The 144,016-nt window shown below is 38.5% G+C and overlaps 6 protein-coding genes across 7 annotated transcripts in view; 1 reads left to right on the top strand and 5 right to left on the bottom strand.

Annotated features, from left to right (window-relative positions):
- Nucleotides 1–39,782: 39,782 nt before the first annotated feature.
- On the top strand, nucleotides 39,783–51,432 carry oxtra (oxytocin receptor a). The gene is made up of 2 exons (XM_053636634.1): nucleotides 39,783–43,244; nucleotides 51,089–51,432. Exons 1-2 carry the CDS (start codon nucleotides 42,311–42,313, stop codon nucleotides 51,340–51,342), a joined length of 1,188 nt encoding a protein of 395 aa, XP_053492609.1. The 5' UTR covers nucleotides 39,783–42,310; the 3' UTR covers nucleotides 51,343–51,432.
- A 719-nt stretch (nucleotides 51,433–52,151) lies between these two features.
- On the bottom strand, nucleotides 52,152–60,068 carry cav3 (caveolin 3). Its single transcript, XM_053636635.1, has 2 exons — nucleotides 56,816–60,068; nucleotides 52,152–53,959 (listed from the first exon to the last, which is right to left on the bottom strand). Exons 1-2 carry the CDS (start codon nucleotides 56,924–56,926, stop codon nucleotides 53,618–53,620), a joined length of 453 nt encoding a protein of 150 aa, XP_053492610.1. The 5' UTR covers nucleotides 56,927–60,068; the 3' UTR covers nucleotides 52,152–53,617.
- Nucleotides 60,069–69,519: 9,451 nt separating this feature from the next.
- gpr61l (G protein-coupled receptor 61-like) lies at nucleotides 69,520–71,967 on the bottom strand. The gene has a single exon (XM_053636725.1). It carries the CDS (start codon nucleotides 71,470–71,472, stop codon nucleotides 70,204–70,206), a length of 1,269 nt encoding a protein of 422 aa, XP_053492700.1. The 5' UTR covers nucleotides 71,473–71,967; the 3' UTR covers nucleotides 69,520–70,203.
- A 3,613-nt stretch (nucleotides 71,968–75,580) lies between these two features.
- Nucleotides 75,581–83,262, bottom strand: parp3 (poly (ADP-ribose) polymerase family, member 3). Of its 2 annotated transcripts, XM_053636723.1 has the most exons (11): nucleotides 83,157–83,254; nucleotides 81,147–81,340; nucleotides 80,624–80,749; nucleotides 79,926–80,105; nucleotides 79,499–79,637; nucleotides 78,909–79,132; nucleotides 78,615–78,770; nucleotides 78,320–78,397; nucleotides 77,972–78,149; nucleotides 77,634–77,777; nucleotides 75,581–76,790 (listed from the first exon to the last, which is right to left on the bottom strand). In XM_053636723.1, the coding sequence occupies exons 2-11, from the start codon at nucleotides 81,324–81,326 to the stop codon at nucleotides 76,621–76,623; spliced, it is 1,575 nt and encodes a 524-aa protein (XP_053492698.1). In that variant the 5' UTR covers nucleotides 81,327–81,340; nucleotides 83,157–83,254; the 3' UTR covers nucleotides 75,581–76,620. The 2 variants fall into 2 exon arrangements, with proteins under 2 accessions (XP_053492698.1, XP_053492699.1); XM_053636724.1 differs by lacking the exon at nucleotides 77,634–77,777 and having other exon boundaries at nucleotides 83,157–83,262.
- A 9,980-nt stretch (nucleotides 83,263–93,242) lies between these two features.
- grm2a (glutamate receptor, metabotropic 2a) lies at nucleotides 93,243–123,639 on the bottom strand. Its single transcript, XM_053636698.1, has 5 exons — nucleotides 123,116–123,639; nucleotides 107,632–108,469; nucleotides 103,879–104,942; nucleotides 95,212–95,392; nucleotides 93,243–94,159 (listed from the first exon to the last, which is right to left on the bottom strand). The coding sequence occupies exons 1-5, from the start codon at nucleotides 123,623–123,625 to the stop codon at nucleotides 94,092–94,094; spliced, it is 2,661 nt and encodes an 886-aa protein (XP_053492673.1). The 5' UTR covers nucleotides 123,626–123,639; the 3' UTR covers nucleotides 93,243–94,091.
- An 18,162-nt stretch (nucleotides 123,640–141,801) lies between these two features.
- tex264a (testis expressed 264, ER-phagy receptor a) overlaps nucleotides 141,802–144,016 on the bottom strand; it is an 81,805-nt gene continuing 79,590 nt past the window's right edge. Inside the window, exon 4 of the mRNA XM_053635721.1 lies at nucleotides 141,802–143,015. Within this exon, the coding sequence (XP_053491696.1) occupies nucleotides 142,711–143,015 (305 nt within the window). The 3' untranslated portion in view covers nucleotides 141,802–142,710. The remainder of the gene's footprint in view (nucleotides 143,016–144,016) is intronic.

Raw genomic sequence — 144,016 nt, 5'->3', positions numbered from 1 at the left:
TTAATGATTATCATGATTTTAACTTTGCATACAAGAAGACTATACGTAAATTTCCCGGTTTCTAGCTTTTCCCCAAACATTTCACTACAGCTTTCTTCCAGTGGCACGGGAGGTCTCAGGAGTGCATTTGTTTAATTGTTGCTACTTTTCTGACCAATTATTTGTTGTTAAAATCATCAAAGGCTTAATACTTTGCCATTTGGGGCTTGACCCATTTATTTATTTTTTTATTTATTTTTTTATTTTTAAAGCCCAGAAGTGTATGTGGAATGTAAGATATATGATAGCTATAGTGCAGGTTTAATGAATTATGTTTGGGATTATAAATGTAATAATTCTTAGATAGACCTGACACATGAGTATTCAGCCATGCAACCATATGCTTTATATCTGTAGCCACCTGGCAAAAACAAGAGACTCTTTCAAATGAACACAGGAAAGCTATATTCCTGCTGTTGTCAGTTACCTTTCTGTAAACCAGTGGTGTCATCAACTGATGGACCCAGAAAAGTCAGCGGACGGAACTGAGCACTTGAAAAACACTGTAGCAGAATCAAGCTATGAAAAATGTCTATATTTCCTTTGCGTCTGTGTTCTGCTTAGTGAAGATACAATGTGGTCTGTTCAAAAATTCAACTACAAAAGCTGAATGTTTAAATATGATTGGACAGAAGTATGCGTTTATTCTCTGCTTGAAAACGGATTTCTCGTTTGAGTCTGTGGCGCTAATTCAAAATGGTAAAGTGAAGCAAAACACTAATTCAAAATGCCTTATATTACTCATATGCACGAGTTAATCTTTAGTCATTAAGCATCAAAAGTTATCCTTTCACTAGTCAGTCATGTTAGCTGCTTATTTTCAGATCTTTTCATTCAGCATTTTACGGAGCTGATCTGTCATCATTTTTAGTTCACGATCCCTGATCTAAACTATGACTCTGGGTAATGTCAGTTGATCTCAACATATAAACAGCAGTCAGATTGATTCTGTGTTTGTTTGGAAGTATGTGCTGTGTGGGATATATATATATATATATATATATATATATATATATATATATATATAAAGAAATTTTCCAATGTCTAAGAAAGACGAGATGAAACGAGAAGAAACGCAAGAGTTGAGATTTAAACTAGTAATTGAAAACAGCTGAGCTAGAGTTTAGAAAGAGAAATCGGCTCGGATGCTTTCTCAGTTTGGGAATGTTAGTGTGTCAGTTGCCAAAAGCAAATTTTGTTTTATCACTTTACCATACTCTCCATCTCCCTTCTCCTTTTTATCCTTTAACCTGTCTTAGTTTTTTTTTTTTCCATCTCAGACACGTTTTCTGCTTCTCCTTTGGATGTACATCACTCTGACTACTGCCTGCCTTTCACCCTTTTGATTCCTTACCTAATGTTTTTCTCGGTTTCTATCTGTCTCTCTCACCCTTTTTTTTTTTAAACTGAATATATTCGGTGATCTCCACAGCAGGTACGCACATGACAGAGCTGAGCTCAGGGTTTGGCAGCTACTTAGACAGACAGGAGATTAGACTAGAAATACAAATCATGTGAGTGCATGCATACAAGTAAACAGTGACAACACACACCTTTGGCTTGTCATGGCAACACAACACACCTCAGTCTCATCCTTTATTTGCACAGTATGTTTGTCTTTATCTCTTTTGCACAGCAAGAGCAGGGCTGTCGCTCAGCATTGAGACACAGACACAAAATTCACCGTATAGTGTCACAGGTTGGATTATGGATATGTATTTGAATTTCTGAAAGTCAAATATGCATTTTAAGTTGGCAGGTATTTAACCATAATCCAGTTACTGTTTATTTGGATTAATCACACATTACTTGATAAAATGCTAGACAACAATTACAAATATAATACATCCCAGACCCCTGCTGCTTTCAATTTGCATGGTTATATTATTTGAGTTCTACGTTTCCTACACTACCAATTACTTGTTAAATATATTATCACCTCATTCTCAAGCAACATATTCAAATATTTCAATGCAACCATTCACACACGCATTCATACACAGCTAGGGGCCGTTTAGCATAGCCAATCCACTTATTATATGTTTGTTGGATGTGGGAGGAAACACACATAGACAGTAACCCGAGCTCACGATGAAACCAGAGACCCCGGAGCCGTGAGGCGGCAATCCTGCCCACTGTGTCATCCACTGTGATTGTTAATGCTTTTTATTTTTTTATTGCATTTTATTTATCCTATAGTGTGGGGATATAACCAAATATGAATAAATTATTTGGATTGTATATGTTCTAAAATATATAGAGAGGTGCTTGAAAGTTTGGGAATTTTCTATATATCGTGCATAAATATGACCTATAACATCATCAGATTTTCACACAAGTCTTAAAAGTAGACCCCAATTAAATAAATGAGGCACAAATGTGATACTGGGTCATTTATTTATTGAGGAAAACAAGACGGATTGCACACAGTCTGTCTGACTGTGGATTGGTGGAGTCCAATCTCTTGAACGAAGGTTTTGTAACCTTTACCAGCCTGATGAGCGTCAACAACTCTTTTTCTGAGGTCCTCAGAAATCTCCATTGTTCGTGCCATGATACACTTCCACAGACGTGTTGTGAAGATACAGTACTAAACAGATACAGATAGTGGCACTTAGTTATATTGCTATATTATATGGTAGAAGGCTTTGGGATACATAAAAAGTAAACACTGTGTACACATTTAGTACTCAGTGGTCCTGGCGTGTCTCTTGTATTCATTAAATGGAGCATCTCTTGTCACTATCCACTAATAGTCTGCAAGCATTGATGGGCTCCATTTGCTCTGATAGCTTTTCTCCATTGTTGCAATGTCCTGGTGAAATCGCTCACCGTGCTCGTCGATCACTTCTCCACAGTTCGGTGGAAAAATATCTATATTAGAGTGCAAAAAAATGTATCTTTAGTGACATGTTGCAACCAAGGCTTTTGTATGCCTTGAGGAGGTTTTCCACCAACAACCTCAAACTGTCTGCCTTGTTGTTTCCGAGAAAATTTATCGCCGCTAACTGGAAGGCTTTCCATGCCGTCTTTTTCTTGCCACGCAGTGCATGGGCAAATGCATCATCTTGAAGAAGTTCACAAATCTGAGGACCAACAAAAACACCATCCTTTATCTTAGCTTCACTTAACCTTGGAAATTTTCCACGGAGCAAGTACATGTTTTTCAGCAGAGTGATGTAAGCGTCGTTATGGTTGCATCATCCATGACTTTTAGGAATAAACTGATGCAATTCATAGCATGTATGATGCAATACCAGCTTCAGATTGCATCATTCATTGTTTTGCCTAAAAAGCAATTACTGTCCAAATCCACTCATAGATTTATTCATAGATCCAATCAAAGATGTATTTTAGTCATTTCTGGTTTAAATTGAGATCCCTTCCCTTTATAACTTACTTATCCTCTGCCATTCCCAAGTCAAGGTTCGTATATACTGTCCCAATAGCATATCTTGAAAACTAGAGCCAATTAACAATTTTAAGCATCATTTTCATTCTTAGTGGCCCAGAATTCGTCAAGTTTGACTACATTTATTTCAGAAGCATTTTGCCTGTAGTGTAATTATTTGAAATGAACGTATGTTTAATCATCATGTTTAAGTTATGGGATTAATTCTACATACAGTAAGTTCTACTTTTATTCGAACCTGTTCGTGTGTGTTGCTTTTATTTGACTTGAATTTGTTCTCTTATCGATGGCTTCTTATGGACACTGCAACAACGTGTGCAGCTATTAAAGGTGAGACATTTTTATTAGAATCTGTTTGTTTAGTAGTTCACCTGAAAATCTACAGGGCTAATTGTAAAAAATATTTTACTTTTATTTGAAGAACAATAAAATGTATATTAAAAAAAAGAATACAGTTGTACAACATAAGTATGCATTATGATCAGTGTTTCTTTTATTTTTTATTCTCTGCATGAGTACTGTTGCTATAGTTTCTCTATGCTCATATGACCATATATATATAAAGAAACGTTCTCTCACATTCAACTGCTTTCATTTGCAGCAAATTTCTTCACGTATAAATATTTGTATCCACATAAAAACATTCAACAACTGAGACATAAACTGAACAAGTTTCACAGACATTTGACAAACAGAAATTTGACAAATGGAGGGGTGTCAATATCACATCTGGAGGGACACATGGTTACATGTAATTTTCCACTGCAAGGACGATCTGCTGTCCTTCCTGTCTCTCTGTAGCACTGTCTTAGGCGTCTTACGTTACAGACATTGCAGTTTATTGCTCTGGCCACATCTACAGTCCTCATGCCTCCCTGCAGCAGGCCTATGGCATGTTCATGCAAGTGAGCAGGCACCCTAGGCATCTTTCTTCTGGTGTTTTTAATTGCCTACCGCCTGTAAACTGTTAGTGTCTCAAGAACTTTTCTACAGGTGCATTTCCAAGAATTGTTTATGGTTGAAAAAAGTTGTTTAAAAGCGTTCCAATAAAGATCTGTAAGGCTCATTTGGATTTTACAAAATTATCTTTAAAATACAGTCTCTGAAAGGGGGGCATTTTTTTTTTTTTTTTTTTTTTTTTTTTTTTGCTGATAGTTGCAATTAGAATTATTCAACCCCGATTGCAAATCAGGTTTATTGTCAAAGTTTACAGACTTTCAGCTGTTTGCAACGAACGAATCAAGCAAAAGCAATTGAAATAGACACAAAGAATGATTCAAGGGGTTTCCCCAAATTCTAATTCCCCAAATTCAATTGACCCCAGAGAACACCGCATAACAACATTATGCTACATAATGTGTACAGGACATTGAGAAAATATCATCATGCTAATTTGATGTTTACCGAGTTGTCCCCATTAAATCTGAAACAAAAAAAATTGTCAATCATGTATTTACAGACGTTAAACATTGAGTGGGGTTAAATTGACCCCAAAGATAATTGGAGGGTTAAAAACATGGTAGATGTTTGTATTTGTTTTAATTAAAGATATAAATGTGTTGCTCATTTGAGTCATAACTGGCAAGAGAGAACCAGGACTATAATCATGCAGCTGTGTCTATATTGTGTTTTGTCAAAAGCAGGGCTCCAGACAAAGAAATCTATTTAGGAGCCATTGGCTCCTATAAGATAAGAATGAACTTACATTTAAAAATTTTAAAACGCCTACTTTCAGTCATTCTGTCATGTGTATACGTCTGGCCTCCTTTTACAGCATCAGCATTTTCATCCAAGTTCACTTAAAGTGGGAACTGAACGTCTTTTCCAACTTGAGAACTATACACAGTCACAAAGAATTGTTCGTTACACAGAATTCGAGCCAGTGTCACTGACCAGAATTATGTCAGCATCAATTGGCCACTGAGTGTAGTTTGGCCTCTTCCTCTGTTTTTCAGAAAGCCAGCATTTGACAAATGGTCCAGGATCAAACTGTTCAAATGATGGGCCCTTTGTGCTGAACCTGATCAAGTCTTCCAAGGTTGAATTGTGTACTTTTGATTCACGTTCACACTGAGTAGCCAATAGGACAAGCAATATCTCAACTACATGCATTCTGCTCAAAGCACATGCTGTGTCATACGTCTTGCACACATCCAGTCAATTTTTCTTCATTAGTAATATCTGAGAGGTAAATTTGGTGAAAGGCAGCACTTCAAATGCAATCATATAGATGGTGTTGAATTTTATTTTTAGCTCTGGTCATGTAGTTCACATGCACGAGACACTGCTTGCACGAGCTTTTTTATGCTTTTGACCATCACCCTGTTTTCTCACAGTCTCTTTCTTGAAATGGGTCATGTACAAGGTCTTGTACATGAGCATCAAGGCCTTGAATTTGATGTGGGCAGCTACAGGAAGCCAGTGGAGGGAGATGAAGAGGGGCATGATGTGGGTTCTCTTGGGCTGGTTGAAGACGAAGCATGCTGCTGCATTCTGAATCATTTGAAGGATTTTGATGGAGCTGGCTGGGAGGCCCGAGAGTAGTGCATTGCAGTAGTCCAGTTCTGAGAATACGAGAGCCTGGACTAGTATCTGTGTGGCCTGTTCAGTGAGGTAGGGTCTGATTTTCTTGATGTTATACAGAATGAACCTACAGGGCCGTGCAGTTGTTGAAATGTGGTCTGTGAAGGTCAAGTTGTCATCAAAAGTCACCCCAAGGTCTCCGGCTGTCCTGGTTGGCTTGGGTGTGGTTGAGCCGAGCTATACAGTGAGGTTGTGGTTGATTGAGGGGCAGGCTGGGATGACGAGAAGCTCAGTTTTTGCTTAAGTTTTTGAGCTTAAGGTGGTGTTCCCTCATCCAGTTTGAGATGTCAGACAAGCAAGCAGAGATTCATGCAGAGACCGATGGATCTTCAGGCTGGAAGGACATTTTGTGTGCGCGATGAGCCATGCAAACTCTTGAATCCATGAAGTCTTAAAATGCCTTTCTGCACTTTTACTTGGGAATTCATTGATCGACATGGAAAGATGATCCTCTGTGTCTCTGTCGTTTTCACTCTGTCTCATGCTGGCACAACTGGAGCCTGCTTTTATTATTAGCAGGTGTGACTTCAGCATTGGTGCTCGACAGAGATGAGGATTGTTTAGAAAAGGCTGATATTTTTCGTTTTGACATCTCTTTCTGATGTGGAAACTGATCCTTGTGTACCCCGTGCAGATTCTGGATGAATTTGAACTCTTTTTTTTTTTTTCCCCCTCTGAAACTTTCATGCGCAGCGTCTCATTTCATTACGTCAAGACGACAAATTAACTGACAGGCTACTCCTCACAGAACACGCAATTAAAAAGACATTACATGCCAATTTTTAAATCATAACATGTAAATTTATATTGTCACCAGTGGCGATCTCAGCAAAAATATCATTTGCAAATGAATGTTTTTGGTCGCAAATGTGACCGTTTTAGGCGCAGTCTGGAGCCCTGCAAAAGTTTCATTTCTTTGGTTTTAAATGAAAAAAAAAAATTGTAATCCTGATATTATTCCCATTTTTTTTTTTTTTTTTACAAAATGTACCTGTAGTCTGATTACTTTTTTTTTTTTTTTTTTGACATAACTATAACGGATTACAGTTACCAGTTTTTTGTATCCTGATTACGTAACATCGGTACATGTATTCCGTTACTCCCCAAGCCTACTCCCAGCTCATAGAGTCTGCTTTCTCACATGCACTCTTACTTTCCTCTTACCTCAGTTTAAGTAAAATTCACAAACAGCCACTAGGAAAATGGATCAGCACGTTATGCCACAACGGAGGTGGCTGCCTGTAGGCAATTTTCCATTTGTCTTACAAGCACAAGAATAAAAAAGATGTGATGGAAACTATCACAGGGTTTGACAAATAATAAATTCATTAGCTAGGCCTTTGGGCAAATAAAAGCTCCAGTGTTTGCCACAGTTTCATGTTTTGGTTCCCCTGAAATCTACTTTACTGGGATTAAAAGCTAGTGGTTGCTAATGTAATGTAGCTAAAATAATGCATGGAGCGCTAGTTTGCTAGTTAAGTGCATTAATACAGACTGAAGGAAATGAATGAGTCCTCTTCCAGTCTCGAATGTAGTATGTTGTGTTTGCCAACATTGGCCAACATTTTGGCTATGATATGTGGTGTTATGTCCTCACACATGTAGGAAAATATATTATTTAAGTCTAGCTAGTGTCTTCATTTTCAGTTGTATAACAGTTTATTTTCCTCTGTTTTGTAAATATTTTTACCTGAATGTATCCTGATTTGGGAACGTTTCTTTGTCAGGCATACATTCTAATTAATCAGCCCATACAGGATTTCATGCAGTTTATTTGTGATTGTTGCAGCCAAAAATGTGTGATTTTACTGCAGCTTTTTTCAAAATTTGTGAGTTTTTTGTGCTTTTTTTTTTTTTTTGGTTGCAGAAAACCACTTGAATTGGCAAAATTGCAATTGCACAAAGATGTTTCGTCTTACACAGTGATGGTTGTTGGTAAATGAGACCTTTAGCTGTGGCTGGGTGTGTGGGTGACAGTATGGAAAATGCAAAAAAACAAACAAACAAGTCGTCATTTGAAAAATCAGTTCACCCTGTACTATATTGAAAACACACAATAACACATTATTTGATGTTTTACTTTCTAAATTTGATTTATTTTTGAAAATATACACTCATTTCAAATCTGATGACTGCAACACACTCCAAAAAAGCTGGGACAGTTGACTGTTTACCACTGGGTAACACCACCTTGTGTTTTGGGCAAGTGTTTGGGCGCTGAAGACGCCAGCTGGTTAAGTTTAGCAAGCGGAATTTTCTCCCATTGCTCCATTTTGCATTTCTTCATCTGTGCAACTGTATGAGACCTTCGTTGCCTTATTTTGTGCTTCATGATGCACCGCACATTCTCAATCAGAGACAGGTGAGGACTGCAGGGAGGCCATGCTAGCACTCACACTCTCTGTTTACGCAACCATGCGCTTGTAATCCGGGCAGAATGTGGTTTGGCGTCGTCCTGCTCTGAATGGCAGCATATGTTGTGTACATATATTTCTGCATTAATGGCGCCCTCACAGATGTGCAAGTTACCCATGCCATGGTCACTGACACACAGTGATAACGGCTTGAATGGATGGTCATTTTCCTCTTTGGCCTGGAGAACACAACAGCTGTTTTGTCCAAAAACTATTTGAAATGTTGACTCATTGGACCACAAGACATGATTCCACTGTGCTACTGTCCATCTCAGATGAGACCGAGCCCAGAAAACTTGGCGGCTTCTGGATAGTGTTGATGTATGCCCTTGCATCTGTGGATACAGTGGCGAATGGTGTTGACTTACAAAGGTTTATCAAAGTATTCCCAAGCCCATGTCAGGATATCCATTACAGACTCATAACGGTTTTGAAGACAGTGACGTCTGAAGGATCGGAGATCACACGCATTCAGTAGTGGTTTTGGGCCTTGCCCTTTACGCACTGAGATTTGATCGGATTCCTTGAATCTTTTCATTATATTGTGCACTGTAGAAGGTGAAATGCCCGAAATCCTACCGATTTGTCTTTGGGGAATGTTGTTCTCAAAGCCTCGACCCATCCTTGCTCTTGAAGTACTAGGTCTTTTTTGGAGGCTCCTTATATACTCTGATTAGACGATTGCCTCACGTGTTTCATATTACCTTCTTATTTCGCATCGCTATTAGTCCTAAATCGCCCTGTCCCAACTTTTTTGGAACGTGTCGCGTGCATCAATTTCAAAATAAACATTTGCCTTCAAAAAACTATGCAGTTGATTAGATAAAGCATCAAATACATTGTCTTTATATGCTCTTACTTGTTTAAATACAAGTCAGAGTACATTTACAAATCACTCCTCTTTGTTTTTATTAGCATTTCCCAGCCTGTCCCAACTTTTTCGGAATTGAGGTTGTAGCTTTAAAGCACACAACAGTCTCTCAGTTGGATACTGCACAAGCCCCATGGCATTACAGGTCAGAGTGTTGGATTTATGTTGAAATTACTCCCACTAAAATTGCTGGATTATATGCCTCCTGTAGCCTAGCTACAATTCACCAGTGCTGAAACTGAGACCTCTTTCTTTCAACATAACACCTTTCCCCTGCTGCTTTGATCAGGATCCTGAAGGTCAGTCATTAGAGACAGATGCCACTGACGATGTCTGCTTGGAAAATGCTAAATATGCTGGAGATGATGATGATAATTATAGAGGATGCCCTGTTGCTAAAAGTAACCTGTATGCTCAGTGTTTGCTAATTCGGCTGTATTGGTTCTTATGTCTGCTCTGGAAAAGGTCAGCAATTAGAGGAGGCTGACTCCTCTGTGTCTTTGTGTCACAGAGTTTGTAGGTTGGGTTGGGCACGCAGCAGGAAAACACCCTACCAGTCCATCACAGGGCACCATAGACACAGACATTCTGACACACACAATTACAAACACTTTGCAGCATATTTGCAGAGCTGGGAAGAAACCGGCACAAGGTACACATGCACAACTGTTCCAGCATTATTAGGGGCCAAGCACCGAAGCTGCGTAGGCACCTATTGTATCTGTTAGTCTTCTTCTTATTATAATGCTGCTTCTTCTTTTTCCGCTCTTTAGTCTATGGCAGCCCATAGAACTGCTTGCAGAAAAGATAGAGGACACTCTAAACTGTTACTACAGCAAATTTGGAGTCTCTGACTCAAACCCTCTAGTGCCACCAACTGTCCAAATTTGTCCTCATGATTTTGCTAATAACTTTTGACCCGTAAGGGCTAGAAACAAAATCTTTTCCTCTAATTCCTTGACTCAAGACGATTCGATTACATACCATTGTTTTAATTTTCGCTTTAATCCCATTTTGAATTTTCTGAAAAACCTTCCTTTTCAAACTCCTCCTAGGCCGTTGCTCTGACTGTCACGAAAATCGAATCAGATCATCTTCAGACCATGGCAACAGAAATGTATGGAATTCAAGTTGATTAGTCAACCCATTCTCGATTAACGAACAAACAAATTCGATAAAGAGCACACCAAAGTGGATGTGAGGCTATATTTCCAAAACGCTTTAGCATATTGAGACAAAACTTGGTACCTGTCATCACAAGTATAGCCTGAGGGTACCTGCACCGTTTCGGCACAGTGCCACCTAGTGGTCTTGAAATATGCAAACTGGTTTATTTTGCTTATAACTTCTGAACAGTTTGAATAAAAATCACAAGTTTTAGCTGCTGTATTGCTTGGCCCCTTAATTGCTGCTTGCAGCTATATTTATTGTTGTTGTTGTTCTTGTTGTTGTTGTTGTTGTTATACTGTGTCAGCTCTGTTTCTTCCTGTACAGCCTTATTTTAAGGAGAGTGAGTGTGTGTGTGTGGTCTTTGTTTGTTTGAAAAATAATTGCATTACATAAGGACATTCCTTCTCAGGACACCATGTCCATTTAAAGTTTCTGCTCTAGTGTGCAAATGACAGATAGGCTGCTACCTATGATGCTGTATTGATCTTCCATGTGCACTCAATAAAGGGCACCCAATGATTCAGGATCTCAGGATCCAGTCATGTTTCTAAGCTCATCTATTTCCAAAATTTCTCAATAACACCTTCTGGAGGGTTACTCAATTTTACCATGAACCGCTAAGAAGTCTGGGTCTGTAATCCCTTGCCTATGTCTACCGTATCTCTTAACTCCCTGTGAGTAAGCCAAGGATGACAGCAGCAAGGAAAAAGCTCCCTGTGATGGAAGTGAAAAAGAAGAAACCTTGTCAGAAGCCAGTTCACTGCAGGAGAAGCCTATTCTCTGTTTACTGGCACTGGATTGTAGATTTTTTTATTTTTATTTTTTATCTCTGTGTATTTGGAATATACATTAACAAAACATAATAAATATACAGTGGTGCTTGTAGAATTTTCTATATATCTGCATAAATATGACCTAAAGCATCATCAGATTTTCACACTAGTCCTGAAAGTAGACCATGAGATTAAACAAATGAAACAAAATATTATACTTGGTCAATTATTTATTGAGGAAAACGATCCAATATTATATATCTGTGAGTGGCAAAAGTATGTGAACCTCTAGGATTTGATTTGAGGATTTGAAATTTGATTCAGGTGTTTACAATCAATGGGGTGACATTCAGGTGTGAGTGAGCACCCTGTTTTACGAAAAGAACAGGGCTCTATCAGAGTCTGATCTTCACAACACATGATTGTGGAAGTGTATCATGGTATGAACAAAGGAGATTTCTGAGGACCCCAGTGAGAGAGTTGTTGATGCTCATTAGGCTGGAAAAGGTTATAAAAACATCTCTAAAGAGTTTTAAAAGTATATTTTCTCATTTTTTAAATCGGGTTCTCATTGTCTACTTTTAGGACTTTTAGGATATTTTAGGTCATATTTATGCAGTAATATAAAAAGAATTCTCACAAACACCTCTCTTCAAGCACTATTGTATTAATCAGTAATGGCTAGTTGTGATCTTGAATGGAAGTGCTAAAATATTCTACTCCTTATGAGTAACATGCTATGCTGTTATTAAAAAAAATATAGATTGTTGAGCATTATAGCTAATCATAGACACACCCACATTGAAAGACAGATATGCAGCAGCATATCTGTTTTGATTCTGCAATCATGTCTCTTCTGAATAGTATGCTAATAGTATGGAGTGATTTGTTTTGTTATTGATTAGTCTATTTGCCTCCAAAGGCACTTTGAAAACTCTGACTTAGAAAGCAATACACCTCGTTCATGTTTATAACCCCAATCACTGCTGGTGACGTGGTATGGGCGTGTCAGTGATGCAGGCTTAAATGATTTAATGCGCTCAGAATGTATAGCCTCAATAGTCTTCTTTACATGAATCATTTTACATGACTAGAAAGAAATTAGCTCTGCTTCTTCATAACATTCTGTTTGATTTTACTTATAATCATCGATGGTTCTGTTGTTCTTGGTTCATCAAATGTAAAAAAAAAAAAAAAAGTACATATATATAAATATATATATATATATATATATATATATATATATATATATATATATATATATATATTCACTTTGTTAGACATTTATTAGCAGTAATTTTTTTTTCTTTAAAAGAGATGGAGAGTTTAGCCCTACTAGCCCATTTATAAAAGCCAGTGCTGATACTGATATACTAGTTTGCCTCACAGTAGACAGAGGAGACGTGTTTGACATAAGTCACATTCAATCAATAAAGAAGGAGCAGTGTGTTTTAGTCACCAGGCTGGGAACAGGAGCTTATATGCCTCAGCTTGGCAGGAGTAAAACCTGGATGGGGCAGGTGCTTGCAGGCTTCAGGGTGGTAGAAACAGGATCTGTATAGAAACAAAAGCTTTTTGGATGGCAGAAATAGGATCTGGGTGGGAGAAGAGGTTTGTAGACTTCATCCATAGAGTTACAGTAATTAACTGTGAACCACAGATGGATAGAGTGGAACATCAATTATCTGATAAATGATGAAGCTCACTAATGGCTGTCTATTTGCTGTTCAAAAATGTTCTCAACCTTTTTAATGGACTTTATCTACAATCCCAATTCCAAAAAATTTGGGACGTTGTGTAAAATGTAAATAAATGTAAATGAACACAACATGCAATGATTTGCAAATCTCATAAATGATGAGATATTCATAGTCTTCGCAATTTTATGTTGAGGAACATTATTCTGAAATTGTTACACAAATTGTAGAGGCAGTTTTTCACAGATTGGTGAACCTCTGCCCATCTTTACTTCTGAGAGACTCTGCCTCTCTAAGATACTCTTTTTATACCGAATCATGTTACTGACCTGTCGCCTAGTAACCTCCAGCTGTTACTTTTTAGTAACACTTATTTTTCCAGCCTTTTGTTGCCCCTGTCCCAACTTTTTTGAGACGTGTTGCGGCCATCAAATTCAAAATTACCTTCTTTTTTTTTTTTAATAAAAATGGTACATTTCCTCAGTTTAAACATTTGATATGTTTTCTATGTTCTATTGGGAATAACATATGGGTTTGTGAGGTTTGCAAATCATTGCATTCTGTTAATATTTTACACAGCATCCCAACTTTTTTGGAATTGGGGTTGTAAATGAACTGGAATCAGTGTACAGATGCCAGGAGAATGTCTTTGCTGGCATGTTCACATATTTTATGTATTGAATGGAGATAAATTAGTTGGCTTGTCAGAGTGTTTTCCATGATTGAAGACAGATAATGCAAAATTGCTCTCATTCTTCTAGATTTGATTGCTCAGAATGTACTTTTAATGCAATTTCTTCCAGGTGTCCTGGGACAAAACAAAAAGAAAAAAAAAGGAAAAAAAAATACATCATATTTACATAATATTTCTGCTTTCTCGTTTATAAACTGCATTCAGCATATCTGTAACTTGTTTGTTTTTAGAGTTTTAGCTTAACTGTAGCTTAATTGGTTTCATACTGCATTCTATTGTTGTCAACAACCGTTTTTCTGTAAAATGCAAACAATGATTTATATTGCATGTACTGAGGAGAATTATGTTCAAGACAGCGAACACAGCAATAATAACACTGACTTTCTTTTATTTATTTACTTTAATGTCTATTGGTGAGAGCCTGCTTTGTGCTAACAAAAAGGCTCAGCAGCTGGTAATAAAAACAGGGGGAAATTTGCTTAGCTAGTACATTCATAAAAGCATAAATCATAATAAAAGACTGTGATGCATACGGTCCCCTTCAAAAGTATTGGAACAGCAAGGCCAATTCTATTGTTTTTGCTATACATTGAAGAATTTGGGTTTGAGAACAAAAGATGAATATGAGACGATAGATCAGAATTTCAACTTTCATTTTCTCATGTTTACATATATACTAGGATTTGATTGCATATCCTTTGCTTATAATAACTTCATCAAGACTGTTACCCACTGACATCACCAAACCGTTGCATTTTTCTTTTGTGTTGCTTTTCCAGGCTTATACTGCAGCTTCTTTCAGTTTGTTTTGGGGGGTTTCTCTCTTCCGTCTCCTCTTCAGGAAGTGAAATGCATGCTCAAATAGGTCTGGTGATTGACTTGGCCAGTCTGAAACCTTCCACTATTTCCCCTGAAGAAGTACTTTGTTGTGTTCACAGTGCTTTTGGGGTCATTGTCTTTCTGCATGATGAAGTTCCTCCCAATTAGATTGGATGCATTTCTCTGTAAATTGGAAGACAGATACCACCACCGTGCTTGATTGATGAGCTCATATGTTTTGGTTCATGGACAGATCCTTTCTTTCTCCACACTTTGGCCTTTCTATCACTTTGGTAGAGGTTAATCTTGGTTACAGAACTTTTATCACTCATCTCTGTATTTCTTTTCAAATTCCAATCTGTGGGGCTTGCATGTTCTCCCCATGATTCAGGGGCTTCCTCTGGGTATTCCTGTTTCCTCCTCAGTCCAAAGGCATGTGCTGTAGGCTGATTGGCATTTACAAATTGTCCGTAGTGTGTGAACTGGTGTGTTAGTGTGTATCCCCTGCCTTGTTCCGTGATTTCCCTGGGATAGGCTCCAGGCTCCCCCGTGACCCTGTGTAGGGTAAATGGTATGGAAAATGGATTGATGGAAGGATGGATGGTAGAAGAAACATTAGTGCACAAAGTGAAATCAGGACTGCAGTAAAGTCTTATTGTTGGCTTGTCCTGGTTGTTAGATCTCTTTGTCTCATCACTGTGGGGAGTGAAAACGATAAATATCAAATATCAAAACCATAAATAGATCAGGGTGTAAGACTACTAATCCATGTTAGAGGAAATTTAGTACAAGTCAGGGGATTTCCATCCATCCATCCATTTTCTGTACTGCTTATCATACACAGCGCGGGGGATACCCTGGACAGGAGGCCAGCCTATTGCAGGGCACAATTGCACACACATTCACACACCCGTTCACACATTACGGGCAATTTGGAAATGCCAGTCAGCATACAGCGCATGTCTTTGGACCAGGGGAGGCAATCCCAGAAGCACAGAGAGAACTTGCAAACTCTGCGCACACAGGGCAGAGGCGGGAAACGAGCCCCCAACTCTGGATGTGCGAGGCAAATATGCTAACTACTAAGCCACCATGCCCAGTCAGGGGATTTATTTTAATTAAATTGTGCTAATTTAAGTGCTTGTTGAAGAGGAAGATCTTTAATCTTCATTTCAAGACAGTCAATGACTCAGATGTTTGGACAGCCAGGGAAAGTTTATTCCACCACCTGAGTGCTGGGACAGAGAAGAGTCTTGATGCTTCCTTGTATCTTGAGGGATGGTGGGTGAAGTCAAGCCATGCTAGAGATTTGAAGGGAATATGGTACTGATGCATAATTTCTGAGTCACTGACAGTCACTTTCCCCATCTGCTTTTAACTGCTTGTAGAGCTCCATTCTACTGCTGAAGTGGTTCAGGTGCTTTTGTCTCAACAGTCATAACACCTGGGGTTAAATGTATCACTCTTCATTAGAATCAGCATCATTGTAAGTTATCTTTCACATTAGATTGAATTTTTAAATTAAAACACAGAATTAAGATTTGCAGCTTGGAATCAAAGCTAAAATTCAGGAAATGTTAGGGCCTGTGTGTGGGTGGGAGATGTTTTTCAATCTTGGTGGTGAGGAATGTCCTCATTAAGCATAGGAATATCTGTCAGTTTTGTCCTTGTGGGGACATTTATTGGTCCCACATGTTGTTGATCACCATGAAGAACACTGTTTTTACAAAAACTGTAGTTTTTATTTAAAAGAAAAAGAGCCAAAATATCCCTTTGGTTCCTGATGTTAAGGTTAGGGTTAGGGTTAGGTGTAGGCATTAATAGCATTAATTAGCTACATTAATAATTCAATAATCAATAGAAGGTCCTCACAAGCATAGTATAACAAACATGTATGTATATGTGCATGTACCCATGCAAGAATATATTCAAAATATAACTGCACCACAAATATGTATTAATATATTTTTTTTTATTAGGGCTAGATACTTAATCTTGGTGATCCTACACACATTTTATATAACCTACCTATTGTCATATATTTCAGGATATAAATTGTATAAAATGTTGTACATGGCATTATTTGCTTCTGACTAATGATGTTGGTAAGGACTGGCAATTTATTCAGAATGTAAAGTTCAGCTTAAATTGTGTCAATTGGGCCATCTTCCTCGATGATAACTTATTCGAAATTTCTTGCTGTAGATAAAATGATAGCTAAATTTAAAATCACTTTATTTCTTCTTTTTTTTTTTTTTTTTTGTCTGTCAATTTAGAGTCAGATTCCTTGTGCTGAACAGAGTGGGTGGTAATCATCCAGGATTGCTGAATAATTCAGGAAGATGCTTAGGGTTTTTAAGGCACTTTTTTCCAGACTGAGACACATATAGTAATATATAGACTAGTGCAAAGAGCTGTACACATTTGAAAACCATCAAAGACAATATTGAAACCATAAAACCTTTCTCCTTCACTCATTCTGTCTGAACACAGTGCACTGATCAAGTCACTTGCTTGGTTTCCCAATCCTAGAAGGTTACATCTGCAGTTTTCCATCATGAAACTGTTACTGTTCTTTTGTTGCCCTTGGATCATATCTTTGGGTCTTTCATATTTGATCCTTCTCTTAGGTTTTTATAAGAAATTTAGGTTAGAGTACTCCTACTGTTGCAGATATATTTTGTATATTCTCTTGATGAGCGGTAGGGCAGACGTAATGGGGATATTTGTATGAAGCCCATCAGTGAATTTGTCTGTTTTGACCTTCATGATTTCACAATCCTATGACTGGGTCGTGACACCACAAGTAAAGAGATGTGATCATTTCCTAATCGACTTTCAGGCTTTGGATTTTTTTTTTTTTTTTTTTGATCAAAATACCTAATACAGAAGACAGGATATGTGTCTGTCTAGTGTTTTCTACATACCTTCAATTGCAGTTTAGACATTTGACGAATGGGGGTCATTCTGGGTTTGTGTTCAGGATCAGTAATGCAACAATTTATTCTATTTTAAAATATGTTATCTTAAAACTACATGTAGAATAACTGCAATTTGGTTACATCACATTTCTAAAATTGGTTCCATGTTATCTATGGTGGAACTTTTTTTTAACCATTTAAATACAGAAAATTGATCTTGTTAATCAGTCCACATGAAAGATTGTTAAGTAGAATCTGAAAGAATATATTATTCTATATCTCAGTTCACGCCATGGCTTAGTGTGGATATATAAGCTTATATAAAATTATATATAAAGTACCTAAAGTGTACTTATGTCATTGTATTACACTTTCTCCACTTTGTAGATTCATCAGCTATGGATTGTGATCAGTTGTTGTTTATTTATTTATTTATTTATTTATTTATTTTTTAAACTGCCTCATGTAGTGTGCCCTATTGACTGCTTAATACACCAGCAGTCAAAATGGATTTGCTCAGGTGCATATACTGTATGTAATGCTCTGACATTGACCAACTGTTTTTAATGTGTTTGAAGGGATCCATCCCATCTGTTCACTTAAAGGATGAAAACAATGACAGTGAAAACACTTCATGTATTTGTTTGAGGAGCGTTGCGTGGTTGTCAGGTAGTTATCGGTGTTGTTGCCAGCGTCTTTGTATTGGTTGCATAGAAATGATACAATCTATGTTCAATAGCCAGAAAACGATTAAGTCATGATCACTGAACACAGGTGTGCTCCATATAAAGTCCAAAAATAGGTCCTACAAGTCCAACAATGATACATTCAGAGATGGCCGGAATGCAAAATATTGCTAAATGTAAAAACAACCAAACAGGTGTTGTGCTCTACCATGTAACAAAGGACCAGTGTCCAGGTGTTTATAGTGAAATCTCTATTAATGCCCATGCCTATTTCTTAAACTGCTCATTTATTTATTTATTTATTTATTTATTTATTTGCAAATAGACTGCACTGTAAAGATTTCAAAAGCCAACACTCAGTATTTTCAGTTGGTTCAACTATAGTGTCAATGTTAAAAGACGTTCAGTGGACATAATTTCAGTGCAACAATCAACATAAAACTTTAAGTTGTAACCTCTATAATCTTTCACAGTGTGTTTTTGATTACAAGAAATGTAAAAACAGCCAAGTGTCGCACTCTACCATATAACAGGGGACCAAAGTCATTTTGTTTTGTCCACACAAGGTAAACTTAGACTGTACATGCTAAATGAGCAGTTTAAGCAGCAATAGGCATGGGTATTAATAGAGATTTCACTATAAACACCTGGACACTGGTCCCCTGTTATATGGTAGAGTGTGACACCTGTTTGGTTGATTTGACATTTAACAGTATTTCACATTGTGACTATCTCTGAATGTATTGATATTAAAACACCACTTCTTGCCATCAAAATAAAATAGTGAAAAATGCATAACTACAGCATGTTGAATGAAATCAAGTAAAATGTATTTAAAGTCCACACATGCTCCTAAACTGAAGGTTTATCACTTGCTCTTGCTGCACTCCTGACAACAGAAATGGTTTTCCAGATGATAAACCATCAAATTTATCACAAAAAAAAAAAAAAATCTCATAAGCTCACTAAAAGAGCCCCCCCCCACGCCCCCCCTCGCGGTAGTGCAGACTTTCCACCCTCAGTGATGAATGCCTAAATGTAAACAACAACAATTACAATAATACTATTATAAAAGAAGACGATGTGTTTGCTTCCTTGATCTCCTCTGGCAGGTCATTGAGACATGAGAGGCCCAGACAGAAAATGCTCTGTCACCTAAATAGTTTGGACATATGTTTGTAACAACAGCTGTAGACAATAATTTCAATGTGATGGCACACTGAGCCTCCATTTATATAGACTACCAAAGTCATGGCACTGTTATGACTCAACATTGGTACTCCAAAACGCAAACTCCCGGTATTGTGACATTCAACACTGATACTACAAAATGTAAACTCCCAGTATTTCTAGGCTTAATACTGTTGACACAAATTTCTCTTGATTAGAAATTATTTTGTTGTGCACAAAGTATTTTACTGCTTTCCAGTCTCTTTCATTATCTTTTAGAATCTTGTTTTCATTCAAGAATCTTTCACAGTCCACTCTTCCAGCGATTTTCATTTCCTTTAGGAAGTTCTTGAAATAGTGTTTGATGATTTTCCTCTCTGTCTCTGACCAGGGATTTGTGGCTTTTCCTATTAGAATTAATTAAGAAATTAAACAAGAAAATAAAATTAAGTGAGTAAATGAATGAATGAACAAAATGTCATTTCGATAATGGAGATTTTACAAAGCTGAAGAGCACAGTCAATTCTTAAAATCAATGTAGATGTTCCATGTAGATAATATTCTTTATGTTTAATGGAATAACACACCATTTTGATTTAACGACAGTGGTGATTTACTGAAGTATCCAATTGCTTCTCTTGAGGCTACAGTCTATCTTGAGGTGGCAGCCCTTTTTTCAGAATGATCATCCTCTGTCATCCTCTTTTTAGATTGAACATCCTCTGCTTCTGAGTTGCTGAAGCCCCCTTCAACTGAAACAAAATGATCAGACACATTCTTTAAAACTAAAAGTAGATTTTTACAAAGCGTGGACACTTTGAATTGTTTAAAAAAAGACATATACACAGAAATAATTTACTTACAGTTGATGTTTGGTGTTATGTCCTCAGGGATTTTCCTTTAAATTTGCTTATTCCACTTTGCAGGGCTAAAAGAATTCGGCTCACTTTTGCCATTTGCAGGGTTTCTCCAGGGAGACTGTAAAACTCCCTATGGACTTCAATGTTGTGTCCCATGAAAGTTGCTAGCTGGTCTAGTTCATGAGTTTGTAAGTTAAGTAGGTGAGAAACTGTGGCTACATGTTTTCTTAACTTAGTAGATGTGAGATTTTCTGGATGTTTAGCCCCACAGCTTTCTGCATATCGCTTTAAGCTGTTACATCCGCGGATGCTCTCCTGTGATCCATAAAAAGGACGAGCAAACGTGTAGGGATTGCTAGGGGAAATCCCAACGTCTTCTCTAGTTTTACTCAGAGGTTCTACAGATTCCTTGACATTTGCTGGTAATAGTACTGGTACTTTGTGACCTCTTTTCCCCCGTAGCTCTACTCTAGTGAGATTCTCAAAAGGTGATAGGCTCTCCAGAATTTCATCCTGCATCATGTGTTTGTTTCTCTGCAGGTATGTTTTGACTTCCATCCTAGAAACTTCAGCTTCACGATGCCGATTGAATAAGATCGGCTGTGCCAGAGTCTCCTGAGAGAGATCACTCCATGACCTTTGTGATGGATGGTCAATGAGTGCTTTTTTGTTGGCCTCCTCAAGGTACTTTAAGTGATCCTGGAGCTTCTTGATGTATTCCGCCAGAGGCAGCATTTGTGGGCTGTTCCATTTTTCCTGTTACAAGGTTTTCAGTGCATTGGATGAAACCTGGATATTCCATTCTTGTTCAATTAATTTACTGAACTGCTCTGCTCTTCACTTTAAGGCATCATCCTCTTGACCTAAAGCCTCGCCCTGCACAATATATGACAATTTCACAAGGGAATAGCGCAGACTTGCTACAGGTAGAAGAAACAATTATGACTGAGTGCTCTTCTCCAAATTGCAGTCGGAATACAAAATCTTCATGGACCGTCTCTCTCCAACCAGTCAGCGTTGATATTCTACAGACTAGTGGACTGAAAAGCCTCCAAGCAGCACTGGAAGATGGATTACACCTCAACCGGCCTAAGTGTCTGAAGCCACTGAAATCACCCCAAGAGTGCGCAGATAGCTGGAAAATAAAGGATGTTTCATCAATGAAATTCCTCTGCAATGGCTCTGTCACACACAGCTACTGTGTACTGAAGCAAGCGTAGACACTAATCATCCACTGTCTGAAATCCCTCTGATCATGCAGCTGGACAATCATTTGTTCACTTTGCGAGGGGTCGTCGTATTCATTCCAGGACCTACAAGGGCATCTCTTGGACATTATGTGGCTTACTGCAGAAGAACTTCTCTTGGCTGGGAGAAATATGATGACCTGTGTGACCGTGTCACAGCAGTCTCAGCAAAAACCCAATTGGGTTTTTATAACCCCATGTCATACTGTTCACAAAGGAAGACTAAAATTCTTGGTTAATGAACTTCTTGGACTGGTTTCTGCAGAAATTAGTTAAACATCATAATCCATAAAAATGTTTCATTTCTACTGACATTATGCCATTTAAAGAGTTCCTTGATATTTTTTTTTAACAGCAGTTCTTTTTTCTTTAGTAATTGTTGTTATTTATACATAGCTCTTTAATTTTACTTTTTTTTTTTTTTACATTTCTCTAACATGAATAGTCAATAGAATTTTTTTCTAGTTAATTTGTACTTTTATTAACATTATACCTGTTTAAACACTTCCATGGTTCTTTCATTAATTTGTACATTCTCCACAGTAATTGTTCTGCTATTTGTACATTTGTCATCTTTGCATTTGAAAGGCTACACAGGCTGTGAGAGATGTTGTCTGTTCTTTGTTCTATGTTTAAAAGATTATGCTGTGTGCTGTATTCTGCTTGATACCTTCAATATTGTCAATATGGTTAATGTGTTGGAATTTACAGATACATAACTAATCAACATTATTTGACATTAACAGTATTTAAGATGGTCACCCTGCTCTGTCATCACATACTCGCCCTCGTGTCATCCTAAAATCTCTATAACTTTCTTTGAACACAAAAGAAGATATTTTGAAGAATGTTTTTGTCCATATAATGAAAGTCAATGGTGACCAAAACAGAGCTCAATTTTGGACCCCTTTAACTTCAATTGTATGGACAAACATTCTTCAAAATATCTTCTTTTGTGTTTCTGGGAACAAAGAAAGTCATAGGAGATTTAAGGACGACATGAGGGTGAGTAAATGATGACAGAATTTCCAGTGTTGGGTGAACTATTCCTTTAACTGGTCTGCCAGTATGACCTATCGCTGGCTTTAGAAGGGTTTTGTGCGCTTTTCAAATGGCCAGACTGGGGAGACCAGGTTAAACAGCTTACGAACAGCAAACTAGCACACTAATCAGTGAAGTCGCACGTAACTAAAGCAAGTTCTTGACTTATTGCTTTAAAAGTATTTTAAACAAAATGAAACACACCTCACCCGTCCTTGCTTCAATGGTTATGCAGCTTCCCCAGAGAATGATAATTTAACTGCAATTTAAATCAAACTACACTTTAATCATTTTCATACTATTACTTGAGCAAAAGGTTTTTATAACACAGTAACCTAAACTATTCCCTGTGGTAAAGTTAGGCTACTACTTGCTTTGAATAAAATCTAATATATATATATATATATATATATATATATATCAGCGACAAACAAGAACACAAACAAACAAACAAAGGGGGTAACCTTAAGTTGCAATAGGCAATGTTCTGACATGCTAACAAAGTTTTCAAACACTGTGATACAGCAATGTGAATTTACAAAGAAATGATTCACGTCGCAAATACAGACCGTGTATGGGATTTCTAGCTTGATGAAGTCACTGGCAATACAAACATTTCCATATCTAAAAATTACAGCGCCGGTAACAAACCAGCACCGTGCGAGCACAATAGAACGAGACAGGTATTTGGACGAGATGGATGGAGAACGGATTGCGTAAATTCACTGCTCCGCCAGAGATTTTGTAATGTCTAAGGATGGGAATAAGTTATGATGTTTCGTTCTACGGCACAAAACAGGACAAATTGAGCACAAACAAACGACGCCGGTTTGGAGCAATTTGGACGGCATGGGGTGGAGAGTGACATCACCACTCCAGAAAACATTCTTGTTATATCTAACGACGGGAAATAGTTACAGTGCTTGTTTTAATGGCACAAACCAAGCACAAATGAAATGTGCCGATTGGAGCGATTTGAGCAACATGAGGTGAGTGATGTCGAACAGGCAATAAGATATTATCTTACAAAATATTTATAAAAATTATAAAACAATGTTTATTATCTCAAACAACAGACTAGCACAAACGTTTGTTTTTGCGGCACAAATCAGCACAAACGTAACACAAACGAATGGCAGAATTTTGGTTATTGTTTAATTTCATAGGGTGCCAACTTCACACTGGCAATTCAGTGTACTGTCCAGGCAGTAAAATGCATTTTTCCCCTCTTTATTGCCATCTTGTTACCCAGATACCTTTATAAAGAATCGATTTGATGACCCAGCTATAGGATAACTTTCTGAAAGTGTTACATCACTACATCTACCATTATATTCTACATGCTAGATGTAGTGATAGACCAATTTACACCCACAAGTGGCTCATAAGTTTTTATTGGCAGAAGAACAGAAAGGTTGGCATGATTAATTAACCAGTAATTGTCATTGCTTCCTTTGCTTTTAACTTTGGGAGGACACACAGCACTCTTATCTTCGGAATATTATTTTAAGTAAATAGCCTTTACCTGTGCAGAGGATTAAGGTTTTTGCAGTATGCCTGTGCCAGTAAAGAAGTCATTTAAAATGTAGACATACTTTCATTTAAAAATACTGTATCTACCAGATTCCGTGGTCCACTATAGCAGTGGTTCTCAAACCTTTTCAGCGTGAGGCCCCCCTTGTGTAGGGTGCATCCCTTTGTGGCCTCCTAGAGTCATCAAATTTTCACAATTTTGTTTTTTTTTGACACTAGGCTCTTCTGTTTTAACTTTATCAGCTAAGAGACTATGTCCTCTATCTAAAATTTCTTTTCTTGGGTTTTTATCAGCGTGTGGCTAACAGTACACTAGTATATCAACGGATGTCTATGTTTGGTGTGGGTCTTAGTGTGCTGTGTTTTTTAAATTAATTTAATTTATTCATATATTTCTCATTTTTATGTACATCAGCATTAAAAGGTTGACATACAGGTAAAATGAATTTTTACAAAATTATGTTCTAGAATTTCTATGTGGGCCCCCGGTACCATCTGGCAGCCGCCCCAGGGTGCCACGCCCCCCAGTTTGAGAACCACTACACTACAGTAATTAAATCAATATACATATTGTTCTGTTCTAAGGTTGAGGATGTTTTCTTAAGGTACCCCATCAACACTCTCAATCAACCAAACAGAACAATCACCTACCCTGGAGCCTGGAGTTCAAAAGTTATTAAATGCTGATCATCCCACGATGATAAAAAAAAAAATGACAGGAGCTTGATGGCATTTCATGTGGTATGAAAAAGGTATTATTTGAAAGGGACTTAAAAATTTGCGACAAAATATACACTATATGGCCAAAATTTTGTGGACACCTGACCATCACACCTATATGTGAGCCTTCACCAAACTTTTGCCACAAAAGCAGAGGGCACTCAATTGTCTAGAATGTTGTTGTATGCTATGGATTTAAGATTTCCCTTCACTGGAACTAAGAGGCCCAATTCTATTCCAGCATGGCAATGCCCCTGTGCGAGGACAAAGCGAGGTCCATGAAGACATGGTTTGCCAAGGTTGGTGTGGAAGAACTCGATCACAGATCTCTGACCTCAACCCCACTGAACACCTTTGGGATAAATTTTAATGCAGATATGCCTCAGTCCTGACATCAGTGCCTGATCTCACTAATGTTCTTGTGGCTGAATGGACAGAAATTCTCACAGCCACGTTCAAGAATGTAGTGGAAAGCCTACCTTGAAGAGTTGAGCCTATTGTAGCAGTAAAGGGGGTAGCAATTTTGCAATGGGATGTCCAACAAGCAAATTAGGTCTGATAGTCTGATGTTCACAAACCTCTGGTTATATAGTGTATGTTATAGAAACACTTATTACAGGTTTTGCATAGACAGCCAGGCCAGCTATCCTGGATGTAACAGAGTTGCAGATCATTGGTAACAATATGGATTTTATAATGTCAAAAGGCTAGTTAGAGTCTCAAATGAGCATGTGTCAACGAGTTACTTTTCAGCTAATTAATCATTGCTGGGACGTCTGATGTTTACTCAGACCAGGGGAAAAGCGGGGGTGGTATGCACTAAAATGCTCATTCATTTGTAGTCCTTCAGCACTAAAAAGGAGTCAGTAAAGTTATCAAATTCACTTTTCTGCAACCTGTAAAAAAAAAAAAAAAGAGTTAATCAAAGTAATATAATCTAAGTAAGATAATCTAGTAGCTACTATAATACCATGCACGTTTGATGTGGTCTTTGAGGATTTAGAAATCAGAGTATTATTAACAATGTCTATGTACGTTTATTAACATGTCCCTTTCCATAAAGGGGTGGTGTTAACAAGCCCATAAGGGCACAGCTATCATAATCTTGACAGCTACAGTCTTATTGGATATCCATAAGCACTCCTCCTTGATCTATCCTAGGTGATTCTTCTCGCCACTGTTGCCATCGGGTTGTTGACTAGGTGTTGTGAGGCAATGATTTCTGTAAATCTGTGATAAGATAGTCTGCACTGTAAAATCACTATTTGGAATAAATGCTACCCAAACAACCCCCTCAGTCTGGCACCAGTTTACTTCTCATTTCCTGTCAGCCAGTCAATATTCCCACCCTAGCTGCTCACTCCCCTTTTCCGTTCATCTTTCCTCTACACCCACACTCCTTTTCTCATCCTATTTTATTCATCTGGAATTTCTTGGCATTCTTCTGTGTATGGCCTCCCATGGCTGACCACATTATTCTTGCTTTTCTATTCATCGTTATCATCAGTGCTGATTTACTAAATTCTGAATTCTTTCCCCTCCTTTGGCACCTCAACTATCAACAATCTGTGTTATTGGATACCCGCACCTCCATGTGACTCGTGCACTCACTATTCTCAGTGCTGTGCAGATGAGGAGGTTCTCTGGTTTTTGCTTCTCCTCCTTCAGCACTGGAGCAGCATCTTCAACTTCTAACAGCATGTGGTGTTCTTGCTGGATAATCTGCAGCCCTTTTCTTGCTCTGTTTCCATTTTTGGAGGTTTTTACTGTGATTTTTCTTTCCTTTTTTCCAGTTGGCTGAACTAACTTTCATAACTATTGAGTCTGGCAACTGTTCATGCCTCTAGGTCATGCCATCCAACTTCTCAGACACTGGTCTCTTAAGCATAGATCCAGATACATATTCAAGACCTTAGAAAGCCCGATGAACAGCTTGCATCAGTATACCTGCGTTTTATGCTCTAAACTCATAAACTTTTCTATCTTTCTATTTCTATAAACTTCTATTCCTTTCTTTTACCTGACAAATGTTTCATACCCCCCGGCTCCCCAGCTTGTCTTTACTTTTCAATAAAGACCAAGCATGTAGAGGAGATATAGTGGTGCTTGAACTTTTGTGAATACTTTATAATGTTCTATATACAGTGCCCTCTATTAATATTGGCACCCTTGGTAAATATCAGCAAAGAAGGCTGTAAAAAATTGTCTTTTTTGTTGAAACTTTTGATCATTTGTTATAAAAATGCACAAAAATAATCTGCTGTCATGGATATCAAACAATTGCAAACACAACGCAAGGTTATCCAAAAAATTATATATATATATATATATATATATATATATATATATATATATATATATATATATATATACATACACACATACATACATATCTTTGTTAAATATAGGTGTGCAACAATTATTGGCACCCCTATGAATTCCTTTGAGAAAAATATATCTGAAGTATATTCCCATTGGTATTTACATTTTTTTTAGTACACCTGGGTGACTAGGAACATGAAGTTGTTCAACCCTGACTTCCTGTTTCACAGGGGTATAAATATGAGGTAACACATAGGTCAAATTCCCTTAGTCATTTATAACAATGGGTAAGACCAAGGAATATACACGGTACAATCATTCTGCCCCAGAAAAAGAACAGTTCAAATAAATTATTGAAAGCCCAATATTGCCATGGCATTCAGGTTCATTATGAGTGTCTCATGTTTTATTAATTACAACAGTACTCTGTTAGCTTGAGCGCTATTAAACTAATAGCTGAAATGATAGCTATAAGAGTGCAATAATTATTATTTATGTGATTAGGTAAAGTGAATGTGGTCAGATAACAGAAACATTACCATTTACTTAGTTAGGCTTATTGTTAAACAGTCTATTTTAAGGACACTTCTGACATACAAATTATTAACAAGAAGGACTAGACTTGAGGTTGTGGAGGCATCTCCATCGACACTACTGGCATGGAGTTCTACTTGTTTTATTTGTATTTCATATTCTTATATAGGACAAGAGCGAGTCACTCAGACATTTGTATACCACTATTCAACTGCTGCCTAATGTTTTTGACAGGTGGGAGAACAAATTTAGATTAGATTAGAGTCAATTAGATTAGATTCAAGTTTATTGTCATTGCACAGAGCACAAATACTAACACAAGGCAATGTAGTTTAGTATCTAACCAGGTAGAGCAATAGTAGTAAAGTGCAGAGTAAGCAGAGAAATAGAATGACAAGGTGTATATGCACAGTGAAATGGATATATACAGATATAATGATGACTAAATATAGTGTAAATATGGACAGTGCAATAGGAGATGGCAAGATATATATATATATGTACAGTGAGATAGATGGGTAAATACAGATCAGGAATCTTAACAGTTATATAAAAGGTATGAACGATATTTATTTAAAAGTGCAAGAGAATATGTGTAAAACGATCATGCGCAGAAAAATGGATATATGCAAAGATGTGCAATGTAAGTAATGCACACAAATGACTATGCAAAAATATTTACAATATTATTATTAAATATGTCCTGTATGAAAAAGTATGTCTACTAATATATGTTGCATGTACAATATGAACATGTAACAGTGTAGCGTAGTAAGGTTTCAGTAAATAATGTAGACAACAGGTCTTGTCACAGGTTAACAAATGTATGTAAAGTACGGTCTTGTGAAATCTGTGCACAGATTATTTTTCAGTTCAGCAGGGTTATAGCTGTAGGCAGAAACACTCTCTGTGCCTGCTGGTGTTAGCACAGAGGCTTCAGTATCTCCTCCCAGATGATAATGTCACGGCGAACAATCTTTCCAGCCTCTGTTATAATAGAATGAAGAGTATGTGGGAGGGGAGAGAGGTGTTGTTGCTGATATTGTGTGCCATCCTCACTGGCAGGGAGCTGGATACCAGTGATGTGCTGGTTTTCACCACCTACTGGCTATGGAGCAGCTACCATATTACACTATGAAGCAAGTGAAGAAAATGCTCCCACTCATGCAGCCATAGAAGTTTACCAGTATCTACAGGTGCATCTAAAAAAAATTTGAATATCGTGGAAAGTTTGTTTTTATCTGTAATTTAATTCAAAAAGTGGAACTTTCATATATTCTTTATTCATTAAACATAAAGTGAAATATTTCAAGCCTTATTTTGTTTTAATCTTGATGATTACAGCTTACAGCTCATGGAAATAAAAAATCCAGTATCTCAAAATATTAGAGTAGATTCTCTATGGATGCCAAGTTGTTTTCAGCACACCACACTGCCAGGAGCTGGACTTCCTCAATATAGATTTTTGATGAGGAGGCTAACACCCTGTGAACTTGATTATGATGTTGGTGCTATGCGTTGACAAGCATTCATGCATAAAACGAGAGTAGGATAAAGGGCTCAGCACACTGCCCTGTGAAACACCAGCATTCAGGGTCAAGTTAGAAGACTTGCCCAGCAGACTGTGGTGTGTTGGTCAGGAAGTCCTCTTAATCTGTTCAAATAGATGGCTTTGAGATGACACAGGACAAGTTCCTTAAAACACTTCAATGTGATTGTGGTAAATGTAAATCATTCAGGTCCACAGGAGCTGATATCCTCAGCACTGGTATATTGGTATATTGGAAGTGGTGGCTCAGAGTTGTTTGAGCCATTGATTTGAGCTATTGATTGAAAGCTTGTGAGTTTAAATACTGACACCACCAAGCTGCCACTTTTGGGTCTTTGAACAAGAACCTTACCCGCAACTGCTCATCTGTGTCCTGTCAAAATTGGTAAATGCAAATGTACAGTGCTGTGAAACAATGTTTCCCCATCCTGATTTCTTCTGTTTTAAAACAAAATATAAGACAAAACAAAGGCAACCTGAGTAAACACAAAATACAGTTTTTAAATGATAGTTATTTATTGAAGCAAATAAGCTATTCAGTTGTGCCCTGCGATGGACTGGCGCCCTGTCCAGGGTGTACCCCACCTTGTGCCCGATGCTCCCTGGGATAGGCTCCAGGTTCCCCGTGACCCTGAAAAGGATTAAGCGGTAGAAGATGGATGGATGGATGGATAAGCTATCCAGTACCATCTGGGCCTGTGTGAAAATATATTTGCCCCATAATTACTAATTCCTCAACTATATGAAACTGCATTCATAATGGGGTTCAGCTGGACTACACGTTGGCCTGATTACTGCCAGCCCTGTTCAATCAAATCAACACTTAAATAGAACTTTTTCAACAGCATGAAGTTGGTTAAAAGGTCATACCCTGTAACACACTATGCCAAAATTGAAAGAAATTCCAGAAATGATGCGAATGAAGGTGAAATACACCAGTCTGGGAAGGGTTACAAAACTGTTTCAAAGGCTCTGGGACTCCAGAGAACCACAGTGAGAGCCATTGTAAACTTGGCACAGTAGTGAACCTTCCCAGAAATGGCCGACCTTCCAAAATTCCCCCAAAAGCACAGCAACGGCTCATCCAGCAAGGCACAAAAGAGCCAAGGACCTACATCAAAGGACCTACAGGCCTTTCTTGCATCAATAAAGATCACTATTCATGACTCCACTATCAGAAAGACACTGGGCAAAAATGGTATCCATGATGTCGTGAGTGCTGAGGTGAAAACCACTGCTAACCCAGAAGAACATTAAGGCTCATCTGAATTTTGCCAAAACACACCTTGATGATCCTCAAACCTTTTGGGAGAATGTTCTGTGGACTGATGAGTCGAAAGTGGAACTGTTTGGAAGACAGCGATCCCATTACATTTGGTGTAAACCAAACACAGAATGCCACAAAAAGAACATCATTCCTCCAGTCAAGCATGGTGGTGGAAGTGTGATGGTGTGGGGATGCTTTGCTGCTTCAGGGACTGGGCAACTTGCAATGATTGAGGGAAACATTAATTCTGCTCTCTACCAGAAAATCCTAAAGGAGAATGTCCGGTCTTCAGTCCATAAATTGAAACTCAAGTGCAACTGGATTATGCAGCAAGACAATGATCCAAGCATAGGAGTAAATACGAGTCCTAGTTATCAGAAGCGTTATACTTATCAGAAGATTTCTGTGGCATTTTAAATGCTGATTTTTTAACCACCAATTACATGTGCATACTCAATTACATATTGTATTTTAGCTTTCTCTGTCTATTGGAAATATTTAACTGGTTAAAATGTTACTACTTTTTAATATGGTATTGTACTATTATAAAATTACCTGGTTGCTATAAAGTTTCTGTAATTGTGAGCTACTTAATGTTATCCTGGACATACAAAACCAAACTTCTTTAACATGCTCGAATCCAAGATTGAATTTATTCTTCTTTATAAATGAATAAATTTTGTTACATAGCTGTTCAGTCGGTCTTTTCTGAGATATCATTACTACATAATATGAGAATAACAAAATATTTTCTTTTCTAGTGAACTGTTACATATTGTTTTGCCTTGTACTGTACTGCCATGATTAAGACACTTCCTATCCTTCTCCATTCATCACCTTTAAAAGGTTTAAGGACAGACCAACATTGATTTAAAGGTGATGGCTATGATCTCAGACACATGATGCTTGTATAAGATGCAATTTTCCACTTTTCAAATGATTTCCATTTTTCGCCTGTCATGTAACGTACTGGAACATAAATCTGAAATGTCCCAAGGCTGATCAGGTAAATAACTGGGAGTGAGGAGGGATTTTATTCTCTTCACAATCTAGTCACTTCAGTTCTCTCCGAACAGCTCTTTTTTTTTAAGCTAAAGCTATTATCATGTGTTTCATGGACACTGTGACCAAAAGGCATCTCACAACACATCTCAGAATGTGACTTTAATTATTGCATTTCAATTACAATGTACTGAAATACCAAGAAAACAAGAACTATTGCGTTACTGTCCAAATATGTACTGACAAAACTGTGCTTACCAGCCGTACTTAACCATTCCCATGAGATTGTTGCTGTGTATTCTCTCGATACATACTATATATATAGTATAGAACGCACAGATTGTTTCTGCATTTTGTCTCACATTCTGTAGAGATATATTGTCCTCTGTTTTTGTGCCTCACTATGACAAACATAAGCATGGAAAGCATGAAATGAACACATGGTCTTTGCTGATTTTTTTTTTTTTTTAGATATGCAGGAGCATGCGCCTAATGTGAAGACAAGTAAGTCTCCTGTCTCCTAGTCAATATGCCACAAACATATTACACAGAGCTCGGCCTAAATATGGTTCCAGTCAGCCATCTCACTCACTCACACACACACACACACACACACACAAACAGAGCCTAGCCTCCAACTCCTTACTGACCACCTACAAAATGTGGCTCCTCACGCAACCAGAGAATGTCTGCAAGAGATGATAGCATCAAGCATTCCCAACGCATTTTAAAGAATGCAGTTTTTTTTCTAAATCAGAAACAGAGAAATGCTTCTTCTCTCCAATGCCCCTAAGATACTAAATATCACTTTAGATTAGTTTACAAATAAACACCTCTTATTTGGAACAGATTTCATTTTTAGGAAATCTATTCATATCTGATGCCTGGACACTATCAGCCATATAGGATTCCATTTAAAGAGTATTAAAAACTTTCTTGACTAGTTTACTGTAACAATGGCTCTATATGGTACACATAACCATATAACTGGTTTTGTAATATTATATACAATGACAATGAATACATGGGGAGGTGATTAAATAGTACTCAGAAGAAATTCCTTATTTGGTTGGGAACATTTCACATGCAATATTTATCTTCTTTAAACAGCCTTTCTTCTCTTCATTTTGCCTTTCTTGTGAAAGCAAATGAGTTCTCCCTTTTACATGCATTACTTCATGACTGGCAGCTAAAAACAGTTCCATTTCATTTGCTGGATGGTGGGGAAATGTTTTGCTCTTTAGTGGCTGAAAGATCTTTGGAGGCGACTCTGCTGGGCTGAATCTATTGTTCAGTTCAATCCATGACTTAGTGTGGATATATAAGCTTATATAAAATTATATATAAAGTACCTAAAGTGTTTTTATGTCACTTGAATGCATTGTATTACAGTTTCTCCACTCTATAGATTCATCAGCTATGGATTGTGATTATTATTATTATTATTATTATTTTTTAAACTGCCTCATGTAGTGTGCCATCTCTTTATACACCAGCAGTCAAAATGGATTTGCTCAGGTGCATATACTGTATGTAATGCTCTGACATTTACCAACTGTTTTTAATGTGTTTGAAGGGTTCCATCCCATCTGTTCACTTAAAGGATGAAAACAACGAAAATGAAACCACTTCATGTATTTGTTTGAGGAGCGTCGCGTGGTTGTCAGGTAGTTATCGGCGTTGTTGCCAGCGTCTTTGTATTGGTTGCACAGAAATGATACAATCTATGTTCAATAGACAGAAAAAGATTATGTCATGATCACTGAATGCAGGTGTGCTCCATATAAAGTCCAAAAATAGGTCAGAAATTACAGCTCTTGTTCTTTTAATAAACAAGCGGTATTAGCATTGATTTGTGAAGAAGTGATCAAATGAGTCAAAAGCCAAGAATAAGCCTAAATTGTAGGCATATTGCTGTTTTGGCAGAGATAGGATATTCATACTGAAAAGCTGAGTTGAATTGGTTGCACTCAGAGGAAGGTGAGTGGAATCCTGAACAAACAAAGACGTAGTGGGACAAAAAGATTGATGGGAGAAAGAAAAAAAACACTATAAGAGTGGGCAGCATTAGATTTAAAGCTGTTCTGCAGATTAAAGCAGACATGAGTATGGTGTGTAGATCTCAACGTCTCCCACCCAAAGAAGATTGACAGAGGCAGGGATGTTCGGTCCCAGCTCAAGAAGGAAAGCAAATCTTATTTTAAACTAAGACTGGTCACTGGCTGAATGGGAAAATTATCTTTAGTCATGAATCCAGGTTTCTTTTCCATAGATGTGATGGATGAGGCTGTGAGGATGCTGGGAGAAGAGATTAAGGAGACATGCACTCAGGCAACTGTAACACAGAGTGAGGGTGGGATTAAGGTCTGTGAATGTATCACAGCCAAAGATGTTGGATTTATTTACTTAATTATTTATTTATCTGGATGGTAGGCTGAATGGTGGTGCCGATATTGACCGGCAGTCTCCAACTATCCACTTTTATTCATTGCCTAGGGACTGGAGATCCTATTGAGAACTTATGGAAGTCCATGGGAAGCAGTTACTGTATATCATTAAAAATACATTAAAAAATACCTCTGAGACGGTCAGACCTGCCAGCACGTGCCAACTCAACACCAAATGCACAACTCTAACCAGATAAGACACACAAGATAAGACCTTAATTAAAGTATCACACAAAGCAGATAGTTTACTTGTTCACACAACACAACGAAGGCCATTCAGTGTAGTTGCAACAGGAACAGGACAAAAGGAGTGCAATCGAGTGAATGCAGATCCAGCTTTGTACAAAACTGTTCAACAAACTTCAGCACGTAAAAGCATTAATTATCTAAAACCATTACTTGGGGAAAAAAGAGTTGAGAACCACAGTGTATTAAACATGAATACAATCATCACAAACAGTGCACAAGGACTGCGAAACAGCTTCCAGACAATACTTCTAGTGGCCAACGGCAACATATATTACTAACTGCAGAAACTGAGCACAAGCTTCAATCCAACTCACTTTCTCTCCTTTATGGGTGGGAAAACAACATCCAGAGCTTATTCTGTCAATTATGTGCAACAAGCAATTTTCCATCCAGCATCTGTTTACATACAGTAAGTGACCTGCTTCCATATGCACTAGTCATAGCACATAGCTGAATCGTCTACACCTGGCACTTGTAATTAGTTAGCTCACTACAGTCCAATATCACAAACCCAACTACCCACAAAAGTATGTCAACAGTGTGAATAGGTCATCAAGGCTCGAGGAGGACCCACAAAATACTGCAAAGACACTAATAACCAATACAGTTCAGTCCTTTTTATATTTGCATACATTTTTTGTTAGGTACAATTCACTGACAAACTAGGTGTTTGAGAAAGTGTTTTGGACTGCCAGTGTAGCAACAAATGTTCTGCTTACATTTTAATCTGTAGGTGGGAGAAAAGATTCTGTAGAGCAATGCGATAGAAAAAAAACCCCATCTCTTTCACTGTTCATGTATCTGCGTGTGTGTGTGTGTGTGTGTGTGTGTGTGTGTGACAGAATGTCTATCCAGATGTTTTTTGGATAGCTTTTTTGTAATTCATCCATTTATCTACACTTCTACAGTAGTTCAGACTTTGCAGCTGCCTCAAAATTGAGAGAATCTAACGAGAATCTGATGAGTGAGGCTGTAGCATTACATCTAGCCAGCCAGGCAGCATTTTTAATTTGCCATAGCCAAACCCATGGTAACTTCATAGACACATCCCCCAGCAGTAAGCAGAGAGAGATCATGTGGCAGCATGCAAGGATTTACAGTGTGGGCAAAGATCTGGAAAGATGCTTTGGTTCGGTTCAAACGAATTAACTGCAAAATTATGAGGATAAATCTTGGGACAGTTTGAGGATTGTTTACTGCATCGCTGCTGCATTTGTTAGCTTTCACAGTTCTTTTCACAGAAAGAGAGGCTGCAAAATGAAAGGAATTTATTTGAATTAGAGGAAGATTGAGCAACTTGTTGCCTTATATCCTTTTCTGTTTGAAGAAGAGCAATATGAGCTGTTTATAAAAATAATTTTTAAAAAAAGAATCCCCTCAGGTTATGAGTAATAAGAAGGAATAAATCAATATTTCATCAGATTAGGGGATTATATTTGTTTCAAGCAAATGAGACCATGTAGACTGGAATTTGCTGTTCTGGCTTACAGGGATGAGGCAAAAGGTCACACACACTCCTGTAATACCTGCACACCATCCATTAAATACTATATAATGAATCACTCTGCAATTTCTGACCATTTTAAATCAAATTATATGTATATATTTGTGTGAAAATAACAAAGGTTTTGCCTCCGGTGATGCCTTAAGTGCCATTGCGACAATGATGTAAGCACACCTGCAAATGACGGGAGATGATGCAGCAGGACCCCGGAATTGAATACGGCAGGGCACCTGGACACACATACACACTTAAAAAGGGTGGCACATAACATCTTTTCTAAGATCTTGGAGATAAAGAGGAGCTTTGATATTGGCCAAGAGTTTGACAGCTGATTGGGGTCAGGGTCAGGTTTGATTATCTCATTACAATGGCACCTGTCAAGGGGTGGAATATATTAGGCAGCAAGTGAACAGTCAGTTTTCAAATGTGTTAGAAGCAGGAAAAATGGGCAAGCGTACGGATCTGGGTGACTTTGACAAGGGCCAAATTGTGATGGTTAGATGACTGGCATCTCCAAAATGGCAGGTCTTGTGGGTTGTTCTCTATATGCAGTGGTTAGTATCTACCAAAAGTGGTCCAAGGAAGGACAACTGGTGGACCGGCGACAAGGTCATGAGCACCCAAGGTTCATTGATACACGTGGAGAGTTAAGGCTAGCCCATCTGGACTAATCCCTCAGAGCTACTATAGCACCAGTTGCTGAAAAGTTAATGCTGGCTATGATGCAGTGCATCGCAGCGTGCTGCATATGGGGCTGCGTAGCTGCAGACTGGTCAGAGTACCCATGTTGACCTCTGTCCACCACCAAAAGTGCCTAAAATGGAACATGGAGCAATGGAAGAAGGTGACCTGGTCTTATGAATCACGTTTTCTATTACTTCATGTGGATAGTTGGGTGCTTGTGCGTCACTTACATGGGGAAGAGATGGCACTAGGATGCACTATGGGAAGAAGACAAGCATACCACCTGCCTAAACATTGTTGTAGACCAAGTACACCCCTTCATGGCAACAGTATTCCCTAATGGCAGTGGCCTCTTTCAGCAGGATAATGCACCCTGCCACACTGCATAAACTGTTCAGGAATGGTTTGAGGAACATGACAAAGAGTTTAAGGTGTTGACTCGGCCTCCAAATTCCCCAGATCTCAATCCGATTGCGCATCTGTGGGATGTGTTGGACAAACAAGTCTGATCCATGGAGGCCCCACCTCGCAATGTACAGGAGTTAAAGGATCTGCTGCTAACGTCTTGGCGCCAGATACCACAGCACACCTTCAGAGGTCTTGTGGAGTCCATATGCCTCAATGGGTCAGAGCTGTTTTGGGGGCACAAGGGAGACCTACACAATATTAGGCAGGTGGTTTTAATGTTATGGCTCATCAGTGTATATACCATCATACTTTTTGCACTAATATAACATGTGCATAGTTCCATTACACGTTTTTTAAAGGATATTTCAAAAGACAGCTAGCATGTCACTATTACTTAGCAGTAATAGTCACTACAGCATATTTTGGAGTGAGTTATGAAGGCACATATGCCTACGTTGCCACAAATAGAAGGCTATCTGAGATATGGGCCCATGGTACTGCATTTAAGGTTTGTTTCTTGTCCAGAATTGTTTTAGATCACATTAGGTAGAGGGATAAAAATGCAGTGTAGGTTTTTCTAACAAATACAGTACATGATATTCACATCATAATTCATGATACAAATATAATAAACACACAACATTTAATAATATACACACAACATTTATTTAGAAACCAGGGATGCTGGAGCTGGGAAACTTACATTGACATGAGGAGAACATACAAAACTCCACGCAGACAGTAATCCAAGCTTAGAATCGAACCCAGGACCCTTGAGCTGTCAGTTCACATACATGTATCATCTATTGATTATTGTTGATGCTACATAATTACATGTATAATCTCACAAATGGCTGGTGCATACGCAACTAGAAACAGAACATCAATAGACTATGAAAGGACACTCTCTCTTAATCAACATTCTGGTTGCTAGGGATTAGTGGGTTGACTTTGAACCCAGCTGTTATAGAACAGTGGCATCTCCCTCAGCTTGGTGTCTGATTATGATTTAAGGGATGGCCTAAACTGTTTGAACAAGCTCCAAAAACACCATGTGAACCTGAGTTCTTTTTTATGTTTTCACTATCCCAAGGCTTATCTACAGTTTAAATGCAGTCAGGTTCACAACAGTCTTTATAGTGTTCTGAAGTATTTTGATGGGCATTTAGTTCAACTTTGCTCTATGATAATGTTTTTTGTAGTTTGATGAATGCAGAAATTTCAGTTACTGACTTCCAGAAAACACTTGTTTTGTGCAATTTACTAAGAACCTTGCTTCAGTGAATCTTGCTTTTAAGAACTACTGAAGATGAACAAGTTGATAAACTACACGTGGTCTTTGTTAAGGTGTTACATTGAGGTGTAGTGCAATTTCAAATAAAAAATTGGATTGTTAGATTGGTTTGATCCGTTATTGATGCCAGAACAATAACTACCACACACTCTCAATGTCTTTCTGCCAATTTAAAATCAGGACTTCAAGTGCTGCTTTCATTGAAAGTTATAGGTTATGTTGACATAGACTCTTATTATTAAATTATTATTATTATTATTATTATTATTATTTGTTTGTTTGTTTGTTTGTTTGTTTGTTTAATTTAAAATCACTTATTTAGTATGACTCAGTGGCATGGAGTGACCTATTATCCAGACTGGGTGCAATTCATACTGGCCTTGCACTCTTCTCTGATGAAGTGAGGATTTTTCAGTCAGATAATATGGACTTACAACCAACATTAGTATCAATCACACTTGCATGTTTGTTGCAAAGTTTCAAAGACTAGGGATATGGGGCACGGCAAACAGTTGCAATTTTTACTGACTTTATTTGCAAGAAAGAACACTGGGTAGTTTTTTTATGAGACTTTTGCTTTGCACAGAAACAAATGACACTGCAGTTAATATTTTTTTGCAGTCATGTAAGTCCATTTGGTCATCAACTTAAAAGTTGTGTATATTTCTTAGGTCGGTATTTCTTCCTCTGAGTATAGTGAGTATATGATAGTTTAAAACCTCAACTCAATCCACATTTTAATTTGTTTTTGTTAACACACACCCATAAGTTAACCCATGCTAATAACATTGTGAATTTCTGTCCAATCATGTGCATTGGGGATTTTTGCTAAGTGCTACTGACTCTTTACTGAGTCAATGAATGCAGAAATATAGGCTATGGTGCAGATGCGTCCAGACAGATGTACTGCATGATACTATTAAACAGTTAACATTATACTATCCTGTATGGCATGTACAAAAATGTAAAACAGGCCCAACTGGAACTACATTTTGGAAAAGAAAAAGTGACTTTGAGGGTTTATTGTTGAAGCATGTACAGTATTCAGGACCTTCAGTCAAATAGACTACGCTTCTGACTGTGTTTCAACAGGAACAATGACAAAAGCAACATCTGTATTTACATCTATGGGAAGAACATCAGAAAAACGAAAGTACTTCTAACATTAATCCACACTCACATGGCAGTTTACATTTCTATTTAATAACACAGCATAATCAAAATCTATGATCAATTGTAAATCAATAAAAAAAATACAGAAAAGAAAAACAGTCTATAACTCTGCATATAATTTTTTTTTATTAGGGATGTGATACAGTAAGTGATGTTCTGTGTATCTCAGTCTTCATTTTGGGGATCTGTAACTGAGCACACTTGCTGCCTAGCCAGAATGATGTCTGGGGCTTAAATTGAGGCATCCAGTCTCTGAAAGGGAAATTGAGAGGGCTGAGAGCAAAGTCCCTGTACAATCAGTAAATATTATTGGAAATTGTGGTCACAATTGGTACAGTAGTGATATATGTAAGGAAAAACAGAAGAGCAACTGTTCTTGACTAAGAATGTCAAAGCAGGATGTGATCAGACTGTCAGCAAGAACATTCTGATGTGAACTATGTAGACAATTAATCATTACAAAGATGAATGCACATTTCAGACTTCACTTGTGCAAAAATCTCTGTATTCTTGTCACGTGTATGAGTCCATGTGAGGCATGCACCAAGAGAATGGCACCCGAGTGCTAGACTCCTACAGTGACGGGGTCTGGTGGTTCTGTTATCCTGGCATTTTGCTGACATGATTTGGGTCCAAGAAAGAGTTAGAAGAAAGAGCACTGCAAATCAATACAAAGTTATTCCGACCGATCACCTTTATCCTACGATAAACATTTCTATATTGTTGGGAGTAGTCTCTTCCAGAAGGAAAATGTTACTATCGACAAGGTGCAAAGGCTTACTGAATGGTTTTTGGAGTATATAACATTTGAAATGTTACGGCCTTTGTAGTCACTGTTTCACAAAACAGTTGAGCGACTTTGGACTTACAGCATGCTCTTTATGACCATCATCAAAACACATCTGGAGGGACTGTGCATATTGACGTACATCACTCCATGAACTTTTCAGACCTCTGCTGTTTTGTAGTGTGCTGGACAGGATTGGTGAATGATTTTCTGATTTCTGAACATTCCTTTGAGCTCCTGTGACACGTCTCAGGCACAAGACCAGCACTCAGTGGCTACAATTGAATATGCTAAATTTTATTTACAAAAGCGTGTAAGCCTATTTCACCCTGGAAAATAGCCTGCAGTTGGCATTTAGGCAGGGCTGCAGTTAGGAATTCTGGGCCCCCTGAATGAATAGTGGCGCATGCTCACAACTCTGAAAGGGCTGATTTATCCTGAGTATTTCCTTTATATTATGTAAAAAAAATGAAGCAGCTGCAACAAACACACAAGCTCAAAATGGTCCATAAAGTGGATCTATTATTAGCGCTTAAGACAGCTGTCCAACCACTGTTAGAAAGTCTTAAAACTTCATGAAGCTGGTTAAGCCATAAGCACCAGAAGCCTGTAGAATGAATGTACTACTAGCTATTTAATTTAAAACATTAACCTTTCTTCAAAAAGAAAGGGGTTATCCACTGGGCTCCTTCACTACTCATTGCGTCTCTCCTTTTTTCTGCCGTTTTTGAAATCCTGATTTATATTGTTGTAGTTGTTGTTGTTTTTGTTGTTTTGCCAGACAAAAATTGGCATGTCATCTAGGCCACTAATCACACTCAATCTCGTGAACCATGAACAGTGTACTAAACAATTTTTTAACCTTTTTCATCATTATTGCATGATTTTGTAGTTTTGCTTAAATTCTGTTTCAATTAGTATATGTTACCTTATTATCCATATAACAGTTCAGTCATAGCAAGGAGCCTATGGACTGCTGGAATTTTGTGGAGCCCCTGCATGGGACTATAATTGTCACCGGCTTTCACCCCGCTATTGACAGTCCCGGATTCAGGGTTATGTCTGTGCAGTAACATACACTTGTATATAGTCTAATGGTAATAGGGTTGGGGGTTCAAATCCTGCCTCCACCCTGTGTGCGTGGAGTCTGCATGTTCTCCTCATGCTTCAGGGGTTTCCACCAGGCACTCCGGTTTCCTCCCCCAGTCCAAAGCGATGCATTGTAAGCTGATTGGCATTTCCAAATCGCCCATAGTGTGTGAATGGGTGTGTGAGTGTCTGTGTGCGATTGTGCCCTGTGTTGGCACACCATCCAGGGTGTCCCCTACCTTGTTCCCCAAGTCCCCTGGAATAGACTCCAAGCTCCCCATAGGATAAACAATACAGAAAACAGATGGATGGATAACAGTGCATTTTGTTACTCTGACTTGTGATTAACGTAACATTAACATACCCATCTATTGACAGACAAAATGTGAATTTTGAACGTTATACACATTAGACAATGATCATCTGAAGTGTAATATTTTACAGATTTCTGAGTGGAAACTGATATCACCCAAGTGAACCAACAACATGCACCCACACATGCATGTGAATATTATTATTTTTATTATTGTTATTATTGTTATTATTATTTTAGCAGATGGAATGGTGAATCTTTTGTTTTGTTTTGTTTTCTTTTCTTTTGGGTTGTTTTTTTTTAATTAAATTTTTTTTTTTTTTTTACCTTTTTCCCCGAAATGCGTGTTAGAATAACATTTGCATAAAACGTGTCATTATTATGTTGCGAGGGCAAAGACATTTTAACCTATGCGAGTTAAGCTGCTTGTTCTACAATTCCTCTGACAGAGTATGTGAATTAGCCCGTTATCAATTGCAATTAAGCATGCGGACATCTACTGGAAGTCATGGGTAAGTCTTTATACTGATCCAACGGGTATAAATATCATGATGAGTTTTTGCTTCTAGTGGGCGCGCTCAGAGAGAGTGTGTGTGTGTGTGTGTGTGTGTGTGAGAGAGAGAGAGAGAGAGAGATGGGGTGTTTGGGAGGGATCGGGGCTTCTTCAAGGACTTTCCTCTCATTCTCACGTCAGTTAGTAGGACCGGCTGCAAAATGCACAACCGCTGTAAGTAATCAGATTTGATGCTGCTACCTTTTAGACGTGAAATTGAAAACTTTCCATATTTTCAATATTGTGACTTTAAATATTCTACTATACACGTATATGTTCTTGTCTAAAGTGAGGGATAACTAGCCTAGAAATATCATACACGACACTGTTTAATTAATATTTTTGGTTTGTTTATGTTTTATAGTTTCCCTCTCTGCCTGCGACATTTCGTATACTCAGCATGCCTGAAGAAATCGTGTGCTCCACCTAGGATAAAGCGGCGCGCGCTGTGGAGAAGTTCTCGTGCATACAAGACGTAGAGTACCATGGAGGAAACACTTAAAGAGCAGGACATTTTCAACGAGACTCTTAACGAGTCATGGAGAAATTACAGCGTCGGCAACGACACGAATGGTGCCAATCAAACGGTGAATCCACTAAAGCGCAATGAAGAGGTGGCCAAAGTGGAGGTCACGGTGCTGGCCCTGGTCTTGTTCTTCGCCCTCGCTGGGAACCTGTGCGTGCTGCTCGCTATCCACACGGCCAAGCACGGCCAGTCGCGCATGTACTACTTCATGAAGCACCTGAGCATCGCCGACCTGGTGGTGGCAATCTTCCAGGTGCTGCCCCAGCTCATCTGGGACATCACCTTCCGCTTTTATGGTCCCGATTTGCTGTGCAGGCTTGTGAAGTATCTCCAAATAGTCGGCATGTTCGCCTCCACCTACATGCTCGTGCTGATGTCCATCGATAGGTGCCTGGCCATCTGCCAGCCTCTGCGCTCCTTGCACAAACGGAAAGACCGCTGGTACGTGGTGTTGTCCTGGGTGCTCAGCTTGGTCTTCAGCATCCCGCAGGTGTGCATCTTCTCTCTGCGGGAGGTCGGATCTGGAGTTTACGACTGCTGGGGAGATTTTGTGCAGCCTTGGGGCGCCAAAGCCTACATCACTTGGATCAGCCTCACAGTCTACATCATTCCTGTGGCTATCTTGAGCATTTGCTACGGTCTCATAAGCTTTAAGATCTGGCAGAACTTTAAGCTGAAGACCAGGCGCGAGCAGCAGGTCGTCACTCTGAGTCCCACGGCCGCGCGAAACGGTGCGCTTTTGGCGCGTGTCAGCAGCGTCAGGCTCATCTCCAAGGCCAAGATCACCACAGTCAAAATGACATTCGTCATCGTGCTGGCTTACATCGTGTGCTGGACTCCGTTTTTCTTCGTGCAGATGTGGTCGGCGTGGGATCCAGCTGCGCCCCGGGAGGGTGAGTGAGTTACTTCTCGTCTCCGTGAGTGAATCGCGTAGCGCGCGGCGGCGCATCTTATTTTCGCTCAGCGCGTACACTGAATATGTCTGTGTTCTTACTAGAAAAAAAGAGAGAAAGGGGGAGAAGAGGTTACCTCGAATAAACAGCTTCTCTCTTGTCTTAAAAATGTGTGAGATTACTGTACATGGAAAGAATTCTGTTTCCCGTGTTTCATTTGCGCAAACTGCAAGTGTCTCACTGCAATAGTATTATGTCTTTAGGTCAATAGTATGATTATGTCTTTTGGTGACATTTGAGCGGTGTTATTCATATAATGACGTCATTGATCTAATACTGCATAGACCTACTTATTTTAACAAATTTGATTGATAAAGAATATAACTTATACAACCGTCTCTGCAGAGCAAAATCCCGCTTTGTAATTCATACCTCTACATATTCATTCAGCATTGGGCTTGTTCAGGGCTAAACGTCATACAATCATATCTCATCTGAAAGCAATGATAAAAGTGCAAAGTGAAAAAAAAAAAAAAAACCCAAGGTGTGCGTGTGTGTATGCATTCTTCGAAATAAAGAAATTTATATTGCAAGCACACTACAAATATGTAGCCATTTTTCATACTTTAATCTACCTCTGAAACTTTTTTTTTTGTCAAATAAACAAATATATGCACTTAAAGAAAACCATACTATTATTATAGAGAATTATCAGAAGTCTTTTTAATGGCTACATTTTTATTTAGACTGAATTTTTTAGAGTTAATCTGCTACAGCTGTGAGGTCCATCACTACTGTGACGACTGTTCTATGGTTCCAGATCATACACCTACCCGAGGACCTATAAAGGGTCAGAACGTCCTTGGGCTAATGCAGTGTATTACAGGTTTTTTTTGTTTGTTTGTTCGTTTGTTTTTTTGATTGCTTAAACACATTTCAATCCATAACTTCTCACCCAATTCCCCAACCTTCCTATTTTCAGGTCAAAATGAAGCTCTCCACTCAAAACCATTCAATCTTGCTGAAAATCCAGACTTTTGCTCTCAGACATGGCACACAAGCCCTCAGAACACACGCACACACTAGAACATAGTCTTACACACTGTTGAGATAAATTCAAAACAATACTACAAAAACTGGTAATAAGTTATGTTGCTTGTCGTTCTCCCCCTCAAAAACAAACAATACAACAAATGTATACATTTGCACATTTTGTTTTCCTTAATGTACTGTACAGTACAATATACCAAACAACTACAAAAAAATTATTCTGCCCCAGCATCCCGTCTTTGGTCTGGGACAGGCCAGAGAATCTCGTCAACATCACAGGCTATATTGGCCCTAGGCACGGCAACGCGGGTAAAATCCTCTTGCATGTCTGATCCACCCCTGCCATGCATCAACTGAAATCTCCAGGCAGGCTTCTTCTATGGCCTGGAGGAGGTGAACACGGATGTGAGGCTGTCGGTCATACACTTTCCACCGCTATGCCGAAAAAAACTCTATCGGGTTTAGAAAGGGAGCGTATGCAGACAGAAAGATGTTGGAAAACGTTGGGTTATTGTTAAACCAGTCACGAACCAGAGCAGTGCAATGGAAGCTGATGTTATCCCAAACAACAGCGTAACAGGGCTGCTCTGGTTGTGCTGGCTCCCTCTGGCCAAGCTGGAACACACATACTCTTTTAGAGCATTAAGGAAATCAAGGATGAGCATAGTGTTATAGGGTCCAAGAATGGCCTGGCGATGGAGCATAGCTCGTTGGCTGATGGCCATGCACATATTGATGTTCCCTCCTCGCTGGCCAGGGACATTCACAATAGCCTGATGACCAATCATATTCCTCCCCCTTCTCCTTCTTTTGGTCAAGGTAAATCCTGCCTCATCAACAATGATAATCTCATGGGGATCAGGCTGGCCTTCAATCTCAAAGATTCTCTGCAAAACACATGAAACACAGTAGAGTAAATGACTACCCTGAAACACAGTTCAAGAGGGCACGAATAGCAGACCACCATTTGTACTTTGTGCTACAGTATAAACTGCTGTACTGCTATACTGTGAGGGTACACAATAAATCATACAATATAAAAACTCATACTTGAACATATTCCAAACGTTGGTCTTTCACTCTGTCAGAGTTTCGTTTGAAAGGGACGCGGTAGGCTTGTTTCATCCGGAACCTGTGCTTTCGGAGGATGCAGTCAATTGTGGAGAGGGTGCTGGCATTTATCACTCGAAATTGGTGATTGTCTTCAATCACTCTCCTTTGAGTATCTCGCAGGCAATGACCATACATTGTTGGCAATGACCATAATTACCAGCTCCCTCTCTTGCTCCTCCGACAAAAGTCTTAGCCTGTCTCCATCAGGTGGTCGTCTCTGTGTCCTACAAAAAAAGAAGTACTGATTACTGTAACTGTAACGCATCCATTTTATAAAATGGAAGCATACAGATACAGTCTATCTGTATGTAGGCAATTTGATGGATTTCTTTTTATTACAGTAGTATAGTGCAACAACTACAGTACATGTATGTGTTGTAACAGCACAGAGTACAGCACTCAGAAGTTACAGTAGAGAGCAGTTTTCCTCCCTGATGTTTCTTATGATCGAGGTGACGGTGAAGCGACTCATGTTTGGCTGTACTCGTTGCCCAGCCTCCCTCATAGTCATACCATGGACAAGGACATGGTCAACTAGAGTGGCACGAATTTGATCCGAGACTTCTTGTCTCCTTGCCCTTCCCCGTCCTTTTCCTTGTCGTCATCCTCCTCCTCGTCTCCCCACTCCTCCATCTCGTCCTTCTCTTCCTCCTCTCCCTACTCCTCCACCTCCTCCTTCTCTTCCTCTTACTTCACCTGTTCCTCCACTCCCTACTGCTCTTCGTCCTCCTCCTCTTCGTCCTCCTGTCCTTGACCTCTTCCTTCACGTCTCTCTGGATGCATTGTTCCAAAACTGAACGAACTGACTCTGGCCCTTTTATCTATCGAAGGTTCTGCTTGGTGTGTGATCAGTTTTGACTCTTAGTCATTTCCACCTGGGTAACTGTATGCTAATTGAGCTGAAGCTGTACTGACTTGAGTGAACAATATTGAATGCTACTGCTTTCTAAATGACCACATGGTGTAGGCAATGAGAAACGAAGGGGATTTGTGTGCAGAGTTTTGCCGTGACAGTTCAATAAATCTGACTCGTGTCAAAACAGGGGAATAGTGTTTATAGTTTAGGGAAATGGGTCTGCTTTTGGATAAACGGCATTATTATTTTGAAATTTTAGTTCAAAAGCCTGGTTATAGTGATTAAGCAACCGAGGAAAACTAATATTTATCAGGAGTGCAGCCCTTTAAATCATGAGCAGCATGAGAGATTATTTATGTTCCACAATATCTCACCAAGCCAAGGATGAAACCCATGATGCTGCTGATAAGGACTATATTTCTCAAATGATATCGAGCAACGGACAGTGTTTCTAACATCTCAGCATGGTGCTGTGATAAATATTGCCAATGATTCTTCTAAAGCGATTCTTAGAAAGCTTTGGTGAGCAGACAACAAACAAGTTGCGTTCTGTGTTTGGATTTTAGTTTTAATAATTCAAAGTACTACTGAGTTGCAAAGATACTGTCAATTATTCATATTAGGTTTATGATTTAATTGTATTTTTAAATGTACTTTTAAAATGTTAGTGAGCCTTTAAAATTTCTCCTTACCTCACCTTGTTGCAGGCTGCAGAAAAACAACTCAAATATTCCTTTAGAAAGTGTGCTCAGAAAACACAACCAAAACACATTTCCAAGAAACACACTCCTCAGTGTTGTACTATATACACCTCTAACAGAAGTATATTTGAATCAATACATACTATGATTTTATTTCACTGTTAATGCATAAGTCATTTGTATTTCAGTGGCTTTGCTGCATATTCCTTGCAATCTCGCAATAATAGAGAAAGTTCCGTAATTATAGATCCGCATATCGTGTTCCATGCGTGCATTACGGTGTTCTTTGATGCTGAAGAAGAAGAGACCTGTGCTGCAGGGTGGAGAGAAAGCTGCAGACAGTCATTATTAAAAAGGAAGATGGACTGAGAGTATAGCCATTAATCATGTGCAGCTGTAGTTTTTAACAAGAGGCTGGTGTTAGCAAGACTATGGAGCTGCTTGCCATACCTCACGCCCAGCAGGATTTTCAGATATATGTCACATTCACTTGTTATCAAGATCAGACATTAAATGTGGGTGAAATAACAGCCACGGTCTCAGAGGGTCGCGGTGCTCTGACTCAGATGTAAATAATACACGAGTGTGTTACGAAATAGATATGAATAAAAATGAGAAACCTTTATATGTACAAAAATTCCAGCATTTAAAATTGAATATGGTTCTTTTTGTACCAGTAAGTGGTCAGAAAATTTCTTACAGGAAACAGGCCTCTAAACCGGTCTTAATTTTTCCTCTTAAGAAAACCTGAGGTACAGAGTGTACCTTAATGTGTTACCCAGTGTATTTTTAAGCACACTACACATCATCAGCCCTAAAAGAAAACATGTCTGTGTTCTTGTTTTTAGGTCTGTGTGCAATATAATAGAAAGTCTCAATCAACTTGATTGATATTAAGGAATAATACATGTGGTGTCATGATCTCCTCAGACGATTCCCTATGCTATGCTTTTGGACAAAGTGATTGATTAACTAAAATGTGTGATGATGGCTGAATGTGAGAAGTTTGAGGATTTGGATGAAAGAGCTTTGATATGAAATAAAAAGAGAGAGCGTTATCTCCCCCTGTGAAGTCAAAGGCATGCATCGGATACATCAGAAAAACAGAATTATGGACAGGTGATGGAGAGAAATCACATCTCCTTTGTTTTCATCTGTATTGTGATCTATAACGTATAGAATTGTAATTTACAGAAGGTTTGTGCTGACATTTAATTTTGTATAAACTTACCAAGTGAATTATATTCCTGCACTCACGTTGTCAGATATGAATGAAGTGTTATGAGCTGCTTCTTCAGGATAAGCCCATAATGCGGCTTAAACCTTGACTGATTTTCAGTCAGAGTGGATTGATATGATCACAACACACTGTGTGCCAGTTGAATTCCTCTGACTGAAATAAAGTGTTTACTGGATCTAGCTTGCAGATGAAAAACTGCATGAAATTGGGATTGTCATGGCATGTTGGGCCTCCAGTTTAATCACTAGAGAAATTGCCATGTGTTGAATGTCCATTCAATTAAAAAGAAATATGTTGATATAAGAAAACTGACTGACAAAGTCCACAAATTACACGCATTCAACTGCAATGTGTGCAAGAGGCTGTTTGATAGAGGGCATGATGTAAAAGAATATTGTAGTTGAATGAAAGTGGTTTAAAAAATGTGCTTCTTTATAGCTCAAGAGAAAGAACAAAATTTGTGAAACCACACTCATTCAGCTACAATATTCTTTTATAGTGTGTCCTCTTTTTTATATTTTGCTATGCTGTGTAGTATCCAACAGCCCCTTGTATACAGTACTGTGCAAAATTCTTAGGCACCCTTTTTTTTTTTGTGCAAACTTTGTTATAGATTTTTATTTTACGACGATTCAGATATTGATTCACTGAATGAAGTGAGTGAGTGATTCAGTGATTCAGATATTGATTCACTGAGTGAAGTGAGTGAATGAGTGAATGATTCAGTGTTTGATTCACTGAGTGAAGTGAGTGAGTGAGTGATTCAGTGATTCAAATATTGATTTAGTGAGTGAAGTGAGTGAGTGAGTGATTCAGTGATTCAGATATTGATTCACTGAGTGAAGTTGTGAATGAGTGAATGATTCAGTGTTTGATTCACTGAGTGAAGTGAGTGAGTGAGTGATTCAGTTATTTACTGAGTGAGTGAGTGAGTAATTGAGTGAGTGGTTCAGTTAGTTAGTTAGTTAGTTAGTTAGTTACTCCCATGGCAGGTCTGTGAGGTATGATATAAAAGCAGATATGTTTATATCTCTCTAACACCATTAGTCAAACTGCAGACAAAAGAGAAGTTACTCATCCTGCTGTCCAAGCTCTCTGTTATCACAGCCAAAACAGGATGCTCCACAGTAGTCCAGTTTATTGAAGCTTCACATGGCTTTGTAGCTGCTGTTCTCTGATGCTGAACTCTATTCCATAGCCCCGAGAGACTTACAGTCCTAAGACATTTGGGCTGGTGACAAAAGAAAATTCACATCAGTCACACAGGACAGCTATTCTGCTGTGATGACCCTTTGATTCTCTTTGCCAAAATATTTAGACTCATGGCTCTACTAAGTCCTTTACCATGTGTTTACCATGAACGATCATCTCTTGTGCTCTACCCTTCATGCTGCAAAAGGTTATTGTTTCACTTTCATCCAAGCACATAATGAAAACATTCAATCTTTGCCAAAGCACAGAGAACACTGTGGTGAGTATTTCACTTTTTATACAACAGTCATATTCAGTTAAGGACTGTAAGTTGTAAGATGGTCATGGCTAAATACAGAATATATGAAGAGGGCTAAATGTATAATATAATGTAAACTAAATGGGTTTAGAGAAGGGACCCATTACAGTGTGTATACAGTGTGTATAAATCATCTATTATGAGAAGGTGTGAGTTCATTAAAGAAAATACACATGCTTTCCAACACATTTAAGCTTGCTTCTATATTACATAAATGTTCAATTTACCATGAAATGAATAATTTTCCAGCACAACCTGTTCCAAGACTAGACCTAATCTGTGAACAATTCATTAATTGACCATGTATTATGGATATCCTAGCTGCAGTGGTGTGAGCTAAAAATGTTCAGATTTCACATGGTCTGCAGGGCCATATCATCTTTTCTTCACTAGTTCTTTTGATATAATAAAATATTTTTAGACGGCCCAATATCTTTCCAAAGCAATAACATTGTAATTATTTTGTGTAAATTTAGACCTTATGTTTGTATTTGCCCTTTGATCCTCAAAATTTACTAAAATTCCTTTAAATAGATTTTTTTTTTTAAATTTCGGCCTAAAACAGCACCAGACCAGAAAACCGAATGGCAGAAAAGAGAACTATATTTTCCTGATGGGACTGCCTCGATGTTAATAAACTTGTTGCTGGTGGTGACAACATGGTGGCACAATGACTAGTAATGCAACCTCACTGCTCGAGGGTTCCCAGTTTGATCCTGTGCTCGAATTATTGTCTGTGTGGAGTTTTGCATGTCCATATGGCCTCCTGGTTTTCCTGTTTCCTTGTACCACCCAGAAACACATTAGTAAGTAGATTAGCTAGGCTAAATTGGCCGTAGATTGATATGTGATGAGAATGAAAACCACAATGGCATTTCGAATTATACAAATCTTTTATCGAGGTATGTCTTGACTTTTATCCAGACTTTCTGGGTAACGTAACAAATTTGTTTGACTCTAACCGTTTACAACCACAAGGCATATTTTATTAATTTTAAAAAAAGAAGTTGAAAGCTAACTAACAAAAAAAAGGAAATGCCAAAGGAAAGGAAACTACATAGTAGAAGTGTATACATACTTTAGATTCTTCAGATGAGTTCTTGATTTTAGCATGGATATCCAATACCATGTATGGAAGCATCTGCTCAAGGTATGGATATCTTCAGCCCAGACACAGAGCAAAAAAGGAACACATTGTTGATTTAAATGAATTTTTTCTGCTTGTTGCTTCATAGACCAACAGCATGAGGTCCACGGCTCTGTGGAACTTGCTGGCTGATGATTGTTAAATAAAGAATCCCTCTCATGGCCGCTGATTGTTTGCTGAGTTCAGTAATTCAGAGAAATGAACTGTGTTTATCTCTCCTCTCACAGCGATGCCTTTCATCATCTCCATGCTGTTGGCCAGTTTGAACAGCTGTTGTAACCCCTGGATCTACATGTGCTTTGCTGGACACCTGTTCCATGACCTGAAGCAGAACTTTCTGTGCTGTCCGGCACGCTACCTGAAGTCGTCTCAGTGCCGCTGTGATCTGGAGCACAACTCGAGCCGCAAGAGCAACTCCTCCACTTACGTCATGAAGAGCACCAGCAGCCAGAGAAGCATTACCCAGACATCGTCCACATAAACACTGATGCATTGCACATGAGGACTGGGCATAGACCCACACAGAATGGAACAGTGATGAGCACAGATGGTTGTAAACACATGGAGACAAGCCTAATGAAACTCACTATCAGGACACTGTTGGAGCTTTGGCTCTATCGTTGTGATTATTTCCTGGACTGCAAAAAAAAGACCACCATCAGAATGAGGAGAGGGTGACTGTAATGTCATAGCAGATGGCATGCTACCATAAATGTGGACAAAAAAATGTCTGGCTCTAGATTAAAATCTATTTGCATTTTGGCCTTTTTGAAAACCCTTGGCTTGGTTTTTTTTTTTCTTTCTGATTCTCACCTACATATGCTATTCAATCTATATTGTCATTCATCAAAATTCCATTCGAGAAAAGAAAGAAAATATTTCATAGCTTCCTTTTCTTGTTACTTAAAGTCATATCTTGTGAAAACTGCATGTATTTTGTGGATTTACTAACATAGTCAATAAAGTCAATAATGTTTCAGTATCAACTTGACAACAGTAACGCCTGCAGCAATTCATGTTTTGGGGGTTTTTTTCTGTATTTTTCCAGATGTAGTTCTGTTTTGTTTGATTTATTTTATTACTTATTAAGAGCTCAGAATTGCTTTCCCTTTCTTGCTCATGACTTTTTACTCACCCAACAGGATCTTCTTGATCCGTCTCATTGCTATTTTGTTGTTGTTGTTGTTGTTTATTGTTTGTTTGTTTTTTACAGCTGCATACAACTGCATATTCAGTTGCAGAGAACATTTAATCATACACTTTTGTGATGTTAAGATGTTATCAGAAAGAATGACCCCAGTGAGATAACTGAAGTAAAATTCTTAATGTTTCCCTAAAAAAAAAAAGATATTTGAAGGGAGAACATCTAGTGTGTTTATCCAACAACAAAGGAGTGTCATAATGTCTCTTTTTTTAATACAGCAGTAAGATTGTTCAATGATTATACTTATGTCTCAGTGTTGAATTCTATGCTTTACAGACCCTTTTTTTTCTCAGTCAAAAGGCTACTGAATTTTACTTCTGAAAAAAGCAGTCATATTTACTATTAATATAAGTCAGAACATGGAGTAATTTATTGAAAATAAAGTGTATGTCATAACAAATGTGACTGTGACTGACTGTTTTAACATAAATCTATTTACATCCCCAATTCCAAAAAGGTTGGGATGCACTGTAAAATGTAAATAAAAAACAGAATGCAATGATTTGCAAATCTCATAAACCCATATGTTATTCACAATATAACAGAGATCAACCTTTTGTAAACTAAAGCAAATGTTTAAACTGAGGAAATGTACCATTTTAAGAAAAAGGAAAAAAAAAAAAAGGTAATTTTGAATTTGATGGCTGCAACACGTATCTAAAACATTGGTACGGGGGCAACAAAAGGCTGTGTTACTAATAAAGAAACAGCTGGAGGAACATTTTGCAACATTTCAGGGCACAAACGCACACACTACGTACAATTTAGAAATTCCAATCAGCATACAAGGCATGTCTGGGACTGGGGAGGAAACCGGAGTACCCAAAGCACACACTCCACACACACAGGGCAGAGGCAGAATTTGAAACCCCTACCCCAGAGGTGCGAGGCAAAGTGTTCCATTATTAGCCACCGTGCTTCCATTATTACTCTATTATATGAATTAAAGTTGATATCAAGATAATCAGGATAATTTAGATTCAGAAACAAAAATATTAATTGAAGAAGAGTAGGACAGTTTGACTTTCTTAGATATATTTATTTGGTGTACGGTCCAAATCACACATACTGTATGTGATAAATCAATACATCTCTAGTTATCTAATTTATAAAGGCAAGAACATAAGGATTGTATCATTCCACAAGCAATTTTATCTTCTTTCATTCTTTTTTAACATTACAGGAATACAGTAAAGAAATAAACTTGTACCCAATAATAATCTTTAATTAGTACACAGAGAGAAGGCCTTATCACATAAACGCATAAGACTTGTCATCCGCTGTCAACTCTCAAATACTCTTCAACATAAATATTTCTCTGAACACGTGAGTAACTCAAGGTGAACTGCCTGAATACCTCTGACCACACCTTAAAAAAAATGTCTAAGCAGCAGCATTCAGTCACCATTATGTACATCTACCTAGTTTTTATTCATATAAAGGCAATGGGGATGAGGCCTAAGCCCATCTGGCCTCTTTTAAAAAAATAAAACGAAACCAAAAGAACACCCAATTTCCCTGGCAGCCATTGTGAACATTGTTTTTGTGACCCCTACACTTCCTTGCGAAGTGCCACTCGTATGCTGCTGAATACTTTGCCGAGTGCCTCGAAGAAGGGGTCGCAGAATGTGTGGATGCAGAGCGAGTAGATTCGACTCAGGCACTGGGTTTCAATCAGGTAGCTCTTGATGCAGGGCATGACGGCCCAGATGTGGCAAAAAGAGATGCAGGCGAAGCAGAATCCCCACAGAAGCGCAACTGGGATACCAAAGACAGCAGACAATATGCGGTAGCACCAGTACTTGGAGATGGTGAAGGTGGTGTAGCTGGCTTTCCACACTCCGTCCATACTGTGTGTGCCATCAGGCTCGGCAATCACGTCTTCAAAATCTACCTACACAGGGAGATTAACACCTGTTAAACCACATGTGTTTACTTCTTAATAATAACTGTCCTATTGACTCAGGACTTGTTTTTACTCTATTGGCTGCTAAATGTATTAATTTCCAATATACACTAACCAGCTACTTTAATAGGAACGCCTGTATCCCTACACATTCATGCAATTATCTAATCACATGGCAGGAGCACAATGCATAACATCATTAAGATACAGGTCATGAGTTTCTCCATTAGAATGGGGAAAAGACTTTTGACAGGTAAAGATCGTAAAATGACCAGGTGACTTTTTTTCCGTTTTTAACTATGTAGTTAATGTCAGTCTATGCCCAGTGTAGATTCAGATACATGATCTTTCTTGAAAGGAGTTGAACCCAATGTGGTCTTCAGATCTTGTAACCCATCCACCTCAAGGTACTGTACATGCTGAGATGCTTTTCTGCTCCACACAGTTGTAAAGAGTTACCGGTTACCGTAGCCTTCCTGTCAGCTCAAACCAGTCTGACCATTCTCCACTGATCAATAAAGAGTTTCCGCCCTCAAAACTGCCTCTCAGTGGATGATTATGGCTTTTCGCACAATTTATTCTCAACACTAGACTGTTGTGGATCATAATCCCAGGAGATCAGGAGTTTCTGAGATATTCAAACCTGTCCATCTGGCACCAACAACCATGTCACAGTCAAAGTCACAGAGATCACATTTTTCTCCCATTCTGATGTTTGTTGTGAGCATTAATTGAAGCTCTTGATCTGTACCTGTGTGGTTTTATGAATTGTGCTACTGCCATATGATTGCATTTACATTTACATTTACTGCATTTGGCAGACGCCCTCATCCAGAGCCACTTACATTTATCTCATTTATACAACTGAGCAATTGAGGGTTAAGGGCCCAACAGTGGTAGCTTGGCAGTGAGGGGGTACTTCTGATCAGTACCCCAGAGCCTTTAACCGCTGAGACACCACTGCCCCTGTTAGATAACTGCATTAATGAGTAGGTATACAGGTGTCCCTATTAAAGTGACAAGTAAATTTATCTTCATACCATGTTGTTGAGTAACTTAAATGTGCAAACAGGAGATAAATGTCATGTGAATTAAATAAGAATTTTGCATCATATTTACAAAGAACAGTTTTTCCGCTGTTGTTGTTGTCGTTATTATTATTATTATTATTATTATTATTATTATTACTCTCAGATAAAATGTCCTGACATAAAATCAGTATAATCATAATACAAACAGAATTTAACACCACAAGTCTTCATGTTTTCAGACAAATACAGAAAGTTTCATTATTGCAATATAATTTAGTAAATTTAGACCCAAACAGAACAGGAGAGTTAACATTATTAGATGAGCTCAGGTCAGAAGCAACCTTTCAGTACAAAAGGTCAGACTGTAATTGTCAAGTAATTCGTTCAGAGCCTCCCTTGCTAACACTGTGACGCTTAGACCATATTTAATTTGTCGTATCTTATTGTGCATTAACTTGACAGCATCGGCTGAAGCAGGCATTTGTTAAAACAGAGCATCTCTGAGGAAAGGGACATGGCACTGATTGAATTATTGGTGGCGGCGGTATTTTTCAGCTATATGGTCAAATAACACAGTTCATTTGTCTAAGAAAGAACTGCAGCATATTTGCTATTTTTACTCCCTTAACTGGTGATTTGTCTTAAAGACATGAGCTTCTGATAAATTCCACTAAGCATTAAGCTAGACTATCTCAGTCTGTTAAACTCTGTCTGTGAAAAGCAGCTATATTTATAGGCTTCTACATATCCACTACAATATAAGGAACCGTTTACATGTCTGGCTTGATCTAACTTGTGAGAGAGCCTGTCACCAGTGTAATTCCAATCAAATGATATTGATTTTATAATGTTACCGCACTATACTTATACACAGTCTGCAGCTACACTCTTCAGACCACACCTGCATATGTTCATTAGTGTAAGCAGGTTTAATATAATCAGATACAATCTCGCTGTTTTTGACGTGTTGCACTGTCTAACGCTAAAACATGACGATTGCATCCTTGTCTAATACAAGTAGAAACAGGAGATACTTCTACTATAATTCTTCAAAATGGAATAAATCTATAATTCCATAAATAACTACGGAAACGATCCAAGTGCTGTATACTGTCGCTTCATTCTAATGCAACACATGGAGGTTGCTATCAACATGAGTACACAGCATGCATAAAGCTTGAGTCATTCAACCCCACCAATCGTAATGTAGCTGCCCAGCAAATACAGTCATTATTTTTTATCAATGTAAACACTGCCTTAAATGGATTCTTTATGAATTATGACATATATATATATATATATATTGTATAATATATTATATATTATATATTATATAATATATTATGATATATATTGAGATATGAGCGGAAAGGGCAATCATGATCTAGCTGTCCCACCCTTATATGCCTTCCATAAATAAAAGCAGCATAGTCTGGCCTGGCAGAAGTATGTCTAAGGGCTATTTTTGGGTCATGGCCGGCAGCTACAGTGCTTAGAGCTGTGCACGCAACCAGATCTGTCTCCACGGACCAACTTAAATCAACTTATTCGTCAGTTGAACTGTCATTACTCTTGAAAACTTTTGTTTGCATTATTAATCAGAACTGATCTGTAGAAAACAGAGTTAAATGACCTGGGAATACTAACACTGTGTGCATTTGAGATGTTATGCTTTTAACATGCTAATTTTGATCTTTTCAGCTTGAACCTCCGACAACCAGAAATCCTCATTACTGAACCAGGCCACTAATCCATATTCATCTCATTGAAGTACACTGGAATAAAGAGACACGTGAACAAAGCTTCCACGTACCTTCACGACATCCTCATTAATTTGCTTGGGGTCCCTGTTGATCAAGTCAATCTCTTTGGTATGAATGTCTTTCAGGATCTTCTCCTCATTGATGTTGTACTGGTTTGCCATGGTGGTAGCTTCGGGCCCTGAACTGGCCGGAATGGGAGCAGAGGTGAGCCAAGGAAGGGTCCGAATAAAGAGGATTTGATGCCCTAGTGAGCGGATAAACAGAAAGAGTGTGTGAACAGTTGCCTCTGAACCTCACGCCGCTGATCTGAGGACACGCCTGGAATGTTAGAGGACAGCTGCACTAGACTAGACTCTACTCTATAATGGGTCCCTGTCTTTCACTTCCTCCCTCATTCGCTTTCTCGCTCAACCCCCTTACTTTACCTTGTGCCTCACATCATTTACACACTATATCATGTGCACCCTTTGTAAAGGCAGTGCTTAAAGAGAAATCAAGTGGCCATGTCAGATTTAACACCTAGCTGTGAGGTGAACCAGGCAGGAGTTGCACAGTGGCATAAATTTCCACTAAGGGGTGATAGTTTATGAGTACACTGGTGGTACTTAACTGAGTTAATTGCAAGCTAATTTAAGTTAACTACTGTTAATTAACTCTTCTTATCTGTATCGTCAAAGAGAAGATTGGTGTCACCTAATGAGCACAGCTATTTAAACTACAGGAGGTTTCATCCAAGGTTTAATTGTGACAAATGCACCTTATACCATATCTGATTCCAATATGAAAGGTGGCTCTCTTTCAAGTGTGATAGTGGAAGTACATAGAGTGAAGTATCCATTGTAGATGAAGTACTGTATAAGAGAGAATAATTTACATACATTAGTGTTGCTATACAGCATGTGACAAAATGTGTTGCATTAGATGTTGCTTACATAAAAAAAAAAAAATTGTGAAGAAAAGAAATTATTGTATGTACTGTAAACCATTTCATTGATTCATCTTCAGTAACCACTTTATTCTGGTCATGATCATGGTGGATCCTGGCCAATTCCGTTATCACAGGACGCAGTTTGTCACGATTAACACACAGAGTCACACCAAGGGGTAATTTAGTATAGCCAATCAACATACCTCAATATTTTTGGACAGTGGAAGGAAACCAGACAACCCAGAGAAAATCTACACAACCACAGGGAGGACATGTGAAACCCCACACAGTCAGTAAACCAAGCTCAGGATCAAACCCAAGACTAGGGAGCTGTGCGGCAGCAATGCTACTCACTGTACCACCTATACCCATTCCCCCACTTAATTGTTTTAGGTAAATGATTATGACAGGCATAATGTGACAGATTTTATGAGCCTATTTCTGCGTATGATGTCAGTCAGAAAGTGTAAGTCAGAAATTATAGATCTTTTTGTGGTCTCATGGAGAGGAATATCTCAAGGCTAGATTAATTTTCACCAGCACCTAGGGTCAGTTTCGATTTGGCTTTCATATGCTTTATTTCAATGAATGCTGAGGATTTATAGGAGAGCTTTCTCATTGACATCATATGCAGAAAAAAAATTTCCGCATTATCCCTGTCATAATCATGCATCTACAGTAAATCAATTAAATTGGGCAATGGGTTTCAGTGTGCTTCTTTTACAAACAAGAATTTATTTTATTTACAAAAAAAAAACAAAAAACCCCAAAGATGTTTTAACCACTTTTACTGCAATGCATTTTGTCATGCACACATGCGTTCTACTCTACACTACTCTGCGTAAACCATTCTCTCTTATACTCATTCATCTACACTAGATACTAAACTCTATGTATTTCCACTAGCACACTCGAAGTGTTAAAGTATTGCAAGGTGCTAGCACTCTCTCTCATCACTGAAAGTGTTCTTCAGAGATACAACACACCACGCTCACTGAACTTGCCATGATTATGTGATTGCACATGATATATTGTATAATACAGCACATTGCCATCTCAAGGATGTAAGACAATTGCTGTAAACAAGTCCAGCTGATATTTAAGATTTTTTTTAAATATATGCCCAAGCCCAGTTATCACTGACCATTTTCCTTGAGGTGTACCTTCCTGCAGGTTTCATCTCCAAGCAAAATATAACACATCTGTCTTAGTTGATCAAGAACCTCTTGAAGCAATGATTAGATGGTCAGGAGGGCACGATTATGGTTGGAACTAAAGTCTTCAGGAAGGTAGATCTCCAGGAACAGGGTTGGTGACCACTGCTTTAGCCCATGTACAGTATATTAGGAGTTGTAAAAGATGGACATTAGCTTGCCGTAAGTGTTTGCATAAGTGTCAGTTCTTGAAATTTATACCTTATTAAAGATCAGGATGTATTTCGAATTTCAATGTAAATTCTCAGAACTGATGAGCTCTGATATAGAGTCTGTCCTGGCACGCGTTATTAAATAAAAAATACTGTGGCTAATTTCATTTAATAAATTATTATTTTATGAGACAGCTTTTTAACAGATACCATCTGCAGAAATAAATATATTATGCAGAAATAAAGCTAACAATGCAGCCAACAATAAAAGGCAATAAAACCATCAAAAAAGTCACTTTTGACACCTAACACCTTTAGAACATGATCATTATTTGGCCTTTGTGCATTCTAAAAATGATTGTGGCTCTACTACACCTACTTGAGAAATTGTGTCTTCATGTTTATTTTTGCCCTATCAATTAAATTGAGTTTCAAATAAGCACACAATAAGAACAGCAATGAAAATGTGTCTTTTTTTCTAAAACATTTTTAAAAAAAATAAAATTTCATTTGATAAAAAAAAAGAAAAAAAAAAAGCTAAATAAATGTTCACACAGTGTGATACTATGTACTTTAAATCTGTGTCCTTTGAGGGCCTATGTCTGTGTGCAGTGCAGGTAGACACACAGAATAGGATCATGTGAAGAAATAATACTGCAACAAGAGATATGAGAGCAAAACCAGCTCCTTGTTAAACAAATGGGAACATCCACTTAACAAAAGCTACAGCACAGACAGGCAACAGAACTCCCACCCACCTTACACAAACCTCAAACCACTATTTAGGCTCATTAAGCCAGTGAGCATAAGTGCAACTGTTATCTCACAATCACATTAGAATTTCAACGTAAATGTTTAGCAGTATGTTAAAACACACAAACTTCTCCTCAGCACCATATAACTATTACATTATTTATGAACTGCTGTCAATCCAGCAGGACACAATGGGAATTTCGTTATTGTTATGGGATAAATTTGGCTACTACATCACAGATATCAGGGCCCAACTACAAATATGACACAAATGGGCTCTTTGCTTTTAGGTAAGAGTTTGATTTGCTTTACTAATGACAGAAATTACTTGCAGCACTATATTCGTTACACAAAATGTTTATCTATTTGTGGGAAATATAATAGCAATATTCCACACCAGACATGGTTTCTGTTGATAAGCCAGCCCTAGAAACCTCATGGCAGATAGCAGAATGCTTTCTGAATCTTAAAAGGCTCCATGTGAATGCACAGTGATTTATGACACAACACTTTCCAAAGACCTAAATGAGCCTTGTAAAATTCAATACCCTGTCCAAAAATAAAATCTATAAATCCTCTTCAAAAAAAAATTATCATAAAGTCATTGATGATACATGTTTGTAAAAATGCTTAGGAGTTCAAATCAGAAGTTGGTTCATCATAAATATGATATATGAAATATGCATGCATTTGCCCTCCTCATTATTCTGTTGCACCAAAAGTGAAAAGTAGAGAGAAGCAATATTGCTGCTGGTCTACTAATGAGAGAAATATTTGCAGTGTTCTGTGAGCTTGGGTGGGTTTCGAGTCTCAGTGGAGAGAGGTACAAAAATACCCTACACAGATGATGGCTAGACATGCCAGAGTCAAATGTTTATAACAACAGGGAAGTGGCTTCATGGCTTCACCCAGCAAAAGCTGCTTAATTTAATAAGGCTTCAGAGGAAACTGTCACTTCTATAAGGTTTACATTTTTTAATAATTGATTTAAAAAAAGGTAAAATGACATGAATATGTATAAATACATGTTATATCTAGGAATCATTTTTGAAAAAGGATCTCTATGCATATGCACGTAACTGAATCTTTACCCCATACAGTAGTTTAGTATGGAAATGCAGAAGAGATGAAAAGTTGGATTTAGTAACTGGGTGAATTGGGACTATAGACTCAAAGCATCTTTCCAGACTGAAGAAGAAGGGAGAGATGGTAAGATCCAGCACACTGGCCCACACCACGTTTACCCGGTGCATGTTCATCAGCAGAAGTTGCACAGTGGGGATTATGAGCCTAGGAGGAGAGACAGAGATCACACCTCTCATTACTGACCAATCATATTCAAATATCAATACTGACTGATATTGGTGCAACAGATAAAGCTCACATACATGCCTGCATTTTCTCTTTGTACCTAATGTATGAAAATAGCTTATCTGTTTATAGGAATAGCTTATCTTCCTTTAACAGGAAGTTTTCCTCACTTCCTGTGCAGCCTCACTTACCAGATGTGCAGGAAACTGAGGATGAAGAAGAGCAGGCCAGGCAATAGTGCTACAGGCCCAGCCTGGACATATCGAACAGAGCATGACATTTACATTACATTTATATTTATTCATTTAGTAGAGGCTTTTATCCAAAGCGACTTACAAATGAGGAAATACAAGCAAAGCGACGTATCAAGCGGAGAACAATACAAGTAGTGCTACCATATAAGATATATAATTCAGTTCCAGAGAAGCAAAGTGTGCAGAGTAGAGGTGTAAGAGCCAGAGTAAGGTTTTGGTTTTTTTTCGAAGCTGTGCACTGTTGCAGGCTCTGCAATCACATCCTCGAAGGTCACCTGACTGGATACATAATGCACTTATAGTGACCTTTAGTTTCTTGCTATCACATAAAAACTGTCCAAGTCAGTTGCAAGCTGTAAAAAAAATAACAAGCGGCACTAGACATTGTTAAAATGTTTTGTTTTGTTTTTTACCTGGCAATTGGGCCACTATTTGACCCTGTTCATACCCCTCGATATAGAGAAGTATCTTATTAATATGGCGTTCATTTCATTTCATTAATCTTAATATTTAAGGCATGCCACTCATTATTATAAGGTAATTGTCTTTAGTTTGTAAGTGTGGTTTGTAATAGGTGCTGCACTATGACATGCTGATTTTGTATTCTTGGCAGTGACACAAGTTGGAGTCAAATTCCCTTCCTAATGAATTGACATTAACCATTAATGAAAGTGCTTTTGATGTATAATGAAAACTGAACACCTGGGTACCTTTGAGACTCATTGTAAAAGACTGAATTTGTTCTTTGTTACATTAATACCTGATGTGCATCAGATACAGACATTTGGTTCAAATTAAAACATTGTCTGCTATTTAACAGAGGTTAAGTAAGATCAGCAGCACAATTTGACTAGGAGGTAATAGGTTCAAACTCTCGGCAGTCATGTGAAACCTCTATATAACTGAAGATGGCAGTATAGCGCCATAGGTTTAGACCACTTATATGTTTAGAAACATGTTTCGATGCCTTGTTATAGATCACTGTTGCATTGTTTGTTTTCAAACGCTAAAACAATATGGTTTATCTGAATGTGATGTGATGTGATCCCATCATCCAGATAACTCACGGCCAAGATAATGACATTTACATAAATGGACAAGCTCATACAAGAACAATCAGGATATCTTGTTCTGTCTGTTCTGGTAGGTTAAAAGTGGAGGAGCAATGACAACTGGATATATTACCTTAAGGAAGCAATTAATTGCTTTGGGATCCCTATCCTTTATGAGTACATTCCTGCCTTTGTGAGTAGAATCCTTTTCATCTTGGTTATCTTTGGAATAATCCACATATTGTTCCAGGAGATAAATTCTCACATTTTCTATGTCTTCCATGTCAATCCTTGTGTCTTTTAAAGTACAGTCCCTAATATGTTCCAGCTGTGGTTTGTCTTTTTTTCCACATTCTCTCTCTGGTAGTGTGGTTGATAGATGAAGGAAGCTGGAACCCTGAGGAAGAGGTTAAACCATTAGCACCAAAGTGAGAGTATAACTGCACTTTATGTCCACTGAAGAGTGGAATCCACATGCAGATTCTTCTGGCGCCTTGGCCTCTAGATGAAATGCCAACGGCACCTCGATGAGATGTTCACTAAAAGTGAGCAGATGGAATTCAATAACACTGACTGAATTGTAGAAACAGAGACTCTTGTACCTTTTTTAAACAAGTACGCCTTCTCTCTCTCTCTCTCTCTCTCTCTCTCTCTCTCTCTCTCTCTCTCACTGTGTGTGTGTATATCACTATAATTCAAGTAGTACTTTTTTAATGTATGACACACTTGCCTGAAGACCTTTACTGACCCATGTATTGTGTGTTTTGTGCTTCTAGGACTGATCAGGATAGAGATTTTTGTGCTATAATATTGCTGCAAAACAACTTATACCCCCCACTTTCCTTTACTTTCCAATAAAAGTGTTCTTTGGCTTATCAGGTCATGTTTGTGTTTGTGACCCTATAGCACTCCCTAATGGTCAGACACAGATCTAACTGGAATATGAACTTTAAAATACCAACAGTCTGGTACAAAAATAATAATAATAAAAAATCGAAAGGTTTATATGGGGGGTGGGGGATAATAATGAATTTCAGAATTACTAAAACTAATCTCTTGGTAGATGAGACATTCTCATTCTAACATAAATAATGAGCTGTTCAAAGAAAGCTTTTCCATGTGGGACCTTTTTGGTAATGATTCAAAAATATCAAATGTTTCATGTATGCTAGCTTAATAAAAGTTTATTTCCCTAAGATTCCCAAAAGTCAGATATATCTAAATGTACTTACTCCTTTGAGACTCTTAAATGTTGTATGAGGTTTGGGAGGAATACTTGCTATTACTTATATAAAAAAAATATAAAACTACCCAGTGGCTCACTGCCACACATTTGACCTGTTAAATTCTCATGGACATTTTTTAAAACTATTTTTATTCTAGTCATTCCTCTTCAGTAACTGCTTTATCCTAGTCAGGGTCAATGTGGATCTGGAGAATATCCTGGGAACACTGGCCACAAGGCAGGGACTACTCACCGGATGGGAAGCTCTATTTGTGGTAATATATTATCTTGGTGTCTAGCTAACCTTTTTATGTGGCTCTATTGTTGGCTATTGATTCTGTTTTGATTCTTTAATTTGTTTTAGTTGTTTCTGACTTTCTGTCAGATTTACAGTAATTTTTTTTTTAGCAAATCTTTTCCACCACATGCATTCTATCAAAAAGCGAAAGGCAAAAGCGTTGTTGTTTTCCTAAATAGATCCAAATGGCTTTTCTCTTTCAGATACTTTATGCGGAATAATTCATTTAATTTTCACCATCTTCTTGCCTAGATTTAATCATAAAATACTGCTATCAAAAATTATACATGCCTGCATTTGTATGGGGCTGGAACAGGGAGTCATTGTTGGTCGGTTGTTGATAGCATGCAGTTTGGTGAGTTTATCCTTGTTCCTTGTTTCCCCCTAGATCATCATCAACAAAAAGAACAACTTTAATAATAATAATAATATTTTCTCAACAGTAATATGTTGACTATAAACAAAAACATTCATGTAACTAATTGCCTTCAATTTCTAAAGTACAGTAGTTGTTAAAACAATTCATGTAACAGCATGATTAATTGTGCTTAACTCAAAATCATTATTAAGATTACTTAAGTATAATTTCAGACTACGTACATAAGTTACGGTACATATATAGCCATAGTTCTAGAACTAAGCCGACCACCTAGAGCAATTTCCTTCCCAAACTAATCCTCAAAATGTCGATATTGCTCACTCTTGAGGACAATGTCATACTGAGTCTTGTTGAGGATGATATTCGCACAAAGTCCCTGTTACTCTACCTGTACTGTACCTGTACCCTGTCAGTCAGATCCAAATATACTAATCTTATTCGAGGAGTGCTGATGCTTTTTTAATTTAAGAAGAGTCACTGATATACCAATATTTCTTTCGAGTAAAGAATCACACCATCTATTAGTACTGTACTCCATTGAGAATGAGAATCTATTGACACTGCACCCTATTGAATGTGTGAATTACTCAAACACAAATACTAAACATAATTGAGTATACCCTGTTACAGTACTCTACTGAGAAAGAGGATCAGGAAAAAATTATAAATGCTGTTTTCTATTGAGGATGTGAATTACTCAGGGTCAGGTACGGATCTTGATTGAGGGTGAAAGTCACTCAAGCTCACCACAGAACACCTGGGTGTGATGATATTTTGTCTATAGGATTTGGTGAAGATAGAAGGTCTGGAAGATGTTTCCAATTCACAGGCAATCTCCAGTGACACTCCTCTTAGTGCAACCCAGGTGCTGGCCATAGTGCAAGTCATGCATTCAAGAATAACTAGCAGTCACTTCCTTTACCCAGTGGGCTTTGGCTTTCACCTTTTTTTAATCAGTAAATATCGGTAAGAATCGAAACAAATCTGCCAAGGCTCTCTGAGTCATGTACAATCTCTACTGAGTGTTTCTCTAGCAGTGACTAGACTTCAGCAGTCAATATAGCCTATTGACTGAGGTCTTGCACCTCTGTGTGGTGGATGCTTGTGTGTGGCGGTTGTCGATGGTGAAGCTGTAAACAATACTATGTGTGGACAATGTGCTCAGTAGTCACTGATCTGATGTTATTGATTTCCAGTGCTTTAACTGCAGAAGGTTATACCGGTCCACTGTCAGCTGTGTATTTTTAAACTTGGTGATGAAATTCTCAAGCATTTCTGTTGAATCGAAACAAGACCAATAAATAATGTAACATTACTAATATCAGTGTAAGTAATTTTCTGCCAATATAAGTACAACCAGAATTCCAAAAAAGTTGGGGCACTGTGTAAAACATAAATAAAAAGAGAATGCGATGATTTGCAAATCTCATAAACCAATATGCTATTCATAATAGAACACAGAAAACATATCAAATGAGTAAATCAAAACTGAGTAAATGTACAATTTTAAGGAAAAAATTAGGTAATTTTGAATTTGATAGTTGCAACACGTCTCAAAAAAGTTGGGACGGGGGGGGGGGCATAAAAGGCAGGAAATGTAAGTGTTACTAAAAAGAAACAGCTGGAGGAACATTTTACAACTTAATTAGGTTAATTGGCAACAGGTCAGTAACATGATTGGGTATAAAAAGAATATCTTAGAGAGGCAGAGTCTCACAGAAATAATCACTTGTCACAACCTGACTGCCTCTGCCAGAAAGCTTACAATGGGCTGTGGTTGGATCGTCCAAAAAAAACACACAAAAATGGTTTACTATCCACAAAATCAAGGTCCTGCCATGGCCATCCCAGTCCCCTGACTTGAACCCCATAGAAAACCTGTGGGGTGATCTGAAGAGGAGAGTCCACCAGCATGGACCTCGAAATTTGAAGGCTCTGGAGAGATTCTGTATGGAGGAACGGTCTCAGATCCCTTGCCTCATATTCTCCAACCTCATCAGGCATTATAGGAGAAGTCTCTCAGAACTGTTATCTTGGCAAAGGGAGGTAGCACAAAGTATTGACTAAAAGGGTGCCAATAATTCTTGTACACCTATATTTAACAAAGATTCTTTTATAAACCTGTTGTGTTTTTTTTTGTTTTTTTTGTTTGTTTTTTTTTTTTGCAGTTGTTTGATATTGTTTGAGTATGTTTGTGATTTTTTTTTTTTTTAACAAAAGATCAAAAGGTTAAACAATAAAGACAATTTTTCATAGCCTTCTATGCTCATATTTACCAAGGGTGCCAGTGCAAGTGCAAGTGCATGTCTTAAGTGCCAAGGCAATCAAAGTAGGCATATATTATCAGGGAGATAAGCATTAAGAGGCATACTAAACCAAATTTTATCAAGCAGCTCAAAATTTTGTTTCTGTAAAAATGTGGTCAGAGGTATATTCAGGCCATGTGATGATATGAGTTCACATGAATAATTATTATAATACAAAAAGTGACACAAATAATCACTTTGATTCATTTTGTATAATTATCTTACAATCTACTTTGTCTGTTGTTTAAAGAAATGATTGTTCACCAACACTAATTCTGTCTAACCAGAAAGAAAATGACTGATAAGTCTGGTAGACAATAGCATTACTAACAAATGGCCAATTTTCTTTTCCAGCATTACAAAGCCCTAGGCTGTATTTATCAATTCATTATCATTTCAGAGGATAAATTAAGTTAATCAATTGCATTAAATAATTTGTAAAAACAAAAAACTTTTGTGAGTAATTAAGTGAAGTAATTAAGATATCTTAAACAAAAGTAACAAGTGTTTGCATACAGTAAGTGTCTTTGTTGTCTTTTTCTCATAACTGACATAGAGCAAACGCAGACCACGTGTAAGGTACAGGCTTCAGAGAAGTGTTTGGTTCAACATTTGTTTACTGCAAACTTGTGGAAAATCCACATAATTTCTGTGATGCTAGCAGTCCCTTTCATACGCACTAGCTCACAGAATTTCCCCTTATTCTCCAACCTTTGGACCCATTAAATTGTCTTCCATAGCCTGCTATTACAAACCAGTGCCAGCCTTGGATGTCAGTACAGCAGAGTTTTTTTTTGTTTTTTTTTACCAGACTTCAAGAGTGCAGGTAGTATAGACCAGGATAGATCTGTCGCAGGTAGGACTAACCAGGATAGATCTGTTGCAGGTAGGACTAACCAGGGTAGATCTGTTGCAGGTAGGACGGACCAGGATAGATCTGCTGTAGGTTGGATTGACCAGGATAGATCTGTTGCAGGTAGGATTAACCAGGATAGATCTGTTGCAGGTAGGACGGACCAGGATAGATCTGTTGTAGGTTGGATTGACCAGGATAGATCTGTTGCAGGTAGGATTGACCAGGCTAGATCTGTTGCGGGTAGACAGCATGGGATGAAGCAGGGACTGCTACATTAATGAAAATCTATACACTCTTCACCTGTTTAAAAAAAAAATGACCAATCAATTTCCATCTACATGTAAAAACATAAAGGGGAACTGTTGATGAACCTGCAAAGAAATGTATTCTTGAAAATACTTTATTCCTGGTAGCATAAAAACACTGGAATTGGAGTATCTGTCACAACCTACTGTAGGTGGTACTTTTGTACAGTTAAAGATGGGAAGAGAAGTGAACATATCTTTACAACAGAGTACTTATTTCCCTTATATAATTCATATTAGTGAGGTAATTTGTATAAATTAGTACAGTAGTTTGTGTCTTTTTTATCTTCTCTCTGTGTCTCAGTGTCTTAATGTGTCTTTTTTATCTTCTCTCTGAAGCAAAGGTTTCTTATTGTGGATCACTTTCATGTTTTACATTTACAGTTTAACAATGTTAATAATGTTAAACATTTAGTAACATTCGAAACTGTCTAATGCCTCAATAGAACAATTGCACACACCGTTCTTGCATATGACTCAGGCCTGGCTTATACTCTCCTTATTGCATGGAGTACGTGAACCAGATATAATGCAATGCTTCCTCCTGCCCTCAACACTCCTCCACCATTCTTTCATCCACCATCTTCCTACACTGTCTCCCTGCTTTTGTGCACCACTTTGAACAGGCACTGATTTGAGTCTTTACCCCATCTCTCAACTTGTTCTGCTAATTGTCCTAAATATTATGTAACTGAACTACAATTTTTACTATTTAATCCTAATTTGGTGCATGAATTTACTGCTAAAATCTAAAACAGGCCGTACTGCAAGTAATAAAAACATCTGTGTATTCAAGCACATTTTCTGTGTTGTCAATGTCAGGTCCATTGTGTGGTACTATAGTCACTTACAGGCCACCGTAGAATTTCCCTGACCTCACTTAATGCAATGTTATTTAGTTTATATTCAAGTACGATTATTAAAGCTTCCAGTGTGCAATTTCTGGTCACTATATACATAGGTACTAGATGCATGACTAAGGTCTGTAACACAGGTTAACGCAACTCATTCTCACTGCGTCCACCATTCAGATAGACACAAAGGGCTGTCGGGTGCCGTCCCCTCCCTACCTTCCCCTCTTTAATCATTTTCCTTTAATCTTTACCTCAGCATTTCTAAATCCTTTCAGATTTCGATTTGTTCTGGTCTTGTTTTGATCGTGACAGGGACACTCAAGTTTATGAATCCCTAATCATCTCACATGTGCATCTGTCTCTTGTTCACTTGCTCTCTCGTCCTATCTCTTTCTCTTGGTCAGCCTGGATAGTTGGCTCATTGTTTGAAGTCGCAGGCAAGGTCACTACCTATTGAATCTTTAATGAAGGTTTCGAAAGAGCAATTTCTAATACAATGATCATAAATTAAAAATGGTGCCCCAATTGAATGATGTACCAGCTTCTTAAGCTGTGTAATATACATTGTTTTTATATTTTGAATGAAAAGGTGATGATAAATGTCTTGAGTGTGTGAGTGTGCATCTACATGGTTACATGCATCATAACCCCTCTCTTGCATAGAGACCACTCATACAGTATAGACCTTCATTACACAGCCTTAGCTACACAATGAAAACAAAGGTATTATTGCTGGTTGCTGTGGACAAACCAGCCTGCTCCTGATTTTTCACTCTCTGTTTGTAATGGTCCTCCACAAACAGCAAAAAGCCCATAAAACTCACAGTGTTATCTCAGCCTGAGCACTTTTGTTGCATGGTAATGATTTTCAGTGCTTCAGACCAGCATGGTTCTGTGTCTTGGTGTAATAAATGCTATTAGATATAGCAGCAAAAGCAGTTTTCCATGTCCAGGTACACTAATGTGAATGTGTAGTTAGTGGTGAGCTGCAGGTAATGTATTACGGCCGCCTGGCTTGGGTGAAAAGCTAACACAGGACACTGTATTTTTATACAATTTGCAAGCAGACCTGAGCTCAAAAGAACCCTGTTGCTATGCAAGACTCAGTCTCACCACATTTCCATGGTGACAGGCAGATGGAATTAGCAAGCTATACAGGAGCCTCCTCAGCTTTACTGGAAGACTAATGTCTGTTCTGTCAATGTCTCACAATTATGAAAATAAAACGAAAACACATCTCCTTCATTTATAGTTATATTGTTCATTTCTTTTGGAAAAGTTTCTTTTTAGCCATGTTATTACCTTAAAAAGTTATTGTTATTGCCTTTAGTTTTCAAAGTAAGGGTGATCATCATAATGTACTTTAGACATCCCTATTATCACATCCATTGCACAACAAAAATTGTACCTTTTGATGGGCTCATATTTACATCCATCAGTATTAGTATGGCTTAGATTAAATCTAGTACAACACAATCATACCAGAAGTTCCACTTTTCATCCAAATCCATACAATAATTGATGACAGAAAGCACATGTTTAGAGTTTAAGTCACTCCTCAGGGATCTGTCCAGGTATCCTGATACCAGGGTCCAGGGTGTTTCTGGGGCTGGAGTTGGACCTGGTGGTCTCAGTCTTGCTGCTGGTCCTCTGCAGGAACTGCAGGAAGTTCTCCTGGATGGATCCTTCATGACTAGAGCCACCAAATTCCACAGGCCTGTTGGAAGCACAGCACTTCCTCAGCTTTATGAGTTCCTCTCGAATCTGCCTGTTGAGTAGTCCATAAAAAAATGGGTTCACTGCAAATGAGGAGTATGCCAACCAGGTGACAATCTCTTCAATGTCTCCTGGACTCTGGAGTGGTGCTGTGATGGACATGTGAAGGTGGAAGCTGAAGTATGGAAGCCAGCATAGCAGGAACTGTCCCACAATGACCACGAGTGTGAGGGCAGCCTTCCCACCTCCAAATACCCTCTCAGGGGACAGTCTCTGAGGCAGACTCTGCGTAGTAGTGATGATGGTAGTCTGACTGTTAATGGAATCCGAGCGACACTTAACTGGTTTAGGGGGCCAGGGGGGCATGGGAACATGTTGTCTTGCAGCTGACCGTGCCACCTTGTAGACATTACAGTACACAGCAAAAATCACAACTGCAGGAAGCAGAAAGCAAATCACACTGAAAAGAATGGCAAACACTTTCCTGAGACGACTATGACTCCAGTGCAGAGAGCAATGGGTAGCTGCAATGGAGCTTTGATTCCCATATGCTGGCCAACCAAATAAGGTAACAAGTGCTAAAAGCAAAGATTTCACCCAAATGAATACCATGACACCAACAGCCAGGTGTATAGTCATCTTTACCTCATAGCGCATGGGATGAACAATGTAATAGTAGCGTTCCACACTAATGGCGGTTACAGTAAGAATGGAGGCACAGACCAGAAACACGTTGAGAAAGATGTAGACTTGGCACTCCAGAACCGTAAATGTCACGGTACTGAAGAATGGAGAACTCGATACTATTCCAAGAGGCATCAGTAATATGGCACAAAGCAAATCCACTGCACAAAGATGGCACACAAATGCATATTTCTTTGTGTGTGGAGCTCGGGCAATGGCCAAAATAACTCCAGTGTTGCCAAGCAGGGCTGCAAGGTTAAGGGTCACCATGCCGAATAACCCCACTAGATATTTAATTTGGGATTCGGAATGGATGACTTCCTCCATGCTTGGTGGGGTAGGCTTTGTGGGTCTCCATTGGCTAGATGTATCATTTGGAGTTGTGTGATTGCTCAGGAAACCTGGCCCAATTTTCTCCATAGTTCACTGCTTGTATGCCACCGTTTGTAAGTCAAGATCCACCATCACCAAGTATTGCATTTCCTCTGATTTTCCACTGTATTTCTAAAAAAAAAAAAAAGAACACAACAAAACAAAAAGGATAACTGTTGCATAATGTCTTGTGGCTGTTTTTACATTATATATACTTCATACGTCTAAAAGTTACTTTTTGTCAAGCAGTGCCCTGGATTCACACTTTTCCTTGAATTGTAAAATGGTTAAAAAATGTTTTTTCATTACATAATGTAGTATTAAGTAGCTATTAAAATTAGGTAGTGTTATTTCTATGGTATAGCTAAGCAAAATCCCATATTAAAGTGTCTTAGATACAACTAAAGAGCTTAGCAACTGATTGATATCTGTGAAAACGTGTATTATTTGTTCACTCTAGATAACCTGCTAGCTACCTCTTTGAGAAACAAGTGATTCAACAGAATATATATAACTGATATAACTTCATTTCACCTGACTATTACAAAAACTGGGCATCTTTATCAGTGCATTAATGATGACAAAATTCTCTAGATGTATTGCCATTTTTTTTTTTCATCTCAGCCTGAATTTAGGGTTTATTCATTGTTCGAGATCAATGCAGTTGTATTGTTTTCCTATTTAAATGACAAGTGTCCATTTCCTTCAAAGGTGCACTGACTACATTTAACCTAAACGATACTAATTAATTAAAACTAAATCTAAACTAAGATGCAGTGGCAGCATGCCACTGTTTTATCAAGCTGATGTAAATTAAGACTTGATTAAAACATATTTTCAGTTTCATTTTGTATACCTCATGGCTCAGCCATAACAAGCTCCAGGTAATCAATCACTTTTTAAAATTGAAGTGTCTTTCTTAATTAAAGAACAAAGAACGGGAAAGCATACCTGCAGGAACCATTGTTGTTTTTGTTCACCCAGAGAGCACAGCAGAATCCACTTCTTTTCTAAGGTGTTCAATATCACTGCTGCGTGAGACAAGTCAACATTATTCACAACATACGACTCTCTCACCTCTCTCATTCCAGATGTATTATCCAGCTTGTGTCTTAAGAGTAGAATTCGTATCATCAGATCCAAGAACTGAGATGTGAAACAGTTGAACTCTGGTCTTTCTTGGGGCCCAAGTGAGAGTAGAGAATGCCGCCTTCTTTTCTGTCTGCCTCTACAGTTGTTCATCAATATATGCACCTCTTAAGTTGGTATCTTAATAGGATGCTCTCTCTCTCCCTCTGTGTGTGTGTGTGTGTGTGTGTGTGTGTGTGCGTGTGTAGGGCTGTGACTGTCACACATTGTATTCCATGGGTTTTTTCCCCCACTCTCTTCCTCTTTGAAACAGACACATGCTCCTCTGTCCTCAGGAGTGTCAGTAATCCCCTGGGTCCTACTATACACCCGTTGGCAAGGATCAATATTGAGGTTTAAAAAAATAATAATAATAATAAATAATAAACCATTTAAACGCACTTTTAAAAAAAAAGTACTGATTATTCACTTAAAGTCAACCATATTTGCTCTGTGACTAAAAATTCTATCAAAATTAATATTCAACCAGACCCTACTATCACATGCCAGGGTTTTCAATGCTACACAGCCTTACTACAATTCCTTGCAAAAATCTAGTGCAATATAACATCAACATCTGAAAACCAAGACAATCTGCTAATAAAGCTCAGGTTACAATACAGAGGACTACTAAGCAAGCAAGTAGTCTAGATGGTTAAAGGAGCTTGACTAGGGACTAGGACTAGGAAGATTATAGGTGGTCTTATTCTTTTTCCAGATATCTAGGATTTCATAGTGCATCTTTTGGGCGCTCATTTTTAGTCTAGTCAAGATTGTAAGGCACCAAGTACAAATATTTCAATGAATAAATTTAAATGTTTGGAGTGCATTTACATTAACTTATCCAGAGAGACATTTGAAGTGCTTTGTAGACTTGACTTGCCCTTCTTCCTTGCAAAAGCATTCTAACTGTCATTTCGGCTGGGCATCTCCTGTGCACAGCCCTCTTCAGGCCACCCCACAGATTTTTGATTGGATTTAGGTCTGGACTCTGGCTGGGCCATTCCAAAACCTTGAATTTGTTTTGGTGAAGCTATTCTTTTGTTGGGTCACTGTCATGCTGAAAGGTGAAAGTGTTTCAGCAGAAGCCTTAAGGTTTTGCACCAAAATCAGGGTTGGGTGGGTTACTCTAAAAATGAATTCCATCACACTTACAAATTACTTCATGAAAAATTTAATCAGTAGTGTAATCCAAGTATCACAATATGAAAGCAATGCAATCTGATTATTTTGGGATTACTTCAAAGTCACCAAAACAAAGTTTCAAATAAAGTCAAGAGAAAAGCAATATGATCTAAAATACTTTTATTTAGAGCTTATTTTCATGCGAGTCACAACTGGCAAGAGAGAATCAGAACCACAACCAAGCAGCTGTCTATATTGTGTTATGTCCAAAGTTTAATGTCTTTGGTTTTGAATGAAAATTGTAATCCTGATAGTATTCCCATTTGTTTACAAAATATACCTGTAATTTGATTATTTTGTTGATGTAACCAAAAAATGTACCAGTTTTATTGTATCCTGATTACATAACGCCATTACATGTATTCCGTTACTCCCCAAGCGTGGCCAAAATTGACTGGTATTTGGAGGTATTAATTATTCCCCCCACCTTGATCAGACCATAACACATTATTCCACATGGTTTTGGGAGATTGGATGCATTTTTATTTATTTTTTTTGGTTAAAAAAGGCTGCAGTCTTGCCACGAATTCTTGCCAAGAATTCGGGAGATTGTTATTACACGTAGGGAGCTGCAATTGTTTTAATGTTGCTGTAGGCCTCTTGGCAGCCTCCCTGACCTGTTTTCTCCTGATCTTCTCATCAATTTTAGAGGGACGTCCTGTTCTTAGTAGTGTCACTGTCAGGGCATATTTTCTCCACTTGTTGATTATTGTCTTTACGGTGTTCCATGATATTTATCCAGTGGCTTGGGAAAAAAATTGTAACCCTCTTCTGATTGATATTTTTCAACAGTGATATGATAACAGTGATAGAGAGCTTTGTAAGCTCTTTGTGGCCCATGGCTTTCCAAGTTGGATGTTACCAGGAAAATCCTATAGGGACAGCTGTACTTTATTTGGGGGTAATGATGACCGGTGTATACTAATAAGTATTTAACGTGAGTTCGGATGTGATTGGTTGATTCTGAACACTGCCACATTCCCAATTATAAAAGGGTGTGCACACTTATGCAAGCTGGGTATTGGAAGTTTTTTGTTTGTTTTTTCCCCCCCTAAAATGATTCTTTATTGCTTTTCACTTTAATTAATAGGTTAACATTTCACAATAAAGGTAGGACATGATTTACCTTGGTTTAATTTTACATCACAAAAACCTGCCATTTTAACAGGGGTGTGTAGACTTTTTATATCCACATACAGGCGGGAGGTAAAGAATCATAGATATTGGATATCTGAAAGAAACTTCTACAGCCCCTGTAATAGTATATGATTACTAAACACTAGAGGCTTCAAGAGCTACTAAAGAGGTTAGAAGTTTATTTAAAAAAGACAATTTTTTTTTCAATAAGCCTTTCAAACTTCGGAACTGGCTAAGCAAGCGAACACAGTCTCAGGGTTGGACGAAGCATATGGGCCAACATGTAATCAATTCTAGGCTACATTCAACAGTGACACCTACTGGATACTGTCTAGCAATAAAGTCACAAGTCTAGATTTAAGCACAATTATTTATTTTCTACCTGTTGAGTTACCACAGCAAGAAATTTACCCAAGGCATTCTTAAGAGCTTAACATTCTTTCAAAATCTATTATTTTTTTAAAAAAAAAGTACAATTGGACTAAGCAAAATATATTGGACTTGGAGACAAACAAGCATTAGAGATAACATTAACCATGTTATGTTCATAGTGCAATCTGCAGGGATGCATAATAAATTTCAACTTGGAGTAACTACAAAAACATTGTAGTTACCGATCTCTACACAAAAAGAATAATGGCCAAATACAACCTCATAACATTTTAAAGAAGCCATATGAAAAAAGAAATTGGAATCCTGGGTGCTGTTTTTGATTTTTTTTTTTTTATTTGGGGGGGTTGTCTGGTATGTTTTGAAGGATTCTGAATGAGACCCAGGCAGCTCACCACTTTGAAAATTCAACTTAAGACAATTTGATAATTTGCTATGTTGTTTTTCTTAGAATTAAGCCAATCTTAGTCATCAATTTATAAAGATTTGATAAATAACACTAATGTAAATTAATAAACAATTGTGTAGCTCTTTTAATGATGATACAAATAAATGCTTTAAATGTATTTTTTTTTTTTTTGCTTTTCATACAGCAATATAACAGTCCAAATTCCCCCCCAGATGAATAAAGGCCCTTTCTTACTGCACATGACTTCGTTGGCATGGATGGATACAGCGGTACCATGAAATCTTACCAAAGATTTTGCCAAATCTTGACAAAAACACATGAAAATCACCAAAAAAAAACAAAAAACAAAAAAAAAAACACAGGAACACAAGCATGAATATAACTTTAAACTTCAAAAAAGTTAGAATGAAGGTTAGGATAGAAAGCCAATACAGAACAGTCTAACAGAATAAATGGAAATTCCAGCGCAATTTAACTAAACTTCTTTATATATTGCTAACTATATTATATATATTATATATCACTTCCACATGGGATATTTTAGAGGTACTGTAATGGCTTCACAGACAACCATTCAAACAGATTCTTTAATAAAAGGAAGGCACTCCAAATTTGCATTGAACAAAGGCAGAAAAACAACCAGACTTAGCAGAATGTCTGCCAAATGTCCACAAGAATGTGTTTATAATTTGAAAATGCGTCAGCAAATAAAAAAAACTACCAGTACCTCCACACATGAATTTCAGGTAAACCTCATTAACAAATATTTCATTTATTGAGGGCATTACTAAGTCAAATGAAGTTATGTTGAACATCAAATCAGACTCTTGATAAACTTTGGTTAACTAGGAATATAACACACAAAAGCAACTTTGTGCAGTTTAAACCCTTGTGTTTTTAGCGGAGCAGTTTTCTATACGTTTTTGCCAGTCCCCTTGCAGCAGAAGTTAGAAGCGGAGCTCCAGCAGGTACCGGATGCGACACTGACTCTCCTTGTAAATGAGATACTCACTGTTGTAGAAGCTGCTGTCTTCGTACTGATCTTGTTTTATGGCTTTCCCTTGTGGCACAGCCACTTTCTTCCCATCCAGCTGAATGAAGACGTCTTTTGAGGGATCTGAGAAGTACAAATAAAAATATAAAAAATAATGCCAATAAAGGTTAATAAAGTTTGTGTTTTCGTTGATAAAATGATCATGCTTAGTCATGTACACACAAGTTTATAATGATTATGAATGTGTCGAGGGAAAAAAAACAGCAAAATACTTTCCCAATTGAGTTTTATACCAAAAGGTGTTTTATTTATATTTAAAAAGTGATCGTGTTGGTGTAACAAGTTCTTAAGTTGTGTGATGTAACTGATGTTATACTTTGCATTTATTAATAAATTATTAAAATGTTCGGACAGTCTTCACAGCTGGTGATGTTGAATGGTCTCATATCAAGGTGGCATATTAGGGGCAGCCCGAATATAAATAATACACCACTCCAACAAAATAATAATAATAATACTCCAACAAAAATACATAACGAAGACTGCATGCATTTTTGCATGCAAAAAAGAAGCAACGTGACAGGCAAAGAACTGCAGCAGCTTCTCCAAGATACTTCAATAAAACCTACCAGCTGCATTCCTTATAAATTTGCATAAACTGTACCTGAGACTACTATTTTTTTAAAAAGCAAAGGGTTGTCACACTAAATGTGGACTTTGTTAATTTATTACTGTATTACTGCTCTTTATAGTATTTTTTAATGTATAAATGTAAAAAATAAATAGATTAAAAAATGCATCTTTGCTTTACAGCATTTCTTTGCTTGTGCCTAAGACTTTTGCACAGTACTGTACACACAGCTTCAATCTCCTCACTAGTGACAACAAAAGATTTTATAATGATTATTTTATTTTTATTTATTTTATAAATCGTATTTGGAACTTCTACAGGGAAGGGACAACAACCTGGTTCTTGTCTCCCACGTGCTACTACACTGTCATGGCCGTTAGGAGCTTTCCTTAAGCTTGGGTCATCTCTTGTGATGGTGTATTCCTTGCCCAGAGCAACTTCATTCAGAAACATAATGCCGATATTCTTTGATGTCCGGACTGTGAAAATGGAGATATATAATATATAAATATATTACAGACATTCATGACACCATAAAGTTCATGCATCAAATTGAAAAAAATTTTAAACTTTAAACTGGATGACCAGTATGAAAAAACTGTCACACACTCATTTTTTTCTCTTTGATGATATTTCTATGATGTTATTACAGAAGGAATGCATGGATCCTCACCATAGCCAGCAGATTTAGCATTTTCTGATGCAAAGTAAATCCCCCTTCCCACCCGACCACCAGAGTGTGGCATGATGCGTAGACCACTTTTCAAAATGGCTGCCACCACGGCCACGTTAGTACCATGCCACAGCAGCTTCCTGTTCTCCAAAGCATCACTGTCTGTGAAGCGCTCTGCCTACACAGACAAAAACACACACATAAGCACAGGTAAGTACATACACACATGCAAACACAGGGAGCGCTTCACCACAGTTTGATTGAGTATCATGTGTGTCAAGAGATTATTACACACACATAATATAAAAATAAAGGTAGAGCATGCACATGCAATGTAATTTAGCTTACCTCTTTATCTCTGTCCACTTCCCATACATCCACTATGGAGAGTCTTTCACCAGTGGCATTTAAATACTTCTCAATAATCTTAAAATCAACAAATATAAAAAGGCACACAGCAATCATATATATGGAATATACAGCGAGGTTCAACAAAGCCAAATCAGTGTATTAAAACATATAAACTGAAATTTACTTTAAAACCTTCAAATGAACTGGAAATATTAAAATAAAAATGTTCTGCAAATATTATGTTTCTGCCTAAAGCATTTACTGTATTAACTTTAAACATAAACATGTATACCTTAAACTCTTTCGATTTTTTATCCATGAGAGTGAGGTTGCATTTTAGAGATTGGTAGTCCTGGTCTATTGGATGAGGAACTGTCTCCATCATCTCCTCCTTCGCTTTTTCCGACTCAGCTTTAAGACTTTGGGCTATCTCTATATCTGCCAATACCTACCACAAGTAGCAGCATGGGGGAAATATTAAGTTTTCAAAATTGTTGACACAATAAGGAAAAATATTCCAGACAGTTTGCTAATGTATGCTAGTGCAACTAAATGGCACTGAATGTATATACATGGGACAGCTTACCAGAAGCATCTCCTTCTTGTTCTGAAGGATGTCATCATCTTTGATGACAGGGGGTCTATTGCGGCCAAAGTTATGTGGAATAATGGTGAAGAACTTAGAAGTAAGCTCTGCTAACGTGCCTTCATTACTTTTCTTCTTTATTGCCTCCGCAATCTCGTCTAATGCGTCAAAGCCTTTAGCAATCTGATGCTTACTCAGCTTCCCCAGCGGCATCTTCTTAATGTCTGCGCAAATGGACATTTTAGACAGTGCAATACAAAAGTTTAAAACATCTTCCTTTGGGTAAAGTGCAATGCTTAGACGGAAAACCGGTTGCTTGGGGGCAACTTGCCTCATTCGAGACAGGACTAAAGACGTCAACTCTCCTGTCCCACTGAAGGATTAATCATTACGCAACACATCTAACCACTAGATCAGCACTGGCTTTCCCCAACACATCCCACAAACTGATAAACTACCACATCCATGATGAAATGATCAAGCGCTGCTGGTAGGGTGCCAACTAGACTAAAATCTAAATCTTAGTGTACAATATACAATCTAGCTTTTTAAGCCCTAAACCAGACAAACAGGCTGAGCTGAAATCACACCTAGGTTCATGCTCTCCATGGCCTCCTTGAACATGTCATTGTTGAAGATTAACTTGATGAGTCTTTGAGTCGCATCGCCCAGTGTGCAAGGCAGAATGTTCTTTTTTACGGTCACTGGTCCGCTACCTACCGCATCCACCTGAAACATCGACAAAACAATAAATGATTCTGCATTTGGGAAACTGCTCGCAGGTATTAAGGCAATTTGTTATGTACAGTACTAGTACTTTTTCTGGATAATCAAACAAAGTGAAACTGGGCTAAACATTCAGATGAAACCTTGGACATCATGTTTTAATAAAGGTTGTGGTCACTAGCATAGTGCAATGTGTCTATTACTTTTAGTTTTAACATCTGAAAATATGTACAATTTTGGAATTGTGGGAGCAGCAGTATCTTTGTAACTGGGTGAAATTCTTTGACTTGCCATCACTTCAGCATCCTGGTCTCCTTCCACCTCAATCAGAGTGTATTTTCCCGCATGAGAGACAAAGTTATCCCGATCGCTCCAGTTGTTCTTTGTTTTGTCTTTAAATTTTTTTTCAAAGTTCTTAATGGCAGCATCAACATTTGAAGGTCCAGCTAAATTGTTCTGTCCTGTTTCTCCCTGGACATGAAAAAATGGGGGTGAAAAGGCAAGCATGAAAGTGACGATGAGCTGAGAATCTCAGGTGTGGAAAAAATACTCTGATATGGTGTTTTGAGCTGTTGAGAAATTCAATAGTGTCTCAGGGGTGATGGGTCAGAATTGACCTCGTAGCTTTAAACTGCAAGGTTTGGAGATTTTTGAGTTAGTGTTAGTGCAAACATTTTAATCCAAGTCAATAGACAGTCAAGAACTATTCAAGACCACATCTCAAACCACATATTTCGCAATAATGTACATGCGGTGATATAGTATGGAGATGGCATATGACACGTGTCCAAAGATTCCGACAATACGTACATACTAAACATATATATTGGGAATTACTATTAAAGGCTTTGAACCGTAACTCACAAAATCTAAAAAAAAAAAACACCATAATTTTAAGTCATTTTTCCTTTTCTGTTTTTTGTTGTTGTTGCTTTTTTTCACTACATGCAGCAGATTTAACCTAACAGAATTGTAATAAGCCAACTTACTACTCTGCCCCATCTTGTCCAGCAATAATATTGCCCGCCAGACAATAAGACTTGGATTAGATAAAATTTGTTGTTGTTATTTCCAATGTTGGTCTGGTTCAGCATACAATCATAATCTTCATGAACCTGTACAAACAAAAAATTTAAAGTTTAATAGAGAAATAATTTAAGTATTATGTTATTAGACTTTTATTATTAATACTACTATTATACTATCAGTTAGGTAGGTCTATATTCTCATTCTGCTTTAAAAAAAAATTATATATATATATATATATAAAGATAAGTAGTCATGTGGCTGATAAACAGGTCTCATATACAACGCCCTCCGCTAAAAAAGTCTGTTTCACAAGGGTATAATTATGAGGTAACAATTCACTTAGTCATTCATAACCATGGGTTATTTTTTTTTTACAGCCTTCTTTGCACATATTTACCAAGGGTGCCAATATTACTGGAGGACACTGTAGAACTCATCTATAAACTGAAGTTCACCCCATAACATGAAATGATTTGTTCTAACCTCAGCATTTGATAGGTGACATAAGCAGTCTGGTTTCCGGGTGACTTTAACCTGTGGTCCTGTGGCCTTCAGAGCTTCTTTAGCGGAGGTGAACTTGTCTTTTACTGGAGCTTCAGGCTCCTCTTTTATCTTCTTTCCACCTGCTTTGGTGGACGATGCTGCCCTTCTCTTTGGCGCCATGTTTTGTTCTTGTCCTAGAACAACCATAACAGTGATAAATTCATTTCCATAGCTGGATGGCAAGCTTACCCAGAAGGCTCAGGATTAACAAATTTAAAGTGAGAACCTGAGAGACTCCCCACCAGATTTAATTTCACCTCATTTAGACTGTAAACTATATAGTGGGGATGCCATTTATTTAAAATGAGCAATATAAAATGTGCTTCATGCCTACTCAACAGTTATTGTGGATTATATGCTAGCATCCTGCACAGTTTATAGGTTGTGTGTAAGCCGGGGGTTCTCAAAAGTTTTAGTCAGAGAGTCCAAGTTTATTTTATAAATTATTTTTTTTTTAAAAAGCAATGGGCAAGAATCCCATCCAGGGTGTATTCCCACCACATGCCTAATGTAACCAGGATAGGCCCCGGATTAACTGCAACCCTGACCTGAAGGAAAAGTGGTTACTGATTATGAATGAATAAATGATGAATGTACATATGGTCCCAAAACAAAATGGTGTGTAATAATCATGTCACTAAACTTCAGATCTGAAATAGCTGATCTGTAAAGAGTGGCTGTGATCTGGCTTCCATATTTACATTCAGTTCATCATCTGCCTCTGCAGAACAAAGTGATAAGTGTGAGCAGCTATATGGCAATATTATACTGAGTTCACGTGACTTTTTAGATAGAGCTAAACTGTAAAAGTTGGGCAAAGTGAAACTATAGTGGTTCTCCGTGGTCGTAAGATGAGCCAGTACTGAGGGCCTGTCCGGACTTGCCTTGCTGCCTCGTGGTCAGAGAGGTACCAGTGTAAAAGGATACTGCTGTAAGCATCAAGTGCTGTTTCATCAACCCCTGAGGTAAAGAGTCAACTGTTCTTAGACCATGCAGAACTTCACAAAACATTTGACAGACATTACTATTAAAGACGGTTCAGACACTTAAAAAGTAGTAATGGTAACACGTGTTTCGGACTCTTAAAAGTTTTCATATACAAGACTCAAAATGCTAGTCAGCCAGAGCCGGGGCTACCTATAGGCAGAGTGGTCAATTACCCAGGGCCTCCAAAACCATCACATCCTTATACTCTTGTCCACCAATCAAGACAGACAGCCAGTGTCCATAGATGAATTGTCACTCACCTGTAGTGACACCATTTAATGTCACCGTTTCAAAGTGGCTCCCACCCTCTGAATGTATGAAGAGATAAGATACGATGAACAAAATGCAACTTTTCTGCAGATGACTGACTTTAAGTCACTGACTTTAAGTCAGTGATGGAACAAAAACGATCACATCCTTCAGGGGCTGCTGAACGAAAGGCTAAATATTTATGAGTAATGTCCAAATAAATTATAAGAAACTGACTTATAAAGTTTAATTAGGTTAAGTAATGGGGGAAAAAACCGTTTTCATAGGAGGGGTGCAGGGGGGGGTCTCTAAATGTCTAGAACCGGCCTTTTAGTCAGCCCATATTTCTTCTTAAACCGAAAGTGCAAAATCTAAGAAACTGAACGGATTTCGCTACCTAGGTAACTAGTAGGTCTATCAGCAAGTAGTTTGCTAGATTATAGCTGAACGGAGAGTTCAAAACAATAACAACAACAACAACAACAACAACAACAACAACAACAACAACAAATGACTTCAACTTCAACTGCCTGGCTAACCAATAAATCCAAACACGAAAAGAAGTCCAGCTAAGATGCGTTGCATTGTTATTAGTAACAACATGCAAACACAGTACAGGCTAATCATCCAATAATTCCACGTTCGTGCAATGAAAGACGCAATGTGTAATGCAAAGCTTATGAATGTAGTAAAATATTTTAACACCCAACTCACCCGAGGGAACTAATATCAAAGTCGCTGTTTATGTCTTGTCTGGCACAAGCTACTTCCGCATCCCGGAAAGCCACGCCCCAATGAGGCATTCCCATTTTACCGCTGGGTAAACCCGTTCATATCGAAACTCCGTGTGGGAAATACAAGCCGTAATTCTGGGAGATTGACCGCCCCAATGTCTCCAACCAAACCCGGAAGTGGGGGCAACTCACTCCAGAAATATTCGTTAACAAAATGACAAGACCTTTAAAACCTGTGTCATATTTTCTCTACGTATAATTTACTGGAAGAGATGCAAACGAATACGAAATTAAACTTGTGTGTGTAAACTTTTGAACAGGATGATCGGTGTAAATTGTTAGTATTTTGTCTTCTGGGAGACATGTAACTATTTTATTTAGCATCTGAAGGGCAGTACTAAATGAAAAAAAAAAAAAGACAAAAATGAACAATTTACACCGATCATCCTGTTCAAAAGTTTACATCCCCCTGGCTCTTAATGTATCGTGTTGCCTTCTGGAGCATCAGTGAATGTTTGCACCTTTTGTAATAGTTGAGTACGAGTCCCTCAGTTGTCCCCAGTGTGAAAACATGGATCTGAACATTATATAGCCATTGATATTTAGCATGACAGGTTGCATTGGCATGTGAGTTGCAGTCAGATTTGAGCATCGGTAAGGGCTAGGATGGTATTTGTAGTCCCATGTCTATCTATAGTGTCAGGATTTTTGGTTGGGTCTTACATTTTTCTGTAGTCTGTGGTGAGCCTGTACTTTAGCTATAAATTCATGTAAATCTATGGTCTTTATAGCCATAGTAAATTTCCCTTTTTTTAACGTGTAAAGTGGGAGGGATGGGGGGCATTTCAAGTGTGCTTATATGTAACTTCGAAATTTAAACTTAAAGTAACATTTTATATGTATAAACAAATGAAAACCAAAACAACTAGGTTGCTCACTTGCATTAGTGAGGTTTCTGTCCACATGTTTTAAGGAAAAAATAGCCCACATGGAAACAACAACAACAACAGTAATCCATCCATCCATCTTCTATACCGCTTATCCTTCCTTCAGGGTCACGGGGAACCTGGAGCCTATCCCAGGAAGCATTGGGCACAAGGCGGGGTACACCCTGGACAGGGTGCCAATACAACAACAACAACAACAACAACAACAATAATAATAATAATAATAATAATAATAATAATAATAATAATAATCCTAAATATAGCAAACTGCTTCTATGCTTGGTCAAAACGTTGGCATATCACTAAAATAATGTACTGTAGCAAGTAGGTGCTCCAGTCTCTCTGTCTCTCAATAACTGTGTACATTTGATTGGAACTTTTTAGATTATTTTATCTTGATAATACAAAGTATTGTTTTCTCCTGTGACTCAATCATCATTTTTAACAAAAGAGAAAAAAAAAACTTATGCACTGTAGCTATTTCTGTGACTGTTTTGATTCATGAGACAGCAAAAAAAATATATAAATAAAAGGTTTTATGCACATTTTGCTATTCTGCACAACAAGAAGGCCATACAGGACCTGCAGAAAGTTATCAGAATAGTTAAAAGTGATTACAGGGACAAGGTTGACTCCAGCTACCACGGATTTGATTTCAAGTGTATGAGGAACGGCCTGATCTCAAAAACACTGCAAAGGGAGAAAAACAGTGACATAGACATGCTGACCTCACTAGCAGATGAGCTCAACACGTACTGTGCTCACTTTGAGTTGAATAATACCTACCTAGCTGTCTTCCTGTGGCCCAGAACAGCTGCACACTAGTCCTGTCTGTGTCTGACGTGCCCAAAGCTTTCAAGGCGGTAAATCTACGAAAGGCAGCATGACTTGACTGTATGCATGGCTGGCTCCTTAGAGTATGCGCAACTAAGTTAGCAAAAGTCTTCAAAAGCATCTTTAATCTGTCTTTAAGCCTGTCAGCTATGATTAGGTTTCAAGAAAACACAATTGTTTCTGTTCCCAAGACTCCTGACATCTCCTGCCTGAATGACTACTTCCCTGTTGCACTGACCTCCACTATCATGCTTTGAGCGGCTAGTTAAAACACAAATTTGCTCATCCCTATCTACAACCATGGACTCTCTCCAGTGTGCATACTGCTCCAACAGACCTACTAACGATGCCATTGCTGCTCTCACACACCTAGAGAAAAAGAACGCCTATGTGAGAATGTTGTTCACTGATTACAGCTCAACATTTAAGACCATTGTTCCCACCAAGCTCATCATGAAGCTCAAAAATCTGGGTCTTAACCACACCATGTGCAACTGGATAATGGACTTCCCCAGCGGGCAGACCCCAAGTGGTGAGAATTAGCAACTGGTCCTCCTTCAAACTGACTCTGAACACAGGTGCCTTACAGGGATTTGTACTAAGCCCCCTCCTGTACTCCCTGTTCATGCATAATTGTGTTGCCTAACACAGCTCCAAAATCATTTTCAGGTTTGCTGATGGCACAACCATCCTGGGCCTCAGGATGAGACAGCCTACAGAGAGGAGATCAGAGGTGTGTTGCAATGGTGCCATGACAATGACCTCTCTCTTAACATCAGCAAAATGAGGGAAATTATACTGGATTACAGGATGTCCTAGAGCAGAATACACCCTCCCTTACACATCAATGAAGCTGCTATGGAAAGAGTCAAGAACTTCAAGTTTCTTGGTGTCCACATCACTGATCAATTCAATTTTTTTTTCAATTTTATTTTATTTGTATAGCGCTTTTTACAATAGACATTGTCTCAAAGCAGCTTTACAGAAATATCAACATGGTATACAGATATTAAAGGTGCAAATTTATCCCAACTGAGCAAGCCACTGAGTGGCGACGGTGGCAAGGAAAAACTCCCTAAGATGTTTTAAGAGGAAGAAACCTTGAGAGGAACCCGACTCAGAAGGGAACCCATCCTCATCTGGGTAACAACAGATAGTGTGAAAAAGTTCATTATGGATTTATATGAAGTCTGTATGGCCTTAGGAGCAGCCGTAGTCCCAGCAGTCTGGAATTAGAGAAGATTTGAGCTCCATCCAGAGGCAGAAAGGATCTGGATCTCTAGTATCTCCATAAATTCATGTGGGGCTCGGCGAAAGGAGAGAGGGAGAAAAAAGATTATTATGACTGCGAAGTAGTAGAACAGAATCTAGTCAGGGTAGGCTTGAGTAAACAAATACGTTTTAAGCCTAGACTTAAACACTGAGACTGTGTCTGAGTCCCGAACACTAATAGGAAGACTGTTCCATAACTGTGGGGCTCTATAAGAGAAAGCTCTTCCCCCTGCTGTAGCCTTCACTATTCGAGGTACCGTCAAATAGCCTGCATCTTTTGATCTAAGTAGGCGTGGCGGATTATATAAAACCAAAAGGTCGCTTAGATATTGTGGCGCGAGACCATTTAGTGCTTTATAGGTTAATAAAAGTATTTTATAGTTAATGCGAGATTTTACTGGGAGCCAATGCAGTATTGATAATATCGGTGTGATATGGTCGTACCTTCTAGTTCTAGTTAGGACTCTAGCAGCTGCATTCTGGACTAACTGGAGCTTATTTATATTCCTACTGGAACATCCAGACAGTAAGGCATTACAGTAATCTAATCTAGAGGTGACGAATGCATGAACTAGTATTTCTGCATCATGTAGTGACAATATGTTTCTTATTTTAGAAATATTTCTGAGATGAAAGACGGCTATCCTAGTAATATTATCTACATGAGCATCAAATGATAGGCTGGAGTCAATAATCACTCCAAGGTCTTTAACTGCTGCACATGATGAAACAGAAAGACCATCCAGAGTAACCATGTGATCAGAAAGATTACTTCTAGCTACACGTGGGCCTAATAAAAGTATTTCTGTTTTATCAGAATTAAGTAGAAGGAAGTTAGTTAACATCCAATGTCTAATGTCCTTTACACAATCCTCAGCTTTACTAAGCTTCTGTCTGTCCTCTGGCTTCGCTGAAACATACGACTGTGTATCATCAGCATAACAGTGGAAGCTAATTCCATGTTTACGAATAATTTGACCTAGGGGTAGCATATATAAAGTAAAGAGCAGTGGGCCTAAAACAGAACCCTGTGGAACTCCAAAAGTAACCTCAGTACGCATGGAGAATTCACCATTTACATCTACGAACTGATAACGATCGGTCAGATAAGACCTGAGCCAGGAGAGGACTGTTCCCTTAATACCAACAACATTTTCTAATCTATCAAGGAGAATAGTGTGATCTATAGTATCAAAAGCTGCACTAAGGTCGAGTAACACAAGCAGAGAGACACAACCCTGATCGTAGGTCAGTAGAAGGTCATTTACTACTTTAACTAATGCTGTCTCTGTGCTATGATGAGGTCTAAACCCTGACTGATACATTTCATGAATGTTATTCCTATCTAAGTACGAGCATAACTGCTTTGTTACAACCTTTTCTAAAATCTTAGAGATGAAGGGGAGATTTGATATTGGTCTATAGCTGGACAATTGAGACGGGTCAAGATCAGGTTTTTTAATCAAGGGTTTAATAACTGCTAATTTAAGTGATTTAGGTACATAGCCAGTGCTTAGGGAAGAATTGATTATATTTAGAAGTGGTTCAATTACTCCTGGACAAATCTGTTTAAACAAACATGTAGGTACGGGATCTAGTATGCAAGTTGATGAATTGGCTGAAGAGATTAATGTAGCTAGTTCGGTCTCTCTAAGTGAAGCAAAATACTCTAAACATTGATCTGATATTGCTACATTGTCATGTAATGGGTTTGTTACAGTACTGTCCGGTTTTAATTTAATGGCCTGTATTTCACGTCTAATATTTTCAACCTTATCGATGAAAAATTTCATGAAATCTTCACTGCTATGTAATGATTGAGTGTTTCTCTCTGTAGTGGTTTTATTCCTAGTTAATTTTGCTACTGTGTTGAAAAGGAATCTAGAATTGTTTTTGTTGTCTCCTATTAAGGCGGAGAAATAGATTTTTCTAGCATCGCCAAGAGATTTCCTATATTTCAGTAGGCTCTCCTTCCATGCTGTTTGAAATACCACCAGTTTGGTTTGATGCCATTTACGTTCTAATTGTCGAGTTGTCTGTTTTAAGGTTCGCGTTTGATCGTTATACCAGGGTGCTAATTTTTTTTCTCTAATTATTTTCCTTTTGAGTGGAGCCACTCTATCTAGCGTGTAGCGGAGTGTTGACTCCAAGCTTTCAGTCGCCTGATCGAGTTCTATGTGATCTGACGGTGATCCAAATCTAATTGATGTTTCTGCGAGGTTATTTATGAAGCTCGGTGCAGTAGCTGATGTGTAGGTACATTTTACGCGGTAGCGAGGCGAGGTGGAAATATTATGATCAATTCGTATTATGAACGAGATAAGATAATGGTCTGAGACAACTTCAGACTGCGGAAGAATGATAATATTTTCTATACTTAGTCCGTATGTTAGTATGAGGTCAAGAGTGTGACCACCATTATGAGTAGGCCCGATTACGTTCTGATTAATCCCTACTGAATCTAAGATGGACACAACCGCTAATCTTAGAGGGTCTTCCAGGTTATCAAAATGAATATTAAAGTCTCCGACGATTAATGCTTTATCTACAGACACAACCAGGTTTGAGACAAAGTCTGCAAATTCACTAAGAAATTCAGTATATGGCCCTGGGGGTCTGTAAATAATAATTAGAGGAATTGACTTATTTTTTGTGGCTACATAACTTATACTGGTATAAAGAATTTCAAAAGAATTAAATTTATGCTTAGGTTTTTGTGTGACGACTAGATTTTTACTATGGATGTGACCAACACCTCCTCCTCTACCAGTTGAACGAGGCTGATGTACATAACTGTATCCAGGAGGACTGGCTTCATTTAATGCTATGTACTCGTTTGGTTTAATCCAAGTTTCTGTTAAACACATTAAATTACATTCCTGATCAGTAATGATGTCGTTAACAATAAGAGCCATAGACGCAAGAGACCTAATGTTTAATAGTCCTAGCTTCAGATCAAAAGTGCTGGCTGTGCATTCAATATGATTTAATTTTATGTTAATTAGGTTACGAAGATAGACTTTCCGAGATTTTCTATATATTTGTATAGCTCGGGGAACAGACACAGTCTCTATAGTATGTACTACCGGTGCCGGATTTTTAATTGAACATTGATTATACTGAATGTTGTTATTATTGGAAGATGTACTTACGCTAGGCAGTCACTTGGAGTGTAGCGCCTTGGAAATGTTGTCTGATAGCAGTTCCGCTCCAAGGCTGCTGGGGTGCAGGCCATCAGGACGAAACAACCTAGGACGCTCCCAGAACAGATTCCAGTTATTGACAAACACCAGATTCTGCTCATTACACCAAGAGACTAACCAATCATTTAGTGCTAGAAGTCTACTGAACTTTTCTGCTCCACGTCTGTATGTGACGTGATACCACTGATGACCTCTCCTGGTCCCTCCACACCAGCACAATCATACGGTCTGCCTACCAGAGGCTCTACTTTTGCGGAAGCTGAAGAAGTTTAGACCGAACTCAAAAACTGTACCATAGAGAGCATCCTGACTGGGTGTATTACTGTATAGTATGGTAGTTGCTCTGCACACAACCGCAAGGTTCTCCAGAGAGTAGTCAGAATAGGAGAACTCATCACACGCAACAAACTCCGAGTCATAGAGGACATCCACTGGTCACAGTGTCTGAGGCAAGCACAACAAATCGCCTCAGACCTGAATCACCCAGCACACAGTTTATTCTTTGGATTGCCATCCAGCAAATGTTTTCGAAGCATCTTGTCACTGACAAGCCGACTAAAGGACTAAAATTTTTATCTGCAGAGTTTTTATCACGCCCCTAAACAGCCTGTAGACAGGTCATCTGCACCCCAAATATCACCAAGTCACTTGACACACTTTTCAATCATTTTCCCCCTGCTCCCGTTTGCAACTTGGACACTTTACACGTGGACACTTTACACTTTACACAACTTTAGTGCAATAATCTGTGTTGTATTTTCCTCTCTTTCTTACTATGTTGTAACATATATTGTAAATTTTTATTGTACGTTGGACTCTTCTGAGAAATGACCGGCATCGAGGCATAACCTGGATGACCGAGTATGATGATGGCAAGAAGCAGCTTTTTGTCACGTCATTAGCCACAAATCTTAAGCCACAGAGTCTCAAGGAACCAAGATAAGGTGTCGGTCTAAGATCCCTCCATGGCAGAGAAGATTAGCAGCTCCTGAGATCAGTCAGCAACGTCATGAATGAGTGACAAGTTACACTTATTTAATCGGATGTATCATGTTCTGTTACATGAACAGCTTACTCTACCCTCACCGCAATAATAAGAAGATAATGAACACAATTTTGGGCTCTGTCAAGCTAACATAATTATTGTGTGTCTCTCTCAGGTACTGTTATGTAAATATTCTGAAGAGGGTGTTCCATAGTATTATGATGTTGCTGAGCTGCTGTGAGTCACCTTGAGAGATGTGTAATAGTAATTCACAGTGCGTACTGTCAGGGGTGTCGGGTCAATATTGTGCAGGAGCCACAGCACTCAGGAGAAAGAGAGAGAGAGAGAGAGAGAGAGAGAGAGAGAGAGAGTAAACAAAGTAAAGAAGACTGAGAGAATGAAAGGACTTGATATTACACTAACAGGAAAAATAATTCAGGACTGATGAAGTTATAGGTTTTAAGAAAAAATCTTCGGGGCAAAACGTGATTTATTTTATAAATGCATTTTACTTAATATTGTTTTCTTAACAATACATTTGTAACACAAATGACATAATGTTATTGACATCAGTAGGCCTCACTGTAATCAGATTACATAAATTTAAAATGTAATGCGTTAGATGACTGCGTTATCAGAAAAAGGCATTAGAATTAAGATAAGATAAGATAATAAGATAAGACTTTATTAATCCCCAGATGGAGAATGTAGGGTGTCACAGCAGCAGCCAAAAAAAAAAGACAAAAAGAAAAGAAAGAAGAGTTAAAAGAGATAGTAAGGATTAAACAATACAGGGATATATAAAGAGTATATACAGGATGTATAAATATGTATAGACATAAGCGCAAATTCTATATATTCTATATATTCTCATTCATAATTCATTAGAATTACTCAGTTTTGACATTTGATATGTCTTCTATGTTCTATTGTGAATAACATATGGGTTTAAGAGATTTGCAAATCGTTGCATTTTATTTTTATTTACATTTTACGCAGCGTCCAAACTTTTTTGGAATTGGGGTTGTACACTTTCTGAGGAGAATGAGAATTTCAATAAGGCGTCAGTGCACAACTTAGCTGTACGACTACTTCACTTTTCCCTGAAACTGAATATAATGTCTCAGATAATACAGGATGAGTGATCAGAACAAGTGAAAAGAATTTGTCATTTTTATGTTATTGTTATTTTGCTATTAGATAATAATTGTGCTTAATGACATTTTTGAGTACCTTTTAACGACCGGGGTTCCCCGTTACTCGGAAACAGTACTGACTCAGCAAGAATATTGTTGGGAAGGTTCCAAGGGCTGCGTCATTCAGTGGCATTATTAAAAGGTCTTGGCATGGATGCACACAATAAAAGAAGGTGTCCAGGTGATTCTCACCACCCCTGCTGGTTCAGGGCTCATAGAACATTTTCATACATAAGTATCATTTTGGGTGTAAATGTTCATGAATATTGTTTATGCTGTTAAAAGGTTGAAAACCAATAGGACATTCTTTACCAGGTAGTGTACAGGTTAATTACTGTTGAGCTGCTGTTAGAATGTCTGTGTTCAGCATTCTGTGTTTAATTAAAAATTATAATATTTGTTAACACTGAAAACATTTCACATGCCAGTACTTCACTCAGTTATTAACACTACAGTGAAAGGATCCCCTAATGGCTCATCTATTTCCAGTGATATGCTGCGGCCACTAGATGGCAGTGTGTGTCTCTCTCTCTCTCTCTCTCTCTCTGTGTGTGTGTGTGTGTGTGTGTGTGTGTGTGTGTGTGTTACTTATACATATTTATGCTATATATACACTTACATATAGTATATATGCTTATATATGCTTATTCAAGTTTCCCCAAGTTCAACTGAAAATGCAGCTTATAATGACTTCTCCAGTTTCAAAATTATTCAACCCCTGCTGCAAACAAGATGCATAGTCAGACACTGAAAAGTTCCAGTTTTGTTTCATCATGCCACAGAACAGAATCCCTAAATTTCTGTGGCTTATTTATATGATTTTGAGCTGACTTTTCTTGTGCTGTTGGGTCAGTAGTGGTGTACATCTTGGAGTTCTGGCATGGAAACCTTATGAGTTTAGTACTGTGTACCTTACTGTGCTCACTGAAACCTCAGCGCCTGTTGCCACCAAGTCTTGCTATTGGTCTTTGGCAGTCACTCGAGGGTTTTCCACAACCTGCCTTGTCAGAAATCTGGTTGCAGCCATCGACAGCTTCCTTTTTCTGCCCCATCCAGGTTATTTAATATATTTTCTACCCCTAGCCAGTTCAGGTATCTCATGTGTTCCAGCTCAAGCACAAATGGTGCAACTAATGAAGCCCTTGATTAGTTGCATCAGGTGTGCTTGAGACAACACCTGTTTTTGCATATTAGTGTTGTTGTGAAAGAGTCTATTCAGGGGCTTGAATAATTTTGAAACTGGAGAAATCATTATAAGTTGCATTTTCAATTGAATTTGTGGAAGTCACTCATTCAAAGCATTCATTGTGTTGAACTCTTTCAATTGCTTTTGTTTTGTTTGTTCATTGCAAACAGCTGAAAGTCTGTAAATTTTGACAATAAACCTGATTTGCAATGGGGGTTGAATCATTTTGATTGCAACTGTGTGTATAGTACTATTTCCTATTAGCATAGAATTGACAAAATTATCACATTTTGAGTGATTTCTAAAGACTAAAGTTTATTAATTAATGACTTCTTGCTACTGTGGCTGTTCTTGAAAAGCTTTGCACAAATAATTCATATTATATACCTTAAGTAATTTATGATTAATCTAACCATTGATGGCAAGCGACACAATAGCAAAATTTAATAAGGTCCAATATCATTTCCTTGATTATCTTAAGGTATGGGATCAATTCAGACCTCAGATCTCAAGTAGCATTCTCCAAAAAGATATCCCTCCAAAATATGCTCCAGAGCTGAAGCTTTCTGAGTCTGGCAGTGTAAGGCAGATTGACTGACAGGCAAACAGAGAGACTTGTTCTGATTATTTAGATGTTTGTGGTCCACATAGCTTGTTTTTCCTTTCCCATTTACACAGCTTGGCATACCACAGAAACCTGAGGGACCAGATATTTTTTGATGGCTGACGAAATGCGACAGCTTAAGCAAACATTTAAAACGACAGAAATCATTGACCTCACCTTATGTACAAAGAAATCAACCTTGAATTTCAATATTCATAAAAAACACATTTTATTTACATTACTTACAAGGAACAACGAACCTGAATCACCAAAAATCTACAATTAAAAACATCCTGTATATGATACATTGAACAACAGATTCACTATCATTTTACTGTCTCAAATAATACTTTATCATATGTTCTATAAAAAAATAGTGGTATACAAGCTTCCGCTGGAATCCCATTATTATTTTCTAACTAGTCTCAAAGAGAAAGAGAGGAGAGAGCAAGAGAGAGAGGGAGAGAGATGAAGCAGAAGAAGAAGCCGTAGAGAGAGAAAGAGAGTGAGAATATGAGCAAGAGAACAAGAGAAAATGAAAAAGAGGGATTTTTTTCCACAGCACGTCGAAAATGAAAGCGCCACTCCTTACTGTGTGGGGCCTCCTTAATATCAGCAAACACGTTTTACTGACTAGTGATGAAGTTAATCTGTATACCACATTTTGCAGATGGATAGAGCTCATCTTTTAGAGAGATGATGTTGTCGAGTCCAGGACTTCTCTTCCGTTACATACTGTTGACACAGTGTTGGATGCTAAAGCGGTTAAAAAGAAAAAAAAAAACTTCAGTTACTTAAATAGTGGCCTGTCATGTACTATTTTTTTTTTTTTTAGCTCTATGACATCACACAATGATTGATCAACATATGATATCTATCAAAGTTCTTTATTTGTTTTTAGAAGATCACTGGGTTCTGTCTACAAAAGTGCTCAGTCTAATATCATGACATCACTGGGTTTTGTCTGATAAACATTTATCTGATATTATGTGTCCCTGGGTTCTATATGATACAAGTGTTCAGTCTTATATACTGTATTATGACATCACATGGTTGTGCCTGAAAGTAGCGTTGATTTGAATATCACTGGATTCTGACTGATCAAAAATTCATTTCAATAGTATTGCATCACTGGGTTCTCGCTGGTAAAGTTGCCTTTTTGGATATTATCAAATCTCTGGATTCTGACTGATAAAACATTTATTCTGCTATGACCTCACCAGTTTCTGTCTGATAAAGCTGCTCACGCTAATATTATGGCATTAGAGTCTGACAAAAAAAAAATTTCATTCTGATATTATGACATCACAGGTTTTTGTCAGAAAGAATAGTTTATTGGATATTGTGACAGCACTGGATTCTGACTGATACATTTATACGTTCTGGTATCACCGGGTTCTGTTGGATGAAATTGTTTAATCTGATGTTATGACATAACAGGGTTGTGCCTAATAGAAGTGTTTGTTTGGATATTTTGACATCACTAGATTCTGACTGATAAATGTTCATTCTGTTTACTACTTAATTGTGATCTGTCTGATTCTTAAAATATGACATCACTGGGTTGTGTCTGAGAGAAGTGTTCATTTCTTTATTATTTCATCATTGGATTCTGCCTAATAAAAATATTCAATCTGATATGATTACATCACTGGGTTGTGTCTGAGAGAAGTGTAAAAATTCCTTTCTGATTAAATGGTCAGTTACACTAGGATCCCATGATTTTAAAATGTCATAATTTGATATTAATTGTATTGAGGTGATCTGTATTTAAGTTGCACAACTGGGCCCCTGTGCTGGTGGTGTACCTTGAGAGAGGCTGGAGCCGGGGCCCGTGGTCACGCTGAAGCGAGTGGTGGCCACCCTGATACTGGTGGTGACATTCTTCTGTGGTTGGAACAGGATGATGTGGATCTTAGGAGCAAAAAGGCAACCCAGCACAACTGAGCCACTTAGACTCACTGAGATGCACATTGTGGTGGTCTGAACCTGGAGGACACAAAGAAATTCAAAGCAAACATTACATTACAGCAGCAGCTGAAGGTGATTGGGAGAACTGTTACCTACCCATTCAAATCTGAGTAGAGTAGTAACTTTAATTGTGTTATGTTGCATATCTCCAAAAGCAGCACATGTGTATGTGTATAGTCAGTGTGTGTGAAGTAACAATGTTTAGGAGGTAATACATCTGGATTCTTCCTATTTATAGTCAATATGTAATCTCTGAGGTTGTCAGATTTTTCTTGAGTAGAGGTTTTTCAATACCATTTAGATCACCGCCTTTAAACACAAGCACTTGCCTTTAAGTCTGAAGTAAAAAAAAAAAATCGAGGGATAGAAAATGCAGACTAAAGAAGCAGATTGCATGTTTTTTTTTTTTTCTTTGCTGTCAACAGTGTCAACACTTTTGAAAATTGCAAGCATTCAAATAAACATCTAATAGGAGTCTTACAATAGTAATAGCTATAATAACCACTTTATTCTGTCTGAAATTTAAAAAATCTGTTTCAGTGGGTTCAAGCTTACAAATAAACATCTAGTATATTGCTAGTCGAGTACACTGCTAATAGATGGATAAATGTATAACATACATAGTTTAATGTGGTCAAGAGACTTATTTCTGACACTGTAATGTGTACACAGGACGTAAGCGATTCAATCATGATTTTAATGTAAGATTTTGAGTGCATAAATGATTAATTATTATTACTATTATGGCTCACTTTAAGTAAGTGTAGCATATAATTTTATCCATAACAAATTGTGTGTGATAAACAGTGTCTTTGATTAACATGTCCGCATGAAGAACCCTTGCATTTCAATGTGATGTACAGTACTGTGGTTACAACAAACATTGGACTTAACACTGCTCTTCGATCAGGATAGCACACAACAAAACTGATTCAATTCAAGGTCAAATTTGCACATAAGTCAGATTTGCACCTTCAGTGCTGCGAAAACGTATTCGCCACCATGCTGATTTCTTCTGATGTTGTGTATATCTCATACTAAATAGTTTTAGATCTTCAAACGAAATACAACATAAAACAAAGGCAGCCTGAGTAAACACACGATACAGTTTTTATTTATTGAAGCAAAAAAAGTTATCCAAAATCTATCACCCATGTGGAAAAACTAGTTGCCCATATAAATTTAAAATCTGGTTGTGCCACCTTTAGCAGCAATAACTGCAACCAAACGCTTCTGATAACTGGAGATCAGTCTTTCACAGCGCTGTGGTGGAATTTTGGCCCACTCTTCTTTGCAGAACTGCTTCAGTTCAGCCACATTGGAGGGTTTTCGAGCATGAACTGCCCGTTAAAGGTCCTGCCACAGCATCTTGATTATTTTAACTCAAGACTTTGTCTAGGCAACTCCAACATTTTGATTTTTTTGAGCCATTCAGAGGTGGACTTTGGATCCTATGCTTTGGATCATTGTCTTGCTGTATAATCCAGTTGCGCTTGAGTTTCAACTTACGGACTGAAGACCGGACATTCTCCTTTGGGACTTTCTGGTAGAATTCATGTTTCCATCAATTATTACAAGTTGCCCAGGCCCTGAAGCAGCAAAGCATCCCCACACCATCACACTTCCACCACCATGCTTGACCAAAGGTATTATTCTGTGTCTGGTTTACGCCAGATGTAATGGGACACCTGTCTTCCAGACAGTTTTACTTTTGACTCATCGATCCACAGAACATTCTCCCAAGGTGTGTTTTGGCAAAATTCAGACGAGCCTTAATGTTCTTCTGGGTTAGCAGTGGTTTTCACCTCACCACTCTTCCATGGATGCCATTTTTGCCCAGTGTCTTTCTGATAGTGGAGTCAAGAACAGTGACCTTTATTGATGCACGAGAGGCCTGTAGGTCCTTTGATGTTGTCCTTGGCTCTTTTGAGACTTGCTGGATGAGTCGTTGCTTTGCTCTTGGAGGAATTTTGGAAGGTCGGCCACATCTAGGAAGGTTGACTACTGTGCCAAGTTGTTCCATTTGTAGATAATGGCTCTCAGTGTTGTCCTTTGGAGTCCCAGAGCCTTTGAAATATCTTTGTAACCCTTCACAGACTGATGTATTTCAATCACCTTCTTACTCATTATTTCTGGAATTTCTTTCATTTTTGCCATAGTGTGTTACTGGGTAAGACCTTTTGACCAACTTCATGCTGTTGAAAAAGTTCTATTTAAGTGCTGATTTGATTGAACAGGGTTTGCAGTAATCAGGCCTGGTTGCATCTAGTCCAGCTGAACCCCATTATGAATGAAGTTTCATAGATTTGTGTAATTAGTAATGATGGGGCAAATACATTTTCACACAGGCCCAGTTGGTATTGGATAACTTTTTTGTTTCAATGAATAACAATATCATTTAAAAACTGTATTTTGTGTTTACTCAGGTTGCCTTTGTTTTATCTTAGATTATTTTTAATTTCTGAAACAATTTAGTATGATACATACACAAAAACAGAAGAAATCAGAGCAAATACCTTTTTACAGCACTGAATTTCTGCCACACGCTTGCAACTTCCATGCAACTCTCAAAGTAACATAATAACAACAGTTATGTCTAAGATCTGAATAATGATGCGTTCAATTTCACATTATTAACTCCTTACTAATGCACATACCTCAAGTCTCAATCAATCTTATCAGACCTTTTTTAATATATTTACACTATAAATGTATATTATGATGATGATTATTATTATTACAACCTTAAAGGGGTCATATGATGCTTTTTAATGTTTTCCTTTTCCTTTAGTGTGTAATGTATCTGTTTGTGCATGCATAAGATCTGCAAAGTTACAAAGCTCATAGTCTCCCCCAAAGGGATTTATTCCTTTATTTATCTAACAGAGAACACTGCTCCAGACCTGCCAAAAACGCCTCAATTGAAGTCCAGACGTTACTTCCGCAAACGTCTACATCACTATTTGAAATATTTGCATAATCCCACCCAAAGACAGGTGCGAAGAAAGAAGTGTGTAGGTGCCATGTCGTGGAGAAGGTGTGTTTTTTGATGCAAAAGCAAAACCCCTTTGTTTAGCCTTCCGATGGACGAAATTAGGAATCAGTGTGCACAGTACATTTTATGGAGGACTGCTTTCTGAACCTGGGCTATACACGATGGCTACTCCTGAAAAATGGGGCGATTCCCACTTTGCTCAGACAATCTTGCACTTCTGAATCAGCACCTGTAAGCATGTTTGGTTATGTTATGAAGTATCTGCTATTGTCTGTTCAAATGTGGAGTTTTGTGTTATGGCCCAGGGCTCAGTTGTAGACCTCTGCTAACGTGCTAGCTAAAGAGAGAGTTACAAAATAGAAACTTTCCACTGTGAAATGTTCTGCTCAAGCTGGGCTTGCAAAGTTTTTCCCGATTGATCTGCTTGATCATCCTCATTTTCTGAATCTGACTCGGGCTCGAACTGATATGGTAAAAGTGACTACGTTGTTAACTGTGTTGCTTAGAAGCTTAGAATTGCTTCAGAAGCTTTGGAAGCTGAAGCTTGCCATTATGGGACGGGGCGTTACATTTCGGACACATGCGTGAGGTTTTTGGCCAATCACAAGGCAGTGGGTCAGCTGGCCAATCAGAGCACTCTGGGCTTTTCGGAATCAGTGGCTTTGGAGAAACCGAAACTCAATTGGAGCATTTCGGACAGCCTGTGAATAGAGGTACGTATGTGAAAAATAATGTGTTTTTTGAACATCATCTATTACACCCAATTAACCTTTTAAAAACTTTTAAAAAGCACCATATGACACCTTTAATAAAGTACTACAGAATCAGCCTTTTACAGATTTTGTCTTACCTGCACACTATATTCACACAGAGCATGCCTTTCTTTGCTTTTTATTTGTTAATTAGGTTCAAGAGAGTTTCAGCAAGACAAGCATTGCATAACAATAAATCAGTAGGCTTTAAAATAATGCAACCCAAATAACTGCACAAGGAAAAAGCCTTGTTCCTCTTTCTGCAAATATCTGACTGCTTTGCAATTTAGAAATACATTTATGGGGGAAATAACAGATTGCTTCTCACATCTGGCCATACCTATTACACCTTTATGAGAAGCTTCAATTCAGTTCAATTCACTTTACTGGCTCACTGAAAAGCCCATCTATTTTTATACAATATACAAAAATTCCTTATAATGATAGGTTAGCTTGAAAGGTACTCAAATCACCCATTCCTCACCAAAAATCTCTCTTCGCACATGTAGATTCCTAAGCATGGGCCTCACCATATTTTAACAATCCATCACACAACTGTATGCACCAAATACACACAAGCACACATTCATTGTTTTGAAAAGACATACTCAGGGACATCTTGTTTTTTTTTTTTTTGTCTCTCCCTAATCATGCTCATGGCTGCATAAGTTACCCTTAGAGGGCAGGAGGCCATATCTTTCTCTTTTTTTGTTTTAATCTACCTGGCTGTGTGGAAAGGGAAAGCCCATTAGAGCCATAATACACCTACAGATCAAAGAGAATCTGACCTCACAGAATAAATGCACTGTGTGGTGTGTGTGTGTGTGAGACCAGCCATGCAGTGTTTCCTTACAGCTTTTTTCTGTCTGAATTTCTATCCTTCTTATTAGGCAAAAAAAGTAGGAATTGCAGACTCCATGATAGACTACTGTACTGTTCCAGGAATTTTTCATTCACATAGAACCTCATGAGGCCGATGTATACCCCAGAAATCATGCCCCCTTCCCTTTCAGTCTCAACACACAAAAGTATACAGTGCGCTCCACTAATACTGGCACCCTTGGTAAATATGAGCAAAGAAGGCTGTGAAAAATTATCTTTATTGTTTAAACTTTGATCTTTTGTTTACAAAAAATTCACAAAAATACTCTGCTCTCATGGATATCAAACAATTACAAACACAACACAGGTTTATCCAAAAAAAAATATGTCTTTGTTAAATATATGTGTGCAACAATTATTGGCACCCTTTTAGTCAATACTTTGTGCTAGCTCCCTTTGCCAAGATAACAGCTCTGAGTCTTCTCCTATAATGTCTGATGAGGTTGGAGAATACATGGCAAGGGTTCTGAGACCATTCCTCCATACAGAATCGCTCAAGATCCTTCAGATTTCGAGGTCCACGCTGGTGGACTCTCCTCTTCAGTTCACCCCACAGGTTTTCTATGGGGTTCAAGTCAGGGGACTGGGATGGTCATGGCAGGACCTTGATTTTGTGGTCAGTAAACCATTTTTGTGTTGATTTTGATGTATTTTGGATCATTGTCTTGCTGGAAGATGCCCATTTTAAGCTTTCTGGCAGAGGAAGTCAGGTTTTCATTTAATATCTGTTGACATTTGATAGAGTCCATGATGCCATGTATCCTAACAAAATGTCCAGGTCCTCTGGCAGAAAAATAGCCCCAAAACAATAAAGAGCCACCACCATATTTAACCGTGGGCATGAGGTACTTTTCCATATGGCTACCTCTTTGTGTGCGCCAAAACCACCTCTGTTGTTTATTGCAAAAAAGCTCTGTTTTGGTTTCATCTGACAATAGAACCTAATCCTATTTGAAGTTCCAGTAGTGTCTGGCAAACTGAAGACGCTCGAGTTTGTTTTTGGATGAGAGTAGAGGCTTTTTTCTTGAAACCCTTCCAAAACAACTTGTGGTGATGTAGGTGACTTCAGATTTAGTAGTTTTGGAGACTTTCTGACCCCAAGATACTAACTAACTTCTGTAATTCTCCAGCTGTGATCCTTGGATATTTTTTGGATATTTTTCAGACAATATAGATACACGTCCAATTCCAGGTTGATTCATAACATTTCCAGTTGACTGGAACTTCTTAATTATTGCCCTAATGGTTTAAATGGGAATTTTCAATGCTTGTGCTATTTTCTTGTAGCCACTTCCCACTTTGTGATGCTCAACACCCTTTTAAGGTTGATTTTAAGATTCTGTATGGAGGAATGGTCTCAGATCCCTTGCCATGTGTTCTCCAACCTCATCAGGCATTATAGGAGAAGACTCATAGCTGTGCAATCTTGGCAAAGGGTGCCAATAATTGCTGCACACCAATATTTAACACAGATATATATATATATTTTTTGATAAACCTGTGTTTTGTTTGCAATTGTTTGATATCCATGAGAGCAGAGTGTTTTTGTGAAATCTTTGAACAAAAGGTTAAACAATAAAGACAATTTTTCACAGCCTTCTTTGCTCATATTTACCAAGGGTGCCAATATTAGTGGAGGGTACTGTGTAATCTTGGGTCAAAAAGCCCTATAACATTTTTTGCCTCCTGCTGAAAGGAGGGTCAGAAAGGTTTGTCATTTGTCTCAATATAGACAGCTTCTCAAAGAATTGGTAGCAAGGCACTACCATGGAATCACACTAATATTAATAAAAAAAAGTTTTTTAATGAATATTTTGCAAAAGGTTACTGTAATATTTCAATTGGAAATGAGATGTGCCATTCTGTCTCTGTATGCCGTGTGCTTTGAGTCACTGTGAAAGCAATTCTTTAAGCACAGCTGCTATAATTGAATGGAAAAAAATGTTTAATGTCATGCCAGAGAATTTAACAAAAGGGTTTATTAAAAATACTTCAAGAGATTAACAGTGCTATTTTGGCTGCAGTGGGATGAGCTTTAATGCAATGTAAAAAAAATATTTCACTGAACCACATACGTAGTAACTGTTTCAGTACAGCTACCTTAAAGCCAACCTCAAAGATTAAAAAAACAACAACAACAAATAAAACAAACAAAAAAAAAACAGTTTAACCTGTCTGAACTGCAGATGTGGGGAACAGAATAACAATAAATAGACATGTTTGTGTTAAAAGATATGCTTTCTGCTTGCAAATTCGATTAAAAATGTGCGATTTTGTAAATCCAGGCCATACTAAGCACATAAGCTCTTCTGGGTCTTAATTAGTAGGCTTCAGAAAGATACCGGCAACAAGTACATAGTAGCACGTCTTAGGACATTAATAAATCATAAATCTAAAGGTAATATAAATTATGCCATGCAAGTAGCATATCAGTAGTGTCATTTAATAACTCACGAGTAAGCACTACTGCCAGAGCCATGGAGTTACAGAAAATTAATCAACACATTCTGACCAGTCAGCTGCTGACTGAGAAGTGCACTTTTGATAAACTTCTGCAGTAAGATAAATAAATAAATTGTGTCATTTTAACACATGTATTAACTGAAGTTTGTTTAAATGTTAAAGGAATCACCTGCACTGATTAATATTTAATCAAACCATGACTAAAAATAACATCCACATACATTAAGTAAAAATATTATTATATGAATATTTCAATATTAAAACTTGCTCTTCAGCCTTAGTTCTTTTGGTGATTTACAACTGGAAAAATGTACATTAAGCTAGAACTAGACAAGGCTAATGGGATAATGCTATAATAAAGCAAATTTCAAAACAAAGAGCCAAACAGGCTAAGAACACGGACTCAACATCATCACAGGTGCAAGGCCAGTATTAAACTTCTGTTTGTCTCTCCAGGTTATTTATGGGAGTGTGAGAGGTTGTGAACAGGTGAGAGTGAGAACAGGGGACTTCTCCTGTTGAAAGACTGCAGACTGAAGATCATGGGAATTGTAGTTACGGACACGGGTGTGACTCCCTGGTTAACGCAGGTGTTCATCACTTTGCCTTTTTAGTTTATTATTTAAAAGCATCAATCAATATAAGTGTTAGTTGCTTTATTAAGGAACCTTAATTTAAGTTACCTTCAATTGAGTTACCTATATTATTTTTTTCGTTAAAGATATTTTGAGAAAGGCTTATGACTGAATTTTGTTTCTAAGACAAATGTAAATAGTGATGTTATTGGCCAAAATAAAAATAAATAAATAACTAATTTGTCATTTAATCAAATTGTATATTTAATGAGTATTTTTACTTAAAACAAGTACTTTAAAAAACATGCTAGTAGGTGAACTGGCTACTCTAAATTAATGTAAATGTGTGTGTGTGTGTGTGTGTGTGTGTGTTTGTGTGTGTCCTTGTTCCCAGTAGATTCATTACAATCATGACCAGAATAAAGTAGTTACTGGAGAGGAATAAATGAACTTCTGAGAATCAGACAACAAGTGCTCGACCTATTTGAGAACTTTAAGAAAAGCCTCCTGGCTGAAGCTCCTTCATGAAGCTGATTGAGAAGATGCCAAGGGTGTGCAAAGCTTTGTTAAGTATCCAAACATTTGACTGGTAGTGTATATGTACATTATTCAAATGTAAACTACAAAAGCAACTATTTCTGTGTGACTGCTGGTTGTATGTAAACAATTGGAAATGTAGAAAAATATGACAATTCTCATTACAATCTTGACTTTAAGAAAGCTTTTGTTTGCCTTAAGATTAGTTTAAAGATCAGGATTATAGTTCCATTAATTTCTTTTTGCTGTAACTCCGAAACACAAAAGGTGAAAAAAAAAAGCTGTGTTAAATGTGCTTACCCTGTAGTCACTGGCTGTGACATAGAAGATTGGCTGGAAAGCCAGCCAGATGATGCAGGTGGTGTACATAGTGAAACCAATAAACTTTGCCTCATTGAAGTTCTCTGGGCACTTTCTGGTCTTGAAGGCGTAGAAGGTGCAGAGGATAATGAGGACACAGTTATAGGTCAGTGAAATTAGCATGCTGGAGTCCTTGCTGTTGCATTTCAACCTGACTATGTCTCTTCTCTCAGGACTGACCTCTTTCCTTACACCTGGTGTCTCTACCAAGAGCCAAACCATCACCACTAACAGCTGACAGGAAATGAGAGCAGCACAAATAGCTACCTGTGAAGCTGGACTAATAAACCTTGGCCTTTGTGCACCATCTTTGACACCATTGAAGATACGGGCAATGCGGTTGGTCTTGGTCAGAAGTGCTGAGTAGCAAACTGCAAAGGAGGTACCGAGCCCAAGACGACGTAATGTACACACTACTACTGAAGGTTTGGCAATGTAGATGAAAGTTATGCCGTAACAGAGGAGCACTCCCAGGAGTAAAATATAGGAAAGTTCTCGTCCACTAGCTTTAACTACAGGAGTCTCATTGTTCTTTAAGAAGAGACCAATCACAAAGAGTGTGCACAGGATCCCTAAACAGGCAATGGTGACCGGTCCAATGGCCCAGGCATCCTCCCAGTTGATGTACTCCTCAGGCAAGTCATAGCAGCCAGTCAGGTTGGCCAGTGGCCATTGACCAAAACTGCATTCTGCACAAGTGAATTCATCCAGGAGATACTGGTAGGGCTGGCAGGGGATGCAGATCCAACAGCAGACATCACCGGGCTGCATGCTCTTAATTTCATTCATCCTGCAGGGGTCACTACACTGAGAGGTAGGTATCACCTGGTTATCCCAAGGGATCAGATTTGTATCTAGGTTCAAACTCTGGGCCCAAAAGCCCACTTTACGGTAAACATATGTGCCGTTCTCTATGTGGTAGTGGAAGATGTTGTACCGACCCAGACCATCTCCATAAGCATCAAAGAGAACCATGGTTTCTGTGTCAGCTGGACGGAATGGAGCTGTAGATGCAAAAGACAAAAGGTAAGCCAATGTGGCGAATGTCAAAGCAACATAGAAAGGCTTAAGAGAGAGCTTCAAATCTATTATATCAAAGCCTTTGGAATCCTTATATAATATCCACTCACTGCACTTAGAGTACAATCGCAAAAGCCTCGTTTTGGGGGGTTGTAGATGCACTGGACACAGGTGCAAACTGTCCATTTACATAATTGAGGCCATGAGTGGATTCACAAGACTGTCATATTTTTTTGTAGGTAATTTTCTAGTTCTTAAAAGAACACCAAAAACGTTTCACTTTAGGTGGGAAGGAATAAACGGTTTATGACGGTAACAGGTTTTTCCTCAGCATCCCCAAACATCTTTATACAAATATTGATTTCACATTTGTTTAAGTATGATAGCTTTTGGCTAATAAGACGCACAAATCAAAATGATTGCCCTAGTAAAACAGTGAACCTGATTCATGCCTCCAATTCATTTCAGTACAGTGGTTTTCCTCAAAAGAGATGGCTTTACAAATCCACTGATCTTTCAGATTAAGCTGCTTTAAAAGAGCAACCAGCAGGATAGAACCACTCTGTTTTATAGATAGAGGCTCTTACTGTGTCAGTACAATAAGGTAAAAACATGTTCACTGCACAGCAACGTATAACTCAAGCTCTTGTTGCAAAATCTGCATCAAGCATGACATTTTACTGTATATCAAATAATAAGCACTAAGCTAGTTTTTTTTTTTATCACAAAGCATAATAGCATGTATATTTATACATGCATATTCAAGAACACATTTGTTTACCTAATTTGACCCATTTTCTCCCAATTTTGTTACTGACAATTCCCAAGACATGTATCACAAGCTATTGCATCATATTTATCTGCTGCTGATGCAACATCATAGGCAAGGCAACATCACTGGCTTTAAAATGAAATAATAACAATGTGAAGGTAAAGTATAGAATGTCATCTTTAATTTGAAGGTATTTAAATCAGGGTTGGTGAATCAAAAAGGGCAGCATGGTAGTGCCGTAGGTAGTGCTGCCACCTTAAAGCTAGACTCCATGGTGTGTGGGTGGGTGTCCTCCCACTTCCCAAAAACATGCGGGTAGGTGAACTGGCTACTATAAATTGCCTTGTGAATGAGTGTGTGAATGTGTGTGTACATGGTGCCCTGTGATGAATTGGGTTCCCTTTCAGAGTGCATTCCATCCTCATGCCCAGGGTTCTGTGCAGTCCACTTGGGTTCTTCCACTCCAATCTTGGACCATTTTATTTTAGACAGGGGAATTATCTTGCTGGAACACATGTGAGTTGGGCTCCTTAATTCCAGTGAAGGGAAATTGTAATGCTACATTATACAAATACATCCTACACAACTGTGTGCTTCCAACTTTGTGGTAACAGTTTGGGGAAGAACCACATATGGGTGTGATGGTCAGATGTCTACAAACATTTGGCCAAATAGTGTATATAGTAGGACAAATCCGTATACTTTTACATCAAAATATTCTTCATATAACTTGCAATCAGTGACTAGCTAAAGTATGCAGCCTGTAGACATCGTCAGACCATTTTTATTTGCTGCTTTTTTAGGAGCCTTTTGCATCCTCAAAGGGATTTCGAGCAGTTGACTAGCTCGAATAATCAAGAACATTCTGCTTTTTGTTTCTGACAAAAGAAATAATTGCTTTAATAATTTGTCTTGGGTCCTTATCCTGAATTTTGAGCTGGATGGATCTGAGCTAAGATTGTCTGCATATTTTCTGCACACTTCAAACAGCCTGCTGCTGTTATTAGCAGCCACATCTTTCACAGGTAAGGTGGTTTAGCATCATGAAGAGATATTTTTTTTCTTCACACTTTTTTTTGTCTTTAGTACAGGCTTTCTCATCTGCCCACAGTGCTATAACCTGTTTTTTTTCTGTCAATTGATGTGTACCAGTGGTTCAAGTGCATTTTTAAAACATCTCTGACTGTTGTATCATGTGTTTATGCCAAGCTCATCAGTGCAACCTCCTTTTTACAATGTACCCAATCATTGACTTGATTTTGGCTGCCCTGGTGTTTCCGTGTCATGGCTTGCTTTACAATCTGTGAGTACCCAAATTACATTTAAATATCCTCAAACTGAAGCTGCCTGTGGCAGTGCAGGAATGGTTGAGAACTGGCTACAGAGGAGGCGGGTTGAACCGGCAGGTAATGTATGATGGTTCTCATCTGTGTCTTATCTGTGTATCTTATTCTCATCTGTGTCTTATAATTTGTGTGCTTTCAGGAACCTGCCGTAAGCGAGAGACTGAGTGACAGAGCTGTCAGAGCTTCAACGCACACACACACACACACACACACACGTGTGTGTACGAAGTGTGAGCTTGAACAATGGACTTGAACAAGACAATTGCCATCAATGGGTGCTGACCTTTTAAACTGTGGTACAGTTTGAACATGCACTGAAAAGTGCTCTGATTAAAATAAAAGTGAGCCAAAGCTCTGTTTAAAAATCTGACACTGACATTCTGAACTTTAACCTCAGTCTTTCACTTCAAATCTTGTATGACTGAGTGCAAAAACAAAACTTTAAAAGTTGCACTTTATATTTACAACAAAAAGCAATGGTAAGAATTCCTGAAAGTATCATTTGACATGCCCTGGGAACCAAAAATTTCGAATAGTTACGTTCATAGTACTCACCATCAAACTTTGTCTTCAAGATATAATCTTTATACAACTTCTTTCCATTTACTGGTCTCATGGCAGTGCAAATTTTAGTGTTGTTTAGACATACTGCTTGTCTCATGTTGTGCAGTGCATGGGCCATTGCATACACAGCGTTCACTACAAACATGATCTTGGATTCTTGCTCAAACTTGCCATCTCTGAGTGAATGCTTCCCACAGTGAACATCGTGCAGGCTGCATTGGAACTGATGCTCCCAGAACTCGCGAAACCAGGGATTGCGAGTGTTGTTGTAAGGATTTAGATGTGTGAAGTATTCGGCAAATTTATCGACTCGATATGAAGCAAGTTCAATGGTGAACGCTCCTTCTGCTACTGACTCACTTCCTTTCACCACACTCTCCTGTGCCCCCCAGCCATCACTGGCCACCCAGATAAAGGACACATTCATGCGGTTTGCTGCAACTAGAAGCTCCCTGGCATCCTCACTTCTAGTAAAGAGGATCACAACCTTAGCATTGGACTTCTGTAACAGAGACCTTATCACTCCTTCATAACTGTAGCGATCCATTGAGCGGCTAACTTTTGCAGATGTAGCGATACAGATTTGCAAGGCCCTGGCCTCCTGCTGAAAAGCATCAATGCCAGTTTCTCCGTAGTCACCCTCTGAGGCTACAGTAGACACATAAGTCCAGTTGAAGTAGCGTAGGATCTCAGCCATGGCCTTGGCTTGATAGAAGTCTGGGGGGACCGTGCGTGCAAAGTAGTCATAGCGGGACTTATCACTGAGCTTAGCACTTGTTGATGCATAGCTAATCTGGGGGATCTGAAAAAGTCGCAGAAGGTTGGCCACCTGCAAGAAAACAGAGAATGATCCATGAGACAGAAGTGTGCATAAGAGAGTCTTTGAGCACTGTTATGCTGAACAATTATAATTATATTATTGATAAATTATGGATGAGATTTTTTTTTTCATTCCAGACAATATTATACACAGGTATCTATGTAGGTTAATCAGTATAGCTTGCAAAAACAACAAATTAAAGCATTCACATAATTATTTTCAGTACTTCTATTTTATTGTGCAAAACACAAATATTTGTATCTATTTTCATATTTGGATCTAAAGTAGAAGGGGGTGTGGTCTAGAACTTTTTTTAATGTGGACTCTACCACTATGCCCCAGAAGAAGAAAAAATGAAACACACTAAAAACAGGTCTGCTGGGAAAAAGAAGTCGTTTTTAATTCACAAATTATAATAACAAAAAGCAATTTGGAGAACGTAAGTTTATTCAGTTCCTGAGGGACCTGTGGGACTTTCTGGCAAGCTTTAATCCAATGTGACTTAGCAAGCAATATAACTGTGTTTCAAAATATGTCTTTGCCATATAATCTTTCTCAAATCAGTGAACTATTGTTTATAGTTGACAACAAAAGCCAATTAATTTGACTCTATTTTAGATTTACTTTAGTTTTTGACTTCTTCTGCAAGTCAAAATGGGATCCTTATATTAGATATGATATAAAACCTGGAAAGATTTGCTTTTAATATGATGAGATCTGATATGATGTTATGAAAGCAGAAAAGATGCTGTTAGGTCATATCTACATTAACCTGTACTTAGATTAAGAGACATTCAGAGACTTCTTGCCCTAGTTGCTTTTGACCATGCACTATAGTCGCAGCTGCAGACTTGGCTATGATGTAATACAGATCTATTCTGTATAAATAAATTAGTAGAAAATGAATAGCTACATGGAGAAAGAATGGGTGTGGAGTACGATAGGATAATTTTCATTCACTCAATTTTACAGTGAGATCATGCGTTTAATAAACTTTTGATTGTCTATGCTGAAAAATGAATTATGCAAAAATTGTTGCAAGAGCATGAATAATAGAAATTTGGAGTAAGCAATAACCGGAAAACAAACCATACAACAACAATAGAAAAACATAAACAACTGTGAACAATAACTGCTGTCCTGTATGCGCATGTTTGAGAGCCTGTTTAACTCAGGGGATAAACTACAGAGAAGACCCAGAGGAGTAACACTCACTCGCCTTGGGATAGTAAAAATATGTTCTTAGAACAGAAACCATTTAGTTGGAATCTTTGTGTCAATGTTGAGAATTTCATATAATAACACATCAAATGAATGGTTCTCTTCCACTCATGAAAGAAGAAGGGTTCTCCCACCTAAATTCCAATTTAACCCCGCTTACTTATGCTCCAATTTAACCCGTCACTGCATGGCTCTGTGTCTGAATGTGCAGTTCTAGGAGTTTTACATAGACATGCAATAGGATCCATTGAAGTTGCTCTTTATTGGCAGGCACAATATTTTCCAGGGTGACCTGTAAGTGCACTGTGGGGTTAAAGGTCAGGAGAGTACACAGTCTGTAACTATAATTTACTCATTTAAAAAAATAATTTTCTATTAAATGCTAATATTTATTCCAATAAATATGATGTTGGCTTCACATTAGTTAAGTTTCAGCAGTTCATGTACTTGAAGTACAACGTTGATCAAAGTTCTCTCTCTCTCTCTCTCTCTATATATATATATATATATTTATATATATATATATAGAGAGAGAGAGAGAGAGAGAGAGAGAGGGAGAAAGAGAGAGAAGGGAGAGAGAGAGAGAGAGAGAGAGAGAGAGAGAATAATAAAATATATGCATATAAAGAATTGCGATTGGGTGTATGCCAACCCCCCATACCAGTTGAGTCGACCAAAAAAAAACAGAATAATTCAAAATGGATAAGCATCATCTGAGTGGTTTTGTGAAAGAATACTGCATGGAAGAGTGATCAAATATTCCAGGAAGACTATTGGACAATTATGCAAAACACATACAAGAAGTTATTTCTGCTGTTTCAAGCATCCAAATATGTCAAAAAATCCGACAATTTCCATGGGGTGTACTTATTTTTTCACATGACCGGATTATTAGATGATCTCTGTGATTATCTCTCAGTCTCTCCAATTGTGCCCTAAATGGTAAAAACCTGCCTTCAAGCTGCAGTATCAAACTTTTTTGGGCTTAAAAATGAACAAAAAACAATTATTGAACAAGTAGGTAAAAATCAGTGTTCAGCATTGTCTCCTTACCTTACCCCGATTCACAACGGTAAGCTTATAATAGTGATTTATCATTTTAAGCTTTCGGGACAGATTTCATGGGAAACATCAGTTTGACGTCATTCATCTTTGCATGGTTACGTCGTGTCCATAAACAGACAGAAGAAGAGCCGGCGCGTGTGTGGGGACTGAGGATGGTGGAGTGTTTGTAACTTGTCCTTAAAAAAGTTGCTTAGAATTTAAATGTGTTATCTATTGTAGATGGCTGCTTTTAATCTGGATAGTTCTAAAGCAATCATCGTTCACATCTGGGGAATCAGCTGTTGTCAAAATCAAGAAGCCTCGAACTCCAGAGAGCCTGCAGTTAAAAAAGGAAAGCGACAGAGCCCTTGCTAAAACGAGAATAAATATCGGCATGGCTTTTGAGAGGTGGCGACAACTCCGATATCTAAAAGGATTGAAGAGTGATTCAGAGATGGCTTTTTTCTCCAATCAGTGACTCAATAAGTAGCTAGCTAATATTAGCTTCATTCAGCTAGGTATCGAGTTTCCTATGTTGTCTTTTTTTTTTTTGCTATGGTCAGTGTGGTAAATTGCACTTATTTTCTGCTAGCTATGAGAGAGAGCAACTCACCTCTACTCCAAGAAAACCGTATCCTCCAACAACTCCGTTGTCAAGTATTTGAGCTAATATACAACACATACATACACCTCAAACCATCAGATTTGTCTGCACAGCAGAGCAGTGCTGAAGCACAACCCCTGTAAAAAAAAAAGTAACTTGCAGTTTTATGTTTGAAATAGAGATGGCGATAGAGAGGTTTAAGTTCAGTACTGCAGCTTTAAGCACCAGAACGAAAAGCAGCTCTAACATACAGTCCTTATATGAACGAATATGACTCAGTTCTCATCCACCAGCCAGCTACCAACCAAGGCTAATACGTGATTTCATCGAGACATGTCAAGCCGTCAACCATATCTTTTTGAATTGCGGCTCACATTGAGTCACAAGGCAGTGTAAGACACTTTTAACACCCTTTTCCACATACACGAGCTTACAGATGCCCAAGAGTTGTTAGTGTCACTAGGAAGAGGATAGACAGAGGATAAACAGTAATGCCATCCTTCTCACCCATACAGCAAAGGCAATTTTGCTCCCTTGGCTCTCTGGGTGTGTCACCATTAGGATTCAAACTTGTGATGTCACAAGAATAGGAAGAACTCCACAATCCACAGCCATACTAACCACAATTGAAATATAAAGACGAAACTTGGCAAAAGTATTATAAAATTCCATTTAAAATGGCATCTTCAAAGCTTTCAGAGATCATAGCACACCAAAACAAATATATATATATATATATATATATATATATATATATATATATATATATATATATATATATGGTAGCATTTCAAAACTGGCTGTTCTGGCTGTTTCCACACAGAGCTGCTTGGCACTAATTTAAACACTTTAAATATGGAGCTCATTTCCTTTTGTACACTCTGAATCTCACATAAGGAAATTAACACGACAGTGTTATGTGGATTTACAGGATTAAAATTAAGTGGATTATTACAGAAAAGGGGATGACTCTTGAACTGAGGGAAATTATTCTGGTATTAGAATATAAGCAAATGCCATGCATGCTATTTTGCACACATACAGTATGGAGCAGCAAACTGTTCTATTAAGAACAATAAAACCCTTTCCTACAAAGAGATGCCAAACAGTAACTAGGTAAACTGTTTTTGGAGTTTGCAGTGCCTTCTTGTCTAGTTTATTTACTGAACTACAGAGGAGTGGCGCTCTGTCTCGTACTGTGCCCCCACTGCACTGACATTTCATTAGAGACATACAGTACAGCACTGACAAAATTACTGTACACACTGGAGTCATTCCAAGCATTTGAAATGATTTCAGTGATTAATAAAAAATGAAGATTATGTGTGGATAAATACTGACAAATGTTGGCAGGCAGATTGTATCAAATGTGATTAATGACAGTTGTATGATTACATAAATAATGTGGGTGTCGTGTAACACCTGCTCTTCTCATTTAAATGTCTTCTAAAGACAATACAAATTTCACTTTGTTAATTAAAATCAAAATTCTTAAATAAATTTATTAATGAAATAATTCAACTAAATACCTTTACATCCATCTCTCCATTTTATCGACAACCTATTTATCATTCTGTCCAGACAACCATCCATCCACACTCACATTTTTAAATGAATAAATTCATAATGTTTTATTTATTCAAAATTATTCCCAGTTTCTCTTACCAAAGTAGTGTAAAAGCCTCATGCTCTCTGCTATTTCAGTCATGTTTGAGCATACTGTATAAATATACATAATGTATAATAATTTAAACAAATTCCACCATGCCAATCTATCTACAAAATAGAGTCAAATCTAGGAATTTATTCACATAAATAAATAGATACTGAAGATAGACAGCAATGAAGCTGAGAGGAAACAGTAAAACTGATATGGCAATGAAAGACACAAAGAAGCTCCTATATGAAGACAGAAAAAGCCACAAGAGAAAAAGACAGAGACCTGAAAAGAAAATGGAAGCAAGAGTGAAAGATAGGGAAATGATAAGAAAATGGGAAAAAGAGGAAAGAGAGAGAGAGAGAGAGAGAGACGGGGGAAAGTAGCTTCAGTCTGATTGTAGTGTGGTGACTGGGGTTTTGAAGATTTTCTCTACATGAAAAGCCCATCCTCTTGTCCCTGGGAGTAGTTACTGTCTTCCCTTCTGCAATATTTCAGTATTTATACCGCAGGATTACATATACTGAACAGCAGACACACACGTGCAAATATGGATGTACATGTACTTGCGTACACATTAATTCTGAACAGACCAGAATGCAAACAACAACAACAACAACAACAACAAACAAACAAAAAAAACAACCATAAACAATCATACACTGAGGAATATATATAAAGCACATTAAAAAGCAGATTAAAAAAAAGGAGAGATGCCAATTTCACCAGGAAGCACCTCTAATGGGAAAGTACAAATCAATGTGAGCTAGTTAGCCAGCTAGCCAACGTGCTATAAATTAAGTGTGGCTTCTTCTGGCTCTATTTCTGCTAATGGAGCAAAAATAAACAGAACATTTGCCCATATTGTGTCCAAAATTTCACTTACTCAATATTAATTTCTTGTTTATAGAACTGTTGTATAAAAGCAATATCGCTCTCGCAATCATGCGATTCGGCCGTAGCCGTAATCATAGCCGTACCGATTTTCAGTATAACTGCACAAATTAATAAATACTGAGAGTGTTAATGTCACATTCAGTATTTATGACATTAGGTATTGTGGCAAAATACAATATATATCAAAAAGTATGTGGACACCTACGTACTGCACGTCCCATTCCAAATCCATGAGCATTAATACTGAGTTGTTCCTCTTTGCTGCTTTAACAACCTTCACACATCTGGGAAGGCTTCCTTCTAGATTTTGGAGCGTAAGAATTTTGGCTGTGGGATTTGACCATTCAGCTACAAGAGCATTAGTGAGGTCAGGCACTGATGTCAGGCGTGGTGCCTGGTGTCCAGCCGACATTCCAATTCATACAACATGAAGGTGTTCAGTGGGGTTGAGGTCAGGGCTCTGAGCAAGAGACACGATTTCTTCCACAACAGCCTAGGCAAATTATGTGTTCATGGCTCTCACTTTGTGTATACCCTTAGTTCCAGTGAAAGGTAATCTTAAAGCTACAGCATACAAAGACATTCTAGACAATTGTGTGCTTCCAACTTTGTGGTAACAGTTTAGGGAAGACTCACATATGGCTGTGAGGGTCATGTGTCCATATAATTTAGCACTGTCAGGTTTGAAACCCAGCTTGTCTCAACACATGGCAAATATATTACCAAAAGACCACTTAAGAGCCATTACTAATACACTTCAGTTTCATTCAAAATTGAACAAGCAATTTCTTAGCTTAATTTTAAGTACTGTCTAGTACTGTCTGTTTACTGTCTGTTTCAGATGAATCTCGAAAATGCCACAGCCATCTGAGGCTGGTAGCCAAGGAACCAAAACTCACTCGGCTCTCAGGGTGGGAGGGATGGCACGCTCTCTCCCTTGTCAATTACAGATTACACTAGCCAATCACGTTGAGCTCATGTATACGAAAGAGAGTAGATAGAGAACAGTTTAGCCTTCACCCTCGCCACTTGGGCATATGATATGCTGTCAAGCAATAGGTGAAAGCTGACTTGTGGATGGAAACTGGCAGGTGAGCAGATTGGGGAGGAAATGGGGGAAAGTGCATGCATCCAGTTAAAAAAAAAAGTAATTTCCAAATTGGTTGAATTCACCCCTTATCAGAAAACCCTATTCCTTGAAAGGGTCACTGCAAGACACTCGAGCCTGGGGTGGAATGCATGTCCAGACTGTAATATCAAATGAATATGTGTGGCATAGGCCACCCAGCCGCAGCACATACATCCTGTAAGGTTACCCCATTGAATAAAGCCTTTGAGGAGGAAACCTCCCTAGTGGAATGAGCCCTTATGCCCAGAGGCGTAGCGAGACCACATGCCTCATAAACGATAGAGATTGCTTCCACTACCCAATTAGAGATGCGCTGCTTCGACACAGCATCACCTCTACTGTCATCACCAAAGCAGACCAGCAACTGCTCCGACTTACGCCACTGGTCAGAGCGGTGGATGTAAGTACAGAGAGCCCTTACTGGACACAGTAGGTACAATTTCTTTTGTTCCGGTGTGAAGAACAGAGGAGGACAGAAAGTCTGCAACACTACTGGCTGGGCAGCAGACATAGGCACTTTAGGAATATAACCAGCCTAGGACCTTGGCTAATCCATGGGCAAAGTCAAGGCAGGAAGGGGCAACGGAGAGAGCTTGTAGATCTCTTACTCAGTTGAGAGATGTCAGGGCCAGCAGAAGAGCTACCTTTAGAGTCAGAAGCTTCTCTGAGGCTGACACTAAGGGCTCAAATGGGGCACCTGACAGACCTTCCAGGATTACAGAAAGGTCCCAGGAAGGTATGCGTGGTCTGCATATGGGCCTCAGCTGCCTGACACCATGTATAATCCTCGATGTTAGAGGATGTTGCCCCATAGAGGCTCCATCAGTAGGCTCGTGGCTGGCCGAAACAGTGGCTCCGTAGACCCTGATTGTAAAAGCAGACAACCCTGCTGAGAAACATCCTTGTAAGAACTCCAGGGCTGTAGCTATTGCACAGTTTACTGGGTCTAACTGACATTCCTCACACCATGAGACAAAAGTCGCCACTCGAGCGCATACAGTTTTCTCGTGGATGGTGCTCTAACGTTCAACATGGTCTCTACAACCTCAGTTGAGTGATCGGTATCTATGAGCTGGTGCCCCTCAGGGGCCAGACCCACAGTTTCCATAGTTCTGGCCGAAAGTGGTAAATCAACCCTCTGGCTTGGGACAGTAGATCCCTGAGAATGGGAATTTCCCACGGAATGCTGTCTAGCAGGGATATTATCTCTGAGATCTTTGAGCTGGCCAAGAAGGTGCTACTAGCAGCAAATTGTGGGAGCAGAGCGATTGAGAGAAAAGTGTACAGATGTGACCTCGGCCACATGTGCACCACGGCGTCCAGCCCGAATGGTGCAGGAGGAGGCGAACCACAGCGGGCAGTGTGTTGATTTTTCGGAGGCGAACACATCCACTTCTGCTTGTCCGAACCTCTGCCATATGGCTCCACCACTCATGGCTGGAGCCTCCAATACCGGGTCTCAGACCCTGCCTCGACAGGATTTCTGCCCCCACAATCCAGTTGCCCCACATTCTACATTGCACTCACTGACAAAAACTTTCCCTCTGCCAAGGGAAGAATTAGTTGCGCCTGCCTGAAAGGGGGGGCGCGAACGTAACCCTCCCCGGTGGTTGATATCTGAGACCACTGCTGTGTTGTCTGTCACAACTAACACATGGTGACCTCTCAATTGAGGAAGAAATAATTTCAGTGGTAGAGAAATGGACCACATTTCTAGGCAATTTATATGCCACTCCAGATGAGGGCCGCTCAAGAGACTGTGAGCTAGACAGCCATCTAAGACCATGCCCCAGCCCATGAGGGAGGCGTCTGTCATTACCATGTTGCGATAAGGAGATGCCCCGAGAGTGTGACCAGAGACCTGAGTCACCTTTGACTGCATGTTAGAAGTCAAAAGAATGGTCCAAAATGTTAAGAGAAGAGATCACTGCCCTTCACAAACAAGGAACAGAATACAAAAAGATAGCAAAGGCACTGAATGTTCCTAAAGACACCGTTGGAAGCATAGTTTGCAAGTTCAAAGTTAAGGGAACAGTGGTTACACTGCTTGGACAGGACAGAAAAAGGAAGCTATCAATGGCTGCAACCAGATTTCTGAGAAGGCAGGTTGTGAAAAACCCTCGAGTGACTGCAAAAGACCTGCCGCAAGACTTGGTGGCAACAGGCACTGAGGTTTCAGTGAGCACAGTAAGGTGCATACTAAACTCAGAAGGTTTCCATGCCAGAACTCCAAGCCATACAATGCTACTGACCCAAAAGCACAAGAAAAGTTGGCTCAAAATCATATAAATAAGCCACAGAAATGTGGGATTTTGTTCTGTGGAGCGATGAAACAAAACTGGAACTTTTCGGCATGATGGCTCAGCGGTATGTCTGGAGAAAGAAGAATGAAGCATACTCTGAATAGAACTCTCTGCCCACATTCAAGCATGGTGGCGGGTCAGTGATGCTCTGGGGCTGCTTTCATCCTCTGGCTCTGGAAACCTGCAGTGTGTGGAAGGTAAGATGGATTCATTGAAGTATCAGGAAATCCTAGGAGAAAACTTAATGCCATCTGTAAGGAAGCTGACGCTTGGGCGTCATTGGACCTTCCAACAGGACAATGATCCCAAGCATACCTCAAATTCAACCAAGGCTTGGTTGCAGAAGAAGTCCTGGAAGATTCTACAGGGCCATCACAGATCCCAGAGAATCTCTGGTGGAATTTGAAGAAGGTGGTTGCAGCACGCAAACCCAAGAATATTACTGAACTGGAGACCATTGCTCATGAGGAATGATTGAAAGTATATTTTTTTCATCTTGTTTGCAGAAGGTCATAAGAGCAAAAGGGTGCTCTACTAAGTAAGAAAGATGCGTGCCATGAAGGGGTTGAATAATTTTGAGACTGGAGAAGTCATTATAAGTTGCATTTTCAGTTGAATTTGGGGAAACCACTTGAAGCATTCTATTTCAATTGCGTTTGTTTGATTTGTTCATTGCAAACAGCTGAAAGTCTGGAAACTTTGACAAAAAACCTGACTTGCAATGGGGGTTGAATCATTTTGATTACAACTGTATCTGAAAATAAGACGTATTCATCGTTCATCAAACCCACCCTCACTCACCTCACTGTCATGAAAGCTTCTAAAACCTTGCGTTGTTCACATTTTCTCATAAATAAAACAATAAAACATGGACAAACTATAGAAACCCTACACAGCCTGCAGCAATGTTTTCTATACAAGTCAACTGAGCTAATAAAGTGATGCAGTCAGTGCTGTCAGTGAAGTTTCACCTTTACAGGGATTGCAAAGGACTGCCATGTTGAATGAGTGTCTGTCTGGGTCTGCACATTATATCATATCATCTCACCAAGCCCTCTATGAATGCCTCTTCACAGCACAAAAACCAAGAGTGCAAGACAATTTGTGTGTGTGTGTGTGTGTGTGTGTGTGTGTGTGTGTGTGTGTGTGTGTACATGGTATAACATTAAACAAACAAACAAGAAGACACCTGGGGTCTTTTTTTTTTAAATCAACATTACATAAGCATAGTTTTGTGCATAACCTGTGCATACGCATGTTTCTTTGCATAGAATGTGATTTATGGGCAATCATGGGTAAACTGATTATAAGTAGCTCCCATCCCACTTATTGTCAAATAATATCAGCATAATTGACAGCATAATTAATGATTTCACTGCTTACAACAAGGTGCAGACAGGTGACACAGATTAAATGTAAAGTAAACTGTAAGCTATAGACTGGGTCGAAGCTTTCCTTGAAGATTTGGCACATGCAGCTTTGCACAGGAAGGAATGTGTTTTAAAGAAGCACAGAAAATTGTTTTCTGAGAGTACTCAGTGGCTCATCGTTCAATTTCATTTGCCCAGTGCAATTTTAGTTGATCTCTGTTCTAGGGTTTTTAGCTATTGGCACATTTCAGTGAGAAATTGGAGACAGGTCTGGCATTGTGCAACCAACTATGAGCTGCATAATGCATTCATATTGCTCATGCTGCAATACATAATATTTCCAAACAAAGCAGCAGAAAAACAACAATAATAATGGGTTTTCACACCATCACAGGTTTTCTAAATGCAGTTATTGTAAATTAATTCACTAATGAGTGTGCGTGTGTGTGTGTGTGTGTGTGTGTGTGTGTGTGTGTGTGTGTGTGTGTGTGTGTCCTGCCTCTGCTCACTTCTTAACCCTCTCCAGGTCTGAGTCTCTAAAAAAGCGAGAGGTTGTTGTGTCAGCATTCAGACCACTGCAGCGTATCACGAGACTCGCAACCTTATAAACGAGTTATTAAAACTACATATAACAGTAATGGAGGAACACCACAGAATGTAGCAAAGTAAAAGTACATTTCCATGATGAAAAATTAACTTCAGTAAGAGTACAAGTATGGCCAGTGAAACCTACTCTTAAAAAAGTTACTGAAATAAATGTAACAAAATAAATGTAACGCGTTACTACCCACATCTGTACACCACTGCACTGCACATATGCGCAAGCTATTTTTAATCTGATTGAGAACATAGTCACATTCAAGTGTTTACATGGCAATTTTTTTTCCTCTTTACTGTATTATTTCAGATCAGTACCAATCCTTCCGATCCGGCCGAAAATTTCATTCGGATCGAGCTCAATCAGATTGACTGAGGTGTTTACATGAAGGCTTTTCAATCACCGCTTGAGCTATAAATCCGATTACTAACAGATTATTTGGTTGTATGTAAATGTACCTATTGTGCAGGTTTATCAACATCCACTTGGATACAGCTGTGCATGTGCACATGCTATAAACGCCTATGTTCTTATGCGTGCTGATGCACAAATTTAGTACTTTAGAACCCATGAAAGGAAACCTAATAGAAACTCCCTCGTGCCGTGTTCATTTAGCCATTCAATGTGAGAGTTTTACTATAGACTTTTTATTACCGACTATAAGATTAAACTTTTTTTAGAAAGTCATTATCATGCAAGCTATTATTTAAAATATTTTTGATAGACTAGCAAACCAAAACAGTGGGAACAAGAGGAAGTTAAACTAAACTGTGCTGTGATTTTTGGTGATAAATGAAAGTGCTTTACTGGATTACAGCCCCTGCTTTAAAGCCACTGAACAACAGATGAAGATAGTGTTCTCGAGGAGTCAACTAACCATACATGCGCGTTTACATGTATTTATTAATGTTGATATAGCTCAAACCTGACAAGATGATTGTATTCAAATTACCCTGAACAGTCACCCAATTAGTGTTTCTCCTATTTCCATGTCTCTTTCTCACTGCACTGAACAGAGTAATCAAACTGTCAGCATTTATCCTGTCACCTTGCTTTAAAGCTAAGATCTGCAGCATGACTTGTCAGAGACGACACTCACCAAACCGTTGGCAGAAAAATAGATGGGTTGAACATACGGAGAAGAGAATTTTCAATTTGATCGTGCATAGCTTCATATCATCATCATGCATTTATTATCCTGAATACATTACATGTTTTTTATATTAATATATTATTTTATATACTGAACCTACCCGGGATTCAATGATTGTTATATTTAAATATGTGAGTTCTTATTATAATTAGCCCCCATAATTACACTAAATAGTGTAGTACAGTACTATTTCCAAATGTATAAATGCTTTGAGTGTCTATATCACAGTATACTGTAAGTTACTTTATGACCTATCCATGTACTTCTAAACTAACTTTTGACTACAGTCGGACAAAAAGTAAACTTACTATTGTTTTGAAGAATAATTGATGATACATGTAATACACTAGGCATGAACTTATTAAAGGCAAACCTAGCCTAGCATGCATAACTAACTTCTGTTTACTGGTTAGTTTCATGAGTTCAGGACACCTTTTATATTTATGAAGCACATTCAGCATATTCAAATGCAAGTGTTGGCCAGAATATTATATGCTGGAATCATGCTGAATCTGTGTACATGAGAACACAATAAATAATTTTAATGTGTACCTAATATACGTAGATCTTTTAGTATAGTAGGTAAAATATTTAGAAACAAAAGTTTCATAACTGTATTTTAATTAGTATTATTAGTCTAAATGTAAACAGCCCACTTTGCCCTTCTCTAAGTATTAAACATACTTAGACATAATGCAATATTAAAAGTAAACTGTGAGTGTTATTAATAATGATGGGGGGGGGGGGCATTTGTGTGTGATAATCCTTATTACAAAAGTGTATAGTTGTTTTTTTTTTTTTGCACACTTCAGTTAACTTGTGAACAGCTTGTGAATTGATTAACTACAGGGTAAATTTTTGACCAAATAATGCTTTTTGAACAGAGAATTACAATCAGTCATAGCTTCACATCTGCAGTGTGTACTATTAATCACCTCTGCCAGTTTTACTCTTTAAAGCTTTAAATTCTCGTAAGATTTGTATGCGCTTTCAATGTGGAGCAGCTGAAACAGATAATGTAGACCTTCAACAATTGTCTCAACCTTGTCTTTAAAAGACTACTGACATTTTGGCAGTATATATAAGATATGGCACTATAAGACAACAATAAAAAAAATAAACAATCACCACCCATAAAAACCCCAAGTTTTTCATAAATGAAAAAAATTAAAGTCTTTCTCTATATCAAGTTTCCCCTTGACTCCAGGGCTGGGCGTTCTATTATCACTATTTCCTCTATAGTTGTGAATTATTTGATTACTTCTTTGGATAACAGCATTATGCAGCCTTTTTCATTGACTTGTTGTCACAGTTGATTACTTCCTGCTGGTGCATAGATTTATCACTGGCAACTTCCAAATGTATTTACTAGCTAAATCACAAACATGTGAAGGCAAAAGCAAGACTTTTATTGTCACATATACAATGTGCAATTCTTTGCATTTCCACACTTTTTAGGAAGCTGGTCAGAGCGCCGGGTCAGCTGATACGGATAGGGTCCGTGCTCAAGGGCGAAACAGTGGCAGCTTTTCCCATCATCGCTCAATTCTCTAAGGTTAGCGCCTGTTCTCAGTTCAGCCCTTGTTTAGTTTGTCAATTTTTATAACCTGAATGCTTTCTTTCCTCTTAAAGTGTTATGGGTTTTATTCATCTGCTAATGAGACTTATGTCCTCGTTCCCATGTAAATCTGTTTTTTTTTTTTTTCCTTGATTCCCTTTTTCTTTTGATAAAGAATCTGGCTGCTTGGAAACATGACAATGATTGTAGGTTTGCCCTTAATAAAGACTGAGTTTGTGCATGTGTCCTGCCTCATCAGCTTGCACATTGCATTGTTTTTTTAGTTGTTGTTTTATATATATATATATATATATATATATATATATATATATATATATATATATGCTTGCAATATTTTCTGATGAAGGAATGTGCTGTCAGATGCTATGCCAATAAACAAAGCTGTCCTGCATGGATCCAATTTAGGTTGTAATCTTTTTTTTTTTCTTTTCTTTTTTTTTTTTTTTTTTTTAAATACTGCATCATTGTTTACCAGTTATTTTCATCTCTCTGCATTTAGCTATTAATAGATGGGAGTTTGCCTTTGATACAACTCAAAAGTTACTCTTGATCTAGATGGTGGTAAAACTAAATATGATTTTCTTTCCAATGCAAAAAAAAAAAAAAGAGCTGCATTAATAACCATATTTGTACTTTAGTTAGCATGTACAGTGATTGGGTGTCACGTTGTAGATATGGTAGGTATTTAGCTTGATGATGAAGATTCTGTTAAAATTTTATGAACAAACTTGGCCATAAAGACAGAAACAAAGCTTGTTTACAAATGTTCTGTTTAAATGCTCATTAAGTCACTGTTCTCTCACACGTTTTGATTATCATGAGGTATAATTTACAGTAACTGCTCCTTCTGTAGTTACCAAGTTCATTAGTAGTGGTAAATACTGTAGTTAGTATTGTGCTTTATCTTGGCCTTCTCACAGAGAGCTCATCATGTGACTATATTCTGAAGGATTCAATTCACTGTAATGATGGCCTGAGCTCAATGCATTTTGAGTTCTAACTAAAAGAAATGAATTGAACATTACCCTTGAATGAATATTAAAAAGTTATTCAAAAGGACCTGACGTAGTTTTGTAGTAAATAGTAAATATAAATTGTACCTGTATGGACACATCGCTGTAGGACCCACCAATGACTCCAGAGATGGCAGGGGGAACATCATCATGAATGGCATAGGATCCATCTGGACACGTGTATTCACTGTCATCCACCTTGGTCAGAACAGCCCGCACAAATTCCAGTGACTGTTCCAGCGCATAGGTGTCCTTTGAACATGTGTCCAGAATGTGAGCACCTAGCGTGACACCGGGCAAGATCCGATCATCTCTATTGATCTCATCTAGTGCTAGCAACATGGCCTCCAGTCTCTGTATCCCTCTTTGGGCATTGATGCGACCACAGTCCTCTGCTCCTTCACCTTTCTGATGGACTGGAAAGAGTCCGCCAATCACCAGATCCCCCTCTATGAGGATCTCCTTCTTGGTGGTGTCAGTGTTGTAGCCAGATACTTCAAGAGCCTGCAGGATCCTAGCTATAAGCAGCAACAGGAAGAGAAGATGGAATGGCCAGGAATGTCCTTGAGCTTGGAGGCAAAGGAACCTCCTAGCCATTGTGGCCAAATACAGAGCAGGATTCTCAGCTTTTTTCTTTCTGTGTCAATTCTCTCTGTCCAGCAAGTGGAGCAGTGCTGGAAGATGCTATGTTTGTGGTCAGGCACAGGTGTGCTCCAGTGTCAATGCCAACTTCAGCTCATTGAACGTGTGGCTGTCTGAGACTGTAGATCAAGAAGAGAGAAGTTTGAATAGAAGTGTTGAAAGACAAAAGTAACACCATTTTCACGTAGCTGTGTTTAGAGGATAATGGAGACTTAGTCTAGAAATAACCTAGTTTCATCACAGTGTGAAAGAACTTGTTCAGCGTTAATTAACAGAATCTCATAGAAATGTGTTATGTACGTGCATGTGTGTTTCTGGCTCTGTTCTCTAGGGACAATGTAACTACTGTAGTGTAAAGCTTGTTTGCTTTAGCCTGAAATTGTGAAGAGCCTTATCATCCAATAATTATCAAGCCAACAGCTGCTGGACAGGAAAACACACAATAACACAGTGAGTTCCACTCTTCACATGTTATACAAAGAAGGAATATATAAATTAATTAATACATTCGATAAAAAGTAATCAGTAAATCCACAATTAATAATTCCGGCATATAAAAGTAGTGTGTTTGGAAGATTTGAGAAAAAGAAGCCTTTTCTGAGAGCATCCTACAAAACGCAGCACTTGAACTTTTTATTAAGCATGACTGGAACTACAATTGGATTGGTTTGTTGTGGGCAGATGAGACCAAAATTAAACTTTATGGCCATGTACAGAGTTGCCATATTTGATGGAATACGGAGACTGCATACAAGGAAAAGCACCTGATAATATGTCCACTGTAAAATATGGTGGTGGATGACTGAAGCTTTGGGGTTGTTTTGCAGCTGGTGCTCCAGGGGTATATTTAGCCTAAAACTGGCTACCACTGCCAAGAGGTTAAGACTTGGCAATATATCAATCTTTTTTTTTAACAAGGGACTTATCCTTAAACATACATCCAAGTCAACAGAATTGTTTACACAAACAAAAAAAATATTTGTTTGACAATGGGCATCTCAGGTTCCAGGTTGGAACCTTATTTAAAATATGTAGCCTGAATTGGAGATGCGCAAACTTAAGAATACATAAGAAAGCTTGAAATGTTGTGCATGGAGAAATGGATCAAGTTCCCTCTACAAGTGCTCAAAATTAAACATTACAGGAAGAGGCTCAGTTCTGTTATTTACCAGCTGTTGATTTTGTAACTTTGAAATCCCCCGAATGTAAATAATTGTTTATATTTTACATATCCACACTATTTAGAGTTTCTTACATATTCAAAGATGTATTTTGTCACATTTCTGACAGTTTTTCCCAGAAATGAGCAGATAATATCCAAAATAAGACTAAAACAGCTTCACAAGCAGCACAGTGGTTAGAACTGCTAGAATTGCTATTCCAGGATCCAGGTTCGATTGTCCTGAGCTCAGATTTTTCTCATGCTCTCCCTGAGTTCACATGGGTTTCTTCCTTGTTCTCTACTTTCCTCCACACAACATGCAGGTAGGTGAATTTGTAAATAAATTCTCTAAAGGTGTGAATGTGTGTGTGAATGTGTGTGTACATGGTGCCCTGTGATGGACTGACATCCCATCTTGGGTGAATTCTCCCACCTTGCACACACTGTTGATAGACTCGGGATCCATCACATCCCTGACCAGGATGAATGAATGAAATGAAGGAAATAAAAGAATGAATGAACTTCTACACTGTCTGTAGGCTTGGTTTCTCAGTGTCTAAGATGTTAAAGCACTGACCATTGATCACACTGATGAAGGAACATAGTAAAAATAGAGGTGAAAAGTAGAAGAGAAATGGGACGGAGAAAGGTTTTGACATAGAATCCTGAAAGCATAATAACCCTATCTGTTTCCATGAGTTACAACCAGCTTCAGCAGATACTCAGCAGGAGTTTTGTGCAATGTAACAGAATGTAACTAAAATTACACTAGGCACTCACAATTCACATTTTAAACAACCAGAAACATAGATGAAACCTTATATAAACACAGGTACAGTGCATCCGGAAAGTATTCACAGCGCTTGACTTTTTCCACATTTTGTTATGTTATAGCCTTATTCCAAAATGGATTAAATTCATTATTTTCCTTAAAATTCTACAAACATTACCCCATAATGACAACGTGAAAGAAGTTTGTTTGAAATCTTTGCAAATTTATTAAAAATAAAAAACAAAAAGAGCACATGTACATCAGTATTCACAGCCTTTGCCATGACACTCAAGATTGAGCTCAGGTGCATCCTGTCTCCACTGATCATCCTTGAGATGTTTCTACAACTCGATTGGAGTCCACCTGTGGTAAATTCAGTTGATTGGACATGATTTGGAAAGGCACACACCTGTCTATATAAGGTCCCACAGTTAACAATGCATGTCAGAGCACAAACCAAGCCAAGAAGTCCAAGGAATTGTCTGTAGACCTCCGAGACAGGATTGTATCGAGGCACAGATCTGGGGAAGGGTACAGAAACATTTCTGCAGCATTGACAGTCCCAATGAGCACAGTGGCCTCCATCATCTGTAAATGGAAGATGTTTGGAACCACCAGGACTCTTCGTAGAGCTGGCCGCCCGGCCAAACTGAGTGATCGGGGGAGAAGGGCCTTAGTCAGGGAGGTGACCAAAAACCCGATGGTCACTCTGACAGAGCTCCAGCGTGTCTCTGTGGAGAGAGGAGAACGTTCCAGAAGAACAACCATCTCTGCAGCACTCCACCAATCAGGCCTGTATGGTAGAGTGGCCAGATGGAAGCCACTCCTCAGTAAAAGGCACGTGACAGCCCACCTGGAGTTTGCCAAAAGGCACCTGAAGGACTCTCAGACCATGACCAAGACAAAGATTGAAGTCTTTGGCCTGAATGGCAAGCGTCATGTCTGGAGGAAACCAGGCACCAGTCATCCCCTGGAGAATACCATCCTTACAGTGAAGCATGGTGGTGACAGCATCATGCTGTGGGGAAGTTTTTCAGCAGCAGGAACTGGGAGACTAATCAGGATCGAGGGAATGATGAATGCAGCAATGTACAGAGACATCCTTGATGAAAACCTGCTCCAGAGCGCTCTGGACCTCAGACTGGGGCGACAACTCTGTGAATGTCCTTGAGTGGCCCAGCCAGAGCCCAGACTTGAACCCGATTGAACATCTCTATAGAGATCTGAAAATGGCTGTGCCAACCTGATGGAGCTTGAGAGGTCCTACAAAGAAGAAAAATAGGTGTGCCGAGCTTGTAGCATTATATTCAAAAAGACTTGAGGCTGTAATTGGTGCCAAAGGTGCTTCAACAAAGTATTGAGCAAAGGCTGTGAATACTTATGTACATGTGCTTTTTTTGTTTGTTTTTTATTTTTAATAAATTTGCAGAGATTTCAAACAAACTTCTTTCAAGTTGTCATAATGGGGTATTGTTTGTAGAATTTTGAGGAAAATAATGAATTGAATCCATTTTGGAATAAGGCTGTAACATAACAAAATGTGGAAAAAGTGAAGCGCTGTGAATACTTTCTGGATGCACTGTATACTTGAAGGTGAAAGCACAGTATGAAGGCCATATTAATGTTTCAGACTGTAGCTACCAGAGTGATGACACTTCCTTGTGCTAAAGCACATACATACTATAGCTATATATATATATATATATATACTATAGCACATACATACATATATATATTTTCCAGGACTAAAGTGTTTGAGTATTTTAAAACTAGTGCTTCTACATTAGCAAACATCAATCATTATATTCCTGTTTTAACAACAGTTAACAAGCCACTCCATCTCACCATCCATCAATTCTGGCTAATTTATCATTCACCACCACACCACACATACCAAACAACATTCCAGAAGCAAGGGTGTGTCTGAGAGAGACAAACAGTGAGATATGTATGACGTGCTGTGCATCTTCATCTTTGTGAGACCTAACCATGAACTCATTAGGGTTTTCTCCCTTCCCTTTGTTTCCATGGAAACTTGTCAGGCAAGCGGGAGGGGAAGAGAGAGGGCTGGAGAAAGAAAGATGGATGGGCAGAGGATGAGAAGGCCAATCTGGTCAATGAACATAGAAATGGAGTCCATTGGGGATTCTAGGATGCCTTGTGAAAATTGGCTGTATCTTTTTGCAGCATGCATCTCCTGAACTGTCTCTGTGAATGGCTCATGTACGCTTCAATTCAGAATTTTAAACAGTATATAAGCTCAGTTTGTTCACAAAATAGATTTACAGGATAATACGCAATAGTACTCCCTTTACAGACTAGAGAGCGGCATTTATAATTTCCTTGAAGGATGTTTGTGCATTAACAGTGCATTATTCTCTAAAAACTTCTCTTTCTGTCAGGTGTTCTTGTGATTTTAAATATCAGAAAAGCAACACTGCTCAGAATTGTTCAAAAGATAAATAATACCCTAGATGACAGATATGCAATTTCTGATACACATATCAAAGCATTAATATGATTCTCCTCAAGCCCATGGATGGCTTTTACAAATACTAGAACAAATTCTTGGTATTGAGGAATGCAGCACATGCATTGGTTTAGTGGGTACATGAAGGTGTTTATAAAACTTTTTGGTTTTGCTATTTTATTTTGTCCCCAAAAAAAGGACAGAATAAAAGCAGACCTAATTTTTGCTAAGCACCTAGCTCTTAGCACATATTTTTATATCGTATGTTAGGATATCATAAATGTCATAAATGGTATACAGAAGGTACATTTTATACCATTGCCACAGAAAATACTTGCTTTCTGTTATGTAGCAGGTGCCCATTATTTTCTTATATTGAAATGCATGCAACATAAATTTGTTCTAAATGAATGTTCGGTATGTAAACATGACAGAATATAACCATGATGAAAACCATAATAATGGTTTAAGCAGCATTATACCAAAATATTATTGATATGGTGCATGTAAATAATGCATCCCTTAAATTATTAATAAGTTACCATGTTAGAACTTATGAACTTTTATGAGAAATTAGGTATATCAAGTGACTTTTTTAAAGATGTCAAAGTGGGCATAACATTTATTTGTAAAGTGACAGTTGTACAGATATATGTGTCATAGTATCAACCATAAAACATGTATTAAAACAAATGGTAACTAGGGAACACCTAGCAAAGATGGGCAGGTGATGTCTTTTGTCACATTTATTTTATAAGATAAGATATGATAAGATAAGACAAAATTTATTGATCCCACACTGGGGAAATTCCCTCGTTACAGAAGCTCAATTACACATAAAACAGATACGAAAGAATACACATTAAATAGGAATAGAATTGAAAAAAATTCTGAACAATATATACAATAGGAATAGAAAAATAAGAATAAAAGTATTAAAAATAATAATAATAATGGTAATATGTGCACTATGGCAGCTATGATGACAATTTCTGCTAATGGCAAAATGACAGTTTTGCAAAACAGGGTAAACTGTAATGGAAGTGTATGACATCTGCCATGGCATGTTTATGATGGTGGTTATGTTAGTCCTTTGACACAGGGTTAAGGTTGTACTAAACTGCTCAGTATTACACTACTCAGTGTCACTTCAGAAAGGACGATCGCTCTTAACTATTTGATTATGTTCAAACATTTGACATTACATTGTGACAGCCAGCTGATATGGCTTGGATTATCTAATTTGCATCCAGCATTGTAATTAACATAGAAATATCCATGATTTTTGACATCTTTCTCATTCTGAATTCCTCCCTCACTCCTCTGTGTTCTGCTTCACCAGATGACCATTTTGATCAAATAGCGTTATATTTGTCAGCCTCAAAGACTGCCTCGACCAGGTCATCATCGGGAGAAAAGGAATGCCAGTAAAAAGACTTCATATAAATCCATAATGAAATTTTTCACACTAACTGTTGTTACCCAGATGAGGACGGGTTCCCTTCTGAGTCGGGTTCCTCTCAAGGTTTCTTCCTCTTAAAACATCTTAGGGAGTTTTTCCTCGCCACCGTCGCCACTCAGTGGCTTGCTCAGTTGGGATAAATTCACACCTTTAATATCTGTATACCGTGTTGATATTTCTGTAAAGCTGCTTTGAGACAATGTCTATTGTAAAAAGTGCTATACAAATAAAATTGAATTGAATTGAATTGAATTGAATTGAATTGAATTGAAAAAAGGAACATGGGAATAGAAAAAAAAACTTCTGGACGAATGTAGCAGGAATACATGTGTGGCAGGTGTGGATGTCTAAGGCGTTAATCTGTTTAGGCATTTTCTGTATTATTCTCGTCAAGAAGACAGCATTTATATGATAATCATCTCTTTGAGATGTAAACAAGTGTCTGGCTTTTTCATTTAGCGATGCATAAAACCCCAGCAGCAAGGTACCTTACGATGTGTGTGACCTAATATTAAACTCAAATTGCCATCCTGTAGGAACGTTTGGCGCTAATGTCACATCACCAAACACTTTAAATCTTTCCTTTCATTTTCTTTACAGCAGTATGAATGTCCATTTCGCACCATTACACACGTAAGAAATTAATATCCTTTAAATTCCTAAAAATGAGGGCTCCAGTTGAGCTTCATTAAGCTTGTCAACTCAAGCCTGACAGTAATAAATGAAATAACAACATAACGTTATAATAGCATTGGCTTGTTCAGTGTGTGGGTCTATACATAAATCCAGCTGCCACTACACATAATATCTCCTTAAGGATTGCATCTTTGCAATCTCCTTCTTTTTGTGAAACAAGAAAAAAGCATGAAACCAATATTCTATTCATCATGAGCCTGTTAAGACTTTAAGCATATATGTAGAACTGTCTTCACAGTATTGCACTGCCAACTATCATGATATACCAGTTGGGACTCTTTAAAGCTGTGAATTATAAAGTCTTACAAAATAGATGGTAAAAGCTTCAGCCTGATGACCTTTACAAATGGGGTCAGTGTAGTAAGAGAATGATCAAAAATTTAAATGATATTCATGCTGTGGAGAGAAGGCTAGAGCAGCAGTTAATTGGCAGTCAGTGTTTCTCGCTCTAAAACGGAAAGAAAAAAATCCAGATTTAAAATTCTACATAAAATCCTTCATGTTTTTTGGTAGATAAAGACGTGAGCAAAATAAAATACACATATTCAGGCATTGTACACAGATACATAGACTATACAGACTAGGTTTGAATCATGTGATAAGTAAGTAAGTAAATTTTATTTATGAAGCACATTTAACATAGCGAAGCTGAACAGGGTAAAGAAAAGTAAAATAGAAAACAGAATAAAACCAAATGAAGACAGACAATAAACAATAGTAAAAAATTTGATTAAAACGCCTGGGAGAAGAGATATGTTTTAAACCTCTTTTTAAAAGTGGCAATACAAGGTGCAGGGCGGATATCCAGTGCCAGTTGACTCCATAAATGACGGGCGGCAACTGAAAAAGCTCTATCCCCCTTTCTTTTTAACCGGGATCGAGGGACATGCAAAAGAAACCTATCAGAAAATCTTAGAAGTCTGTTAGTTGAATGTGGTGTAAGAAGATCTTTGCGATAGGAAGGAGCTTGATCATTAAGAGTTTTAAAGACAAACAACAGAATCTTAAACTGAATCCTAAAATGGACCGGGAGCCAATGGAGCGATGCTAAATTTGGGGTGACACGATCATTTTTCTTTGCCCTGTTCAAGAGCCATGCAGCTGCATTCTGAACCATCTGGAGACAAGCAAGTGATGACTGAGGAAGACCCAAGTACTTTGAATTACAATAGTCTAAACGTGAATATTCATTTTAGTCCTTTGACACAATTTTACACAAGTTTACCAGAACCGCCAACCTTAATGCATTTTGCAGAGGAGCTCCACAAAAACATCAGAGTACACTAGTACTCTCAATAAATACGCCAAAAGAGCAGTCTTTTTCTGCCGAATTAAATGAGACATGGCTCTTGCACTTAGTTTTATGACTAATTGCAGGACCACCAGGACGGTTTTGGAGCTTAAGGAAGTAGAATGTTTATCGACATGAGTATTATCGCAGTGCAAGAGCAGTCTCGCTGACGTTATTAGTGACTGTACGAGCTCTCAGAGAGGTGAATGATTAGGCAGTGGAGCAGACACTGAGGCAATGGGCTTTTCCCTGCTGCTACAGTGGAACTCTTCCCTCCCACACTAACCCTATTCATTATTCATGCTCCAATCACCAGAGAACTACTACTCAATGCAGGGCTTTCCTTTACTCTTCAATATATTAGAGAAACCGTGATACATTAAATTAGAGAGTTATGCATGTGCAAACTCACTTGCTCACTCATTCTTGTATTTCTAGTGTGTAGTTATGAAAATGCAAGCACACAGAGTACTGTGCAAAAAAAACCCTCCGATACCCTCTTGAAACCAAATGATATTTGCTGAAACAACTGAATATAATCATTAGAATAAACAGAAATAAACATGACTCTCATTTTTCATTGATGCAGTAATTGTTAGATGGGGCGGGGTGTGTGAGGGACATGTTTGTAATATAACACTCTATATTTACTGCATAAAGTGGGTAGCATTGCCACCTCATAGCTCGGGAGTCTCCAGTTTTAATCCTGAGCTTGGGTTACTGTCTGTGTGAAGTTTTGCATGTTTTCTTCATGTCCATATTGGTTTCCTCAAGGATCTCTGGCTCCCTAGTACCTCACAAAAACATGCATGTAGGTGAATTAGCTGTTCTAATTACCACTAGTTGTAAATGAGTGTGTGAAAGTGTGTATGGTGCCCTGAGACGGACTGGCATCCCATCCAGGGTGCATGCCGATCTCAGATTCAGTGTTCCCAGAATAGGCTCCGGATCCAGCATGACCCTGACAAGGATAAAGCAGTTACTGAAGATGGATGAAAAAAGTTATTTAAAAATAAAAAATAAAAAATTGTGTATTATGTTAAAATGGACTGAATGAAAGTGAAGTAAATTCTTCCAAGCTTCATAATGGACTAGGTTGCTGTCCAAGCTTTAATACTATATAAGGACTTCCACTCCAAATAAGTTTTAATATTTATCACCAATCTACCTACCTGCAAAGTTGTTTTTTTTTTTTTTTGAGGTGGGAGGAAACCAGAGAACCCAGAGGAAACCCAAGTGGACACAGGGAGAACATGCACAGAAACTCCATGCAGAAAGTAACCTGAGCTCAGGATTGAATCATGGACCCTGGAGCTGTGACGCAACCACCATGCCACCATGCCACTATTGCTCTTTTATAACATTCCTTTTTCATTCAAGACTCTGACTTTATGTTCATTAAAAGCATATATACACCTATTTATTTGTTAAATTTTTCCAATAGTGCATGTGATTTATTGAATCATGTGCTGCTGGTGGAATTTAAGAAATATATCGAATGGATGAAGTGCCTCAATAAGACGTTCATCCAGCCATTGTATATATATATATATATATATAGGCTTTCTTGGAAAATGCAGGCATTCTTGTTACTTTTGTTGTACGTATTTATTTTTAAAAATTTCTAGTAGTGCTACGGTATATGTGATTTTCACAAACAAACACTAAAAGGCTGTCCCCATTTTGCAGAGTACTATATGTTCACGAACACAAACAAAAGCTTATATTCTAACTGACATTCTTTCAAGGAAACTCATGCTCGAGGAAATCTGTCCTTTGAGTACTGCTCTGTTCTGTGCCTCTCCCATTGAGAATTTTTTTTAAACCACATGGTTTCTGAAGAAGACTAAGACATGTGAAACCCAAAAATGAGTATGCCACAAGGAGTTAACCTCATTAAGATGGCTTAGTTTACACAATTTCAGCTATTATTGTAGAAATGCTGAATTATTTATACCTGCATACTGCATTATTTACACTTGCTCCTCTAGTTTTATGAGGAAATGTCTTTATGTGTCAAACCCCTTGGGCAATATATGTTCTTATTGACACTTTAAGTATAAAAGTGTTTTGTGAGCTATTTGAGCTAAAAGATGGCCATAGGTTAAATGATTTTGCCTTTCAGTTGTACTGTAAATGCTAGATGTAGATGGATATAGACTTCTCTCCAGGATGTGAAGCAGAGTTTTCCTAATAAGATTAAAAACACTTCTCAGATTCTTAATGAATGTGCTATCAGGTATGTAATAATAAAATATTCTAATAACTGTTTTTATACCTCAGCTAGGGGGTCTCTTGCCCCTCCCCCTACAGTGCACAATGATTTACTGAAAGACTATTTATTGATGTGACAACCTCGACCCAGTCCACAAGACCAATGGTTAATCGATGACCACTCATAAAGCGAGGGCATTTTTTCCCATCTTGTGAGCAGTTACAGACATTGGAGTGCAATACAATCATGGCCTGCGGGTTTTAAATGATCTTATAGTTTGATCACAAGTATGTCAAACCAGTGAGAGTACGGGAAGGAATTTTTCTGGACAAGGAAGGAGAAACGAGAACAGAAACAGTCATTGCAAAGGCCACTCCAAACAATGGACTTGTGGGATCAGATGATCTTTCTTGGAGATCTCTTTGGGTGAGAAATTGGTGAGTTTCATCTACACTCAGCTGCATCAAGAAAACAACCAATTACAAAGTATCATCGAGCCTGAGCACTGCAGCAATTCTGGGATTTTGAAAGTCTTGTCCACTTGGCATTAGTGCATATTATCTCAAATTGGCACCACAGTTTTTATATTTGACTTGCATTTTAGTTTATAAACGTACTTCAGCTCGCTCTAATGCTAATTTCATATTGACTGATTAATTGTTTAAAGTTCTAGCTTGTTATTCAATTATCCACTGAGAGTTTAAGTAGTTAATTGATCCCATCCATCCATTTTCTGTACTGCTTATCCTACACAGGGTCACGGGGAGCCTGGAGCCTATCCCAGGGGACTCGGGGGACACCCTGGACCTAGTGCCAACCCTTCACAGGGCACAATCTCACACACACTCATTCACGCACTACGGACAATTTAGAGATGCCAATCACACTAGGGGAACTGGGGGAGGAAGCCAGAGTACCTGGAGGAAACCCCTGAAGCATGGGGAGATTCTCTGCGAGAATCGAACCCACAATCCTGGAGGTGCGAGGCAGGCGTGCTAACCACTAAGCCACAGTGCCCACTGCTAATTGACTTATGCAACTTAATTTGTATTAGTGGACAAATGGACCCAAACCATGCCAGCAAAAAACCTTCTACAGCATAACAGAGCCACCAGACCCCCTCACTGTAGGGGTCACCATTCAAGCCTGTACTTTTCTCTTGATGTAGCCAAAATATGCAGTTGCCCACTTGTTGAAAATGTGGCGAAGGATTTCTTATCTGACTATGTAATTTTTTTCCCACATATTTGTGCCTAGTTTTTGCACCACTGCACTCTCAAATGCGCAGACCATCTTTGTAATGAAGGGTTTATATGGTGTCTATTGACAGTCTGATCACCTCCTGCACTGACAATCTCAGTCATCTAAAGAGCATCTGCTATTCTGATATTCCTTGCATAAACACGCTATGGCAAAAGTTATTGCTTTTAACCACAATTTCCAATTTTCCTATTCACTGATGTCCTTCACAAACGTCACTTAATCACTGTTCCTGATGCAGCGCCTGCATATGTTCCCCAGAAATACCTTCCCTCTTTCAAAGTCAATTAGATCTCTTCCTCTTGCTATCTTGATACAAAATTGAGATCAGTGGGATGTTAATTGCCTAATTATATCACACCACACATCTGTCTGGAAGCATCTGCACTCCCCCCCCCCCCCACTCATTTATTCAGGCTTTTCCTTTAATTTGTCACCCAACTGGAGCACCCGATTTCTGATGCAGAGATTAAATAAGTGTAACTTGTCGCTCACTCATGATGTTACTGACTAATCTCAGGAGCTGCTAATCTTCTCTGCCACATAGGGATCTTAGACTGACACCTTATCTTGGTTCCTTGAGACTCTGTGGCTTATGATTTGTGGCTGTTGACATGACATAAAAGCTGCTCCTTGCCACCATCAAACTCTTCCTCGTGGGAATCAGTCATCCAGTTTATGCCTCGATGTCGGTCATTTCTCAGAAGAGTCATGTTCCTCTCAGATAAAGAGTCCTTCTTACATGGAGTGTGTGATAACACTTTTGACCACATGAACAGATTAGCTTATGTCCAACTAGCCAGCTTAAGAGATTAAAAAGAACCTCCCTTCCCAAACACACACACACACACACACGACTGTGAGTGTCTGCCATGCCGGTGAAGTGATTTCTATTAGGACCAAAGGGGTTTGGTACTTCACAACAAGATAAGAGAATGTTCTGCCGCCCCAGTGAAGTTCTGAATTATTTACAGTCAAGAATCTGTGCCCTCTACTGCTGCTTCTCATAGTGTTTAACACTACAGCTTTTAGCCTTTATATATGCTACTAGAGTTGTAACAACAAGATTTATATGCCTTTGCAGGTTTACCAATATAACAATAAACTATATGATACAATGTTGCGGTTAATCCATAACATCGCCTTCATTTAATGACTTGTTGTTTTGTTGTGTATTAGGCTCACATAGGATACATTATTAAAAATGATTGCTGCGTGCCCGTGTTGGGTCTCTTTATGGTGTTTTTCTGTTACTCATTCCACGTTATCCAGACATCAGACAAACACAATAATTAGATTGCAGATATGAAAAAATATGTTAAAAAAAAAAAAAGATAATGAAACAGCCCTATTGCACCTTTCCTCGAGCACTTGTTTAAACAGTCCTAGCTGTCACAGCTTGAAGCACTTTACACGATTACACTACAGCAAGAGTATGACACAGTTTTAACAGCTCATTAGCTTGATTATTAGGTTATTTTTCTTTCGGGAAGTCAGAGTGAGCACATCCTGCTTTATACTGTTATAAATTTGTTTGATAGTGGGCAGGATTGTGAATGAGAATAAGAAGACCGGGCTGATGGCACGAGAGACGTTTTGGAGGTCATCTATAAGAAATAAATATTTATGAAGTATATAAATAAGTACGTGTATACTGTTTATAACAATGGGAAGGAGCTTCCAATGCTGTTTTAAAAAAAAAAAAAAAATTGTATCAGTTTATATCACACTTTACTACTATACATCAGTTCATTTAGAAACCAGCATCACACTTAGACTAGAACTAATTCTTTGGACCCTGACATGCCCATAAAACAGGGAATGGGTTTTACACTACTTACAGTGTGAGATAGCATCAGTCTGATTGTTTTTCTGTCTGATCCTGAAATCTCTGACTATTTGCATGATGCCACAGAAAAGCAGCTTCCTTTGGACATGTGGGTTCTGACACAAGACAAACCTGAGCTAATGAACATTTTCAGTCGCACTGAAATTTTCTAAATAGTATCATCATTTGTACTTAAATCACGAGGACGTCAGAACAGTCTTACCTGATGCGTGTGCCACATGGGAAGATCTCGAAGAGGTTGTTTTCAGTGTGTGTGTGTGTGTGTGTGTGTGTGTCCTGCGGCTCCTCAGTGATGCTCAGCTTCAGGCTCGCGCATGGAGCTGGTTCCGGTGGGAAGGATGGGTATGGAAATGTGCGCGTGGAGCTGTCCACGGTGCTGAGCCGCGCGATTCCGCACTCTCTCTGCGTGCACGCACGCGTAGCAAGAGCTTCGAGGAATGCTACTGATTAACACGTCGAGCGCGTGAGCGTTCAAAAAAATGAAGCTATTCCAAAGGCATATTACTCAACTCTGACAGCCTGCTCAAATAATCTAGACAGGAAGAAAACTATAAGAGAAATGTTGAGTCTATCTCCCGAGAACAAGGTCTGATGGTTCGGAACAGGAGCGCATGTTTGCGCGCGGCGAGCAGGAGAGGACGCCTGAGTGCGTGCGCAAACTCCGGACGGTTCCCGACCGCACTGACAATGAAATGAATATATAACTCTAATAAAACACCGCTCATATCCACACAATCTCTCCTACTGACTTGGTTTCGTATGGGTTACCGGATATTCAGCGCGGCAAAGACCTGAAATGTTCAGGTCAGTGTGTTCCTATGGAAGCTCGCGCGCGGAGATTGGCTACTGATGCGTCTGACTCTTCCTCACGTCTTCCCTCTGAGCCGCGAATCCGAGCGCGTGGGTTTTGTTAGAAGCTCAGGCATAAGAACACTGAGACTCGTTCGTCAGAAATTCGCCAGGAGATCATTCCCATCGCACTTTGGGACGGAGGACAAGTTTGGACATGGCACTGATGGAGATGCAAAAAAAAAAAAAGCGCGCGAGCTCCCGTGAGGCATGAGCCTAAGTCAGAACATAGTTAATGATTCTCACTTCTTGTTGTTCTAGTGATAGCCTGTATAATGTAGGCTGTAAGTCCCACTACAGGACCCTGACCTGATGATCCCTGCTGCTCTGCTTGTGACGTATAGTCTAAAAAGCATCTACTGTAAGTGTACATGACTATGGCTGCTTGCACACAGCTGGAACTAAAAAATGAAGTTTTGTGCTGTCTTGAAGATTAGTGGTTAGCATGCTTTCCTCACATCTCCAGGGCTGGGGGTACGAGTCCTGCCTCTGCTCTGTGAGTGTGGAGCTTGCATGTTCTCCTTGTGCTTCGGGGCCTACTCTGCTCCTGAGTAAAACATGCTCCTGAGAGGCATGAGCCTAGGTCAGCAAGCTGACTGGCATTTCCAAATTGTCCAAATTGTAGTGTGTGATTGTGGCCTGCAATTGGCTGGTCCCCCAACGAGGGTGTCCCCGACTTTGTGCCCAATTTCCCTGGAATAGGCTCCAGGCTCCAAGCTCCAGGTTCCCCCCATGACCATGTGTAGGATAAACAGTACAGAAAATCAAAGGATGGATTGAAAAAGTTTATGGAAAGCTGCTTTACAGACTCAATAATGAGAGAAGGCCAGCAGTGTTTACTGTATAGCTGTCCAGTGCATCATTCATGCAATCGTCATTAGTTTCTATACACGCTACCCCTACACTCACTGGCCACTTTAATAGAAACACCTGTACACTTGCTCATTCATACAATTATCCAATCTGTCAATCATGTGGCAGCTGGTCAATGCAGATGTGATCTCAGTGATTCTGATCTTGGCATGGTTATTGGTGCCAGACAGGCTGGTTTGAGTACTTCAGAAACTGCAGATCTCCTGGGAATTTCCACACATAACAGTCTCTTGAGTTTACACAGAATGGTACGGAAACAAACAAAAAACATTCAGTGAATGGCAGATCTGTGGGTGGAAAAACCTTGTTAATGAGAGAAATCAGAGGAGACTTCCTTGGGTAGACTGGTTTAGAGCCGACAGGAAGGCTATAGTAAATCACATAACCACTTTACAGCCATGTTGAGCAGAAAAGCATCTCAGAACACTCATCAAACTTTGAGGCAGAAGGGCTACAACAGCAGAAGACCACATCAGATTCCACTGGTATCAGCCAAGAACAGGAATTTAAGGCTGCAGTGGGCACAGGCCCTCATTCATTCATTCATCTTCAGTAACCACAGGGTGGCAGTAAATCTGGAGCCTATTCCGAGAACACTGGGTGTGAGGTGGGAATACATCGTGGATGACATGCCAGTTCATTACAGGGCACCACACAAACATTCACACTTAGGGAGAGTTTGAAGTCACCAGTTCCTTTCAATGGGGAGAGGAAACTGAAGAACCCAGAGAACATCTGAAACTCCACACAGACAGTAACCCAAGCTCAGAATAGAACCAGGGACCCTGAAGCTGAGAAGTGGCAGTGCTATCTTGCAACATGGGGGCACGGTGGATTAGGATGTTTGCCTCACAACTCCACGATTGGGGATTTGATTCCTGCCTCTGCGTGTGTGGAGTTTGCATGTTCTCCCCATGCGGTTTCCTCCTCCAGTCCAAAGACCTGCGTTGTAAGCTGATCGGCCTCTATTAATTGTCTGTAGTGTGCGAATGGGTGTCTGAATGGGTGTGAGAATATGTATGGTTCTACCCTGCGATGGGTTGGCATCCCATCCAGTGATCCCTGCCTTGTGCACCAAGTCCCCTGGGATAGGCTCCGGGCTCCGTACGACCTTGTGTAGGAGAAGCGGTACAGAAAATGGATGGAGGGTGGGATAGATCCCATGCAATATGAGATAGTTTTGGTGTATATGGTGTATACATGGTGTATAGTCCTTTACAACACTTCTCCCAAATGTAATTTTCCCAAACGTATTTTTCCCAAACTTAAACTCATTACTGGTTTAAATTATTGTCACCTCTACAATTGTCAGACTGTAAACAATAACAGCACCGAGCCTCTTCACATAATATAACAAAAATTCCAGGAAGGTTAGAGATATTTGTAGAGAGCGGATCTTTGACCCCTCCTTTATGCAGAACATTTCATTGATTGTGTTGTTGCAATCAGTCAGTGAGATTTTGGATGTGTGTATGGGGTTTAAAGCCCATTTTGCCACCAATTTGCCTGGAAATGCCCTAAAATATCAGTTTTCTGAAACGGACAGTTTTAAAACTTTTCCCATTATGGTCATGTTTAATACAGAGGATGCGGAGGTCATGTTTGAGGATGACCCCAAGCAGTGCAGCCTGGAGATTGCCGAGATTGCTTGGGATGGTACCGCTACCGCTTGAAGTACCATGGAAATGGTTTTGGACCTCAATTACACATGGACGTTCTCGCTGTGGTTGCTGGGGCTACGGCTGCTGCTATGGCCTTAGGACTGCAATTACCACATACAATTTTGTACTCAAGTCTACTTTAGTGAACAGTCGACTAGTTCAACAAAGATGTCATATAGAAACCATGATGAATTTTCTTTTACTTTTACACGATCCGTTGTTACCCAGATGAGGACGGGGTTCCCTTTTGAGTCTGGTTCCACTCAAGGTTTCTTCCTCATATCATCTTAGGAGTTTCTCCTTGCAACCGTCGCCACCGGCTCGCTCAATTAGGGATAAACTCACACACTTAAAATCTGTATCTTGTGTTTATATGTTTCTGTAAAGCTGCTTTGAGACAATGTCCGTTGTTAAAAGAGCCCTACAAATAAAATTGAATTGAAAGTTTAATGCTACTTTGTGTGCGTATATACCCTTATCCGGAGCAACTTACATTTTGTCTCATTTTAAACAAATGAGCAGTTGAGGGTTATGGGCCTGGGGGTGTGTATATATTTACATCCCCAGCGGTGATGGAAACAAATGGATTTTACATGTGCATACCAAGGACTCAGAGGGAATCAATTTCACATGACAATGCCCAGTTTATTGTGTGCTTAGAAACTGACCTTTTACTGGAATCACCAATACGAAATGCATCAATCTTCCTCCATTCAATCAAACATGTTACTTTACTTACTTTACTTTACTTTAAAGCTTCAGAGTCCAAACTGAAGCTGTTAACATAGCTGAGCACTTGGAGAGTGAAGAGCCCCTGCTGACACAACCACCAGGCCTTTTCAACCCATCGCTTTTCTATGCATATAAGCTGCCGCTGATTACACATTCATTAGCTACGAGTCCCACTGAGGCGGGTTGTTGGATAATGGTGTAAATATTGATTATAGTTGGGAATCAATACTCGGGACATCTTCTACGAGGATGAAGATGAACTGCTGTTTCTCAGTGATGGAGAGCTGCCATGGGAACAGTGGAGGTGTGCGAGCTCATACTGAGACATAACACTGTTCTGTCAATGCCCCCAGCGTACAGCAAACAGAAATCAATGACGGTTTAGCGACAAGTTTTTTTAAAAAAATAAATAAATAAATAAATAAATAAATTCTTTCCCAATTTCAAACGTGCTTCTTCTAAGAAGTAGAATGATTTCGTAGGAATGATCGACGATTTCTTTTGTGGCAAAGTTTGAGGAAACGTACCAAGTGGTAGTGTGAGGACAGTTACACAACGTGTAATCCACCAACCAGCCCCACATACACATACCTTTTGTTTTTATAAGCTTTATACATTTGTACCTTCAAATTTACAGAAGTGAGTAAGGGAAATAGATTTTAAAAAAAAATATATCAGTATCATTTGAGTGAAATGACTCGCATGTTAAACAAACTACACAAAACTTGTCAATGATGTAAATTATAGTCAAGTCTAGACTATCTAGAATATCATAGAATATCTGGTGTGGCATGTGCAGAACATTGCTTAAAAAATAAAGAAACATACTATTTAAAAAATAGAGACTAGATTGTTGTTTTATTTCAATCCATAGTTTGTCCATAGTTTTCTAGGAGGATGTTAACAACAAACACATCTGGCACATGCAGAAAGGACAGGGCTGTTTTCGTATGGAGCTATAACTAGTTATGATGAAGTTAACAGTCACAGTGTGTGCGCACACACGCACACACACACACACGCACACACACACACGCACACACACACACACACACACACACACACACAGACAGACACACCACATTTACCTCCCTTTAACTCCGTTATAAAACAATTGACCAGAAAGACATACATAACCTGAAAATAAAAGCAGTTAATTAATCACTGTGTAATCAAATCTTACATCATCGTCTACATATAATTTGCTCTAAAAATACATGTTTGGTTACATAATTTGGAATTATTATTTAGAATTCCCTTAGAGGAATTCCCTTTCATTTTACATTCCACCTCGGAAATAAGATTATTTCAGTAGCACAAGCTTTGATGACACTGTAAGGGAATACATTATTTGTGTTGGGTGTCATTAAGTTATTGCCTCAAAGATGCTGAAACAGGTGATTCACTGTGGGGGGAAAAAACCAGCAGGATTTCCCTTTTTTTCAAATAACTGGCAGCTTTTACGAGATATTTTATGAGATATTGGACTAGAATCAGTGAGCTGAGGAAATGCCTTCATTTTTTGATTTATTTTATCTTTTATTTTACATTTGATACGTAATGTTTATGTGACCTGCAGTAAGACCGCCATGTGTTTATAAAGACTGCCGAAATGTCACATTCACCAATTTATTATTAAACCTCTGATTACATATGTTAAGACCTTGCCTAGGTGACTAAGAAGCCCCTCAAACAGAAAAGACAAGAGAAAGAAGATTCATGAACTACTTCACACATGCACACACACTCTATCCCTCATTACTCTCCCCTTCATCATCCCCTCTTTTCTCATTGTCCTCCACATGATCCTCCTCAACATTTTCCCTTTCATTCTCCACTTCCTCTATGTCCATGTCCAGTTCTTCAAAGGATGAACCACTTCCTACAGACTCACTGGAGCCCTTGGCCCCCTGGTCTCCTTCCTCTGTCTGAGAATCTGTCTCATCCAGTGGTGGACTCTGCTGCATCACAAGCACGGAGCTCTCCGCCACCTCACTGATCTCAGTGTCTGCCTCCATCACCGCTACGCCGCTCTCCGATGTGCAGCCTTCACCTGGAACAAGATCAATAGAGTTTGTTAGATTTAAGACAGGCAGCCAGCAAGAAATTGGCAGTGTGGCTTAAGGTTGCGCATGAGGTGTTAGAGAATTTATAAGGGTCAGACATTTCATGGGCTACTGAGGGAGCACTGTGAAAACATCCATTACACAACATCACAGCCTATTGGTGGAAAATTGGATTAATTCTCGGTGTAGTTGTGAATCTCTGGGGTTTATAAATGACACACGTTTCAGACTTGCGGCGTTACCGTCTAATATTGAAGGGGTAATTGGAGAAAATGTTAACTGGGACATGGCAGGTGAGAGCTGTAATTGCCAAGCAATGTAATAATTGAGCTGTAACACCCCTCCGAGACCATTTCATGCCAAATATTGTCCAAAAAAAAAAAAAAAAAGAACCCATGGAACTTTCAACTGTTACAAACCGAAGACTCTAGTAGGAAATACAGGACTTGTGTTAAACACCTGTGCTTCACCTAGAGAATTTCTTTCTTCCCTGACACCAGGGAGAACAAAATGTACTCCAAGGTGATTTGTAATCAGCCAATTATCACATCCCAGTCCACCGCTACTCCTGGCTGGTTTATTAAGTGCTCTGCTTTTCTGGCTCACAAACCACCAGCCCAGTCTGTTAGCTTCAGCTGTTTCTCATCAGCTGAATGTACAGAAGCTCCATTAAACTAAACCACTGTAAAAACAGTATTCAGAGCCTTATTTTTAGCGTGCTGCTATCGTTATCGAGGCTTTGCTGGTTTTTACGTGTCTACCTATACACGTTATCCTGTTACTAGTGTTCCAACTCACAGCCATGCTCTCATATCGATTACAATCACTGATCTGGATTTGGGTCAAATACACAAAATCTACAATGACAATTAATTGTTTTGTTGCAATCGATTCATTTTGACAAAAGAAAGGAAATATTGTCACAATGCCATACAGTTATTACATAGTGATTTAAGTAGTATACAGTTGTGGCAAAAGGTTGACATAC

This window comes from Ictalurus furcatus, chromosome 11 (assembly GCF_023375685.1).
Source record: "Ictalurus furcatus strain D&B chromosome 11, Billie_1.0, whole genome shotgun sequence".
Taxonomy (NCBI): Eukaryota; Metazoa; Chordata; class Actinopteri; order Siluriformes; family Ictaluridae; genus Ictalurus; species Ictalurus furcatus.
This window is presented reverse-complemented; position numbering and strand designations above follow the sequence as displayed.

Bases quoted from the DNA above. Each gene is read 5' to 3' on its own strand.
- oxtra (XM_053636634.1), top strand. From the start codon at position 42,311: ATGGAGGAAACACTTAAAGAGCAGGACATTTTCAACGAGACTCTTAAC. The intron at 43,245-51,088 runs GTGAGTGAGTTA...CTCCTCTCACAG, and splicing joins TCCAGCTGCGCCCCGGGAGG to CGATGCCTTTCATCATCTCC.
- cav3 (XM_053636635.1), bottom strand. From the start codon at position 56,926: ATGGCAAACCAGTACAACATCAATGAGGAGAAGATCCTGAAAGACATT. The intron at 53,960-56,815 runs GTACGTGGAAGC...CTCCCTGTGTAG, and splicing joins TTAATGAGGATGTCGTGAAG to GTAGATTTTGAAGACGTGAT.
- gpr61l (XM_053636725.1), bottom strand. From the start codon at position 71,472: ATGGAGAAAATTGGGCCAGGTTTCCTGAGCAATCACACAACTCCAAAT.
- parp3 (XM_053636723.1), bottom strand. From the start codon at position 81,326: ATGGCGCCAAAGAGAAGGGCAGCATCGTCCACCAAAGCAGGTGGAAAG. The intron at 80,750-81,146 runs GTTAGAACAAAT...TTGTTTGTACAG, and splicing joins GTCACCTATCAAATGCTGAG to GTTCATGAAGATTATGATTG. The intron at 79,133-79,498 runs GTGTGATTTCAG...CCATTTGCGCAG, and splicing joins CATGGAGAGCATGAACCTAG to ACATTAAGAAGATGCCGCTG.
- grm2a (XM_053636698.1), bottom strand. From the start codon at position 123,625: ATGGCTAGGAGGTTCCTTTGCCTCCAAGCTCAAGGACATTCCTGGCCA. The intron at 108,470-123,115 runs GTACAATTTATA...GTTTTCTTGCAG, and splicing joins ACAGCGATGTGTCCATACAG to GTGGCCAACCTTCTGCGACT. The intron at 94,160-95,211 runs GTACACCACCAG...TAACCGCTTTAG, and splicing joins CGGCTCCAGCCTCTCTCAAG to CATCCAACACTGTGTCAACA.